We start from the raw sequence: 128,284 nt of genomic DNA, 5'->3' as shown, positions 1-128,284 counted from the left end.
ATAAAGTATCATCATATCTTAAATACAAATTAGGTTACCATTATTCATCTTGTCATATCATGGTACAAAAGCATAGAAATGACATGCATCGCAAAATGAGATGCAAAAAAGCAATGTCATAGCTTCGTGAAATAGATACATTATGTTCAGGTCAGATGGTAAGTCAACAACCTTACACATTGACGATTAGCATTGCTCTTACATGTACTGTTCACTTATGATGTGGACATGTGAATAGTATACAATACCTGAAATTGACATGATCATGTTATGTTGCATAATGGACAAAAGATTATGAAATGTTCTTGCTTAATTTAGCTCTGCTATATACCATCAAGGCTTATCCCCCCACCCCCATCTTTGCCATTATACCATTTATTTCAATATTATGACTAAAAGAAGCGCATTAAAAAATATAGATTGATATTATTTCTCATTACTTTGTGTACCTATATCCCAGTGTTGTAATTACAAATAGGGAAAATATATTTATTCAAGTGCGGATAGTAACAACAATTGACCTATGTCACAACAAATATTTTTTTTTACAAACCTCGATCATTGTAATGGAAAATTACCCCAAATTGCAAACAAATTTGTTTTTAGACCCTTATAAGGTTGTAAGCAAGACTGTGTCTTGAAGAACTCAAACCAAAAAAACTAACACTATAACTCATCACTGTACCTAGCCGAAAAGCAAGTACGCACAATATCTTCAATGAATGGCAAGGTCAGCTACACAATATAAATGTAATATACATAACACTACGCTCAGGTAGTCAACATGAGCATTATATACCATGTGAAAATATACCTGATCACATGATCAGCATGGAATAATTTATCCTGGCATTTACGAACGAAAATAGTATATTTTGCAGTAACTATTGACAATATCATACATAAATTGTCTAAGTTGTAATACAACGATTTTCCTTTGCAATAAAATTAATACAGAAGTCTCCACGCAAATTAGCTGGACCTGAATTACCAAAATACGTAGTTGATCAGGAATTTGTTATTATCCAACATCCAGACGTAGATGGTACTATTAAACGCTTGGAAAATATGTGATCCGCATTTAGTAGCAATCACACGCTGAAACGATGCAAGGTTAGGTTAGGAAAGTTGAATTATCTTGACGTATCATCTACCAATGAAAGCGGCGTGAAGTGTTTTTCAATTTAATTTACCAACATATATCAGTTAGTGGAAAAAATCAATATTTTAATTGCGAGACCCCACACTAATATTATGTACACACAGGCTAACGTTATTTGGCTGTTAGGACCAAAGTTATGATTAGACTTATGAGGAGAAATATAAGCTACCTTCTATTTTATATCAATTTTGCTCTTGCTAAGATCACCAAATTGAAAACACATCCCCAGCATTATTGTTTGAATTGTTGAATATTGAAGATTCAATGGAGAACCCACTCAAAAAGTTGCCTACGTTCACGTACATTAATATATCTACACCAATGTACAAAAGAAAAGTATGGTCTGATAATGAGGTGAATTGATAATTTGTTACACTGTATTGAAGACGAGCATCATGCACTTAAAACTAGGAAAAAAAACATTTTCATCGTTTAATACGGAATATGTAACCACGATGTATGTTAAACTATAAAAAAAACTTGTACTAGTCTGAGTGTAATCTTTTAATAAACGTTCAGATTTAAAAAAATAAATTTTTCCTAAATGAAAGAATCACAAGTATATAATGTAACAACCCAAATTTACCTCATATTATTATTTTAAAAAGCGCAATATACCGTAAAGTAGCAAACGCCTAAAAAAGGACTTCTAGCTAAAACTTCCGAAATGCAGCATTTGGGTAGTAATTTTGATTAAACAGAATATGAGATGTTCTCTAAACCTTTGCAATACTTCATAAAAGTTCAATAATTTACAACGTAGAATGTAGCTATTATTGCATATATTTTTATAACAAATTGTATACACTACCAAGGTATTTCTTTAAAAATGGCGTGGCGATATTTTTATTTGTACTAGATGGTCTATCGGAACAAATCTTTAGCTATGTTTTCAAAAAAGGAAAATAAGACTTGTTTCCAAATATCAGATCAAATTAACAATGAAACACAAATCTACACTTGCTTGCATTCGTTAAATTAGTATAAGCTGAAAATGATTTCCGTGTAAGACATACATATTAATTTAAATGACCAGAAAGTATTAAACAAATGTTTGGTATATGTATCAGTAAAATAAATTCAAATATCTTCCCGTCGTGGTTATATGACGAATAAATGCAACGCAATAATAATAACTTTAGGCAGCAAATTTTAAAAATTAACTGTGCATATTTTGTGTTCCTCATTTTAATGCAGTCTAATAATAATTATAAAGCTTGTATTTAGACCTATTTCAGACCATACATTATTACATACGGTGCTTAAATACTATGCAAGAGCTTCACGTGGACTGGTCCTGAGTTAGAATCTTGATCTACATATGCATTGAAATATAATTAATTGGCAAACGAATGACTATATCTATCAGATCTCTTCATTATCATAGTTATCAGAACAGTGTTCACCTGAGAGACATGTATATGGTGTGCATACATGAATTATGCACGCTGCTCGCGAGCGAGAGACGTACCTTATTGGTATAGATCGGTCATACCTTAACATGTGCCGTTACCTTTGGATCACTGACCAATACTGGGAAATGTTAAATGCATCCCGCGACCCACATGCACGTTGGAAGCTATGTGGTGCAAAATAGGCATGGATACATCAAATACACCTTCCAATCACGAGCACTACATTTTTCATAAGGTTCTAGGCGAATAGGTAGGCTTCGTTAAATTTGCACCAGCAATAGGCCAATTAAATTATGTAATACCTAATATGTAATTTCACTGAAATGTTCAACAGAGAGGTCATTTTTGTTGCCTACATGCATATCTGATATCAATCTTTCATTATATAGACATAATCAAAACCATTTATTTCAGCATATACTGAAAAAAAGCAAGATTCGAGGAATATCGTACCGTGACAACTAATACGACACGCAACTAATATCTGTTTGAATTAGAGCACGTACTACTGGTGTGACAACTCTAATTTGATATATTAATTTACATATATATATATATATATATATATATATATATATATATATAGAGAGAGAGAGAGAGAGAGAGAGAGAGAGAGAGAGAGAGTGAGAGCGATGTTTGCCAACACTGATTACAAAATTGCTTCAGGAGGCACTGCAGCTAGGCTCAGAATAGTTTTTTCATCAATAATAAGTGATACTGAAAAGGATTCATTGGAGGAAATTCTTTCTAAATGATTTAGTAGACGATCACGGTAATATGAAGAAAAAAAAGAAAAGAAAGAGATGTAATGATTTCTTTAAATACTTCTTTTATCAAAAATTCCAAAATCATGGAATGATGCTCTCAACAACCATTTAGTACTTAATAATTTTGATAAGCAGGAGGATAAAACAATGAGCTTACAAAAACAAAATTCACTCTAGTTTGTTTATATATATATTTTTTGATAAAGGCAACAAAGCAACACGTTTGATTAGAAGGTGACCTTGGGATTGTTCTCCGACCCAGTGGTCAACCTATTATGGAGATAATAAGAAAAGATTCATTACTAGTGACTACACAGAATTTTCATAATAACTGCAGATTCATAGCAATTTGTTTTCCTTGTACTTTTGTAAAAGTGTGTCATCCATATACTCATCAAAATGATCTCAAGTTTTGGCAAGAATTTGTCTACCCATTCTTGATTCAATTTGAATCTCTGACAATGAAAACTTCTAGACTCTGGATGAAGCAAGGCCAAATCACAATACTTTGCAAATGCCTTACATGCATACAGTTGCAACTGAATTTGTTGATACCAAGCGTAATTATGCTTTAATGCAAAAAAATGTTGATCAACTGAAGTTCCATGTTGGCTATTTTTCATTGATTTGTAACGGGTTTCCTGGTTCTTTAGCACCGTCGCCAATTTTACTGCTACTCGGCACTCCACAATACCAATAAGAGAGTTATTTTCTTCAACTCCACCACCAGGCGATGTTGCAATGAACCCAGGATCCTTTTCTATAATTAAACCCAACTTTTTAATAGAAATGTTTGAACCCTCTTTAACTTTCTCAGCAACATACCGATTGATAACTGTCAGCTCCATATCTAATCCATATTTCATTGCCGCTGAGGAAAACGAAGAACGTCATAGAAATCGAATACCAGTTTCGCCATTAATCGGCATTTTCCAAATGCAGCAAGTGGAGCTAATTATATGATTAAATTTACATGTAAATTATCCACAGACTTTCAACAACAAAAAAATGAGATAAACTCATACGAAACGCAATATAGTATAGTGACGTTTCAAATGTATAGAAATAGTTTGAAAAACTTGCTCATGGATTATCAGGATTAAATTTGTTTATCCGACACCGTTTTCTTACTTACATGTACATGTCTCGATGTAAACAGCTCAAAGCTACTCTTTCGTATGGCTTTGAAATCAGCCCTGGTTTCCAGAAAAATAAGACGGGATGGTTCCAATATTACATTACCTCAATATCTTCGGCAGTTGAATAGGCATGTTTCAACTCGATAAACAATGTTGAAGTAGTTACATAAGTTAATGATGATGCTGAAGCGTCCGTCATATTTTGCCTACCACCTATCGAGTGGCTATTGTGGCCAGCATCCGCCAAGTGATCAAAATTCCGAGCAAAATACGACGTTCTCCGAAGTCTGCATAAAATGGGCTATTGGCGGATATCTCGAGAGACAATGAGAGTTGCGCCCTTGGAGTGTCGTCTGTCTCTGGGGTTTTCACAACGTCTGCCGTGGCTGTGCAGGCCTATCTACTAGTGACAGTCCCTATTGCAGTTGGTGCAGACGTACTGGGAAGTCTGAGTTGCTGTGGTTGCTGCCACGCTCTTCGCTCTTTCACGTTTCTCTGCTGTCAGCTAACCTCTCCTCACATAAGCGACCGTTATGTCCTTATGGACCGTCTTTCTCCAAGTGCCTCGGTCCTCGGCCTGCACTTCCCAACCGTGGGGTGGAATGTCGCATGCCTTCATGTTCTTGTTGCACTCATCATTAAAACGGAGTGATCGGTGGCCGACTCCTCTGGTGCAAATGACCTGGTGTGCCATCAGTGGACGAGTCCAAGGCGTGGGAAAGGAGCAGGGAGAACAAGATCCCGAAAAGGTCGGCGCCAAAAAGCAGCCCTGATTCTCGCCACTGAGAAATGAGTCTGATGAGGATCCATCATTTGGGACTGTTCCATTCATATCGGCATGGAAAGAGATTATCTTTTTGCGGTGGATGGGTCGGTGGGGGGAAGCCGAATTTACTTGGAAGTTCAAAATTCCCTTCCTGTTAACCAGGTCGAAGGCCTTAGTGAGGTCGATGAACATCATGTAGAGTGGCTGATCTTGCTCTCTGCTCTTCTTTTAGTGCTATTGGAGGGAGAAGATCATGTCAGGTGTCGACCTCCTTACACTGAAACTGCACTGAGATTATGGGTATAGATGGTCAGCTATCAACTTCAGCCTGTTGAGTATGATGCGGACGATACGTTTTCAATGTTGCCCAGGAGCGAGATCCCTCTAACTGTTACAGTCACTGCTGTCTCACTTGTCGATGCCTGTTGCTTTGTCGTTTGGTAGGAACTTTCTGTATGCTGATAATTACCGTAACGGTGACTGAAGTTTGTCGGCAGTAGAGCTCTGAGTATTGCTCAACACATATGGCCAACAGTTGCTCACTGTCTGTGATCTCCTCTCCTGTAAGAGATTTGGGGGGGGGGGAGGGCGCGACACCATTCGCTGTAGGGCCTAGAGTCGTCTTGATGACACTGTATATACTTTGGATGCTTCCACACTCGGCGCTGCGCTGGATTCCTTCATACAGTTGCTGCCAGTACTCGTTTGCGCACGACCTAGCGAAGCGTTGGGTGATTCTTCGGGTACGTCTGAGACATGCATGCGTCCGTTCATTGGATCATTGTTTTGTAAGCTATGAAGGCATTTTTTTGTCATTAATTATTGGCTCCATCCTTGAAATGTGTGCGTTGTACCATTCCTTATTGGACCGTTCTTTCTTGCCAAACGTGGACATGGCTGTGCTGTAGATAGAACCCTTCATGAGTTCCACTTGGCTGTGGTATCGTGCTCTTCATGGTCCTGAAGAGCCAGGTCCAGGGCGGACATATATTCCTCCACCTTGGAGGCGATCGACATCTGCACAGTCCTGATGCGAGTGCGGCCTTTTGGTTTTGAGCGGTGAAGTGTGTGTAGCTGTAAACACACCCTGCTGATCACAAGGGCGTGGTTGGAGTCGCAGTCTGCACTGCGGTAGCTTCTGATGGAGAAGACTCTGATCAGGACAGAGCGCCCTGGGATGACCAAATCGAGTTGGTGTCAGCGATGAAACCTGGGGTGTTTCCAAGACACTTTGATTTATGGCTTACATTTGAAGAAGGTTTTTGCAAAGTACAAGTCATTGTAGGTGCACAACTGCAGCAGTCTGTGACCGTTTTCGTTGGGCTTTCGAGCTGGGCAGATAGGCCTTGACTCGTGGTCCACACATACTCTGGAATTAAAATTACCGAGGTGTATTAGTGGCTCAACTTTATGGCATCCTTTCCTTTGATATGTTCGTCCAGCTGCCCATATAACCGTTCCTTTGTGTCTTCTGAAGACGTGAGGCTGGTGGTGTAGACACTGATAATGTTTACAAGACCTGCCGTAGTGGCAAGGCGGATGGACCAGAGACGCTCAGTGCCCCCCTGAGAAAGGCTCAGCTGAGGCCGGAGGCTGTGTTTGATGGCGGAGCTCACTTCGTGCTGGTGGGGCTCTCCAGGTTCTCGACCCTTCCAAAAGAAGGTGTCGTTTTCCTCTCTGATGGCGCCGATGGAGCTGAGTCTGGTTTCCTGGAGGGCATTAATCTGATGAGTTCTCTTTTGATGAAGGCCGTCCTCCTAGTATTGTCCATCTCCCTGAGGTCGTCCGAGATACTTGTGAAAATGGTTCGTGCGTTACAGCATGCGAATCCAAGAGCTGAACATTTCTTTGTTGGTTTCTTGTTTCTTTTGTCTGATGCTGTATGTACGTCTGCCTGTCAATCTGAGCAACACACTGAGCTCCACGCAACCACTGGGACAGGCAGACGTTGGCTGGCTTGGCTGGCCAACACCATACTGACCTCGGGTTGCTCGGCTTGAGGCTGGAGGTAGACGGCCACTGGGACGAGATGATCCCTCACACCGTCAAAGCTGACCCGTTGCACCCTTTCCCTACGCCAATCGGTTGGGACTTATAAACCGCGGACTGAAAACTTCCGTATTGTTTCCTGACTCAAGAGAGAAGCTAGAGTGGCCTATCCAGGGTGCAAGCCTGGGCGTGGATAATGGATATCGTCGGATGACCAGACCAGACGTCAGGATCCCCCTCTCGACCTTTATGGATGGGTCAAAAGGAAAGCTGATCATGAGATTTGACACCAGTTCGGATACAGGATCTACCGGAAGGAAGTTGTAGTTGACACCCAGCCGCAAGGCAGCGGAGTCATCATCCAATGGCTGAGACTTGATGGGTTTGGCATCAGAGTTTCCAACTCGTATATTATCTGTCTGACAGAGCTTAGGAGCTCCATCTGCCCTGGTTTGGAGCCAGAGTTTTTATTTTCTTAGACTGGCTGCAAGGCTAACGAACACAGTCTGTCGCGCGGGTGTCCAGGTGGATCTGCAGCATCACATGTATGTGGCATTTATGTGCGAGATGTGAAAATCCTCACACACAGTAAATCTGGTCAGGTCAAATAAATATCGAATGTGTGTGAATAGTTGCACTGAAGCTAGTGTATCCCCACATTACATTAGATAGTGGAAGTGCCTGATGTATTCACCGCTTACATGTATGGGCACGCACAGAACCCAAAATTGACTTTGCTGATAGCACTGTGTCGGCGGTAACGACTTGCGCTTCCTGTCGCATATGTTCTACAAGGATGATTTGTCTCCTTTGGTTGGACCGCGGCGAAATGGCAACGTGTTAGTTGCCCTTAAGTATTAATCCGGTCCAATATTGTATATACAGATGAACTATACCGCATCAATAGCCAACCTTCCTGCACCTAAACTTACACAAAAAGTTTGTTTTAAGGGGGTGGGAGTGGGATTGTCAATTCATTTTGTAGGTAACGGTGACAGTCTTCTTTCGAATTGTCTCAACAGGTTTTAACTGATTCATGCATGTGGTTTTATTATTATGCCCAAGCAAATATGCAAGTGAACTTTGCAGCACTGGCAAACTTTTGAACGTCAGCTTCACCGGTCCAATTACAACAGCACTGTAGTTGAGTGGGGATTAGTTCATTATATTAGTCCGCTTTACCTTCAATGCGTGGTTTTGTCTACTAAGTACAATCTTAACCTTGATACGTGTTTTGATTTGTCTACCATGTTTAATAGTAGCCTTAATACCTGTTTTGATAATCCATCTGGCAAGTACTCCTCTAGGTGCAGGATTAATAGTTTTCAAGTCATGGATGAGATCTATTTTGGCACAGTGATACGCACAGATATCATTTCATGCATCATACGTAAGATCAGGTAAGTAACATGAAATATTTACTTTTATTATATGTGGTTCTTTGGGCATTATTATTTTTTTAGAATACATTCATGTATCCTCCACTGTTCCAGCCCCGCAGCAGTTATATTCTGCGATATCTTTTTTACCAGAACATTTACTCCGCTGTGTTCCGAGTAGCATAGCGGCCGGCCGAACTGAAAAAAAAGCCTAACTCTTGTTGAATCTAATTGTGAGATTAAATCGCATTTGTACCGTTAGCGGAATAACATCCATTGTATGATGCATTAAGAGATTATAAGGAAGCTCTCTAGTAATCAAAGACGTTCTCATCATTCTTCATTAATTTCCTTCCAATAATTGATGCAGCCATTGATATTTCTGATCCTAGCGTAAATGATCTTGATGTGTACAACGATGTAATGCTTCGCTACCAATGCAAAACCGCGAGAACGCAAGATTACTCGCACGTTCTGAAAGCTGCAGGATACTACTGATACTTTTTGCCTATGTCATACATTTTCTCACAAACTTTCATTGGCCCCGGTGTGCCGGTGACCACTATTGTTTGAAAAAGGCAGCCAAAAGATTATTATGCCTGGTATTCCAAGATATACATTCTTTGTCATCGAATGCCAGAAAAAAGAACATATCAAGGAAATAATGTTCCGAACTTAGACGAAACTCCGAACACAGTCAGGTAACAGAGATTATAACTTTCTTGATTTTCAGTCAATAAGCAAATTTTGTGGTTTACATTAGAAATCATATGCACCTTCATTGTATGATAATCCTCGCTGTTAACATGTTATCCACGTCGTAGGATAATCCATGAACTGCAGACGTTTGAAGCTTTACAGCATTAGTTTTCATTGTTGGTATAAAGCAAATTGATAAGCCAACTATTGGTATCTAAACTTGTGATCCGCCCATTGCGCAGTAATACGAATATATATATATATATATATATATATATATATATATATATATATATATATATATATATATATATATATACACACACATTCTTTCTACATCAGGCCTACTGATCAATGATGAATTTCTGCTTATTCATTAATCATAAATGGCATATGAAAACAAAGATAAAAAGTATTAATGTTCCTGTTTTCTAAATGAAATTAACATGGTACACAATTTCATCGGACTCCTTTCTTTTTTCCATTCCCCTCTACGCTCTCGCGTAAGGCACAACATAAGCAAACATATGGAGTGAGAGAGAAAAACATATTGCGCTGGACGAACATATTAAAACTGAACTTATACCAAGTAACATACAGTAATGTGGATCGCCATGACGGTATGTTTACGCTTTCCTTGGAAACTATCTACAGTGTTCATATGCCAATGATACATAGTTGCAATATCGAGTCGACACTAGGCCTATATGTTAAATTTATCAGTTACGATTCACACATACTGTTGCGTATTTAATGCTTTGTTGTTGTTGTTTTTGTTTCTTAAAACTATTATAATGTTCTAAAATTCGATTAATAATTATTAAATATAAAAATGCCCGAATGGTTTCCGCTCTCCCCTTCTCTCACTCAATTATAGTAGTTAGATACGGGAAAAATAAATCCATGAAAACACGATCGTCGGGGATTTTCGCTTGTGTCATGCGACGATGTCTATGGACTTATGAATGATGGTAAAGTTTAGTCAAACCGTCCAGAGAGACAGACAGACAGAGAGACAAACAGAGACAGACAGAGAGAGGCAGACAATTTTTAATAGTCTTATGAAATATTAAATAAAGCAGAAAAATAACTTAGATGAAGTGTCAATATATTAAAATAATTTAATTACCTCTTGTAGTTTCGACATTTCCCTTAGTTTCTATTCCACGCTAATTTCCATACGCCAGGACGTGAATATATGACAAGAAATATCGTAGTTCTACATTTTGTAGCAGACACACTCGCAGGGGTTTGATGAGTTCATTCACTCAGTCAATACACAGTTGCCAGGAGCATATCGTACCTCCATTCAAAGTGCAAATATTTGCATGTGTATGTGATATAAATAAAGTACATGCATAATATGTACGCCGTATCAATGATATACCACTCGTTGTATATAGTTTTCATTAAAAGGAAACGAGGCTTACATCTCGTGGTATATCATTGATACAACGTACATACTATTCATATATATATATATAATTTGTCTCTTATAACTGACCTTCACCCATAATTGAGAGTAGGAGCTGAAACTAGCTAACTAATATCTTATTATTTTATTATAATGCAAACAAAACAACATATTACATAGCTTATATTTGTCTATGATTATATATTATATTTTATGATCATTAATTCTTCGAGGTAATAATATTTACAGATGTTGACTTCGTTGTATATTTTTAAGTCATTAAAATGTTCTAGAAGCAAGTTGTTAACGAATTTGATGGGAGAATGACCCTCATCCTGGGACAGTTATTGTGTTTTAGCTTTTTATATCAATATTCAGAATTACTCCTTCTATATCTTAACATCGGTCTATTGCAAAGTAGTTTAGTTGTGTCCAACTGAGGGGATTTAATATATGGATGATTCTTTGGAATTACAAAGTGCTCATTTATATAGGACTAAACCAATGTTTTGGAATTATCGTGAATTAATTCACGGACATTTTAGATTATATCATGAAGATACATGAAGACGGATGGCACATTAGCACATTGGATCCTACTGACAGATCAATATATTTTCGCAATATTACTGGATCCTTCCGTAATTGTACTTGGATTAATACCTAAACTGTCCCATTAATAGTCTCTTCTTAATAATTGTACTTGAAGTAGTAAATGCATTGTCAATTGGGCAGTCCTTGCCTAGTAAGTTTACGTGGATTAATGTCTGAACTGACCCTAAACTAGTCTTCGCCAGGTAAGTCTACTTTGGGTAGTGTTTGAACCTGCAAGTCGAATTAACATAATTTCTGAACTTTGATTCAAAGTCTTTACCAAACAGGTGTACACGCAGTAATGCCTGAAGTGTCACTGAATTAGTCTTAACCTGGTGAGTATACACGGAGTAATGTCTGAAATATCACCTAAGTAGTGTTCACTGAGTAAATACTGAACTGTTACTCGTGTAGATTTCATCCCGAAACACTTCTTATGAAAACTGTAGAGCTGTAGTGGAATAATTTATAATGTCACTTAAAAAAATATCTGAACTGTGATTCAAGCAGTGTTGAAGCAGAAGCATATTTTTGCGAAAATTTTAAATATGTCTCTGAAATGGCAGGTATCTAATTAAAAAAAAAAAATGCAATCCGGACAATGAACTGTCCCCTTTTGGGTCGGTGGTTCTTTCCAGGGTTTTCCCTAGTTCGTCCTCGAGCAAATATACTGGCTGCCTTGTGTAGCCTATCGTGTTCCTAAAAATGGTGTTAAGCGTACACAAAAATCTACTGTTCTGCGACTACGTTTTACTTATCAACATCATTCGGGTTAATGCCCCTTGTGTTTGTAATGTAATCGTGATCTAGGAACGAAACTCATTATTAAAATATACCCAAATAAAGTCCAGAATAGTTGTATGTCTGTAAACCAGGTTTATCCCAAACTCTGACAAAGCAATTCGATGTCCGAATCAGGACGAAGAAAAAAAAACACATTTATTACCAGAAACATAAATGCTTTTAATTGCATGCAAACTTTAAGCAGACTATGTCAGTAAGCATACAAATAATTTCACAATTATATCTGTCTATCCCTGTTATTTCGATTTACTGATGTTGACAAGTTCTTTTTATTCTCACTAGAATGGTCCAAATACCAACTAATGTGTAAACTATAGAAATGGTGCTGTAATGACCAGAACATTAAGACATTGTATTCATTATCATTGTAAACTGCGTAAACTTGGATGGTTCTAACTTAAAAATTAGCTATGCTATCATACTAACATGAGTCAAGAATAAATGCACAGATGCACAGCTGGTAAATAATTAGAATATCGTCTAATATTACGTAGTTAGTAGGCAAAATAGACCAAATATTTAATTTTGAGGGCTGAGGTTTTCTTTCGAGTTGAAACATTTTATTTTCTCTTTCTTCAAGATGATTTTTAATATGTTTCTTTGGGTGGTAAAACTCTAAGTATACTTTCTTGAATATATATAAGAGCCGAATAATAAATGGTCCTTTACTAATAATTAATATATCACACATCTATTATTGCAGCCATGATGCACATTCCCAATGTGCACATTTATATATGTATAGGCCTTACTAGAGACTGGAAAGGGCCAATTGCCCAGGGGCTCAGCGATTTTCATTGGCCCACCATCAACTGTTTTAAAAATTATCTAATTAATAGCTGCAATAATTTAAACGTTGTTCCTTGCAAGAGTCTAAGTTATAGTAAAATGCTACAGGTTTCATATGGTAAACAATAAGGAGGTTTTTATATACAAAAGATTGAACTAAATTTGGGGCCCTTGACCTATGTGCCCAGGGACCCGAAATTTCTGCGGGCGGATATGTCTATTGGTGTCTTTTTGTTTGTCCTAAATATCTTAAGAGAAGTTCTACTGCTTAATGGACTGGTTCTGATTTATGTTGATTATCTACGCATGCATTGAAATATAATTACTTGGCAAAAAAAGGACGTGACTGCTTGTCCCTTCATTATCATTGTTATAGGAATTCGATACACCGGAAAATATTTATGATGGTATGCATGCAGGAATTATGCACGTTGCATGTGAATGAGAGCTATCGTATTGTTATAGACCAGGCAGACCCTAACATGCACAGATAACTATGGATCACTGACAATTAGTGTCGCTGGAAACATCTAAATCGTCTTGTTGTCCGCATTCACACGGGAAGCTAAGTGACAGATGTTAGAACTGGATACATAATATACACACTCACTTACAATCTCATCAACACTGTTCAATCATGTTTCAAATACAGTATGCTAATTAATTAGAATGATTACGTTTGCACTGGTCAATTAAGTCATAGTATGTGTATGTTCTGCGGTACCTAATATATACTTTCACTAAAAGAATAAAAGAACAGCTCCTTCTTGTTTGCATATACACATATCTGCTGCCAATATATTTTTACATAGAGATAGTATACGCCCTTTATAGTAGTCTCTACTGAAAAGACATGATCAATAACATAATCTTAACTATTTATATAATTCACATATTATGCGTTTGGGAGTTAGAAGACTTAGCACAGAAGTGACGATACTCATTCGGTATCATAAACTCTATTAAGCAAATGTGAAAGTACTGAAACCATTATCCGCAAAAGCGAGCTGATTGCTGTCCATTAAATTTATATTCCGAATATGAAGGCATTTGAAACGAGTTATAGAAACACCTTACCAGTTGTATGACATCTTGCCTATATAAACTGTTGCAAAAGAACAGCCCAACACCGCTGTCACAATTCAAGCATCAAGCTGTTCTTGCACTGAGCAGATTACCTGAAATCGATCACACAAGAGCGTACAGTCCATCAACTGCGACGAGAAATGCATATGTAGAGTTAACATTCACTAGATGTCAAACATATTCTCACCACAAATCGTGGCACAATGTCAGCTTCCTGTGAACCTCTGACATATCATGTCCACAAAAAATTACAACCCACTGGTCGTCCTAAACACTGCTAAAGAGAAAACTGACGATTGCATAAGAAATGGTTGCTAATACACATCGTCGAGTACAAATCAGGTAAATAGGCCCTGCAATGTCACATCTTAGATCTTGACGAAACAAATACTCCAGGAGGAGTAAACTTTCAGAATGTAATATGTTACTTTGCAGGCGAAACCAAAAGAAATCCTGTAATGACTTGTGACTGTCGAATTGAAACACGATGACTACATGCATCCGAAATGCAAATTTAACAATTACACATTATTTTGGTCACTTCGGAGTCTTGATACTGCACAAAAGTGCTCCTCCTAGATTACTTAATAATTATCATGGATCGCCATCTGACAAGGCAAACACCATGAGAATAAAAAAAAAACGTAATACTGCACTTGATGATTTCAAAGAAATTTGCATAAAGAATACGTCATTGATCTTTTCAAAGGATCCACAAAATCAAACAAGATAATTATAACATTTACTTCCATCCAAGTATTTCGTCAGACACCAAGATCAGTTATCATAATTGACTGTGCGCCTTAATCGATTCAACCCCTCCGACGAGACATGGTTAACCCTAACCAGAAATCTAACCTCCACAGGAACACGGTTCTTGTTTTCTGATACTGCCGAGTTCCCAGAGAGTCTCATTCCCTGATTCATGTGATCTCTGCATTGCACTCAACAACATGAAGTCAGCTGAGCACCGACGCCCTACTGTGACGTGATCAAACGAAAATAGCCGCATATGAAGAAAGCTCGTAAATCCAACGATGGCAGATTAAGTCCTTCTATTTTCTGCTAGTCAGTGACACAATGCAAAGTCTACTAATGCTTTCGGTTTGATCTATAGAAGTTGTTATATTGTGTTCCAGCTTATGTAGCAATTTGGTCATATAATTATGTTTACAAATATGTATACTTGTAGACGAAGCAGACGCAAAGGAGTGCACGCAAAAACAACTTATTAATATTTCACATTCAGTTGATTCAGCTAAAATATCCTTCTCCAAATAATTCCTTCATAAATTGTCCGTGAAAATTAATATAAGATGATATATGAGATATTCAGTTTTACCAACGATTAAGACGAAAATATCAACTCTCTTCTACCGGGAGGAGGGGTAACGGTAACGATTGGTTTGCAAATATTGCACATTTTACACACACTGCTATATGAAAGGCATCATCCACATTTCAACACTTCTTGACCTTTGGGTTTATTAATTTGCTCTTTATAAATGTATGTTTCCAGCAAGGAGCATACTGAATGCAATATGATCTCGTTCTTGATTCATGCACATATATCAAAGCTAAATGGTAAACAACGATTACACTAATAAAAATATAATTCAGATGTGTAACATATATTACCCTCAATATCAGATCAATTAAATGACAATGGAAAAACAAGCGTAAGGACATAAAAGAAGGAATCTAGTATATATTTATTTGAATTTTATAAGCTACACTACAGGTGCAATGCATAAAGAAAAGCAGCAATGCACATGATAATTTAGTCAAAGGCACTTTCTACATGTATTCATTTCCCTGCAAAGAAACATCAATGTCAGAGTAGTACAAAGATAAAACGTGACAGTGTATGCTATAACTGGATTCAAGCTGTTCATATTGTAGCACTGTTATATATATATATATATATATATATATATATATATATATATATATATATATATATATATATATATATATATATATATATATATATATATATATATATAACAACAACAGGTAACCAAAATAATAATTTATAATTGATTACAAGCATAAAACAAAATTGGTTGATATATTTTCATGCATATTTAAGTGAGCATCTCACTTGACGCGTTTCAATGACGCGTCATAAAATTAAGACTTCCCCTATAGAAATACTCCAGTTTCTCCGTATTTCTTCAAACAGATCTGTACGAGAGCGATTATGGTGTTTAATCTTTGATGCATGGCGGTTATGTCCCTTGGCAACAACAGCGGGTAAAGTGGATCGTCTTTGGTTGCATCGTAAAAAACCTCTGTTAAGTTCGCTGAGTACTTCAGTAGACCCTTGTACAAGTGTTTTCTAATGCTGAAAGCGATAATTAATAACAATTATGATCTACAGTTATTATCGTAGAAGTGGTAGTATTAGCAATGATAGTAGTAGTAGGAGTTGTAGTTGTAGTAGTAGTAGCAGCAGTAGTAATAATACTAGTATAGAGTTTAATAGCGCATGTAGATAACAATGACAAGTGACGATTACGAAACTGACAATACTAGAGATGATGACCCCCATCAACGACTATTAAGACATTCACGACTATGATAGTGATGATGACGATACAAGTGTGGTGAACATTGTGGCAAAACTGATGCAGAATAGTTTATTCATAAAAATAAGTGTTCAAGCTCTGATTTATGCATGTTTTGGTTTTCCTCATTTTTCTTGGATATAATATGATAGTCCACAGGTGCATATTTGTATCCTTTGTAAAATGTTATGAACTTCCAACGATTTACATATTCAGTTCTTGATCCACAATTAGATAACAGTGGTCAACAATTTTTTAAAAGTCGTCTGATTCAGAGATAAAATGTGATATTTATTATGAATTTTGATATGCTGAACTGACAATTAAACATATAGCTTATTGGCTACTGCTTCCAAGATATTTAAGTTTTTAAATTTTACGTCTATGTATATTGTGTAGATAGCAGAGTTGTAATAACAAATTGTAAGCCTATGTCCTTTAATGTGTTTATATATATATATTTCTCATCGCTCACTGCTCCGCAGTTTGGTAGAAAAATATCTAAATTAGAGCGCAAATAAAATGTATCTTTAGTGACGTGTTGCAATCTAGGCAGCTTTTGTATGCCTTGAGGAGGTTTTCCTGTAGTTGTCTGCCTTGTTGTTTCCAATAACATGTGTTGGCACTAACTGTAAGACCTTCCTTGGCGTCTTTCCTTTCCACGCAGTGCACGGTCAAATGCATCATCTCGAAGAAGTTCAATAATCGGAAGACCAACAAAGACAACTTCCTTTATCGTAGCTTCACTTAACGGTGGAAATATTTCACGGCGGTAATTGAAAGCTGCTTGCATTTTGTCCTTCTCTTTGAAAAAAGTTCTTAATCAGACCAAGCTTGATGTGCAAGGGTAGTCACAAACTCTTCCTTGATTCAACAAGTGGTAGATGCTGAACATTTTCCTCCCAGGCTCCAGTTAGTCTTGGAATGGCCATTCTCTCTTGATGTAGTGGGAATCTCTTGCACGACCACCCCATTCTCAGAGAAAACATCAGTACGTTGTGTATCCAGTCTGCAGACCAAGCAAAAGAGCTAGGACTTTCAAATCGTCTCAGAGCTGCCACTGATTATGGTCATAGTTTATGCACCTCAGAAGTGGTTTTAATGTTTTCATAGGTTTCCTTCATATGGACTGCATGACCAACCGGAATTGAGGGCAAGACATTGCCATTATGCAGCAAAACTGATTTAAGACTTGTCTTTTTATGAATCAGTGAACAGTCTCAATTAATCTGGATCATGAACGATGTTGAGGGCTGCCATTGATGTTGTTGCAGTATACACGATCACCTTCTATGAAGAAGCATGGGAAAATATCCTTTTGACGGTCACGGAACATGGAAATTCTAATATCACCTGCCAAAAGATTCCACTGCTGTGGAGCCCAACAGTCAGCCTTACTCTCGGATATTTCCACATCTCTGACAAGGTCATTCAGTTCAACCTGTGTCATGAGGTGTGGTTCAGACTAGGAGGATGTGAGAAAATATATGTCATGTGATATTGATGGTTCAGGACTAGAAGTTTCATCCTCTCCCTCTTCCTCATCTGACTTAAGTGAGAATGATTCTGGTGCATCCGAAACCGGCAGTCCTTCTACGTAGCTGATTGAATGTTTGGATAATGCACAGTCCTCTTTATCTTCTTTGACATACCTTTCCTAGCTGGAAGCATCATGCATAAGTAACAATTGCTGATATGATCTGTTGGCTCTCTCCAAGTCATCGTCACTGCAAAAAGTGTATATTTCCTTTTCCTGTTCATCCACTGGCAAATATGTGTTGCACAAAGGTTGCAGCATATGTGTGGGGCCCACCTCTTGCCCTAATCTCGAATTTTGCATCCATAGTAAAGGTGGTAGGCTTTCTTAGCCATAGTGATTATACTACACTTTTGTGATGCAATAGTCACTTCACCACACACATAGTAAAAGTTATCTTCATTTCTGTACGATGCATCTCTGCTCGCTTTGACTAAGCAGAACTGTGCCTCTTTGTAAAATCAAACACTGACAAATAAGAGAGCACGACACTGTATGATTTCTTAAAGCTGACATATGGTAATTTGTTTAGCAGAATGGCGTAAGCTCAGTTATGATTACATCACTCATGACTTCTAGGAACAACATCATGCGAGTAATATCATGTATGACGCAATATCAGCTTCAGATTGCATCATTAATTGTTTGGCCTAAAATTCAAGAACTTTCTAAACCCAGTCACGAACTTATTCATAGATAAAGTCAAAGATGTACTTTTGTCATTTCTGGGTTTAATTGAGATCCCTTCCCTTTATAACTCACTTACACTCAGCTATTCTCAAATCAAAGGTCGTATATACCAAGGCAGTATCATATATTTAACACTATAGCCAATCAACAATTTTAAGCATCATTTCTATTATCAGTGACCCAGAATTAGTAAAGTTTGACTACAGTTATTTCGAAAGCATTTCGGCTGTAGACCAGTGTAAAGAAATTTTGTTTATGTCTTTGCTTACTTCCAAAGGTCAATGCCTTTCCGAAATGTGCCAACACAGTCATATTATACGGCATACCAACATATGTAGCTTCTTTTGGTGCAGATGTTATTAGGGGAAAGTACCAATGCTGAGGAACACACCACCATCGCCGACTCTGTTTGATCCAGTGGTAGAACGCATTCGGTTGCTAACCACTAATCACCCCCACCCCTTCATAAAAACGGATAATGGATATGGAGAAGATGAAGAAAAATAATTTTCTACTGCCCTGATACATCGTCCACGAACGGAACCTCTCTTTTGAATTTTATATTTGGGAAAGAAACATCACTTAACTCTCTTCGACACACTACGTTAGGTAATAGCTTGTAATATTCAGTTGCAAACAGCAAAGAGGAGGTAAAATCCTAACTTTTATAACAGCCTTAAAAAAGATAAAAGCTTGAAACTAGGCATAAAGGCAATTCTTTGCTTAACCAGACTAATATCGGACTCGTATTGTATCCATTTATTACGTTTTGTTACAATTATCGACAGTGGTGCCATAAATAAAATTAATAATATAACTTTCAAATAGTACGAGAAACTTTATACAACTTTGAAATAAATTTTTAAGCTACACCGTTGTTACTTTTTATTCCGAATTTCACACAATAAATCTGCTATGTATTTGTGTATTTCTTGTTTAGCTGTAACAATGAAACATGTCAAATGTTTTAAATCTTTTTGAGCTTAAGAATTTACTTGCTTGTTCTAAATATTTAATAAATTTATAGCTCTATTAAATTGTAATTAATATATCTCACAATTTGTTTCCTTTTTTATTGAAAATAATTTTATACATAACTAGAGGAATCGTGGTTCTGAATAGTCTCACAGTGATAATTGATAACGGCTTGCTTATAATAGTAAAATACCAACAGGCAAGGAAATCTCGTACGGATTGTATAATATTTCTTGACGCAAAGTCAATAATTTTGCTCTTTGAAAATACTTATTGATGCATAGTCAAAGACTTTGTCTTTTGAAAATATTGCTGGGTGCATAGTCGATGACTTTCTTGAGGTGAGCAATATCCTGTTTGGAATTACTACTAGACACATAACCTAGGGCTTTCTTGAGATGAGGATAAATATACTTCTAAACATATAATCTAGGACATTTGTTTCAGTGAGAATGTTCCATCTTATTGTATAATTTAAGAGGAATAACTGACACTCAATGGCAAGAAAGCTCTAAGGGGACATTATTCTGGTTCATCTTTGTGTTAAGCTGAAACAAGTTTATAGCCTTAACAGTACTGGTAGATAACAATTTTCCAACAGACATTTCTGCAAATACGGTTGAATTTTGCTGGATCTTTTACACTTGTATACGTACCTGCAGCACTGATAAATTGGTGCTAGAAGAATTGGATCCTCTCTGTCGCAGAATCTGCAAGACGGAAACTATCTAATGTTTTTATCCCACAGACATTGCTTTTGAAAACAAAATGAACATTCATATATACTGTTATGTTTATCTATATTTTGTAACTCATGGTACATGATTGTGTCTGTATTTGTGTAATATAGATTCATAGATTTAAGTTATAATGTGTGTGTGTGTGTGTGTGTGTGTGTGTGTGTGTGTGTGCGTGATTTGGATTTTTAACGTAGCTTTAACAATTTTTTCAGTCATATCGCTACGATATCCGCAGCGTGGCAGTTTATAGTGTTATCTAGAAATGGGGCATCATGCCACAGACATGTAGCATGATGTCCAACCCATTCATATTATTCTGACACCAGGCCGAACAGTCCTAACACTAACCTCTTAATGCTGAGCGCCAAGCGAGGCAGCTGATAGTACCATTTGTATAAGTCTTTGGTACGACTCGGCCTAGGATGGAACCCACGAACACCTGTATAATTGTAATGATAAATATAGTCAAGATATTAGATAGATAAACTGTGTACATCGCTATACAATTCATTTTAATATATTAAGATTGTAGACTGCGTAAGATCTTTAATGTTATTGAGGTAGGCGTTTACGATCATTACAAATTTCGATGTTTTTATCCCACAGACATTGTCCTTGTAAAAAATACATACATACATACATACATACATACATACATACATACATACATACTTATGTATGTACATACATGTGAGCATTAATATAAACCAATCGATTAATTTCACCTCTAAGCCTTCAATTCTGAAGTTTAAATTTTTTATTGTCAAACTGACTGACATCATTTCTTTTGAAAACAATATGCACCGAAAGATTGATCCTAAAATAGTACATAAATGTTCCCATTTATGTTGTGATAGGGAACTAATGCGAACACCAGATGTATCATATGGACTAATCAACAGGTGTTATCATGCATGTTGTAAAAGATAACTGATAGAGGAAAACGTTTGGAGCTATAGTCCTATTGTGATGCTAATGGTGCAAACATTTTTGTATTTTCTTTTCATAAAGTTAGAATTATATCTTAGAATTGTATCAAAGATTTGACTTCGCAGTTTAAGGATTTTACCCTAATTTGTGTTCATCTGAGCTTCACGTGCCTTGCGTGCATGTGTACGTGTGTGTTTTTTTATGTTGGTGTGTGTGTGTTTGTGTATGCTTTTGTGTGCGTGAGAGAGAGAGAGAGAGAGAGAGAGAGAGAGAGAGAGTATGGATGGGTGGGTTTAGGATTCCTGAACATATGTGGCATTTTACAGCCTGGATTGTGATGTAACATCCTTTACACACTCTGCAAACGATATTTTTTCTGTTCATATGAATACAGATGAGTTAACCTACTTTTGTACTATTGAAAAGGTCTTGATTAAACTGGGCTGCTGTCAGCCATATCTTGAACCTGATCCTCCAAGGCATAAGTATAATAATCATATTGTATTTAGTAAGCGGTTCCCGGTGTCAGATTGTATGCAAGAAGATATTTCAACCGTTAAGTTTAAAAGATAATGTAATCTGTTAATACGTGTGACTATTCTACGTTAAAATATTAAATGCGCCCATTGAGTATTTGAAATATTTTCATTTAAGAGCCCTTTACCTCATCTTCTGCGATATATATACATATATAAATATCTATCTTTGATTAAATTGAATATCGTCCGTATAACTCATCAACTATTTCGTTTGTGTGTGTGAATATGTGATTTGGCTTTTTAACGTAGCTTTAACAATGTTTCAGTCAAATCACTACGATGTCTGCAGTGTGTCAATTTATAGCGATGTCTAGCACTGGGGCATCATGCTGCAGACATGTGGCATCATGTCGCACCAAGTCACATTATCCTGATACCAGGCCGACCAGTCCTAACACTAACCCTTTAATGCCGAGCGCCTAGCGCGCCAGCCTTTAGTACCATTTTTTGAAAATGTGTTTGACATAAGTCGGCCTGGGTTCGAACCCGCGACGCTCTAACCACTAGGCCCTCGGAGCGGCCAAAGTTTGCAATATAAATTTTAGACATATGCAAAAACTAGTAACAGTATTATTTTCTACGAATATAATGATATTCTAAGTGATAAATATAAACTCTGCACATAAAATCCAACACTTAAACACTTAAATAAAAGTGGTCTTTGACTCAAACTTACGACAAGCCGTAATCAATCAAAATATTCAAGTAAACCGTTTTATTCCTATTAGCGATGTAGGTATGTTTTCCGCCATCGTAATTCAGCATTAGGAAATCTATGGCAGCCATGTCCAGAATGTGTCCAAATGAAAACGTACTTGATTTGTACGGCTCCCTCCCTCTAAATCGATCACAATATGTTCTGTTACCAGGTAAAATGGGCGAAAAGCTGAATAATAAAGTGATATTTTACACTGATATTTTGTATTATTCCCTGCATATACTTTGCAGTGGTTCGGGAAGCCATCTCAGTGATTACAACACAGTCCATCGTACGTGCACTACAAAAATTATTATTTACTCAAATGCATAGAAATTAAATCCTAATTTTCAACCGAATACTGAATTTAATATTGACTCCTTTAAAAAGATATTGAGCAACAGATACAAAAAGTCTAAATATATTTATCGCATCCATTTTCTACTGCACAAATATATAAGAAAACGCAAACATACACACACACACACACACACACAAGCACACACACACAGATAGATAGATAGATAGATAGATAGATAGACAAAAATACAGATATATGCCCTCGTGCACATGAGTGTTACTACCAGATTCAACACATTCACTTATTTCATGTTGTATAAAGTAATTATTTTCTTTACGCAATTGACAATATTTACAATCTGTGTTTATTTTAAATTATTATTTTCAATTGTTATAAATTTATTTAAAAAATACAGAATAGGAATCAGATAATACTTTAAAAATATCTTGCTTTACCACCTTTGAAACTACTCTGCTTATATATATATATATATATATATATATATATATATATATATATATATATATATATATATATATATATATATATATATATATATATATATATATATATAGTTACTACATGTTTCTTTCTGATATACCCAACAACTACATACATTAGATCATACCTCTGTCATTGCAGACATGCTTTATGACATCTCTGACTTTAATTAAAACTGTATTTGTGATCTAAAAACAGTATGAATCATTTAAAGAGATGTTTGTGTAGTTGCCATGCGACATCAAACTATACTAATTTTCGGAACGTAATAGTATTTCATTTTCTTTTGAATGGGTCATGTTTGGTGTTTCGTTGTCAAATCAACATTTATAGATATATGACTACACTTGCAACAATAGGAAATTGATCACGTTATCTATTTTGTCTTGGTATGTCGTACCAAGAAGAAAGTCTCCTTTTAAAACTTGAAAATGTGCAGATGACGACACTTACTTGTTATTATTGTCCAACCAATAAAACTAGAAATAATGACACAGTTTTGGAACAGCTCGACACAAAATGAGATACAATCTCTAAGGAATCATTGCATATGGAGCACATGCATGTAGGGACATTTCCAGTTTCGATCAAAAATGTATTTGTTGGTATAATTCTATGCATTTGTTAGTTTGCAACCATCTCAATCAAGGAAACTTAGTTAATGTAAATGGCAAGACAAATTATTCATTTCAATCACTCTCATAATAAACTCATATTCTAGATTCCATTTCAATACTGATGTTGGACACGATGGTATGAAATTCATAATGCCAAACGCTTAGTTTCTGATGTATTATTTTGCAGTCCTTATTTCTTAATGAGCCAAATTATGGCTTTAGGTAAAAAGGGACCAAATATATTTCAATTAATGTTTATAAGGAGTTTGTTGGAAAGAAACTGAGAATGGCGTCAAAATCTAGGATACTGGTATTCATTTCAAATTCATTACATAAATCATCTATATTAATCCATGCTCCGTTTTCATTAACTAAATCATTTACATACAAAATTCACCCTTTCACCCTGTGTATGTACATAACACTAGACTGTCCAACTATACTATTAGGATTCATCCTGGATTGGAGTTGTAATAAAATATTTTACATTAAAATTTGTATTTGTATTTATCGATCAGACAATTTTATAATGTGATTTGTCCGATCGATACACATAAACTATGTCTAAAAATTTCGTCGGATTACGATTTTATGAAGACTTCTCAAAATCCGTCGATGACATTGTTTTATGACGCAGGGTACTAAAGTCCTTAAAATATGTACATATCACAGGGCCAATAATTGACAAAGTATAAGATATGTGTCTAATCTTATCAACTTAACCGAGTACAGAGCATACGAATCTAAAACTACGTGTAGAAAAGTAAGTATTAATATTTACCTACTTTTCTAGATAGCCTCCCATGGCATGAAATTCATGATGCCAACTGCCTTTTTTATTTGCTCGTTGCAGAACAGTTCCAGCCTTAATCCAGTAGATAACAGCTCCGTATATAACACCCTTTTCGAAGCAATACCTAGATTTTCGTTTTAGATAACAACGCCATTTGATGCATACATCTCCATCTGTAAGATAAATAAAGGTAACTAAGAAAAAAATGATTACATAAATTTTCCGTACAGATTTGTAATAATAATGGTATATAGTATCGGATTACAAGAGATAATTTTTGCACTACCCGAGTTTCATGTATTTGATGCATACATCACTATCTGCAAGGTAAATAAACTTAACAAAGAAATATGAAGGGGAAAAAGGTTTCCATAATGTTTTGAATCATAAAGTGATATAATTTCCGATTATAAGCGATAAAGTTTTAGTCCACAATTTCCATGTATCTGATTTACTGTTTTCACAATGCTAAAGATACAATTATTTGATATTAATATTGGTCGTCAATCCTTTATAGCGATTTCGCTTAATAAACTTCACCTCAACTTCTTGTCCACTACCGGTCAGGTTCCGTCTCCGTGCTTACCTTCTTGTACAGTCACCGATTTCCTAAGCCCTTCGGTGGCAACAGATGATATTTCCTGATCCCATGAGACACGCCTTCCCGTAGCATATGGCATGTTCCCCAGTCGGAATAATCTGTCATATATATATATATATATATATATATATATATATATATATATATATATATATATATATATATATATATATATATATATATATATATATATATATATATCATTGTAAATAACTTACATTATGAAATAGCAGCCCTTGGTCTACACGGAGAAATACAATGAGAATAGCTCAGTTTGCTGAGCAATTTAAATGTGACATATAGCCCATAACATAAATCCATTGTGTTAAGGATATGCAAATCTAAAGTTAGGTATAAAAAAGTTCTTTCGCGGTTATATCTGATATTTTCCATTTGTATCGTATAAACAAGACTTTTACGGATGACCAGTTTAATTCTATTTAAAATTCCTTTCATACCTGTTCAGAGCAAAACCAGCTACCTCATACTCGGGATGTTCACATCCGGATACACATTTTGCACTTTCTTTCACTGTCTTATTTCTGAGGAAAATACAAGATATTGTAACCACTGTGGTCATAAATTGGAATGAATTGACTATTCAATAAATAATTTTAAAATTCGTAGTCAATTTGATATGCGTTTTACTGCAACGTATTACTTTGGTCTAGGAATAAAACTATAAATCTGTGACACGTCGTTATTCACAATCTACGATACAATACATATCAATACGCTTTTATAACTGAAGTAAGCATATTCATAGCCGTCGAGGGAAAAATTAATTTTGAAATGCTACGTTTTATATTGTATCGGTATGCGTATTATAAACGCAAATATAAGGATAGATCAATGCATTGGGGAAAACGTCACGGGCAAAGAATTTACTTCCTACTACATCGATTTAGTAATCCTTTACAGTACCTCTGTACTCCAAAATGATGGTGACGTAGTTTAATGCCCAACTAACCGCAAATTGCATGTTACATGGCAACCATTTGGTACACTTAAAATTATACATTTTTAGAAACGATACAAATATACGGAATAACTGACAATTGGTTATTTAATTGAGTAACAAATGTTAGTAGCATATTGTGTCAATTTAGAGTCAAACGGGACTCAGGCAAATCAGGTTAACACGTTTATAGAGAAAACGAGGACTTAGCATTAGACTGCCGTCTTGAAATGAATCAAAAGAATAAAAATATTGTCTAAAAAAGTTTTGTAGGTTTTTTCAAGATTCATCATCCTGGCTAGAAACGTAACCCTGTCACTTGTTAGGTCTAATTTGGTGGGAAATGTACGTCTATGACTTTTTAGGTCTAATTCGGTGGGAAATGTAAGTATATGATTTGTTAGGTCTAATTGGGTGGGAGATTAACTATGACTTGTTAGGTTTAATTCGGCGGGAAATGTAACTATGACTTGTTCAGTTTAATTTGGTGGGAAATGTAACTATATTACTTGTTCAGTCAAATTCTGTGGGAAATGTAAGTATATGATTTGTTAGGTCTAATTGGGTGGGAGATTAACTATGACTTGTTAGGTCTAATTTGGTGGGAAATGTAAGTATATGACTTGTTAGGTCTGATTGGGTGGGAGATGTAACTATGACTTGTTAGGTTTAATTTGGTGGGAAATGTAACTCTATGACTTGTTCAGTCTAATTAGGTGGGAAATGTAATAGGTTGAAGTTTGCCATCTCTTTAACAGAAATGAATATTAAGTGGTGAGTTTATCAAGTCTGGGTTTCTATGACGCTTATTGGAAAGGTATTGAATTTAGTTGCAAGAATTGATAGGTTACGGACAGCAAGTGTACCAAATAAATCACATTGAATGCACCCTTTCTCGCCGAGTAGAAAACATATCGATCTAACTGCCCCCCACCCCCCACCCCTTGTCCATTTGGTGTAAGGCTCCACTTTTTAATTTTTCATTATTCGATTTAGCAACGTATGACAACACTTTATTCAAACGGAACCTTGAGTGGCTGCCCTATCTGTCTATTTCAAATGAAATGGCGGTGTATACCCTTAGTGATAGGCTAGCTTCATTTTTAATTTCGCAATATATTGGTCATAAGTTAGTAGATACCCCTTTGAGGAAAATCGATGTCATTTAGTGAAATGTCATTTTAAATCACATTGAGAGAAAGAAAAAAGAGAGAATTTTAACATGGAGCGGGGGTGGGATGCATGTGTGTATGTGAGAGAGAAATGTAAGATGGAGCGGGTGGGTACATGTGTGTGCATGAGAGAGAATGTTAACAACGAGCGGGTTGGTGCATGTGTGTGCGTGAGAGAGAATTTTAACATGGAGCAGGTGGGTGCATGTGTGTGCGTGAGAGAGAATTTTAACATGGAGCAGGTGGGTGCATGCGTGTGCGTGAGAGAGAAGGTAATCTAGTGTATCTAAAACCTCTTTGCAGGTCTGAATCGTAACATTTAATGAGACTGTCAGTGTTTGCATGTCTGAGAGCACTTTGCTCAAATATCAAATTTGAGATTATTAAATTTATGTTTGTGAATATTTTATTCATAATTAAAAAAGATCAATTCGAGGGAAAAGACAATTACTTGTTTACACATTTACCTGAGAAAACAAAATGTACAATGAAATTTCAAAGCATTCATAAATATTGCGATGATTGTCTTTATTTTCATTGTTGAGATAATAGTCATAATTGTACCACAACGAATTTACAGTTAAATGAAATCCAAAACATGCAGTGACTAAAACACTCACGACAAATATGCTTATCGTCTTGCAGAATCAGAACTTTTTAAAATTACAAATGATTAAAATAGGTGGATGTCAGAGTTATTTATTTTTTATTTTACTAAGTGTAGATGTGATGTCCTAACTAAAATCCTCTATTTTATTGTCACTGATTAAGAGTTGGCGTTAAATAACCCAGCGTCAACCACATTTGCATTGATACATTTCTTACAAAATGAGCGATATACCAGTAGTTATTTGCTATTTAAAGTCAAACCCATCATAAAGGTCACATTTACTCAGCCATCACCTGTTAATTTCCCTCTGACAAATTTCTTATATACATTTCTTGTATAGAACGGTTAACTGCCTTCCGCGATCAGATGGCTAATGTTTCCTAACCAAACAATGGTTTGTCACAGCTTTAAGCGTCACTAGAGCGCATCGATATTGAACGTTCAACATATGCAAACAGAATTTTCGCTTTGATATGGGGATATCATGGGAATCGATGTGTAAACATTTATCTTCTCGCTTTTACTCGTGACTCCAGTCACGCTGATTGTTTAACTGAAAGGTATCAATATGTCAAATTCAGCAGCGTGTCAGGTTTTATCATTAGAGTTGAGGGTCCGAGCAATTTGTTAGCTAGATTTTGAGAAAGGTAGTTTTGTTATCGAACCAGAAATGGACGTCACCTTTTGTGTCAGTGTGACAGGTATAGTTAGATATCTTCATCCATTGTCTATGAATTAAAGCTGTCTCTGAATACAACAGTTCGCTTTTTAAATGAGATACGAGTTACATCCTTTTCTTCAGGCTCATTGATAATTCAAGATTTAAAACGAGTAAAGGCATGGTCTCGGTTCATGGGTCACAAAGAAAAATACTCGTAGTGAGATTCTGGACACGATATCGTTCCAGACATCGTTATAATGACTACCACTAGGCAGTTTGTTAAACTTGTAACACTATCAGTGGCAATTAAGAAAGTGGAGCGTCCACAAGCTTAGCTTAGCTGTTATGGTGTTGGTTCTTCCCAAATTTGCCCACGAGTACATTGCACTCGATCACACCCGCTGGATTTCTGTATTTTCCATTCCACAATAAAATACCCCTGTGACCAGTACGGCGTATGTTAGGGATCAGCAAGGGGACCTTAACAATAAAACTGTACATACAAAATTTAACTGACTTTAAATATAATGACGATTGTACGTGGATTTGAAATAGTGTGTGTGTGTGTGTGTGTGTGTGTTGAAACCTCGACAAAACCCGTTTACATGACATGTTACGTTAATGCCCTTGGGATTGTTTACTGGGGCACTGAGAGTGCTCTACGCCATTTCTTTGCAATCTGTACCAGTCGCTAAACAAATTGCACTACCATTCGTTGATATCAACTGAAACGTTGCTGGGGACCACTTTGAAAATCTAGGTTTGCATACGATTCAATTGATTCGAGACTAACTTGGGCGATTAGTGACTCGAGCAACACCACAGGCGGTTCCGGCTGACTTCGTGGACTCGCATGCGTGAGCGTGTGATGTTATGAAATATGCATGGGTCTTAGAAGGCTTTGACCTAGATCAATCACAGAAATCCAGATTAGCTGTTATCGTTCGACTAATACATTCTATTAGACTTGGTACAGGTCCAGAACTAATAAACCTAAACAGAGGGCAGACAGACTCCAAACTGTTACATTTCTCGCCAATATAGACCTAATATTTACAATGTTATACTTCCAGCCAGAGAGATTAATCCGCGGAAAATTATAGATAATGTTTTCGACAACAAATTTTTTTCTTGTATATTTCACAATGGCGACCTAACGTTAGTTTCACGTTTAGCACTATACACTTCTTTCACTGTTTGGAGTCCATTTTGTCTCTCTCGTGACACACGTTACTACATATGTTCAACATTGTGAGCTTTTGATATGTTTGAATTCAAACATTAACAATCCGTATCTGATCTACATAATTCCATCTGCTCCAAACTAAAGTCAATTCCTCACTCCATGAGCGTGTCTGTTCGACGATAAGTAACAATACATGATCACATATATCTTCCGAAGCAGCCAAATGTTTGAAAAGTTCAAGCAGGATTTTTGCGAGCCACGAGTAGAGAATGCAATTTTGTCCTACACTGAATTGATCTGTTTCTTTTTATTTCTGTATGTGACGCAATACAGGATGAAATGTTATGTTAAACGGGGTTTGCTCAGCCTACAAGTAAAGAGATTAGTTTAATAACAGTCGCACGCATGATATAATAACATTTAAATGAACTGATATTGTACATAATACGAGTGCCGAGAACATGATTCGTAACTGTCCACGGGGTAAAATGAAGATATAGTGCTACGTGACCCATTAAAGTTAAAACGTAAGATTTTTTCTACATAAACCTAATACATCCTTAATTGTCTATAAAAACATACAAATGCATACAAACTCACGTAAGAGCGGGCTTGAAAAGAACCTGCTGTCCACCCTCCAATATAAGCATCCACTTATATGCCGATGACGTCCTGGATGAGTAGATGTCCGCTTTGACGATCTTGGCGTATCGTAAAGCATCTATAACGTCTTTAACATCTGTAGTTGGTTTATATACTGATTCTTCATTTATCGTTTGGTTGCATTTCTCCCATATTTCATGATGAGTTTTGTTTAAAGTTTGTTGCATCCGGTATTCATATCGACCTTCCGATAGAATGAGAAATCTTCCATCCACATCTACCACAAATATTGTTTCCCAATTCCAAGAGCAGTTCAATGTCCAAACGAAAATTAGAATAGCTAAAAGTAGCCCAAATCTGAAAAGATAATGGATTTTAAAAAATAAACATACAGACATACGGATGAGTCTCACTAATTCTGCACAAAACTACTGTAAAAAAGCGAAAGAAGTAACTTCCATATTACATAGAATGAAATAAAAATCAATATAGTCGGCATGTCAATAACTACTTCCCTATTTTAAAATATCAGAAACAAAGACAATGTCAAAATTACTAATGTGTAGAAATTAGACCAGGAAGCGAAAATTGCATGATATTCAAAAGAAAATAAAGAATTGAAACTCATATCGTGCCACGAATCAGAGGTGTGAAATTAAATTGGCATGTAACAACAGTAATGGATAAATTCAGTCTCTTCTTCACTTAAGTATTTTAACGCTTTTGTTATTGTTTATTATTTTGTCATAATTGTAATTAGAAACACCTTTAGATATAACAGCAATCCTCGAAATTATTTATCCTGTGTAGTCTTTTCCCAAACCGTACATGTATCAAAAAGTGAGAGAAAAAAATCTCAAAAAACGACGATGAAGATAAAGGAACACATGATATATCCACCCCAAACAAGTGATGACTTTAATAAATTGTTCATTAATGACGATCTGATAATATCAAAGATGGGTGACCAGAACGTGTCTATTTTACAATCCAACCATCAAATCAGAGCGCATAAACTACAAGTGTGTGTCCTTAGGCAACTCATTTTACACCACTTCCCTCTGCAAGATATAACCCTTAAAGTGTTTTGAAACAATTGCTTATCTTTTTCTGTGTTAATTATCTTAACTAGTTTTGTATCTTAAACATAAAAATAGCCAAACTAAATATGTGCATTTACCTATGTTATGTCTAATAGTAACCAGTAGCAATATGTGGAGTTACGAATCTAATTAATAGTAGTTAAAAGAAGAATAATGTGGAGCTTCGAATGTAATGAAATGTAGTAACTAGTAGAAATATATGGAAGTCCGTTTGTAGAACACATTAGTAACCAGTAGAAATAGATGGAAATCCGTTTGTAGAACACATTAGTAACCAGTAGAAATAGATGGGAGTCCCTTTGTAGAACACATTAGTAACCAGTAGGAATACGTGGAAGTCCGTATGTAGAACACATTAGTAACCAGTAGAAATAAGTGGAAGTCCTTATGTAATACACAGTAGTAACCAGTATTAATTTGTGGAGTTAAGTATTTAATGCTCTGTAGAATTTAGTAACAAGAAGGAGTATGTGGAGTTATAAACATAATACACAGTAGCAACAAGAATGAGTATGTGGAGTCATATACATAAGACACAGTAGCAACAAGAAGGAGTATGTGGAGTTATACACACATAATACACAGTAGTAACATGAAGGAGTATGTGGAGTTATATACATAATACACAGTAGCAACAAGAAAGAGTAGGTGGAGTTATATACATAATACACAGTAGTAACAAGAAGGAGTATGTGGCATTATATTGATGTTGTTGTTGGGTTTAACGCCATTTTTCAGCACACGATATGCTATGCATGGCGGCCAGTATTAATGGTGGAGGAAGAACCCTGGAAAACCCCGGAAGAACCACCGACCCATGAGAAGCTACTGGCAAGCTTTCTCACATACACACATTGACCGAATCTTAGACTCGAATCCAAACAGACAGAGGTGAGATGGCAGTGATCCGTAATGGAGAGCGCTTTAGACCACTCGGCCACTCGAGGCCCCCGTGGCGTTATATACATAATACACAGTAGCAGCAAGAAGGAGTATATGGAGTTACATACATAATGTAATGAATAGTAGCAGACAGTATGAATATGTGGAGGTACCTATGCAATACATAACAGTAACCAGATGGAATATGTGGATAAATTCCCAACGTGTTATTAGGTACATATATAATTTGTGGAGATCATATTACAGAGATAAGGAAACAGAGTCAACATCTTTGAGATCTGTTATAACATTTGGCTTCACTAGCCTATTCGTCCTGAGATTGCTCAGGATTTATCCTCCAGCAAACCAATGGTTGCAATGTATAGATGAGCCAAAAAACGTCGTTAAACGCAAAACAACAACAACATGATGTCCTTTTAAATAATATTCAAATATATGACAAATCAACCTCGTCTAACTATAGTCCTGTTATTGAAGTATTTGGAAAAAAAGAATATTATAAAGCATGCATAACTATTTTCAGGACATTAAAATTTTATTCTGGTTTTATACCTGGTCACTGAAACGCATTTTAACTCTAAGATACATACTATCATACGAGGTATGCAGTTGGGGGGGGGGGGGCGAAGCTAGCGCTCCACCAGTATTCCCACGAAGACCATCCTTCAACAGCGGAACATTTCTAAAGTGCGTTTTATCTTTTGTTATCATGTTGAAATTATGCCCTAGAAACTCTTCAAGTACATGATCTTCCAGGGGCTTTTAGCCCTGGACCCCACTGCTGGTTCCGTCCCAAAGGCCTCAACAAAACCCATCGCCAACTTGATTTTATGCAAACCCGGCCACAAGAAAAAAAATGCAACAAAATATTTCTGCAGTACAATAGACAGACAGATGAAGAAAAAATCATGCACTGTTTTATATGATACTTTAAAGCCCTCGATAAGATGTGCCAGTGAGGATTACTACTCAAAAAAGGAAGTAATGGGATTGAGGGGGGAATTAATTGGCACGGATCGAGGATTACATTACTAACAGGGTTATCGTCATTGCCAATTCTCAAACTTAGGACATCCAGATGTGAATTAGTCTGATTGTTGTTGTTGTTGTTGTTGTAGGGTTTAACGCCATTTTTCAGCACACGATAGGCTATGCATGGCGGCCAGTATTAATGGTGGAGGAAGAACCCGAGAAAACCCCCGAAAATAACCACCGACCCACGAGAAGCTACTGGCAAGCTTTCTCACATACCCACATTGGATGAAACCGAGACTCGAACCCACGCAGACAGAGGTGAGATGGCAGTGATCCGTAATGGACCACTCGGCCACTCGGGGCCCTCGAATTAGTCTGACAACCATTCTTAGATTTTATTTTTATAAATGTCATAGCCTAAAGTCTAAAATCTTGAATCTGATTATTTAGCAGATTTTCTTTTTCGTTATAACGCATATCTGCTGCCACTCAACGCACATTTAATGACGATTATCACAAACATTGCTATTGTATTAATTTTTGATTAACGTATTTTGATCCCTCAAAAGCAGTCTAGTTTGCCATCCGAGAAATTAAGTATTTTCCAGATTTTGACTTTTCCGGTCACATTTGCATACGTCTATCATATATTATCCTTATCTTGCAGTTAACTTAGCATCAAACGCCTCTCTGACGAATAGTATCGATTTTATACTTCAATCTGCTTTCATGTGTAATGGGCACTTGAAGTTTAAGTACACATATAATCTAAATATTCATGTCTATATATAATCAAAGGAAGATTTATCTGGTTTATATTCACCCACCTCAAGAAGACAGATTTGAAGTTTGTTCATCATTTACTATAGATGAGTCTGCAAAAACGTGGCGAACAATTGCCTGAAGCAACCAGATTATTTTCTCGTCTACAATATATATATATATATATATATATATATATATATATATATATATATATATATATTCAAAAAAGAAACACCATATTTTGAAGTCATCTTACCTACCATTGGTGACAAAAGACATAGTAAACCATTTTGTTTTAGATGATATCAGAAGAAATTGAATTCATCTTCTCAATCGCACCAGATAAGACGTCACATTATCTGTATTGCCTTATTTTACTTTTAATCAATTTTACCACCGTAACTAAATCACCCTCTCTCATACGCACATACTCGTTTAGTTTAATATTGCTATGTATCAAGGGAGACTTGCAACTTGTACGATTTCTCGCAGCCGTTATGCTCTTTAAGCAACAATTTATGAGAATAAGTTATGATATAATAAAATATTTACTGATCAATTTATGTCTGAAGATGGCTGATTTGTTCCTGACACCTTATCTGACTAACTGTGCAGAGCATAACGGGCAAGCATTTTGTCCGCGTGAATGATTAAAAAGATACAGGCAATTAAATTTTCGACATATGTGCGAATCTTTGCAAGGACATTCAAACTTTTAAACCTGTACATTTAAGGAAACATTTGAGGTAATCATTATCGTTTTAGATACAAATTCAATTTTATTCACGCAAAATATCCATTTGCTGGGCGAATAATGGATGCAAACGGGGAAGGGTTAATATAGCCACTAATGCATATTACTATGAAAAAGGTCCAATCACAGCCCATCCCTTGAATGAAGAAGAGTAAACAATGTCTGGCTGCTTTAGAACCAGTAAGCACATTCGTCCATTCGTATGATCTCAACGAGTGTAGAACTCATGCAAGCATAATTTTATTTTTGAGACATTCATTAAGATCTATAAAATCTACACAAGCAAAACCAATTTCCTCTCTGTGTTCCTAGTTAGGTAAACAAACAACAACACACTGCCACTATATTTAAAAGTTATTACTTATACGAAAATTAACTTTAGTTTGAAATATGAAACAATGTGTGTTTTAAAAAAATATGACATTGCAACATTATAAACAGTGACAAGAATTAGAATTTTAATATAAAACAAAATCGAAATAAAAAAATTATATCATAATTATACATCTACTTTTTTCCTTTTGCTTATTGTTTTTCATTAATTACCCTTCTTAATATGTCATGGTCATATGAAATAGCTTTTTCAAATCAACCTTTGAAAATATCACAGATGGTTTAGAAAACATATAACGTTATGATAAGAATTCAGAATGTTGGTTTTCTGCTTCTATCTTAATTATAATATTTTACATTTGCAGTCCGCTTCTTCAACTTCTTATCTCTTCGTTAACGGTACAATGTGATGAAAAGTTTAAATTTTATGCAGCATGTTTTGGCAACCGCTTAGGTTACAACCTTTCAATAAAGGAGGCTGCTTTGTTGGTTTATTAAAGTTCGTGCTTCACAAGGTATTGTGAAATAAACTTAATTCGATTGTGACGCTATCCTGTCAATAAGCCTTAAAAATGATTTTCACGTCAATATGCATACATTGTCAAGTGTATATTAATATCAAAAATATTAAAAAGTATTGTGCTTAATTTCAGTTTCTAGGTAGCAACATGTATAGTATAAATTATTATTTACAAAACACTAACGCAATCCATTACAATGACTCACGAAAATAAATTTCGTATTCGTTAATTGTACACGTGTTATATTCTTCTCACGTGCAAAAATTGAAACAGATTTATTGCAGTAATTGCTATCTATTAATTCTTGAGCAACGTCACTCGACTTAAAAGAGTTTATCTTATTAAATTATTGCTGACTAAAGTACTACGAAATACACGAAAATAAGAAAGGAAAAACTTGTATACAAAGACAAAATAAATAAAATATTTTACCTAAGACAGGAAAAGAGCTTGTATGGATGAACTTGCATCTTGAGGAATTCAGACAAATGTAAGTTGTCCGATAATAACCGAAATGTTGCGCATGCCTATAAAATAGGTTCTTTGAAATCAATCTCTGTCACCTGTCACATATGCCCTTGCTCCATCAGTGATATAGCGGGATGATTCAGAATCTAACTTCAATTAGAATTGTACTATAGGTTCTTTCATGGAACGGATGATATTAGGTAAGGCGGGAATTTAACAGTACGCCGTCTTGTCTGCAGATTTAACACATTTTGCTCGATATTCTGTTATAAGGTATTGTAACATTAGTACATACATTTAACATAAGCGGATCAATATAGGGTCAAAAACATGTATGGTATCTAACTCTACATGTAATGTTACACGTACGTCGGTTTAACATTGCTGGATTCTCTGGGTAAAGATAGAAAATGGAATGTTACAGTTTAAAGTGAATATGGTCAAGATTGGAAAGGAAATGCTAAAGACATGTTCATGAATTTAAATATTATAGGACTCTGTAGGGTCAGTATAATAAATATAATGTTACAACTAGCCCTGTTCCAGAAGACGATGCACAAGAATAGAAGTGCTCATCAATTTACGTCAGCATAAATTTGATACACTAATCAACCGTACCAGTCGTTTTATCATTACGTTAAAACTGTGTCTTTGTTTTGAACAAACATAACACTGAATGAGATGTAATCTACATGTTTGGGAGGAGAGCTAAATGTGACACATTGTCAAATTAAATCAGAATTTAGCGTACGGCTAAGCTTACTGTAAGGTTGTGACATTTTCTTTTTCAGTTTCAAAACAACAAAAATACAAAACAATGAAGTTATGCACTGTACATGTTGAAACCATACATCTTTCTGTATTTAAAGTCTGAGTGTCCAATCAATATCGAAGAGTAAAATAAAGACAATTCAACACATACCATATCTTACACTTTCTGCGATAATCTCTTAATAAGAACCACAATAAAAGTTCAAAATACTTCCCGAAAGCAAATTGTCCTTCTATTTAATTGTGTTATCTTTTACATTTCTTCACTGGCATGGATTCTGCTGTTGCAACTGCTTGTCACGTTTTGAATTTCTTTGTTGGAATGGGTTATTCTCCAGACTTCTATTTGTATTTCACGAATGTACTATTTTATATTTATATTCGCTTTAAGTGACCAACACCCATTCATCTACACAGCAACTAGAAAAGATTACTCACAGATAGACAAACTTACTTATACACTGTCACACATGGAGTGACATTAAAAAAATATGAATGTTTGTACACATCTACCGACATATTCTTCTATAAACATTCTACAAGACAAAACACATATGTAAGGACATTCATTGGCATACTTTTACAATCCAAAATAAAATGGGTGTTATTGCAATATTACACGCCAATGTTTCAACTCAGTTGTATGCTACTAGTAAGTAAAAGGTATGTTCTCTCCTATATTATGTCCTACTGAAACAGTAAAGGAAATTCTTTACAACAAAATGAGCGTTACTAAAATAGCAAATCTCAGTTCTTTGCTAAATTGTGTGCTAACGCAATAGTGTAAGCCATGAGTGTTACTAACTTTGTGTGCTACTATAGTTTGAAAACCAGTTTCTTCACCAAAATGTGTTATGCGACATGCATAGTCACTGTTATCACTAATGTTGTATGCTGGAGCAAGAGTACAAGTGATTATGTCACTAAAATAGATGTTAATGCAATAGTAAATGTTAGTGTCTTCACTACACTATGTGTTACTAGGGCAATACAATTCACTTTCCTCACTAAAATATGTAGTATTGGAAAAGCAAAAGTCAATTCGTTGATACAGTATGTGCTATTGCAATAGTAGAAGTCAGCTTATTTGTACTAACTTGTGTGCTAGTATAGCAGTAAAATTCCTCGATAAAACCTGTGCTACTGCGAAAGCAAAATATTAGTTTGTTTATTAAATCATTTGTTATGAGGACGTTATTATTATCATTAAACTGTGTTATTTGGACTGTAGAAGTCACTTTCCTCATTAAATTGTGTTATTTGGACTGCAGAAGTCACTTTCCTCATTAAACTGTGTTATTTAGACTGTAGAAGTCACTTTCCTCATTAAATTGTGTTATTTAGACTGTAGAAGTCACTTTCCTCATTAAATTGTGTTATTTAGACTGTAGAAGACACTTTCCTCACTAAACTGTGTGCCACTGGAAAATGAGAAATCAGTTTTGTTACTAAATGGTGTGATGCTAAAAAGCAAGGGTTCTCTCTAAAGCATGTCAATGGCAAGGGTGAAGGCGAGTTTTTCTTCTTAGATGTGTCCTACTACCGCAGGATAAGTCTCTTTTATTGTTGCATATTTTAGTAAAAGAAACAGAGTTTTCGGTTCCAGTAGCACCCGAAGTTGTGTAGTAGCACACATGTTAGTGACATAACTTGCTTTTGACTGTTTCAGTAGCACACATTGCAGTGAAGAAACTGCTGGCTTTGTTTCAGTAGCACTCTCTTTAGTGATGAAACGGACTTTAACTGTTGTAGTAACACAGTGTAGTGAAAACCTGACTTCGAACTTGTGATAGCACATATTTTAGTGACAAAACGTACATTCACGGTTTCAATAGCGCATACTGTTACTAAAGAAACTAAATTTTGCTGTTCCTGTAGCATACGTTTTAGTAGAGAACTGATTTTAATATCGCGGTAGCGCATATTGAAGTGGAATAGTGACTCTTACTATAGCAGTAGCAAATAACTTAGTGGAGAAAGTGACTTCAACTCTTCCAGGAGCACGCATTTTGTAACTGTAATCCATTGTATAATAGGATGTTAGATGGTATATAATTTTGTCTTAGTCTCTCTAAATGTCGTTTAGAGAATGCGTATGGCTACACTATATATATTATATTGAACATATTCTGTCCCATTATTGTACTCCTTCCGTACCTCTTTGTCATGGTAACTTGAGCATCAATGTTTCTTTGTCACCATACAGTTTTAGAGGGAAGGCGGTAAATGTCGCGTTAATTTTAACATAAGCTCAAACCTTGTCGCCATAAAGTCCTATCCAAAGGCATTTCTACTGATAAGGTGACATGCCATGTTTAGTTTAACATTACGCATTCTCTTTTCACCTTATAGACACACAGATTTAATCCCATGGACTAACGATGTAATGTTAAATTCAGATTGTCTCAACGGAGTCCATTAATGCTGCTTAATATGGCCAATCGTGTGTTAAACACGCTTGTAAAACGAACAAACTCAAAGACAAAACCTGGCATTGTCGATAAATGGAAATATATGCTACATGTTACACTGTTCACAAACCGGAGGGATCAGAACGGTGAAATACTTTTCTTGGAAATGAGCGAAACAGTTCAGTTATCGATAGATAATAAGTAAATAACAGTGTAATGATATACCACGTATCGTCTATACTTTGAAAGCATGTGGGTTAGACTTAAAATTATATTCATTACTGACTCTGTAAAGTAGATAATTAATTTGCCTAACCTTTACATGTGTAGCTTCTACGAAACATCTTGGATAGAGTTTTCTCCTATCACGTAGCAAACTAGAGTGCCCTTGGTCGTCAAACAAAATAATATTCAACTAATTATATAGTGATTTCCGTTGATGCAAAGATTATGCTGGGCTATATTGATCCCACCTAGTCTCATGTTGTTAATACGTGTGTAGTCACAAGCAAATATCTGGAATGTGTGTCTAATCCTATCAAAATAATGTATTATGTAACAGATGGGGATTACTTATTCAAACAATGTTGTGCAATTAACAGATGTTTGTTTGTTTTTTTTTGCTCACCCATTTAGACAGCTAACTTCTGCTTTACAACATTGCATAATCATAGATTATAAACATAAATTTAGCTAACCTTTTCAAATTGAAATAAATATACTGCATCTTTAATTTAAACGAATGCCTCTGGCTCACACTCCGTACTTTAATTGAATTCGTATGTTTAATGGCAATAACTGTCAGTGTGGCAGAGATTTTTTTTACTAACGTGGACACCACGTTAGCACTGTTTATATACGAATTCATACTTTCTGTTTGACTTAAATAACAATTTACCCATCACAAATATGATTCAAGAGATAGTTATTTTGTATGATTCATATATTAGTACATTAGCAATTAATAACGACCGAATTTAAATTTAATTTACGCGCCTGAATAATAAAAGTCTCTAATTCATATATATATATATATATATATATATATATATATATATAGACAGTGTTATGTACATTTAATTTACATTGCTTGTTAGTTTTGTTTTTAGTTTTTTATTTCATTGAATGCCAGTGTAATGTAACATTGTATATTGGAGTTGACTATGTCCAAAACTGAGTTCATTTCTACTTGATCCTATTTGACTTTTTTATTCGGTGTAAACAAGTAATACGTAGCTAAATTATGTATATGGGTTTAAAATCAGAATTATTATTAATAGAAGTAAATATGTTTGTTTGGATCTTGGTCTAGGTTTTGGAATTTCCTTAATGTATTTTATAATATCCACGTTATGGTTTTTCTTTTGTAGGTTATTTTCCATTAGGTAATAGTTTTTGCTAAAAAGGTACAATTGTGACCTCAGATCAAGTAGAGAACTATAAAATCTTGTGACTGAGTTCAGTTGCGCTTTAAAACCTTACACTTTTAAGTTTTATTATATGTTGTGTACAGTATTTCTTTTTTGGGTTGGAAATTTTATTTCTTCAAATTATTTAATTTCTCCGGATATACAGAATAGCTGTGATAAAATTCTTGGATAGAAACATGCACTGGCATTTACAGTGATTTCAAGCCTGTAATAATATTTCTGTGATTCAACTAAAGATTGTTGACACGTCAGTACCTTTTAAGCTACCACAAACACATCATCGTCTTCAGTTTTTGGATTTATTCTGGACTTCTACTGAATTTTATTCAGGATTTTAAATTATTAGGACTTGTGTCAATAACTCTTTGATTATTTTGGGATTTAATTCGCAATTCCGTAAGTTCTTTATTCTCATTTTCACTTTGTATTCTAGGGAAATAAATTATATGTTGAATTCTACAAAGTGTTTTACCTTTCACCATTTTCTGTTTCTTATTTTAAGAGCATAGGCTCGAAACAAAAGATGGATAGATAGATAGAAGGCTTATTGGTGGTCCTTAGGCACATGCGAATTAGGCAACACACATGTTAATTGAGGTTGTGTACTCTTTAGTTGCAGGTCAGTTACTTTCTCACTTTCAGTAAGAGTTAGAGGATCTGTGATTTTCACTTGGTGCAGTCCGTGTCTTTGTGGACCATGTCTTATCAACATGTGATACCTTTGCTTTCGCAATTAGTGACAATTAAGTCAGCGGGAATAATCTGCACCAGGAAAGCCTTACGTAGCGGTAAATTATTTTTCATAGATTGCCTGTGGAACTTGATTAGGATGGGATGGCGTTACAGGGCCCCAGACATTGATCTTCTCAAAGGTGCAAGTATTTCAAGTATTGACAATCTGTTCATGAAACCACAGCTGAGATCGTCAGGCCGCGTCACCAGGATGTCGGACGAGCAACTATCAATGAAGATATATGACGAACTAAAGAAAGAAAAGTGAGAGTTGGTTTCTGTGCACATGGTGCTGTTTCAGTCGATATTATTATATTTTTGGTCAAGGAATAGTGGATTTCTAAGCTGCGTATGGTTCAGGTGCATGGAAGTTCGGCGATAGGTAATATTACTAGCAGCAGGGAGGGCGAATCCTACAAGGGTCTAGAGACCACCAAATGATAAAATAAGCCTTAAAAAAAGCTAATCCTACAACAGCAACGAGACAAAAAAACGCGACCCCCCCCCCCTCAACTTGTTGTCGCCCGCCCGGGGCTGCTCTCTTCGAGTTTCTCACGTTAACCATACAGTGTATCAAGTCCGATACGGTATCGTGTCCGCGGGTCGTGTAAATTTATTGTCACAAATCCATGCTGGTTTCTTTGAGCGCGACTAAAGAAATTCCTAAATTTGACAATATCCATATCACCGCTGCACCAGGTTTGATGAATATTTCTTAGTGTATGTGTATCAACTCCATTAAACACCGCAAGAAGATTACAGTTATCCCTGATTACCTTTGGTATTTGTGTGTAACGTTGAGTAACATAAATGACATCGGTGTTTTTATGACGACCCCGGGAGAATATTCTTGCAGGATTTTTTTGCTTGTCCAGCATCACATCATCATACACTACTAGGTTATTTTTTTCCCCGTCGAGGTCCTCAACGCTGGGAGCTTCTTCGATATCAGTGATAAATTCAACTACATCCTCGTCACTCAGCGCTTTTGCACTCTCATTAAAATCTTTTATAACATTATAGCATCGCTGATCGTCTACAGATGGTGCTACCAAATACAGCTTATCCCACTTCATCCACTTCATAATCAGGTTCAGCAACAACTGCGTTTTACCCGATCCTGACGGTCCAATGATAATCATTCTGATAGAATTTGGCAACACCGAATTATGCTTGATTGGCTCCCTTCGCCGCGTCGCAGAAAAGTCTGTAATTTCCATTTGTATACAAAGAATAATAATTATGGATCTATATTGTGTGAAGTGTCGGGCACGAACCCCTACGAATGATCTAACAACGGTTACAACAAAAAATAACAGACTAGCAACTTCAGGTACGTGTACGCGATGTGGCACAAAAAAATTTAGATTTCAAAAAAAAAGCCTGACAAACGCGGAGGTGACATTGCAGCCGCCCTCGGACGACTTCCAGGTACCCCTTGGGGAAAGTATCCCGGAGAAAAACATCTCCCAGGATACAATTACTGTGGTCCGGGAACACGACTAGATATCAGGCTTGACAGCAACGATCAGCCCAAACCCGGCGAGTATCCGATAAACGCTATCGACGCAGCGTGTCACATACATGATATTGCTTATCGAAGTAAAGATCTACAAGACAGGCATATCGCGGATGTGAAATTAATTCATGCACTAAGCGCCATAAAAAATAAATCATTTAGGGAGTCACTCGCTAATTGGTTAGTAAGATCAGCGATGAAATCTAAATTAGCATTAGGCGCTGGATAATTAATAACGATGCAGACAAGTCCAAGGACTTCCAACGCTAGTGTTTCCATGCAAGCGATTTATTATTCCCCGGCCGGATACTGGAGGGGTAATGCAGCAATTAATAAACTCGCCAACGCGGCATCAGTAACACGCGAGGTTGCCAAAAAATGGCTGTCAAAACAAGCAATATGGCAAATCTACTTACCACCACCTCGACAAATCAACTTTGCACATTTTGATGTTAGTACCCCCAATGAAGTTCATCAGGCTGACATACTATTCCTGCCTCATGATACTGTCCGCAGAAAAATATACAAATACGCGCTAACAGTAGTTGATGTTGCTAGTAGATACAAAGAAGCAGAACCGTTAGCGACTAAAACAGCGTCCGAAGTCGCCTCTGCGTTTTCGCAAATTTATCAGCGAGGACCTCTAAACTGGCCACGATTATTACAAGTTGATCCTGGCAAGGAATTTCAGGGCGCGGTGTCATCACTGACAAAGCAGCATAACGTTACCATACGACGAGGACATACTGAAATTCATCGGGATCAGGCAATTGTTGAGCGATTTAATAGAACACTCGCTGAGAGATTATTCGGATACCAGTACGCGAGGGAATTCATTTACGATACACGATCTCGTGAATGGGTTGCAAGACTGCCAAACGTGATCCACGCACTGAATAATGAAATTACCAGAACAACAAACATGAGACCTGTAAATGCAATCACAAAAAAATATATACCCCCGATCACTAAAGTGATTCACGGACATGTTTCAACGCAGCCAACGACGCTAGCGGGTAATGTCACCGTTAGGTATTTATACGAACCAGGCGAACTAGAAGGAGGAAAAAAAAGAGCAACCGATCCCACATGGAGTGTTACCACACACAAGATATCCAGCATAACCAGATCAACTGGAAGAAACGCAATCTACAGATTAGATTCGACTGCTCCTCAGCGTGGATTCACACGCGAGCAACTTCAGGTGATCCCCGCGGATACACAATTACCACCTCGATCACTTAAATAACTGCAGCAACACCTCTGCGTCGATTACACTCAAGACAGGTCAGCATTACATTTTCACGCGTATGACCGAGATTGCTGTCTATTCTATCCACGGTAAATTGTCTTGGGTCGTTTTTCGGATACTGCCACAGCAATAAACAATTACAACTCGCACAGTGATTATTCTGACGCTCACGTAACGACAACACAGCGTTGATATCCAGGTTAAACTCTCTATTATTTTTCTTGTCACTTTGTCGGTAACTGTCTAATTTTTTTCTTATTTGATCTTTTTGCGTTAACTCAACAACGGCTGACTTCGTTGACGTATCTAATACAATTCTTCGTAACTGAGCCATCTTTCTTACTCTGGACACGGCTAAATAAACTAAATTTGACCATTCGATGCGGTCATCAACGATCCAAACAGTTGTATCAGAAATAGTTAATCCTTGTGCTGAATGAATCGTCATAGCATATCCTAGTGTCCACGGTGATTTATTTATTGCTAATGCATCTTCGACCGCATCGACGTTAACTGTTACTATATCATTCAATACTAAATTTTGTTTCTCTGGTTTTCCGGGAATATCAACATCAGTATTCTGCAATCGTGTATCATCTGGTCTATAACATAACGGCACTTCCAACGTTGGAAATTTCTGCCGCTGTAACTGAAATAGTCGCCGCTGAAGTGTATCTCTGACTGATTTTCTACTTGCAACAATTAAATCATCTGGTTTCCACGCCGTTAAAAAGTTATCAAATGAAGTCTCTGGAATTATTTCACGCATTATTTCACATTGGACTTTATTGGTTTGTAGCCTAATTAGTTTTTTAAACTCCTTTAATGTGTCATCAAGCGCTCTGATGTCATCACGCATTTCCTCGTAATAATCAACAAACCCTCTCAACCATTCGTGGGGAGATTCGCCGACAAATGGTGGTGGTTGACCATGATCGCCGCACATCACAACTGCGGTATTTTTCGTTAACAACCACGTCAGGAACCGTTGTAATGTATCCAGCGGCACAGTGTCTATTTCATCCCAGATGATTTTCTCCGGGATATACTTCGTTCCCATTCGCGTAGGAGTCCATGTACCGCCGCTGTATTTGAAAAAGCCGTGATAAGTGCAGGCCTTTACTCCGCGTTGTATCATTTCTCTGGCAAGTCTGTGTGTTGGTGTTAGCACGACCAAATCAGAACCGCGAAATAGTTCGATTGCACGAGTTGTCTTACCACAGCCTCCAGGTCCGTTCAAATAAACTGTTCTGTGTCTAGCAATTGGATCGTGCACAGAAGGTCCCGATGAAGGTGTCCATGACATCCCTGTTGATTTCCGATATTCATCTTTAATTTCGACATCAGCTGATGCGCAGTACGAGTGTAATTCTTCTTTTTTTACTCGCCATGTTCCCCATTGACCATTAGATGTTGGCAAATCTAACACAGTCAAATCGTCTTCGTGAATATAAAACGAATCTGTCGCAACTCTTGCCACGAAGGGAACTCTATTCACCATCGACAGTAAATTTATAGAAACATAAGCCAGCATAGAGGATCTCAAATGAGTATACTGAGCTGAATCACCGTCTATATAACTAACAACTGTTCCTAATCGTTTTCCGTCCGGGATTATTATGTCCTCGCGGGAGCAGAATGTATCTTTCGCAGTAGTATCAGCGATAATGAAATTTAATTCTTCCTCATCCATAATTAATCGACTGTGATGTCGTTTATGATCATATGCTCCGCCTTGAGTAAATTTACCTATCAATCTTCGGCCGAGATCTTTACAGTTGCGCTCTTCCTCGGACGTGTCCGCAGTTGGTAACCAAACTGAGGTTTGTTTTGAGTAACAAATAATCCCCGTACTGACAGTAATAGATTTTAATATTCCTTTATCAACCATAAATCGCAACAGCGAAAACGGTACCCATTTCTTTTCGTGGAAATGTCTGCCAAACCAAGCATAATTAATAGGATGTAACCGTGTTGCAAATTCGAACGATTCCACGTGAGCAAATCCAGTCAGGTCAAAATCAGGTAAAGGTCCGTTAATAGCTACTCTTGTCATTAAATTTGTGGGATGTCCAAACCGCGCAAAGTATTCAGCGCATTCACCACGGCCAAGAAAACTTCCTGGATAGCACGCAATCATATCCACCGATACCATATTATCACTAACAAATACACTATTCCATAAACCGCCGTGTCCGTATTCGATGCAACTCTGCTGAACATTCTCGAGAAAACTCTTCATGGTTGGTTTCCAATTATTTTTTTGTCGTGCTATATGTGCGGCAACACTTGGAACAGTAAAACAATTAGTTAGTAATTGATCAACTTGCTCAGTTGAATATTTTTCTGTGAGCGCTTTCATTTCATTTTGTAACTCCGCAGTTCTATATATTTCTCCGTTCGGGGTCACGAACTGGTCATAATCACCAACTTCAGAACTTCTAAACAACCATACCGATACCGGATCGGTTTTACTCATTTGATAAATACAATCAAACATACCCGCGGAATAATACCTTATAACACGATCGCGTGGAAATATTTTAACTGATTCCGTCCAGGCGTGGCTGTTGTGATCAATAATTGTTATTGAAGCTCCACTACGGTTGTATTTCGATTTATACAATTCCTCGCCTGTTAGCGATAATACCGTTATAGGAAATCTTAATAATTTTTCTAGCGCGGCAACATCCTTAATTGACGCCCCTACATCTTTGACTCGATTAGCCCATGTTGTTATTTTATTTTTTCTGATCTCAGTTAGACCATTTCCACGTGCTGCGTTTTTAAAATGTTCCATTACTCGCTCAGCTACACAATTTAACACCACTGATGTTTTCATTGGCGTGAGTTTATCTACACTTGGTTTCTTTATCGGATATATTCCGTAAACGACTGCAGTTACTGGATACGATCTGGCGTAATACGGTATATCAACCCCCGTCAACATTCCTGGTCTAGAATTATTGCTCAACAAAATAGTTTTCCTTTTAATGTCAAGGATAGGATCATTTTTATCACGGATAATCCACGTGTCATCGTCGTTTTCGTTGACCACTTTGACAATAAATTTTATCTGTATGAAATATCTTCTATCGTCGAGATACCCAATTATGTTACGCGCGATTGTATCGTTCATGGTAGCATCAATGATAACGCTCGCGTGAGCGATGCTAGCATCGCCAAAAACTCTTCGAGTTTCGGGGATAATTTTATATGTCGACCACACATGTGCGGCACCATCACGACGAAACTCTTCCTTGGCATTCTTGATAACACCAAGCAGTTCCTTTAACTCTCTTCGTCGTACATCACCGGTTAACCGGTCAAGATCGAATCGACCTCGGGGAAATTGGAGATTTCCAGGTTTTATTCTGGATAGTCTTTCAAAACTCATTATTATAATTAAGACAAGTATTTAAATAGACAAATATATTATATGCACCAATGCAAGTGGATTAAACTAAATTCATCAGCGCCGTGTAGCAAACCATGCAGACACGAATACTGTGGACAACATGCTCAACAGGTCCGCGGTGGGAGTCTAGGACCGATACCGTGTATCAGATGCGGCATTGGAGTACGAGGAAAAACTCAATTATGTTCAGCGTGTGGGGGGAAACGCTATCGAGAACTAAAACGGTATTACGATAAAAAAAATCCAGCCTCGAACACGTTCTCGGAGCGTGATTACATAAATAAGTTTTCAGACAAATTATGAATTAGACAAATGATTTGCTTATAGTATAATGAATCAAGAATTCGTCCCCGAACAAGAATTTGTTCCCGAACAAGAATTTGTTGCACATCCAACTATTCCAAATTATGAGGCAAACCGAGATGGCATAGTACGACACTGCACGCGAAGACGACCAGTTGGTACAGTTGATAATGCTGGTTATTTAAGATTTACTGTTACCAAAGGGAGGTATTTATGTCATCGTTTTATTTACGAATGTTTCTTTGGAGTGATCCCTAAAGGTCTTGTTGTTGATCACATTAACGGTAACATACTTGATAACTCTATAAACAATCTTCGCGTGGTCACTCAGAGCAAGAACTGCCTACTGGGTAACACAGGGTGTTGTAAAACAGTTGCAAGAAGAGCTATCAAATCCATAAACGCAACCGGTGAAGAAATTGTATTCCAGTCAATAAACGCCGCCGGTAGGTATTTCGATATTTTTCCACCTGCTGTACAGTATGTCGCAGATGGGATCCGCAAAACAGCATTTTCAAAGAAGCTCAAACAGAAGATTTCATTCTGCTATATAACTCTTATCGCTGACACAAACGACGATAACTCCTCCACGAGTGTGTAACGCTTTGCAGAGTTGTCGTCGTCAGAGGATTTGCTCCCTTGAGAAAGCCACCTTGATAAAATATTTTATCGAGTTCATAACATGTAATCATTTATTTACCGTAGAATATATATTTTTTTACAAACAATATCCTCGTTTTACTGAATATATCCGACTGTTTTGCTCTTCTGTGCTTGTTATATGACCGCGCTCGAGAAAACATACAATTAAAATATTTTAAACAAGTCCCGCCCACTACTAGAGCGAATTTGGAACTCGCAAGTAACAGTTGGGTTATATACGAAATCGCTCCCTAAGACCTTTGGGTCGATCGAAAGTCAGCACGCGCAAGCAAAACCATAAATTAAATCCGCCAATGGCGGGTGTCTTTTGTGCACCATCCAATGGTCGATTCAATGGATGGTTTTGCTCTGCTGCTGACCGTAGAAAATGACCCACCTGCATGTTTGTGTCGTCATAGGATAAGTTAGGATAAGTTAGGATAAGATTACATGTTCATTGTGCCTTTGCCTGCTATGACACTCGAATCAGAGGTAAAGGTTGTTTGTGTTGTCAAATAAATGTTTGCCGGGCTTGCTAGAAAACTCGATCCTAGAAGCCAGGATGTCTCGTTTTGTTTTTTGGCGATGCTAGTATTTTTCATGCATTTAAAAATATGAAAATATATAATAATATGAATCACGAAAATATAAATACCATACTTGTTGAAATTAAAGAATTACAACAGCGAGGTTTTAATATTTTACTAGACACTGAAACAATTATGTCAGATTTTGAATCCTTGAATGAGCTATCACGGCAGGGAAAGAACAATCTCTCTGCGAGATATAGGTTCATTAAGGGTTTGCAAGATCGCATTTACAGATCACTTGCCACGATAACTGAAAATCAGGTATCTGAATTTATTCCACTGTGCCGTGCAGTTGAGAAGATTCGTCTTGTATTGTCAAGCGAGTATGAGACTCGAAAATTAATTAGCACCAGGGTGAGGCAGTTAAAAGGTTATATAAAGGACACGGAAATGCCTGAAAATACTAGTATTTGTGACTACGAGGCCGACAAGGAAGTATAAATACAGCCGCGTGTGACTCACAGCACAAAGTGAAAGTAGAACCTGAGCTAGCGTGGAAACTCAAAGCGGAAGCGAAAATGCAGAGCATTTCACAAGCACATTTCCACGGTAAAAAAAAAGTGTATTATTTTTTTTGCCCGAGCGTGGAAACTCTTCGAGTTTTACATGAGAAATGCTTTGCATTTCCAGAGAAGTCCTTAGACTTCCAGGATTTGCTTAAGCGTTTCAACATCAATACAACAATGAGAATAGTTCATAATCTGTTCTCGTTGACACCAAGCTGTGATCATATGATTTTGCTGTAGCTGTGTTAATTGTGACGACGTTAACAAGAAGTCTTCGTCGCCGTACACGTCAACGATTATTTTAACGGGGAAATACTGTTCTGGGAATGTCTGTATTTGAAATGCGGTTTTTATTGCCGTGTGAAGAATTTGCTTATCATGAATATGAACTCGTGCGTGAATGTATTCACACATTATACACAACCGTTTTTTTTAAATGCGCGCCTGCGTGCTAAGCACTCGCATGAGAAGTCCTTTGGACTTCCAGAGAAACTCTTCCAGAAATGCTTTGCATTTCCAACGATGCCGGTTTGATGGGGTATTTGCACGCGATGACGAAAGTGGACCACTGCAGAAAAAAAACTATTATTATGGATCCGTTGACTTGTCCTTGTCCTCGAAGAGTTTTAGGACTTCACCAGTAAGTTCACGGAGACAGTCTCGCCACGCAGGTCCAACAACCCCCCCCGTTGGTCGGTGAGTTTAAAATTTATCGTTGACAACCACGGATTATTACACCGCAGATAGACCACATTGATTGGTTCTTGCACAATCAGAAAACCAGGGGGGTCTCTTGGTGTGAACGTATACAGAATAAACCCCTGTTGGGCCGTCGTTGTGTCAGCGCTAGCGCTGTAGCTACCGTCGATGACGTCACATACAAGATTGACCGCAATAACATCTGTGATATTTACGATCCCCGGAGATACGTGTCTGCCATCGGATGCTGTACTGTTGTCGTGTCTTAAAATAACAGGTTGTGGTTTTATTTTCGCATACGCGGCAAGAATATCTTCGAAAGATTCCGCGATGAGATCCTGGACTGATTTTCTCAGTGTGTGCGCGTTATATCCAGGAAGTTTAAAATCTGAAATATCCTTCACGGGAATACCAAATAGGGTTGCAAAATTCGATCTTTTTCGGTTTCCATAATCGCCCTTGAGATCCAGTAGATGTTGAATTACTTTTTGATTTATAAATTCCATCGTGGATGCGAGTTTGTTTAGTTTTTCTATGGTGGTGATAATGTTCGTGCGAGAATGCAAAGCATTCCGAGAACTGCTTGCAGAAACGCTAGCGTTTCCAGTTCCAGGTTTTGTTATATCAGAGATATAATCTTGAAAATATACTCGCAACAGGTCTAGCTGTTGTTTATGTGCTTGTTTGATCGGATTAAAAAAATGAGCTTCTATGTCTTCTGGCTGGTAATTCCGGAATCTCCCGTCTTCGAAACCTACCCCTATTATATCCAAGGGGAGTCTATCTGATGTTGAAAACCGGGCTTGGTCTGATCGTAATTGATCTGGAAATAATAAATGCTCACCGTACACGAGGTCGTGTAGTTCTTCCTTCGTGGTCTCGAAATCCGATTTTTCAGGTTTTAGTGGATCCGGTCCAACCTCGGGTCGTTCTCGTGGCCATCCTAATACGGTCCTGATTGAGCTGCTATAAATATCCACGGCGTATCCCGGTGTTGAGATTTCAATGACCGTAGACAGCGTTGGTTCGTGCGCGGATATAGATATTTTGGATTCCTTGCCGGTGGTTCGTTTTATTTGGCGTTGTATTTCCGCGTTGATTTCTTCGATCTGATAACTTCCAGTGGGTAGCGTAATTGTATCCCAGTCGAATTCGTCAGAGTCGGCTTTGGTTTTCCACGAAAACACAAACGAATTATTCGGCTGCTGACCGGAAAATGATTCCGACCTGATATTGGGCCAGCTGTGATACGCACTGAGCTTTGCCAACGCGATTTCGCTCACACGAATTGGAGTTGGAAAATTAATGCTGAATTCTGGTGTCGTCGAGGACACTGAGATCATCGTTGTTTTTACCGGCGTTGTGTTTGTGACTATTTGCTGAAGCAGTTCCTGTGGCGTTGCCATCAGTGACATTATTTATTTGTTTAGTTTTCAAATAGTCATTGTACACATCTGACATTAGTTTGAATTCAGAATCTGATATCAACGCAGCGTCGCTGGATTGCGCGTCTAACGATGATGATATCAGCGATGATAATTTCTGATATGCGGTCGTGGCTGTATTTAATTTTGTCGTGTAATCGTGTAATTTTGTGACCGCGCACGAGGATATTTTTTTTGCTATGATGCCGAAAACTCCTGCTGTTGCTGTAGCAGCGGAAACAGAGATCGTGGCAGCGACTACTGCAGTCACTGGAGTGACCGCTGATAGTATTACTCCCGCGGATGCAACAACGGCGGATACTGAATAAACCATAACGTCTAACACTGTTATGCGTCTGCGGTATTTTTTTACTTTTTGACTGGTTACTTCGATGACAGTTTTTAACTCAGATTGCCACTCACGGACTTGATTATACCGATATTGTTGAGCATCTGGAAATGTTTCGGATTTCAACGTTGACATATTATTTAAAATCGCCGGCGATTTTCAATTACGCGGTAACCAATTGAGGCGTTGCAGCGACGAATTCCAAACACCACCAGTAAGATGTTGCTGTTAAAGTATCGTCGGCGGCTTCAAGCATAAATGTTTCCTCGGTTCCGCTGTTTAGTATTACAGTGCAAACCCCGGAATACTTATCGGTGGAATGTCTCCAAGGATATGTTGTGAAGATTTCAAATTTAGCGGATGAAAACACAGACAACCTGTAAACACCGGTGGCTGTTGCTGTATATTTGATAGTGTTGTTATTTTGTCGTGACCATGTTGCGAATCCCGATGATACCGTGAATACGATGTTGGTGATATGCCCGGGAGTAACTCCAGTGGGGACTTTAATCAAACTGGTTTTGTTAACGATCTCAGGAATACCCGATACTATATTCTGCTGTGTTTGTTTGATCGTGTTAATGTTATTTTCTATTATCTGAATTTGATCTGAAAAACTTTTTTCCGTTCTGACTACACCTAACCGGGTATTAATCTTATTGATATCGTTGGCGTTATTAGTAAGATTTGGTATGATTTCAGAAAGTTTCGTGTCGACGACTGGAGGATCCCCAAAGAACTTATCCACGGCCTCATCAGTTTTTGAGAAGTTTCTTCGAAGTCTTGTAAACGCGCCCACGTGAACATCATACTCTGCACGCAGCGTATTTAGTTTACCGTTGACGATGTCCACGTATTGTTTGTTTGACGCATCCTGGTCGGATTCGGGATTTGCTAACGCGGTTATTTTGTTGCCGCTCATGCTGAGTTCACCGGTCATTACGTCGCCGGATTTTGTTACTTTGTCGCTGACTAGGTCAACAACGAGTTTGTACTGCGCGTCGACGTATTGTTTGTTTGCTGCATCGTCGTTCGAGGCTGGATCTCTGAGTACGGTTATTTTGTTTCCATTCATGCTGAGTTCTCCTGTCATCGTGTCACCGGTTTTTTTCACACATTTATCAACGCCGCTATCAATACTGTCTTTGATGCTTGCGATTGATATATTCGAGTCCTTGATCCGGCCGCCATCACTAAATGCGGCGAAGTTATCCTTGGTAGCTCCAAGAACTCTGCGAATTATATCATTCCACCTAATGTTGCTCGTTCTTAGTTTTCCCTGCTTGTCCTGAAAAATAGCAACTTCATCTGGGTCAACTCCAGCTATATTCAAAAGATTATCGACTTCATCTCGGGTCGCATATTTTGAGAGATCAGCATCTGTGCCAGGTTTGACTTTTCTTGTGAAAGGTCTTCCGTAAATATCCACCATTATTCTTATTGCTGTTTTTCAAATGCGAGCATGAAAATGCTAAGCATTTCTCGATGCGGTATATTCATACACTACTCGATGCGGAGACGTTGCTGGATTTCTTGAGATTGCATCAAGAACATTTAAAACCTCGTTTCCACAAATGGGCGGATCAATTAATGTTTGTGTTGGTAGCGTCGACTGCCACACTGGAATTGAAAATCCTTTGGATTTCTTAGAAAATCTGCTGTTGAGAGTGCGAGGCACTCCGCGGACATACTTGAGAAACTCAGTTGGCGGTGCTAAACCGTACGAATCGAAATAGATAATTCCACGTGGATCGATCGCGTAAGCAACCCAGTGAGTTCCCGGACCATCTTTGTTGTCGAGATTGATAATGCCAGTTTCCGGATTCCGCGGCCGCGTCGGTAATTGATCTCGCATAAATACTCCTCTGAAATGTTTTATACGCAATTTTTTAACAGCATCGAGTAAATCAAAATTGCTCAACGGCGTTAGAATTTTTTTGGATACCATGATGGTGGAGTTCCTGGTAGTCTTAGCCCTGATCCGCGAGTGGATCTCCCCTTTTTTTTCTTGTATCCTTTTCCCGTTGCCTTCTTTAGTGCCATTCCAGCTGCGGTTCCAACTGCACCTAACGCTGCAGCTTTTGCCGCTGCGCCAAGTAATCCTGGAATTGCAGCAGCTAGTATTGGGATGAGGGGAAATATTCCACCGGTTTTAGTCATGTCCTTGATAGCTGCAGCAGAGAAATCAAGGCGGATACCGGTTTTTGCTGTTAACGCCTTATTAAAATGTTTAATTTGAGTATTAGTCAACGACAGCTTGTTTGGACCACTACCAAGTTGATCTCGTTTTAGTGTTATTGATGTCCCGCACGTGCTTGCGTGTTTTGATTGCAATTTCTTCGTTTGACCGGAAGTCAAGGTGACATTAACATGACTGTATGACATTATATTTCAGAAACTAATCTAATTGTTACATATTTTCTACTGGAGCGTCAATAACTCTCATTCGTCCGCCAACACCTTCAAGCAGCATTGCTTTATCGGAGAGTATAACCGCGACAGCTCTAAAACCACCAGGAATTGCAGGTGGACCAACAACTGCAGCGGGAAACTCGCCAACATTTGCGCGGAAGTGTATATCAACGACAGATTGTTTGGTCAGATCAAGATGCTCCAGCGAAAAGTAGTAAATGGGATACAACGATATAAAATCCAGTTGTGATATTTGCAGACCAGTATCGACATTTTGATCGCGACCCATAAATGACATCAGACGATGATATGCCCGCGCGACCTGATTTCGTTCATAATTTATCAGTATGTCCTCGGATGGTTCTTGGTGTCCGTTTATTCGCAGCGAAACCCCAGAGACAGCAAGTTTGTCAAATATCATATGCGATCGTGTTTGTGAATTTACCCGTGCATTAGCCTGGAGTGCAACAAAAATATGTCGCGGGGCTGATATTCCCTGTTGTGATGATATATGCCACGTAAACTCCCCAACACCAGCACCTTGAATAGAATCTGTTGTTGTTGTTAACCATGATATCAGTGATTTACCGCCTGTGTCCATAAAAGAGAGTAACCGTTGCTCTTCAGCGAGTGATGGAGACATTACTGGCATCCATAACGCAAGCTTGGATAATACTACTTTACCATCAGCAGCACCGTCTTCTCGCCAGATGGCGTCATTGTCATTACTTTTTCGGTTAAGTACAACTGTATGATTGGCTCCAAAAATAACCTTTCGGACATTTCTGCAAAATCCAAAGATGTGAGAGAGTGGAATTGCGCATGAAAATCTCCTATTAGCATCCTTTAACATCGCCTTGCGCGTTGCAAAACCTAAATTGTACTCTGGACTAGGTCTTAATATTGGAAATGCAGCACCTGGCCTGGCCGCAAATCCAGCAGGCTGTGGGTCTACAGCAGTGTCTTGTGCTGTTTGTACTGGAATAGTAGGTCTTTGTTCGGGATGATCAGAATTATCCTTAGCGAACATCATAGTCGGACCAGCTGATCTAGTGTAGTCATCGGAGTATCGTGCCAATCCCAGGATTGTTGTAGCAACATCAGCGTTATCCTGAATCGTTTCAATTTCCCTTCCATCAATGCTGTATGAAGCACTTTTAAACAGTGCCATGATACCATTGTTGACAAAACCAACTCGAACATTATCTCCGTATGGTGTATTAGGGACAACATCTGTTACAAGCATACCCGTAACTTCAAGAAATGCTTCCGCGGGTAGGAAATATCTACTTGTGTCCCGAACTCGCAATTCAATTCGCCCCCGTTGATCAGGTACAGTTGCCTCGTAAGAATAATACTGAAAATCATGTACAGAATCGTCTTTGAGTATTGGTGCATCCATGTCAAATGCGGGATCGGATATGCGTTTGAACATTTTTATATAAAATCATCGCCGTCTAAAACGAAGTCCACTTCCTGATATCAAACTTGTATTTATTTGTTCGGGTGTTTGGGTTATTAATTCCGCGAGTTTTTGATTGGCAGCCTGATTTATTACTTTACTGACGTCCGCGGGCATAAGTTCAGTACTGGCCAGTTTCACCGGTGGCGGTTTTTTTGATCTACGAGTTAACCGTAACAGTCTATCCTTGATTGACGCGAATGCTTTCCCGGCGAGATCACCAACAGATCCAAGGGCTTTATCCTTGATAACATCAATAGCTTTCATCGACAATTGTTTTGCAATCGGTAATGCCTTAGGGGCTATTCTTGAAAACAAACCAGTAATTGTATCACCGAGACCATCTCCGTAGGTTGCTCTGTAGACTGGTAATCGCGAGTTTACTACGCGGACTTGTAGCACGCGGCCGTGTCCAGGTTGAGAATTGTGCACGATCATTTTATTTAATTATTGTTTCTCTAACTAAATTTGCTAGTCGCTGTGGTAACCATCCGCGAGTTCATCAATGAGTCCCCGGTAAACGCCAATATCCATAATACCACGCTGAAATAGTCTCTGACAGATATCTGCGGCCTCATTTATAATTTCTGGAGAGTTGTTTCCGGCGCGTCTTCCTCCTATGAGAACTTCCAACCGTGATACGTCATTGACGATATTATCAGGGCAGATGTGGTTGTTATATCCGCGACCAGTGTAACCTTTTCCTATTTTCCTTATTTCCTTTTGTACCCTTTTAATATCAGAAATTACATCATTTTTCTGAGCTATTTTATCTGATAAAACCATTTTAGCAGAAGTACCCTTCAATGTTTTTTGTTCTTCTATTTCATCGTTTAATTCTCTTAATATATCATTTAAATTGGCTAGTTCCCCCTCTAATTTTTTTCTTTTTTCTGATATATTTGGGGGGATGGACGAAACAGGAGTGGTAAAATCATCATCAGGAGCGCTAGCCCCCATTTGTTCAGGTGATGAAATTTCAGGCACTGGATCAGGCAGTGTTATTGCGGGGTCTATTTTTAGAGCTGGTGGTTTCTTCTCCTGTAGTTTCGACTGTTTTTTCATTTCCTTTTCCTGTATTTTTTTCTTCCTTTCTTCCTCCCTTTCCTGCCTTTTCATTTCCATTTTCTGTATTTTTGCCTGCCTTTCCCTTTCCTTTGCCCTCATTTGTTGGTCTCGAATTTCCTTATTAACCCCAATTACGCCAGTTTTTATGAAATTATAGGTATCATCAATTTTAGATATTCGAGAAATACCTCGGTTTATTTTGTAAACATAATCCCTCCAATCATTCAGGGTCATACCTGAAGCAGCTTCTGGTTTTAGAAAATCTTGCCGGTTAGGATAATTTAAGACAATCCAAGCAGAAAACTCCCTAAGCTCATCCACGTTAGTAAGCGGAATATTTTTTATCTCAGTAATACCATCTTCGGTAAATTTATTAATAAATGTTTCCTTAGCAACTGTCACTACTCCGGCGGCACCTGGATCAACTACAGCACCTTCATCTGCCTGTTGCTGTTTAAGTTCTTCTATTGCTTGAAGTAACCCTCGTTTTGTTTTGGTAGGGTCAGCAGGATCAGGTTTTCCTACAATTGCAGTTTTAACTTCACCAGTAGCTGCTGTAATAGGCTTAAATAATTCCTCCGCAGATGTTGCAAACTCAACTTGCGCTTCTTGTCTTGCTTTTAATTTTTCTCTGACGGAATCACGGACAGGAATAAATTTTTTAATCGCGGCTAGTCGTTGTCGTGCCAATCTAGTTGTGAGTGCTTCTCCAATATTTGCCATTATTTATTTGTCCACGATTTAATTTCCCCGCATGGATTTGTGACAATAAATTTACACGACCCGCGGACACGATACCGTATCGGACTTGATACACTGTATGGTTAACGTGAGAAACTCGAAGAGAGCAGCCCCGGGCGGGCGACAACAAGTTGAGGGGGGGGGTCGCGTTTTTTTGTCTCGTTGCTGTTGTAGGATTAGCTTTTTTTAAGGCTTATTTTATCATTTGGTGGTCTCTAGACCCTTGTAGGATTCGCCCCCCCTGCTGCTTTACTCGCGGCATCGGTTGGAGTTTAGAACGAATTATAATTATTAGCTTGTTGATCATATTGACGTCAAGTTATATATATATATATATATATATATATATATATATATATATATATATATATATATATATATATATATATATATATATATATATATATATATATATTAGTAATCGTTTATTTATACATAAAATATTGGTTATAGGGAGACATTTCTCCTGATATGTATGTAAATTATTACTATAATTTAAATATTTACATACGTGCCTTCCTTTTATAATTCGATTTTGAACATTTTCTACTGGCCAACTTCTGTTCGAACTGACTCGCTTGCTCTGTTTACAAGTGCCTGTTTGTCTTTGCATTTGTAGTGGATCAACAGTTCACACAATCAGAAGCTGAATTAAGCGCAAGACTGCCATTCTTTGAGGCAAGTGGGTTTCGGGTTGATTTGATCAGCTGATGATCAAACGAACAATGCTGACCAATCATCTTACATATAAAGCCAAGCTGAAAGACAACTTATAAGGATCTACTGAAACAAGACGCAACGCATCCAATACTTTAAAAGAGGCCTACACTTTTCGATCTAGGATTCATTTTGGGTAACTCAAACAATTTCGAATGCAAGGTCCTTACATTTACCCTTGTATGCATTTGATTTTTAAAGGAGGTGACTAATTATTCAACGTTCATAGTGTAAGTGTTCGAACAGCTAACACTAATGCACCATTTAAATCGGCAAAACGGTAGCAAATATGACTGGAGACAGTGTGACGGATAAAAAATGAGATTATCATATACAAACAAACAAACAAAATAGATAACGGACATAATTATGATATCAGCTAATTTTATCCCGTTCTCCTGTTTAGCAATAATTAAGTTCACAGCTAATTTAAGATTAAAAAATCCGTCAGTCATTTGAAATGCATTTTATGATCGATCAAAACTATCTTCACCTTAGTTTCATACTCTCTTACCTGAAATATTATAGGCCCCAGCACAGAAACATATTGTATTGTAAAATACAGTTTTACATCTGGGTAGAGTGAGTTGATGCCCGATTCGGCTGAGGTTATACCTGGTTAGGTTATTATTCTTATTACAGTCAGGAAATTTACTACTTATAATGTGTTATGTGCGATAATAGCCTCGAGTAATAGTCGAAAATATTCTTAGTATGTTCTGAGGAGTTTAAGTTTTGCAACCTCATGATATTGGACTGCAAAAGCAATGACTATTAGATTAAGTTTGTTAGAGTGACGGAAACTATATATATATATATATATATATATATATATATATATATATATATATATATATATATATATATATATATATATATATATATATATATAGTGTTTTGTACTGCGATTGGTTCAGTTCTGATAAATATGGTTGAGCATGGTGTAAAAACACGCCTTTACCATTTGCACCTTTCAGAGAGTTTATGATTTGATAGGCCCAGTCTTCGAGTTTGAATAAAAATAAAATAAGAAGTAAAAAATCAATTCACTCATCCTATCACTGTTTCTTTGCAACTGTAAGGTACACAGGAATAAATATGAAACTTTGAAATAGTGTTTTGAAACTACTTTAAATTCATTCCTATGCCTCGGGTATTAATGCATCACTTTATATAATGTCATGACGTCTTTTCGTAACGATATGAGGAATTTTTCCTTGTATCCTGTATAAAAAATATGATAAGGGCATATTAACTCATTTAACATTGCAGATTGTATGATAATACCTGTTGATTTTGCGTATAAACGAATTTGATATTGTTAGCATCAAATGAGCACAACGTTACAATTGGAGCATTATAGCATATTAAACAAATTATGTTTTTACACTGGAAAACGTTTATCTTTCCGTAAGTGGTCGATTATTACCAACAGATGCTATTGAAAATATTGCGATACCAATGTGAAGACTGTAAACAGATGAGATGACATACTATCAGTTCTTGGCAAAGTATTCACTTACATTATTCAAAGAAAAATAAAGGAATCTAAACCCCCTGTTTATTGACAGATGACGAAATTGCAGTCGTTTTGCTTTATCTTGCTTTGTACAAAATTTGCACATCATTCAACTAATAAGACCAATCCTAAATCATATCTACCTACTCTAAAGGTACGTCCAGTACTTTTGTGATTTGGACACTCTCCTTTGAGAAAAAGTAAAAGACCATAGTTAGACATGCTACATGCTTGAACACGTGTCTGAGTAAGATAACTAATTTGACGAAGCAAACCTCTACAAAAGAGAAATACGTTTTACTTGCAACAATATACCATATCTCGTTTTGACTCTAATGCTGTACTATTCAAGAGCAATATTCCCAATTTATGACTTTAAACATTGCAGTGGAATCGGTAAATTGCGCCATTTTGGTCTTTTCCTGGCTAACATGCTCCATAACGAACCTGTAAATATGATATTACAAAATGTACTGGCATGAAACGAACCACTTAAATTTTACACCAAACCGAGTACCGTTTGGAACCCCAAAACAGCAATCAAATTATTATGTGATCAAACCAGATCTTTTCCCTAAAGCGAACACACGTTCATCCCTACGTATTCACCATTTCAAAAGGAAACGTGTAGCTTCCGACAACAGCAGATTCAGCAAACAAAGGTCTATCGTGTAGCAAGGAGGTGAGGGCCATGTTGAGAACGAAACGATTGACGAGTAATAACAAATTTCAGCATAGTAATCTATGCAAAGAGACAAGGACCTCCATCTTTGTTACCTGCGCGTATGTCATGAGGTAGTTACCGTCATGAATTGTATTTTAACTGGAGGTATGATAATCAACAAAGAGACCGTGGCGCAATATTTCACACCTTTGATTCAGAGAGAATCATCTCATTAAAGTATTTACAAACACACTGATATACATGGAAGTAAACTTTCATGAACCAAACAAAAACAGCTGCACTATCTCTGATTATATTATAGAAATATAATGCCTTTCGTCCTAGAGCAAACATGCAGAGAGATAAACAATGTTGGTCTTAAGTTTCCAGGCTCACAGGGGTAATGTTCTTTAGTTGCATCTCTGCTACAGCTAAAAGTTTTTATATTAGTTGCCAACCACCTGAATAGAAGAATTGCCATATTATAAGAACATATTGTTGTAGGTACTAGGTCATGACAAGAATGTTCAGTTAATTGTCCAACATGAACTACAAGTGACGGCATATATTTTCTTGATATTGCCGGCATTTTCAAGACTTTTTTGTAATAAGATAGCGTCAGAAATAGTCGAATCAATGAAGCTAACAACTACGAGCGTGATATCTATGGAGACAAGGTCGACAACGGCTTCAGACATGATGCTACGTTTGCCTAGTCTGGCTCGTCTTCCATTATTGATTCGGGTCCTGCATGTGCCTCCAGAGGAGCGGTCAGGACCAACGTGCTTCAGGAGACAGAAACGGCTAGATTGTTTTCTGTTCGTACCAAACATAACTTCTGTGCACCTAGATCTACTGAAGGCAACTTTGCAGGCCTCTGATTCACGACCCCATCGAGATTGCCGACAGGAGCGTTTTTAAGTTTCACATCTCTGAAGGTAGTGTCATTTACATTGAGTTATGGAAATCTAGAATAATGATGCTGCCAAATATTGCGTGCACAGACAGCTGTTTTATCAATTTAAACAGATGCTTTGTCGTTAGTATACTGCTAGAAGGATACTCACAGGTTGTATAGCATCGACCTATGTCACCTCTTGCTGAAAACAGGTGCGCTTGGTTAAAACATGGGAGTGCGTATCTCTACCTAATAAATCATGAATGTGTACTTTTTTATTTATGCGTCGATGTGCAGACACATTCGTTAAAAAATTATGGAATAGCCAACTGCAGTGAGTTTTATAACACAATTTTTACATATGTTTGCATGAAAATAATGTTAAATTGTGCTACATTATAAAAAAGTTAAAGTTGTAGTTCTTGAAAGATTGAATTGAACGTAACAAAAAAAGATGTGGTGGTACCTTAATGTATATAGCACAAATACATGTCTAGATGTTATACAAGAAATAATAGATACGCGTCACAATGCAAAATACACGAGTATTTTAGCCTCATATATATATATATATACATATATATATATATATATATATATATATATATATATATATATATATATATATATATATATATATATATACGGAAGCTATTAAAAAGAAAACAAACAATTTGTTATATTAATTTATGCGGCGATCCTGGTTTTGAAATTAAAAAATGCAAAATGAGTGACATGGTAAGAATTGCACGTGAAACGTCAACATTCACATAATATACTTTCAACTTGGGCGAGGTGCCGTTAACGATGACAAAGATAAGGTATACAAACAAACCGGGTTATGTATGAAATGAAAGATTTAAATAAAGGCTAATTGAAGGAGCAACATTTCATGAACAAAAATTATAAAAGCAAACACAAACTGCACTCAGACGTGAAGAAACATATATTTAAAACCGATCATAACAAGAAACAATAGTCTATTAAACAGAAAAGCTACCGTTCAGGAAATAATATGAGTAACTGTCAGATATATGTAAAATATTTATCGGATCTTTTTGTATCAACTGATACTAACATTTAGTGATCCTAATTTATCTAAAGCACTATTTCTATATCAGTAATAGAGTTTTAAAATTGCCCTTTTGGACTGACTATATATGAGTAAATATATTCACTATTTAAATATTTCCTTTGCTAAATATGATCAAATATGAAAAGCCAGTCAATGACCACTCCATATTTACATATTTACAAATTATAAAAACGTAAACAAATATCTACAATAGAAAAATAAACCAAACATTAATGTAATAGGTTATATAATGCATATTACAATTTCCTTGTTAATTTCTTTTTAATACTTTTAAAACAAATTGATAATGATATTTAAAGGATATATGTTGATTACTCTCTTCGCAGAAATTTAAACGAAAAATCATAAAACAAATACATATAACCAAGTTTATTATAAAAAAACGTTTGGGGAATATATATATATATATATATATATATATATATATATATATATATATATATATATATATATATATATATAAAATTTATTACGTCTGAAAAGTTAAATATATTTTTTTACTCTCTGAAACGGGAATATATATTGTTAATTTTTAAATATTCAAAAAGCACGTTTTACTACTATTCACTTGTCTACAAACACAATTTAGACACAAACAATACTTGTGAGATAAACTCCTCTCCCTCTGTTTTAATAGTAGTGCTGTTCGTTGTGAACATATTGTATCGGCATCGCAATGAATCAACTGTGTTTTGGGTAACATGTTTTCCAGTTAGTACTGCACTTTACATACAAAAAACTATATAATATCATACGTGAGGCTGCAGAGATGGGGCGGCGCGGGGGGGGGGGGGGAAGAAAGAACCACAATATTGAACTGCATTGAACTCTTTAGAGTTTAGATCATAAGATAATTGAGACGAACTTTGAAGCATGTCAATACGTACAGCCAGAAGTATTTGATAAAGTTTTAGGCAACATTAACTGATAAAGGTCTCGAAATAGGCAAAATTAGGTGATAAAGTTCTTGAAAAAAAAAACCTCTTGAAATAGATAAAAGCAGCTTATACAGTTTGAGAACTAGATTGTTTTACATAACGGTTATACTCTAGAATATGATTATGCGCAGTGTCAGGTGAATATCCAGATTGAGTTACATGGTTAATAAATACATTATTATTTAGAGCACCACAGTTATTTATAATTTTTTAATGAAATACAGAACGTTTTGGCAAACAATATGTGTAGTATTGATTTTGTTCATTTTTCGTAAATTATTCGTCGCTTAAATTCACTAAAGGATAGAGAATGCCTTACATTTTGAGGAATGGTGTTCCACAGAGAAAATGTCGACATGGTATATAACATTCCTGATAGTTCTTATCATACATTATATAAAATATGCCAATTGTAAATACATTTTATTTATTCGGTACTAATTTTCATATTTTGACGGGAAGGTACATATTTATCGATAGGAATAATGGCTTTCGTGTTTATACCGAATAAAGCAATATTTGCTCAGTCTTTAAATTCGTGGTTTTGTAGCCACGAAATCGACAAAAATTGGTACTCAGAGAAAACGGTCGAGATCACATTGATTTTATATGCATTATATAAAACATCTAATTCAAATCATTCTTCATTTGCCACGATAACTTTATCATTAATAAAACCAGAATGCTTGAAATTTTAAAAAGCCAGATAAATATTATTATGTAATCATTTAAAGAAGAGAGCTCGATTAACATAAAATGTGACTAACTAATGCCTACAATGTATTGCATGTCTTTATAAGAAGAAAATTAAATCAGTTTACACATGTTTTCTGCAACTCTGTGTTTATAGTTTATATATACTTCTTCTACTTGGCAATCATGTCTAAACATCACCTGAAAGAAACTACAATGCTTTATATAATGGAGTCTCTTTTTAATTTGATTCAGACAACACAATTCTCATTGACAAGTTTCAAATGATATATTGTAAAATAATAATAAAATAACATCATGTCTCAAGAAGTGTATTCGTCGCTTAAATTCACTAAAGGAATTTTCGGCGTTTGTGTTGGATTTTTTAAAGATGAAATATTAGTAATTCAATTACGTAGCCTGATATATAGCCTGATAGAATCCTTTTATAAATCTTTTATAAATCTGGCAAAAACACAGCAACTTTCCTATTTGCAAAGTAACCATTGCTTTCCCAGTCAATTCTTCTATGGTAGTATGTAAGCATTTACGTTACCGTTTTACTCAAGACAACAATCTACCAAATATTTACAGGTACTGCATGCACCGAAATAATTTTACATGCTTAAAAACGGTAGTAAATATCTTGTTTATGGTCAGTGACAGTGGACCATTCTCTTGTTTAGCTTATTGACTGTGCAACAAAGCTACGTGAACACTTGAAAACTAAACTCAATGTAGAGGATTAACTATGATTACCACGAGGTAAAATCGAGGGACTTTTAAAAATAATTGTGATTTGTAAAGCAAATTTTGACCCTATGATTTATGGATTATATTTAAATTTGTTTTACATTTTATCGTGATCTATTATTTGATGTATATTTTAAAGACCTTTGCTCGTTTGCAACGTATGTTTTCAACTGCGTGTTTACCTTTAATTTGGACCATTTTAACATCGTCAGCTAATTATGTTAGAACTGTTTATCCTGAGATTTAATTTTAATTGGCAATATACAGTAATTATTTTGCTGGTGGTATGAAGCATCAACATACTCGAATGTGCGCACTTACATATTGATTCTTTCATTGATAGGAATGTCTCCAGCTCGTCTCTTGAGTGTATTCTGTTTCTTAAATTTAGTTGGAATCCAGGTGCCCGCTGACATCAGAACAATTCTGTGTTGAGTATATCAATTCCTACACAATGGAAAAGGTTTTGTTTAAAAGCATATATGTATGTAATTTTCCAATCTGCAAAGAGTGATTGTAACACAGCTTTTAATGCTTTATTAAATGTTAAAGGATTACACTGCTTTATGTGTAGTGCAAATCAATGATTTGGTCTCTGATATCCTAAATATTAACCTTACTTCCACCTCTCGTAGCTAAATTGCAAGAACTGAAAACCCTAGTCTATTCATCCGCACAAAGTTTAACAACGGATATAACGAAATGGCATCGTTTATAAATGAACACGTCAAAGCACTGGTTTTCAACAAATAATCGCAAACGATATCGCTTGTCAATTGGTATGATCAATGTATAGATTTATCGACATATATCGTTGGTACATTGATTTATTAATATGCATGATCAATGCATGGAAATATCAACCATCATGATAAAAGTGTGGACCAGCAAGAATTCTACTTGACAGGCAGAAATGAATAACAAAATTGTTAAAATTGCTAACTCAAGTTCTTGTGCGCATTAATGAAATTAGTTTAATCATGGATGTAGCTAACGTTTTATATCATATGTATTACTTGATCCGTATGAGATGAAAATGTTGCTGACATATAACGAGCAGTCAGTTCCTGGGTTAAGACATTTCTCTATGTTAATTCTGATGTTAAACAGTGCAAAAAACAGTATGATACCCCGAAGTATACAATCATTCTCAGGGTAGCTTTTAGAAAGGGTGAGACCGCCCTTAATTCGACAACTTAATCTTTCAAATAGTTGAGTATAAAAAATAGATAAGCGGTTTTTAGTATTTTACTGGATAGATCATTCATCATGCATACTTCTACGTCGAGTCATAAGATTTCTCCAGTACATTAAAGACAGTTGCCATTTGCTCTGTATTGAGGAAAGATTTTATAATAAATTCTTTAGCGTGAATAGATAGGCAAATGTGCTTCTCTGGCCTCTGGATCTAAAATGAGGAACCAACTGTAATTTTTTCGATATGTTTCAACTTTGCTTTTGTTAGTAATTAGTATTTAATCTGTACTACAAAACAAGGATTGCGCTGATATACTGTTAAACTTGTTACATATAGACAAGTAGACATGCATTCATAGACAATCTTTCATTCATATGTTATCAGCCAAATGTAGATGACATATATTAAACATGCTGTATTACTGAACACATTGCTCTCATTGTGCTGAGATTATAGAGTTTTGGATGATGTACGTAATGTAGCTATGACACGGATTTGAAAGGTCACGTAATCATCACAACTGGCTGAATTATCATTGATAAGAATACCCCCTCATGTTCTTGATGTCAGAGCATATTCACGATTAGACCCTTATGTTAGTCACCTTTGTCCACAACAGCGCGTTGTCATCAACAAAATGAATGCAGTAATGTTCACCCGACTGTTAATCGCACTTTTTACATTTGTAGTTGCGATAAGTTCCCGAGATCTGAGTTATGAATCTTACAATGATGTTATCTTCACACTGCTTGAAAGGATGGAGAAAATGGAGATAAAGATGAAAGAAATGGAGAACAAAGAACGTTCAATGCAGCAAGTAATTGGTGTCCTGAAGAAAGAAACCAAACAACTTAGAGTCCTTCTTACTTCATCTCGATCAGATAAAACCAACTGCGACGATTCTCGAATTCCAAAGCATGGCAATGATGCAGAATCTGATTCAGAAGTTGTTAGTAATGGTAACAGAACATCGGAAGTCCGTACCAAACGAGCCATAACTGGTGAGTAAGCATACAAAGCAGCAGTGGTAAATTTTAATTGGTTATAGCCAGACACCAAATTGTTACGTGCAATATTCAAAAATCAAAAATGTAATTGTATTAAATTATACTTCGATTTAACGGCCATGAAAAGACTGATAATCCAACTAACGAGCTCACTAACTAACAAACTATGTACCTTGTTTCCTTTCACTACACTGTCTTCACCCGATTCCAGATTGCTGTTTGGACATGATTTATTGGCATTCATGTCACTGGTCATTGATTGTGCTGATTTTGTACCCCGTCACTGCGTTAAGAATAACTGTTTAGTTGTTATTTATTTATCATCGAATGATGATATGTTATACTGTCGCTTTAATGAAATATGCATTGTGTCTATTGCTGCCTCTCGCAATGTTCCCCTTTTTTTAAATTTTGGTTCTCAGCATTCATTCCTACAGACAAAAGTGTGTTGCTTCCAAGGGTTTATTTCTTATAGTGAATTATAAGCAGTCTACACAGCGGGTCTCTAACAGCGCATGCGTTTATAAGTTGGACAAAGATGTACACATGGTGTAGATCGTATAGTCCATTTCAATACAACATTTCCCTTGTTTTAACAAAATAAAATAAAGTTGTTTTATTTTGAAGGTAACATATAAAAACAAGGCGACGAAATCTAAAAAATTCTGTAGAAATTAAGTTTCAATGACATAGATTTGACATGAAACAGTATATCACATAATGACCTTGCATACGTAAGTAATGTCTAAACTATATTTAATGTTTCAATAATGTTGTTCATACGCATCTTGGATAGCCATTAACTTTTGTTCTATAACAATCATCCTGCCTGTCATATACTTGTCAGTTGTTAACAGTCTCCACCGTTCCACATAAACGATATTCCTGGGCATGTAAATATTTACACTCACGTTTCAGTTCAGTTCTCTAATACCATCAATGTTACTGAGTCCATTCATCATTTACATAGAGCTTGTTAGGTTTCTCCTCTCTTCCAGACCGTGTTATATATGGAGTCTCTGACCTCAAAGTCATATCTCCTAATTATGGGATAGTGTTATTGAAATTGGGTTCTCTAGGGAAAACTAATTGAAATGGAGTATTTTTATGTTGCTGCTCGAGGTCAGCCAATACGCAAGCAGCAAGTGGGATCACATCTGACAGATTCTCCATTCGATTTCAGCGGTAAACACCACCATCCCTAGTTTGCACAGAATATGACCTGCAGTTTTGAACTCTTATAACTTTGGTGGATTTCCAAATTGAACTCGCACAGATTATTTACGGAAAGGGGTTTAAGTAATTTTACTGTTTTGTCAAAATGCTATTTTTGTTTCGATTTCGACGGCTGCATTTTCTTTTGAACAATAGTTGGGTCAAAGGTCTGTATTTGACAAGTTTATTTGTAATGCGTATTATAGATTTTGTTCTTATACCTATTAACATTTGAGCTGGTGTATAGCCGCAGTCCAAGTGCGTATTTCTATATTATAACAAGGCTAAATAAGGGTCCTGCTTACTGTTCCTGGCTTTGTTGAGGAATTTCCTGGCAATCGAGACTTCCTTTTCTGCCAAACCATTAGAAATTGGGTGTAATGGAATTGACGTCGTGAGTTGGACACGCCATTCTTTCGCAAAGTTTGTGAATTCATAGGATGAAAATTGCGGTACATTGTCGCTGAAACAAACATCACAAATATTGTTTCATGACATGTGTACCTTCAGATTCCTGATAACTGTGATACTTTGTGTGTCAGGCAGTAAGTCTATCTAAAACAAATCGACTATAATAATATACAGTCATGGGATAATTTTTCCCATCCAATGCAAACAGGTCCGTACCAATTTTTTTACACGGCCTTTCTGGGATGTCATGTGGGATTAAAGGTTCCTTATCATTGGAGTCGCGGTGAGTGAGACCTACCGAGTATTTTAACACATGTTCTGTGATTTCTTTGGACATGCCTTGCCAAAAGTTGCCTAATGTCTTGTTTACTTCAGATGACCAGTGTGTACTGCTCGTATCATCTCCTGCCGGAGACCTTTGGGTGCAACTAACTTTTAACCTCTGAAAATTAAGTCATTTTCTACAGAGAGCCCATCCCTGTGATTACAGAACTCAAGCACATATGGAGTGCAATCAGCGCGTGAACTAGGCTATCTCTGAGTTATAATCTTTATCAAAGTTTGCATTTGCGGTCAATTTTGATAACGCTCTTCAGACATTCTAACTGTCGAACAGTGACAAACAATTGTTGTTTGATCATACAATTGTTGTTTGATCATATGTACGTGACGATTGAGTCTTTCGATAAATCCTGGGTATGTATCCTGAAGTGATTGTCTTGATAAATAATCACTAATGGGTAAATCTTTCCTTCGTACATGATGCACCTCAATATCGTACTGTTGAATCTGCAGTATGCGTTGAAGGCCAGGAAGGGCTGCTGAAAGGGGCTTCCTCATAATCGACTCAATCGGCTTGTGATCTAAGCGCACCCTATCTAGTCTAGCAAAAACTAATTGACGAAAACGTTTACAGCCAAATAGTTAGCCAGAATTTCTTTTATATCAGAGCATACCTTATTTCGGTTTGTGTTAGGCCTTTGGATGTAAATGTTATAGGGTAATCGTCTTGCATAAGGCACGCCCCGATTCCATACTTGAAAGAGTCTACTTCGAGTGTTAATGGCTTGGTCGAGTCAGAGTAAACCAACACATGGTGTCGCGTGATTATATCCTTGACCTCTTGAAATGCCGTCTTCTGAGGTTCGTTCCACGTCCTTCTTCAAGAGGACACGTAAAGGGCTTGCTACATTTGCGCGAATTTAGAAAGATACTTAACCATTCCTAAAAGGTTTTCTAATTTGGACCTGTTTTCGGAAGCATCAAGTTTAAGAATATCCTCAACCTTGTTTTGATTAGGTTTTAACTGTACGTTGCACCTGTGCCTTGAAAAGGTCATAGAATGTTTGGAATTTCTTCGCGTCTTCATTTGAAATACCAGTCCATGAACTACCAACAAAAGGTATGACACCTTTTCAGCTTCTGTTTTTTTTTAAGCTGACCATTAAAAATCAGCATGATATGTAATTTAAGCTTTTCCCATTGTTCCGACACGTTAGTAGCCTTCCAGTTCATGACAGGTGGCGGAATACCGCTTAAATCCATGGGTGAATTTTTCAAATCTTAACTAATGCACACACTTCTATTTTATGCTCAACTCCATGTTAATACACGAATCGAACTTAATGCACCAACCCCACTTCTGACACCACGTTCAGTTTCTTGTCATGAACTATCTCAAGTGAGATGTATGTATGTATGTATGTATGTATGCATGCATGCATGCATGTATGTATGTATGTATGCTGAAGCGGTGCTGGTGGGTAGATTTGATTGGCGGATTGTACATTCTTACAATGTGTCCGCTTTATTCAGTTCTCGTTGCCTAGGAGATGTTCGCCCTCGGTGTTATTGCCCGGATCGAGTAAATATTAATATAAAGTTTCAAGCTTATAGGTGGAATAAATAGAGATCTGAGCAGATATATATAATAGACGGACACGAGCCCCAGTAGATGAAAAAAAACAACAATTGAATCAATTCCATAAACAACTGTGATAATACATTACCTTAGGAAGATACACTTCTTTTCTTAAATAAATCGTTCACCGAATTTCAAGCACAAATATATTTATATAAATAGCCAATCAGTTTTAAATAATAGACTTGGTTCATATAATTGAGTGAACAGTCGAAGTCATTGCTTGTACAACTTCATAACCTGCTTATTCCAGTCCACCCCAACTTCACTGTGGTTGTTCGTCTAGGTCCTTTCGCTCATTCCCTTCTCCAACCTCCTACTGTCTCTCCTCTTTTCGGCCCCCAAACTTTGTGTGGGTATGTGGATACATAAGTACGTAGATACTTGGATTAGTAGATACGAGGATACGTCAGCAGATACGTCAGTGGAGCTGTTTCCCCTTTCAACATATACGGAGAAGCAACCTAAATCTTCTGTCAGATATTATACTGGGAATAGATCATTACTCCCCTCTCGTTATGTCAAATATCGTTCTATCAGAATTCAAACAGATACCAAAAGCTATCTGGTCAAGCAAAAGATGGCACATCATAAACAAGCCTAGTTTCAAAAGATTAATGTACTTCCGAATGGCTATTCATCACTGATTCCTATTAACTTTACACGAGACATAACAGTTCCGTTCTCGTCTCAATTACACAAATGAATGGATGAAAGTCATTACATGCATTGACTACGTTATTTTTAGCGAATACACACATCCAAGTCTTTATCGTACGTGAAATCATCTAAGATCGGTGAATTCACACCGATTCTCGTAACTCATATCAATTAAAGTAATACATGAAATTCTTAGATTCCTATAACAATCAAGACGACAAATTTAAACAATTCGTCAAATTTATATAAAGATCATTGTACGAATTCAGATAGATGAACTCAAACACAGTTACACTCATATCAAGAGAGTTCATCTACGGATTTAAACAAATAAATTCATGCAAATATAAGCATATAAATTCAAGCAAATCATTATATTGGTATCAACGAATTACATGAGATTGAGGCAAATTCCTTGTGCTTTCAAGCTTTGATCTCTTCTACCGCCGAATTGTGTCCGTCGACATTCACGACATCATGTCCCTTTGACAATGTTTTACGAGAGAATTTCATCTAAATTCAATCTCGAAGTCCCTTATATTTTACTGTTGAAGGAAAAATGCAGACTGATTAGATTTTTCGATGAGAGCAATTTAAACCCAAGAAATTTCGTGTGGGAACCACGCCCTTTATTTAGCGTAACCAATCAGGATCAAATATGTCTACAACCTTTTATAAATTTTCCCCAAAATTGCGGTCAGCCTGACTTCTAGATTTCCAAACAACTGTTTCTAGAAAAGCTCAGTTCTGACAGTTCTGATATAAAATCGAAGCTAACCTTCCCTTTCCTAGTCTGTCTAAAGGTTAAATAAACGAAGGCTTAATTAAGAATCACTTCCTCTCACGACACTGACATTAGAAATCATTGAAGTATAGCGATTTAACAAGCACCTGTCCCCATAAATCTAATTAATTGTTCTCTGGCTCAAAGTAATGCATATATATATATATATATATATATATATATATATATATATATATATATATATATATATATATATATATATATGGACAGACATAAGCGAGTTGCTTCCAAGAATTTATTTCTTAGAGTGACTCATATAAGCTATCCACAAAGCGGGTCCCTAACAGCGCATGCCCATATAAGTTGGAGAAAGATGTACACATGACCTATTGTTTAGTCCATTTCAATAATACAACAACTACTGCACCTAGAGAAAACAACATAATATATTGTAGATAAATCCACAAGAGAAACTAAATAGCAAATGTGTAAAATTAAATATACGTTCTCGATGTACCTAAGAAACAATTATAATTAAAATTAAATCTAAATTTCAAGTCTGTATGCTTATATATTTAATGCACATGTTTGTCATATCATGTGGAGGTAATTTTGCTATTCCATGACTTTTCATCATTTCTGTCCACGTTTATGGTTATCTAAAAAAACAAATTTAGTCAGAATTCTCTGATTACATAAACTGCGACCAATATTTACATATTTAATGTTTGCAAAGTTAACACTAATGAAAAATTTAAATTAAGAAAAAGCGAGCCCCCTGCCTCTCTCTCTCTCTTGATCTATATAAGTACACACACACACACACACACACACACACACACACACACACACATATATATATATATATATATATATATATATATATATATATATATATATATATATATATATATATATATATATATAATCACTCCTGTTGTTGTTAAAAAGAAAGAGAAGGTGGTGACACCCACAAATTTTATAACTTAAGCAAAACTATTTTTACATCTTTCTTTACAGATTCAGTGGCATTTTCGACATTTCTTACGAGGTACGCGCTTGGGCTTGGAGAGTCCCAGAGAATAATATTCGATGGAGTACTGACGAACGAAGGCAATGTCTACAACAAACATAACGGAATATTCACTTGTCCACGTGAAGGTCTGTACCTGATCTCATTTTTTGTCTCGACACTGCACAACAAAGGTGTGTGGGTGGAACTTATGGTCGACGGTATCAATGTTAGTGATGCCGTAGCCTTTAGTTCATTAACTCACGACGTCCAAGGCGGTAATGTTGCTATTCTGCGGCTGAAGATGGGACAGGTGGTATGGTTGTCAACACACTACAAGGGCAATTCCGAATTGATCAGCGATGCATTATTTAGGCACGTGACGTTTTCAGGTGTGCGTTTGGGTAACTGACAATCTATAACATTTATCCATAACTTGCCATATTACTTTCATTTGTTTCTTTTTATAGTTGACCTGTTACAAATTCAATATGTAATAAAAGAAATACATATATAGATGGTATACCATCCCCGGGATTTGCTGATATGAATCACAGATTTGGAAGTTTATCAGCCTCTTCCGTTTATATTCTTGGTAGTTTCTCCACATTATTCAAGTCTTTTTAAAGCTCATCTCATCATTAACGACCTTGAGGCCATTTGTTTGTACACATAAATGAAACATTTAGATCAGTCACAATTATTTCTTTGTAAGTTGGAATTTTTTATTTTTTCTTTATCTCTAGCTTAGCTTTATCTGTGGATACACTTTATATGTAACTAGAAAGTCAATACAAATTATTTCGCTAGACTTCAGTTTGATTTTCTTTCATTCTTAAAGGAAACCAAAGAAATAAAACAGGTCAGACACATACTTGTATTTTTTTCTATTTTTTTCTTAAGAAAAAGAAGAGGAGGTGCCACAAATGCAATAACGATATTATACTTTTAAAAATCAGAAATTAACAAAATATGTTGGAAAATGTCCCAGAGACATTTCATTGTATACGATAGCTAATTCATTGATCAGCATTTCAAGTCGATCACACAAAAAGACCAGGGGGAAAATTGTTGAGTACCCATTCAAATATAATGAAATTTTCAGGTCCAGATTTTAAGGAAACCAGCATAGGCAATACGGATTGATGAAACCCGGCTGAAACAAGAAAGACAGTCTCCAGTCTTACTGACAATATCACAGAATATGCCCTTTGCAAAGAAGAAAGAAAAAAAGTTTCAGCTGTGATTTTATTCTTGCTCTCCGTAAATTATAGTGCAATATCTTTATTGCTTGGTAAAAGGAATAGCGATGGTTTCTATATCTGTAAAAGTTCATGGACACTACAAAAAAAAAAAAAATAGTATCTGGTAAATTGAAACTATATTGACACTAATTGTCCAATGTTTCCATTTAGGTTTGCTCAAATTGTTTGATTTTACTACAAATTCCTGTTAGAATTCAGTTTAATTGTTTTACGCATCATTATACAAATGGTCTACATTAATTCATAACACTAAAAGACTACCGTAGTCGTTTCTGTTGTTCTGTGAGCTATCGGAAAAACATATTAAACTAGTCTATTGTCTTTTCCCGGTGACCAGACGAAACTATTTGAATGTTGTACAGTAACACGAAAATGCTACAAATTACATGCTGACAATGCAGAGGAGATTTTGACAAGGATAAAACTAAACAAAAACACCAACAACAGCTTCTTAAAGTACTGAAATCACATCAAAACTTGTAGATTCAGCCACATCGCAAACTATATGAAACCTAATAGTTCTGTATTGGTTTCTGAGCCGAGTCAACGAATCTGAAACTTGAAAATTTAAAACAATCATGAAGCTCATGGAAGGTATGGCTTTAATATTTTAAAACGTGAGGAAAGTAGTCGGTAACTTCAAAGGAAACATATTAAAGGTGGACTTAGACTATCCAGAAGAGCTCGCCGTGTTTTTTTATACTAGTTCCGAGTCCGTAATTATCCCAAAGAAGTGACTATCCACTTACCAACATGGCCTCGCAAATAAAATCATAGGGCGCCCCACCAGGACTTACGGTACTAATTCAGTTCCCATAGTAATCATATGCAAACACCATGATATTAAAAATTCAATAACTTAAAATGTTTGAGTATTCATAATCAAATCTATATTTATCAGTATAGATGAAACCTGGATGTCAGCTTCTGTATTGAGGAAATGATATCAGCCGATATATCAGTCACTACCGAAACTAATCTTGTCACGCTCATCACCAGGCTTCAAGTGGCGCTAGAGTTTAACCAGAAGAACATAGACATGCTGATTAATGCCATACATAGGTTCGACAAGGAGCATTTTAAGATACCAAGACCTTGGAAAATCTTATGATTTAAAACTTTGTAGGTCTGGTCAATCTACGACGTACGAGTAATATATTTGAGGATAACCCGGTGCCAGTATATGTTACCATAACCAAGCTCCACGCTCGTTCTAGTAAATATATTTGATGGATGACTTTCGCCATAACCACATATAAGCACGTTACGGGCTAAACCCCATCTGATCTACACTGATACCATAAAATATTAAAGGCCAACATCCATGAAACGAGTGACTTCCCAGAATGTCAACCCTAATATATTGAACACGGTAGTAGGGAATTTTAAGGACGAATATTACGGAATCTCAGTTTTTAGCAATTTGTATGAAATATGACAGTTAAAGTCAGTTTCCTCACAACAATGAGCTACTGCGCAATCATAAATTAATATCGTTAGTAATGAAGCACCCAATTTGGAGAAAAGAACTTTTGTTGCTGGAGAAGAAATTGCCTTTTTTTGTTGCAGTAGAAAACCTTTCAGTGAGGAGATTGACTTTACTGTAACACAATGCTATGAAATCCCTACTTCTGTTGCAACTGACTTTCACTATTCCAGTAGCACACATATATAAGAAACCAATTTTTACTGTTTAGTTTTGCAGTAACCCAAATTGTAGTGAAAAAGTGACTTTAACTGTAGCATTAGCACACAATGCAGAGAAGTGACTTTAACTGACGCAGTAGCACACAGTGCAGAGAAGAAAGTGACTTTAATTGCAGCAGTATCACACAGTGCAGAGAAGAAAGTGACGTTAACTGTAGCAGTAGCACACAATGCAGAGAAGTGACTTTAACTGTAGAAGTATCACACAGTGCAGAGAAGAAAGTAACTTTAATTGTAGCAGTATCACACAATGCAGAGAAGAAAGTGACTTTAATTGTAGCAGTAGCATACATGGCGTTTTGGATTTGTAAAATAAATCCAGAACCTAGTCTTAGATGTGTATATTGTTTTTCTCTCTGTTATCTCCATCCATGGTATATCTATAGCTTTGTTAGTCCATGTGCGTAAGAACTCGTGCTCTTTTCTGATTCCATGTGTGATAGCATATTTGAATGGATGCGCGTATAATATTTATATTCTACCCATTTTTCTCTATTTGCAATTCACTATGGGGAGACAAGAGATGGTGAGGATGGTAGTGTTTATTGAATAAGGATGACAAGAGCTGGTGAGGGTGGTAGTGTTTATTGAATAAGGATGGTAATGAAGCTGTAATGAAATACAGACATAAGGGATCTCTGCAATTTCGAAGGACAGAAGCTACTATTTTCGTAACAAGTACAAATAGTCCATGTACGATGCATAACTTCGAAGTACTAGTTTTGACGTTTTGAAACTCGATCTCAAGATTGTATTCTCTCTCCTTTCTCTCTCTCTCTCTCTCTCTCTCTCTCTCTCTCTCTCTCTCTCTCTCTCCAGTACAATAAAACTTACCTCCAACGCTTATTAAAATGAAGAAGAAGCCATTTAGTGAGAGAACTAAATCTAGATCGGCAAACTTTAAAAAGCATTACAAACCCTAAACAGCTTCCTACGGGTATTAATGTCAATGTCAAATAATATGTAACATTATGTACATAAAATGTGACAGTGTGCATATTAAAATTTATATTTATTTCTCCTTCTGAATGTCTATTAAAATAGCTATATTTGTGCACGTGTATAAGCACTCATACTCTTTTCTCTTCTTTCGTTCCACATTTGATAGTTCATACGTATCTTTCCGTATATAGTTTGTATAATTCCATCCCTCTGTTTCTCCTAACACTTTCTTGTTAGTGATATATGGATTTTACGGGATGTATGGATGGTAGTTTTGTTTAAAAGGTGATGGTAAGGCAGTTACAGTGAATAGGGATGTTAGTTATTTTTTAAGGGATTTAAATTTTATTTTATACCACTTCTTGTACATCCCACCATGTGTAGTCGGTAGCTGAGTGGCTGTGGGTCATTTCAAATGGCATATTGAACATTAAATATGGGGTACTGGTTGCTGTAAATGTCCTCGTGTTAAACAATTTGATTTTTAATCATAGTACCACGTTGTAGTAATATTTTAAAAGACTCATTTCCTATTTACTATTCTTTGCGAAAACCTGATTTTTATATATTATATTTTTTGCACACAGTGTAAAAACTGGGGGTAATACGTGAGTGTGCGTTATACTTGGACGAATGTTCTATTAATTAACTATGTGTTGATCACTCCAAACGGCATGTTGGATAATATATCTAGTTAAACACTACATTATAGATTGACCCTATACTGTCCCATTTTAGTACTTGTTCCGTGCTTATTTTCTCATTTTAATTTTAACATTACATTTTTCCTTGTCGCCACACAATCTCATCCAAAATCGTTTCTAGCGACAAGGGTAAATGTAAAGCTAATTTAAACATTACTTTTTCCCTTTGCCACCATAGAGTTCTTCATATGTTAATTCCCATTTGTATTAATGTCATCCCATTAGATAATTTCTCCAGCTTTAGCACTGAACATATTAAATACCCTGTTCCCAAAACGTTTTCAACACGGAGGCTTCATGTTAAATTCCTTATATGCCTCTACTCAGTGTAATTACCCATACAGTTGTAGTTAAAAATGTCCATAGGTTTAACGTTAAATAATGTTAATTCCTGGTATACGTCATATCAACCCAAACGTGTTAAACGTCTGAGGCAATATCAATGCGTATGTATAACTGATTACAATTCCGATTAAGCCCACTACCGAACCACCCATGTTAAATTTCTTTTAGGTCCCATATTTAGTCAGAACGTGAAATTCCCCGTATGCAGTCAATGTATTTTCATAGGTCTGGCTTTAGCTAATATCAATTATTTCTTTATCTCCGTAACATCCCACTATACTACCGGTCGATGGTATTTATCGACTCACATGTTTCCACCTTGCCCATAATATATAAATATATATTTATTGAGAGTCGAAATTTATAAAATAATTTTGATTGGCTATCGCTGCGCATGTAAATTTATAGTGTTTTCGTGAATATTTTAATACGATGCTATTTTAGAATGCATATCTCATAGTTTTACCGAGTCACTTTCTATCTCGCCCGTTTCAGTCTGTATATCCTCATCCAATTATTCCCGAGATATACGAGGTGTTCCGATTGCCAGAATTAAACGTAAAGCGATATGGATAGATCAAGAATTGGACATGACTGTTACATTACGATTGGCGTCGGAAATAGTCAGAATATGTAAGAGAATAATGGTCATTTTAAAACAACTGCATGGTCAAAACTCAACAGGGGTAAAGCGTTATATTTGAAAACGTGTAGTTATTGGTTCGCCAATTAACATGAAAATGGCGGTAGTAATCATCCAATATGTGATCCACCCAATCTGTGCAACAGGCAGCTGTGTATTGACCGAGTGAATGAACTCATCCCCGAGTGTGTCCGCAACAAAATATAGTTATATGCCTTTTGTGGCAAGTCACAATCACCTTTGCACAGTGCTAAAAAGTTGTTTGTTTTCTTTTTTAGTTTCTATTTGATTAAATCAATATAATACACACACCTGATTTAAACATGAGAGATGGTTTTAATGATGAAAGTAAAGCACAAGGCCTAAAAACACTTGGTTAGCTACGCCATTCACATGCACGCGTAGCCATCCATGCACGTACCGACGAAGGGAAATTAATGTAGTACAGAAACTAAGCTAAAAGAGGTAATTTAAGCATTTTAATATATTTACAGTTGATCTAAGTGATTATTCCACTCAAGTAACAGCACCACAGATCATAAACTCTCTCTCTCTCTCTCTCTCTCTCTCTCTCTGTTATCGGTTTGACTTTTATCTTTTATAACTCTCTCTTTCTTTTACCACCATTTGTAAGTCCAGATATATCGTGGAATGACATAAACTAAACTCCCAAACGTTTGTCATTTCATATATTTTCGCCTGAATCTTGCTACGATGGGAGACAGAGAGAGGCCTTTGGATTTCATGTTTAATTAATACTAATCGATTTTTAGAACATTAGAGCATGTTTAAGGAAAAACAACAGAATAAAGCATTAAATACATCACAGTCTGTTTACCGCGTAACCAAGGAATGTAATGTATAATGTCGACCTGGTTTGCGCCTTTGTATCATTGATAAGCACTGTAGATAAATAGATAAATCCCAAGGAAAGTGCACACGTATCGTTACGACGAACCATATTCTAGTAGGTTACTTGCTGTAATTTCTATTTCAAGGTTTAAACCCAGCCCAAATTCCTTTTCTCTCTCATGCCGCATTTCTGCGTAGTTTGTCCATTATGCATGAGAAAGGAGATACATCAGACATCAGAAAAGATTGTGATGAAAATGTATACGATATTAAATTCGTTTAGAAAACGAGGATTACTAATACATTTTACCGTTCTTTTTAATACGTTACTAATAATTAATGTTTGAAAATTCATCATCGATCCAAAATCAACTGAAGACGTAAAGACGTACGCTAGAATGTTTATATATGCGTATTATTGCACAATAACAATAGTATTGGTATTAGATTGCTTTATACCAACACTCTAAATTCCATTTAGTAATAATATATATATATATATATATATATATATATATATATATATATATATATATATATATATATATATATATATTCCAGTCTTGTCGTTGTTTAACGTGCTATAAGTACATTTGGATATAAACTCTGGAGTATTCTGTTTTTTATGTAGCAAACAACAAACAAGAGTGCCTTTCGTTACCGGAGAAAAGTACATTCAGTTAGGAATAACGTGATTTCATTTGGTTCAAGATTGATGCTTGTCTGCACTCATCAGACTTGTCCCACTCAGTCACACGTGCATCTCACAATGTTCACACAATGGAGCTAAGCGATTCAAGTCTTTACTCGAGGTTGAATTATTCGTAGGAAAGGTTTCTATCATGCTCATTAAATATATTGCATTACTTTATATAAATGCAGGTTATACCATTATATCCATCCATCCGTCATTCAATCCATTCATCCAAACATCCATGTATGCATACATACATACATATATGCATGCATACATACATACATACATACATACATACAGACAGACAGACAGACAGACAGACAGACAGACATGCATGCATGCATGGATGCATGCATACATACATACATACATACATACATACATACATACATACATACATCCTTCTCTCCCTTGATAACACATGTGGATACGTGAAAACATTATGTGAAATTATATACGGAGAAAGAGTGTTATCATGCAGGCTAGAGAAATGTTAGTTTGTCACTGAGAATTTAATCCCGGTACGCAGATTAGGTTACCCATCACTTTGGCTGCACGCCCAGAGCTCCATATCGTCCCAGCAATGCGACCATCCTCAGAAAAGTATGGAACTAGTTTGCGGATATAGACATTCGTGCGTAGCAGACACAAACCCAGGAATTAACTATATTAAAAATATACAGTCACTAAGAATTCCTTTGCGAAATCATATTGCCTATACATTCTAACTGCATATTATTAACTTGCAGAAATTTAGATAGTACCACAAAACAAGTTTTTCGAACTTTTGTCACGACAGCCGTATGCCATTTCTTGCGTTTTTCTCTATATTTTGTACTTACATACATACATGCCATACACCATGGTATGAGATTGCCATTTGGGAATTTAAATAACAATTAATGAGAAAATCCCTTTACAAAGACAGGTTTGCATGTCACACATTTCATTGTTCTAGAAACTTTACATAAAGAGGTAGCTGAATCCTGGTAAATGGATGCCCATTGTCTGTAAAAATCCATGATAGTTACATTTCACTTTCACAGTGTGTTTGGAATCAGTGAGAAGCCACGATTCCACATATAGTTTAGTGTGTAGACTTTCTTCCCCGAAAATGTTCTGTTTAGTGAAAACTAAAATTAGAATCGCATATATTTCAATCTGAACATACCATGTTGCCTCTACATTTGCACATGGTTAAGTTAAATCACTTTAAAATGTATGCTAAAGACAAATTCAAAAAATTCGTGTCTCATAGGAATGATGGTGTATATGGTAACCAGTCCTATCTATGTTAATTATGAAGAATCGATATTATTTTCGTTGTTTGCTAGATTTTTGCTTATCCGTGATGACTATGACAATGTTGATAACGATAACGACGCCTACCGTCATTATTTGATAATCATCCTGGTAGCCGTTGTCGTCGACGTCCTCATCATCGTCACCTGTATATTCTACATCAGTCATCTTTTTCAAGTATTCTGAATTTATTTTTTCACATCAAAATACTTTTCTATGTAACATTTTTTAAACATGCTAAGATAATATATATATATATATATATATATATATATATATATATATATATATATATATATATATATATATATATATATTTATCTACCTAAAATGATTTTCGTTGTAACAATTTTCTAGTCCTTAAGGTGTAATACTTGGTCATCGGCTAAATTCTAAGACCCGTGCACATTAATTAGCAAGGCAATCTACCAGAAACTTACTCTTCATACATATCGTTAAGCAATGGGTAAATATATGATTTTTCCATTTGCAATTTTCGGAGAATTATTCCTGTTTGAAAGTCATAATCATGTCCTCGGTATGAAATAAAGTAAACAATCTAATAAAGAAAGGAAATAGCTTATCCCATGACTGCTTCTATGCAATTGTAAAGCGCACAGGAATACGTATTTAATTATGAATAATGTTACTGAATTGCGTTCATCCTTTGGTGGTACAAATATACCAAGATGTATCAATAAAATGGAAATAAATTTAAATTATATAACTATGTTTTGAATAAAGGTCATGACAAATTGAAAATGATCTTTAAATTTTGACTTTAATCATCATCATTATTACTATTACCAATGTTGTTGTTGTTATTTTTATTTTTATTATTATTATTATTATTATTATGATTATTACTAGTATTTTTATTATTATTATTATTATTTGCTATGTATCTCTATATTTTCTGTAATGTCTGGTATAGTAAATTATGTAATTTTCGTAATTTTTATTCATGGTCGCAAACTGTAAAGATATATTTTTTTTTAACAAATTGTGTGCGTAATTTGGCTCTATTGAAAACAAAAATCACGTAGGATCTATAAATAGTTGTTTGCGTACGTGTTGTCAATTAGTAATAATAATCGGAATAATGGGACTTAAAATGGCGCCAATCGCGTAGTTTCTTAGAGACTGATAAGATATGGAAGTTTTGATAAGAATTATGTGGCTTCCACATTGGTAGCATGAGGTCATGTGAATATGGTACGTCGTGACTTGCTGCGCCCTAAATCAGTAGTGTGTGTTGCCTTGTGGGTTCCACTGAGAATTCGCAATACAGTCGCAATGTTCGGTGTATTAAGGAGAAATTTAAGCATTCAGTTTCATTCCAATATCTAGAGTCTTTTACACTCTTTATATTCCTGATGTAATTCTGCAGACGTATTTTATGTTGTACTTAGATATGTTTCTAGTGGAAAATCCTTTGTTTGGACTGTTCGTTGGTGATATGAAGTACTCATTATTTTTTTTAACAATAATATTATACTGATAATATCTTAAATTATTCAAGAGAATTCTGGATAACGCCATTTTAACAACGACACGGTTCTTGGAGGACAAGTACATTTCTGGTATTTAAATTATATGGAACTTTTCAAACGTTTAGGACTTTCAAAGACTTTTAAAAGAATACATTGAACTCACTTCATTATACTGTAAATTCCTCTCACTTTTTTCATTTATCACTTTAAAAATTAAATTGTGGTTTTGTTTTTTTTAAAAGTTTTACAAAACTTGTTGATTTCGCTTCTTTTCTGTTACTTAAGGTTGTGACCATAGAGTCGTGACATTATTATTATCATTATCATTATTATTATTTTAGAAAGTGTTTGTTAACGAAGCAGTCGGACGAAGCACATGTCAAACTCCTTGACGCAACTGTGAGTAAATATAGGGGTCTTTCCTAGTTTTAAAGCAAAACGTCTTAAAAATGTAGAGCATTTTGATATTTAATCTTTGAACTCCACTTTGTTAAAAGCCTTATTGATTCTATTTATGGGCTCAAATTTCAAAGCCAATTAATGAAACTAGTAGAATAATTTATATATGTTGTGAGTCTTGGCACAACGTATTCCATATGGTGATACATTTCATTTGAAATATTCAATGCAGTGTTCATTTTCTCAAGGGACAAATATCATGAGGAATATAATAGAGGGCAGTTGACAGCGGGTAACTCGAAAGAAGTCATTCTCTTGGTCTAATATATGTACTTCTTTTTTATTTATGCCGAAGAAACCATACGTAGTACCATATAATGATTTAAATATTGTTGTGACTCATATGCTTTGGTCATTACGGCATTGCTTTACGTGATTTAATGACTTCTTTGGGTAATGTCATATTGTGTTGTAATATGTTACATATTTATATATAAAAAACACGACACGAGCATATTAGCACATGTAGAACAGTAGTGATGTGAAAATACTTGTCAAGTTCCGTATGAAGTCACTTAATTTTCTTTGTGTCAAATAAAATCCAGGTTTATAGTTGAAGTATTTTATGATTTTTAAACGGAACCGTATCACTGCGAATCGTTTATTTGATGAAAAAGATAGGGTTTCATGAGCGATTGATTGTTACGACAGATGCTACTGTATTGTTGCGTTACCGCTGTCTAGATTCAAAACAAAATAATTTACATACGTGATTCAAAGGAAGTAGAGGAATGTAAAGCGGCATTGCCTTTGATCAGTTGCAATAAAAATTGAAGTAGAAACTTAAAGTTACTGTTTAATGCACAGAAACTAAATTTTCATTCTCACAAATGCAGAGAGATATCAGATTCAACAATGGTTTTCTTGTATTTCGAGTAAATACTTGACGTTACACCTGCAGTCATTACAAAGATACTCATTTGTATAGCTTATCACGCAATAACGTGGCATTACAAGATACTCATTTGTATAGCTTATCACGCAATAACGTGGCATTTACTTGCGACGTTGACGCTGGGAAATGGCATAAATGCCGGTAAATGTAATTTTAATAAATTGAAAATGTTGACATTTGCTGGCATAACTGCGCTTAATAGAAAATATTAATAATAAAACATAGCTAATGTCTGTCCGTTCATGCGTTGTAAAGTTTAACTGGTTTTTCTTTCACATTCCAATGACCCTGTTCAATTTATTTGATGTTGGAACGGCACCCGTTTTGCTTGATACATCCATTTGAATGGTATTTCACACCTTGCTTGCCTCTAGTAAGACCAGTTTTATTGAGCAATCAGTATCTTACAAGTGCATCTAACCCACTCTAGAAGTGTGTGCAATACCGTCGTGAACATAGAGGTAATTTGGACGCTCTAATTAAATAAAATGAAAAGACCACAGACAAGAGAGAGAAACTACATGTATGCGCAAAGTAGTTAATACGATAACGCGAACCTACACAAAAGAGAAACAATTTTTTGTGAAGAATATGACATATTCGTTTAGCCTCAACTACTCAAGAGTAGTGACCACAGATTGTGACTTTTGCGGTTGCAGTGTAAACAGTACGTGTTAGAAGTATGACCTAATAGTGGCAAAATTGCCTCCAGTCTCGCCGGCATATGTAAAATTAAGACATTTACTGACGAGAAAAGTGTACAAGATAAGAGCCACTACATGTCAAAAATGCTGGTAGTTGTCATTTTATTTTATTACATTTGCGGACTATTGCGATAAAACCGAAAGCCTGCAAACAGCATAAAACATTTGAAGCATTATGATGTTTTTAAAAGCAGGCTTGCATAATTGCTTATTTGCTGCAAGTTGATTTTGCTAATGACAGTAATGTGCAGCTTAGCCGAAAAGTAACCTGTCACCACACTAACTAAAAACAATGAGTGGCGAATACAAATGCTAGCATTGGTCATAGGTACAATTTGTTCAAAGACAATTAAGAATTAAATAAACGTACTACTACCAATCATGTGTATATTATGATTTAGCCCTTTGTTAATGACATTTTATGCTGAAAGCTTCTTTGTTGTACAAAAGATAGACCGTATTTCTCTCTTTGTAGATAAGGGCTTGTAACAAGGACATCTCAGAGCCTTCAAGCTGAATAATAGTAAATTATGATAGCTTAACATAAGCGTTGTTTATTGAATAAAAACTTGTTGACAATTGTTTGTCCCCTTGATGAAAACTCATACCTGCAATCGCTGCTCTAACGACACAATACACCACGAACATATGGTCTATAAAGACGGTTTAATTTGTTTAGGAATAAGTTGTCCACATTACACCCACAGAGGTTATTCTAGTTCTTGAACAGCTTATCGTTGAGCAGAACGGTAGCTGCTGGATTTAACAGCATGCTGATATCATTTTTAGAGTTGTAGACCATGAAGCAGCATTCCAAGAATCAAAACTAGGTGGGTATCCTTTCTAGCACACTTTCATTTCTTGACGTCGACGTATGTCAACTTTACTTACAATCGAAAATGCTTTCAGGTGGCGCTCTATAGTTTCGTTTTTTGCAACGGGTTAGAATTTTAAAGAAAACGAACTTCCACGGATTTCCTCACTGGTTATACTGGCTATTTAAAAAAGACCTTGTATATCTTAGATATAATTCCAAGAACTTTAGTTCCCTTTATTTTTGTGTATGATTGATGGGTTTAATATGGGTTATGAGTATTTATCTTGGCCTTACTACAGATGTGCTCCTTTCAAAAAAGTGCTAGCTCCACTTGGCCATTTTTACTTCCTGAACATCAAAGGTAAAAGAGCCGATAACTTTTTTTTGACATTTTATATACTTGGTAACTCATTCATTGCGCTTTCAGAAGCTAGTATTGTCTAGTGTGGCAAAATTCCTTTTCCCTATTTTAATAGCTGCTATGGAAAGTGTAGTTTAGACTAATTCAGGCTGATTTTTTTCGCACAAGGGAGCAGTCATTTTAGTTAGAAGTGTGCTTAGATCATGTACAATTTCCAAAAGTACAATATCCAAAGAAATATCATCCACATTACATTAATGTAGCATAGAGGTGTGCCAACATTCTCTCCATTGTGTATGTTTTAAATACAAACAACTTCACCTTACATAGTCACTCTCTCAAAAGTACATAATAGCTAGTGAGCGACCCCCTCAATAACGTAAACGTCGTCTTATTTTGTTTTGGTCACTCATAAAAGTGAAAGTAAATTTTCCTTGTAACACTTTCCCGCTCATGCATTCCAATTTATACACAGGAAGATCACGACCTCGTACTTATCCATTTGTCCAGTTAGGAAAGCAACCTTTGCGAATTCACTTTTGGTTTCTCTGATGCGAACCTAATCCCTAACAACCACTTCAGTTTTAAGGAGATAGGTGGCTCTTCCAATAATCAATCAAACAACATCACTTTGGTATCTAGGATAACTTCCTCGGGTACGCATCCAGTACTTTCATTGTACGACTGATTGTAAGATTTCGTGGAAGCACAATATAACTGAGTGTGCTGCCGTGCAATATATCGCAACAAACGTTCTTTTGACGTTTTTTGAAATGTTTCATTTTCATGATTTTAATTAGAGAAGGAATGAATGTGTTATCAATTGAATACATCGCTACAAATCTTGTTTGGATAAATCCAGTAAACTTTGTAACAGGTCTGTTCTGTCTGGTACTTTATTTTGTAGGATAAATGTAAATACAAATTTCTTGTTGCATTGAACGTTCTAGATTTTCTAAAGATTCCTAATGTTTTTAACTGATTCTGAAATTATTTTTATAGCTTCGCCGTTTGTCTGTAATATAACGGAAGAATGTGTTAATTGTTTTCGTGAGCTTTTATTTTCAAGAACACTTTATAAATCTTTTTTGCCTTGGTCATAATAAATAAGTAAAAATGCATGTCCAGGATTTTGAAGAAATTGAATTGTCAGAATTGAAAAAAAAATCATATATATTTGTCTACATTTACATAAATTATTTAAATACTGTTAGTTCTTCTTGATGCCATCTACGGTGAGTAATTCGGAAGCAACGTGCGCAAGCCGACAGTAAAATAGGTTGAATTTTAACCGCGTAAACGGGGATTCAGTTGTAGGACTGATAGCACACGAGGTTTTGAGTCGAATGTGTCTTGTTGTATACATATCATGATCTGAAAAAAATACCAATAAAACGGGGCGATGCTCAGATACGCTTATTTTAAGGCTTTGTATCATTAAGTAAGGTCTTAAGTAAGGTCTTGGCATTCCATTTAAGCCGACATTACAAATCGGGGACGTCAAGGTGTGTCCCTGGTCTGTTGGTGTATATTTTACAAACGCAGATGCACACACACTTTTTCGACAAGACATACACAAAATAATTATATATAATTTTGCATTTTCACACACCTTTACCCCATATGAATAACCAAGACTGGACACCAATAGCCGGGTATGTTCCTTTGAAGATCCTTTAAGATTGTATACGTTATACCACGGTATTGGACCATCGTCTCAATCAAAACATCGTGCACTGACCTGGAATAAACAATTGTATGCAAGCAATCATACAATATTAATGCATTTATGTTTTAAGGAAGTATAGTGGTTGCACATGTTTCATGGTTGTATATGATTACCAAGGAATTCAAATTCAAGTTTATAATAACATTTATTATACTCTTTGCAAATATTACTAGTATTACTTGCATTTACGTACTCTTCTTCAATAGGATTCACTGGAACAATATTTATGTCACTGATATCGAATGAAGTGTCAGTGTCGGGGATGTGGACAATCGTATTTCCCCATATGGATCCACTTCAATTTCCGTTGACTCAGCCACAGGAATATCATTCGGCAACTCGCCAATACTAGGGATCTGTGAAATAAATAAAACAATATAAACCATTCCATTTTCTATTTTTCTTCGCAGCAGATAATGCTTTTCTAAAATATTTTCGTCATATGTATAACGGCAACTTGTGACTCATGGAAATATAAATATTAAGGCAGTCGATAACCGAGTGGTTTAATTCATCGCCTTACGAATACATCCAGTTCACCGCCGCAGGTTCGATTCCAGTGTCAGACATGTGGAAACTTTGCATGTGAGTAAACGAGAAAACTTGCACTCGCTTAAGGTAGGTTCATGGCTGTTGCTGAATGTATACAACAAAAATACTCCATGAACACGATTGTACTGCTATTTACCTTATTACAAGTGTTCTTAAAATTCCTCGTGTAGCCTTATGAAGTTTAAACGCTTACACTTAACTCCAAAAAAGGCGGGTCTACTGGCTCGTTTTGGTCTTCATCTGATACATCTATGGTCACTGGAACCTGTTGTAAACGATTAAGGTATATTTACTAAATGCAAAATCTGCCTCGATAAATGCTCATCATAAACAAAATAGTGTTACGACTTGTCAGCAGCATTTCTGGATAAACGCAATGAATTTTATGATACATTAATCAACTATATTTTAATTGTTTACATATTCAACAAAATTGGGATCATCGGCTCGTCTTTATCTTCACCTACCACCGCCATGGTAATACGTGGTAAAAATGATTTCTTATATTTTATTTGCTTTATATCATAACTGATTCAATTCTCTGCATAGCCTGCATGTACAACTGATTTCCTCTCTGTTATTTACCGCCTACATGTACGCCAGCATGGGTATTCCTAGAATAAATAATTCATAATATAATCGTCTTAGATAAATATTTTCGATTCATACTCTGTAGGATGTACTATTAAAATATGCAGATGACAAAACATTCATACGAGATTTAATTGAACACATGAAGTTAAATATCGCCATCATTAGCAGAGAATTGTATTAATTGTCTTAAATAAAGAGAATGAATTTTCTTAACTAAAGAACTGTTTCTTATTGTTTTGTGACCTGTGTTGTAAAAGTCAGCAATAGGCAAAAGTCTCATTGATAATTGTATTATCACTGGCCTGCACCGCCATTTTGATATGTTCCATTGTAGTTTTTGTGATTTCGAGAAAAGGTCGAGTACGTAAGAATAATAAATGTGTTTGCTCGTGCTCCCCTATTTCCAGTTGAAGTTAGGCAACATAGAAGTGAATATGAAGATTTTCACACATGTAAATTATATATATATTTTTAAAGTTAGTGCATAATTGTATGTTTTAGGCATTATAATTGTTTCACATACTGTGCCTGACTGTAACCAATTATAAGGGTAAAACGCATATATGTTGTCAAATATATTTGATATTGGTGACAATATTGGTGGCAATATTGTATATTACCTATATAGCTTAAGCACAGTCTTATTAATATGAAACTTTATGAATATATTTAAAAGTGTACTTACCAGTGTTGCATGTGCGATGTTGCTAAAACCCACACACGTCAAAAGCAATCGCATGCCGTCGTGGCCTAACTTCCCGAGTACAATGAATACAGTGAACATACGCCATTAGACTAATATGGTAAAGAGATTATGGTGAAACAAGATGAAACAATAAATTCCAAAAACTTAATTGGGTGTCGTTGAGATAAATTTTACACAGCGGGTCATTTTAGCTAAAATTAAAATACATAGATTGTAATGAAGTTAGCATAAAAATAAATCACTTAGCACCTGAATCAGTGATCACCAGTAAAGACTTTGCCGTTTATATAGGTATTACATGTTGTAATTATATTATTATTTGCTGCTGCACATGCGCATGTACCTTATGGGAGTATATGTTTTCTGGTCACATAGGAGGTTTACAGATAATCCCCTGGGGTAGTTCAGTAAGGAGTGTCTCAGTAATCGTTACAAAATCTGTTAAAATCGTATGACACATCAAGCGCTGCTGAGACTGGAGGCATTGGAAAGAGTTGTGATTGTAGTGACTTCATTTGCGTCTTAATTGTGATTATCAAAGTTTCTAACATATTAAATAAATCTGAGACAGAAAAGAGGTAAAGAAGTGTGAAAAGTGCAAGGTGATCGTCTTTCGTAATATCCATACTACAATCTGCGTAATCGGTAAACGTCTGCTGTTTGCTATCCGTGCTTTTTTTTCTCTTCTAGGTGTTAATTATCACTAACCAGTGCTTCAGGTTTGGCAGCTCGGTGTTTTATCAATATAAGTAAACATGTCATTGACTTAGAAGTGAATAGATAAGGGTTTCATAGAAAAGCTGTTTTCTTTTTCATTTTGTTCTTCTTCTTTTTCTTTTTCTTCTTCTTCTTCTTCTTCTTCTTATTCTTTTTCTTCTTCTTTTTCTTCTTCTTCTTCTTCTTCTTCGTGTTAAAAATAATCAATCTTGTAAACGGTCCTTTTTAACCCGGGCGTTTACCGTCCAGACCCTTTCTGACCCGTTACTGGCCTTTCTGGACCGGGCCTTTTTAATCCGGGCCTTTTTGGTACCGGTCCTTTCTGACCCGTTACCAACCAAAGAAGCCAGAATCACTTATGCTTTATTTCATGCCAACGGAACGCCTATTAGTGCTTAATTACAAAGAGAGTGTACCCCAGCATAGTACCTGGTGTGATTTTGTCATCTAAAATACATAATGTCAGCTCATAAATGCAGCCTTCACGTAATCTTCGCTAACGCTTGTATTTTCTCCATAGCATACAGTACTCTCGTTCCTGTAGGACAGTCCATCCACATGAATAATTTGTGAAAGAGTATTGTTTTCCCCATCAATAATACTCCCAGTTGTGTTCGTATGATTGAGTTGCACATGAAGCTACTCCCAGTTGCACATGAAGCTACTCCCAGTTGTGTTCGTATGATTGAGTTTCACATGAAGCTGCAGAATGTGAACAAATACAAGTGGGCTGGGTGCTACTTTTAATATGACTTCCTATAAAATCTCAACATCTTCTACGTCAAAGACGAGGGCTGCTGATATAATCAGACGCCACGTATAGGTTTGGGCAATTGTCGTGATGCTGACCCATCCGGTTGTCTCGTTGTAGTCTGCATTCAATACAGGAACTGCAGCATCAGTTACTTTATGGAGCGTCTGTACGTTACAGTACCCATCCCGAATGGTAACGATATACAACAGGACGGCATGCACTCTACCGGCGTGTGGTATTTTGGAAATAACACAAAAAGTATTGTTACTAATCGTAGCCGAAATGTTGGATCTTTTTGATTGCAATGAAATTTCTTGCAGCAAGTACGTGTGAATTTGAGTCTGTACATACCAACCTTGTAGAGAATTGGTCAATGCAACAAACAATGTGAGCATTTTAGTGAAAACGATGGTGTTATCTCATGTGCTTCATTTTAATAGCGGTACAACGTGTTTTTCCATGTAGTAATGTCGAAAGATAGCAGACTGACGTATTACTGCTTATCATTGTCATTTATATATGTTATGCCACACACACACACACACACACACAAACACACACACACACACACTCACACGCACAGGTTAAATGCGCTGTCTAAGCCAACAATTATGCCCCGGTTCTTGCTGCAATAAAAGAGAAGAATACTTGCTGGAATTAAGGAAATTCAGATTTTGGCAGAATGAAGTGAATTTTGTCGTTTGGTCGTTACCACCGATTTGACTTAATGCCAAGCAAAACGAAGCTAAAAGTTGGCACCCAAGTGGGGTTCAGCAACATTCTTCGTCAGAGCGCCTAGCAAGCGATTAAAAGAAGATCCACTCATCCATGTATCTTGTATGAACCTCATATTATTCAGACAGAATCGGAATAACTATTTTGTGCACGACTAAAACATCTTTTCGCCGAATAACTTAGGCCAAACTATATATAGGCCTCCATGGTCTTCAAGTTAGTAACATAAAAGCAAAACAAACAAATTTAGTACAATTCAACAAATAAATTTATTCCATTAGAATATAAAGTTAAATAATTTAAAAGAACCCTACAGTGTTGTGATTAAATTAAAAGTAATCTTTAAAGCTCTATCTTAAGTCTAAACGTATTGGTGTTTCAAATAAACTCCAATATTGAAATTGCTGATGACAAAATAATGTTAAATGTACAGATGTACCAATCGTCTTGATGTACCACATTGATATAATCCACAATGTCTCTGAATGAGTCCTCAGTAATCCCAACTTAATGTTTTTGTCCAAAATATCAATGAGCATTTTGCAATTCCAATCCATAACTTTTAAATAAAAGATTTTCCTCAGATTATATCTGAACACTTGTTGTGAAGTGGGATACCATGGCCACAATGGGACATTAATGTTAAACTAGGTGGGTTGTACCCTGGCGACAAGGGGAATTTAACATGGGGAAATTTAACATGGATGGGACTATAAAGCGACAAAAGAGAATGGGACTGTCTAGCGACAAGGGTATAGGACGGTCTAGCGACAAATGAAATTTAACATGGGAATATTGAGGTTTGTATAGCGACAAGGGAAAGTGGGGTCTGTATAGCGTCTGACGTCACAGTGGGTGAGATTGGTAACAATGTTGCAACCATGGGAGGTGACGTCACAGTACTGAGCAAAGGAGTGGGACTTAGATTGATATAACACAGTCTATAGACAAACACTTATACAACATTTAAAAAAAATTGAGGCAAGAAATCAATTATTTTCGAGGCATATTAGTGGCCCTGAAAAGGGCCTTTGGGTTCCTCTGCTTCTTTTCTTCTATTTTCTGCACTTCTTACACCAGCTCCTGACCTTTCCCAATATTCCTTTCTTCTTCTTCTTCTTCTTCTTCATCTTCTTCTTCTTCTTCTCTTCATTCTCTGGCATCCATTCAAAATGGCCCATAACTCTAAAGTTTTCCTGGACTTTCATCCAGTTGATGTTGAGTCTCTCAAACTCTTATTTTTTTATTTTTTATTTTGTCTCTTTCCTTTCTCTCTTTAGTCCATTTTTCTTTAATTTTCTTTACTTTTTCAGTCAACACATGTCTCATGAGTTCTGCCCTTTTTAGCTGATCCATACCCACATTTTACAAAAGACCATTCTGTCCATTGCAGTATATCTTCTAAGAAACATTTGACTTTCATGACCATTTCTAGGGCTTCTCTCAAGTTACCCACTTTTACATACGGAAGTTGAATGAAGCCTCTTAACTTTTTGACTTTTTATCTATCATGCCCTGGACAAGATCCCTGGCTAGTTTGAAACTGGTCGCTTGACTTGTGACAAAATCCTTCGTAACATGATGCTTCCATTCCTTCTCTAGCCTTTCCACTACATGGGCTACAGCCATCATCCAATGCCAAGAGTTCTTTAGCTTGTTAAGCAGCTCTATGCTCATCTTCTTTGGTTATTCCGTAGAATGGCGCGAACGACGAACGCTTTGCCTTTGTATTTGTCAAGCACGGACGTGAATGAAAACATTCATTACATCCAGATGAATCAAAATTCTCCACACAACCATCACGGGGAAAGTAGTCGGCTACCGAGTGGATTCCTGTGAGATGATTGTCGTCCGTGTTGATAACATGCGTTTGATAGTCTTGAGGTTTGCGATGAAGTAATTCACCTTTAGTACACACAACTTGATTCCAAGAAGCAGTGTACGAACTGTGGTTCAAAAGGTAATACAGTTCCCAGGTATCCATTTTTGTGTTGTTTTCATTTTCTTGTTTTTTTTCTTCACAGGTGATGATCAGTGATGAATTCTATCCTGACTTTCCCTTTGAATTTGTCTGACAAGTAACCATTTCTTCGTTTTGTCTCTTCACTCTGAGCCAAGAGAGCTTCCATGTGATAGATCTCTAGAGTCGTTAATGGAGGACAAGAATGTTCACGCAAGTCTTTACACCACTGATGCAACACGGCGTTTTCCGAGATGAGACTCCACGCTTCTTCCAGATATACGTGTTGAATTTGACTGAGATGATCGTTTTGACATCCTTAGCAATCTTCCTTGATCAATTCCGTAATTGTTTCTGTCAAGTGTATGGCAAAACAGGAGACAAATGTTGTTCTTGTTCTGGTCATCTGGACTTTATCATTATGTCCTTTTCGTCTTTGTCTTGGAGATCTGCTTCCACGGGCTCCTCCCATTCCATGTCCAAAGAGTATCCACTATGTAAAGAGGGATAACAGTCTTCCATGGCTTCTAATAGTCTAGAATGACTTCTTTCATATTGTTGATTTCTGTGGTATTATCGAATTCTGCATTCAGGATGACGTTCAGCGTCTCAGGTAGAGGTGCAGCAAACTCACGTTACACTCAAATATGGCCTGAGTTTAAAGGGTGGAAATGTCCCTCGTAGCTCCCTATGTCTGCATTGAAATCAAAAGTCCACAAAGTGCAACCTCCATCATATTCTTCGTACGTAATGCCGAGACTGGTGTTGGTTTCTAACCCTCCGGTGGCTTAGTACAGGGACAAGTACGATCTCAAATAATTCTTCTGGGCAAAGTTAGGTTCTAAAGGTCTGGTACACAAGGTCTTGCCATCGCGACTGAATTCAATCTTGGACACGTTGAAAGTCGAAAGGATTTTTATTGTGGATTCCGTTGAAGGATAAATTATCGACGAAACCAAGGAGCATACGTTTGGGTAACTGTCCTTGGAACAGATGATCTTCTATCATGGATCGCGGATCCTTGGGAATGGTGAAGGTTTTAACTTCCACACGTCGTATCGGATACTTGGTAGTCGTTCTGCTCAAAGTGTGACTGATGTCGTTTCCCATTTTAGGTAACACTTCCACACGTCGTACGTAGAGTCTGTGTTCTTAGATGATGGTTTTGTAATCGGCAATTTTCTTGCAACCACATGTCCAAATGTAAACGATCCATCAGTTCTAAAATCTGTCCATCTTTGATTGTGTTTCGTCGCTGTTCAAATCCATCATTGTCATCCGCTATTATGTCGATGAGTGTTCTTAGTGTCTGTTCCTTACGGCAAGAGATTTTCCAGGTACGCTTGGTAAGGGTAAGTGTCCATGCTGCTACTGACTACTTTGTTATTCAAGTACAAGTCCACTTCGCTAAACAAGGAATGCATGAAATTGTTGATGGGATCTACTTTCTCATCGACCTCTATATTACCTCCGTTTTATCTGTAATTTTGACTTTGAGGTACAAGTAACTGCTATTCAGATCGATGTAATCTTTGGGCTCTCCTTTAATTTCAAACTCGATGGGAGCTGAATCCGTCAAAGAGGAGACAACATGAAATTCATAGTGGGTGGCGTAGCAAACAGATCCAGTCCCGACTTGGAACAGGCACAATACTCTCGGTGCATCATGTTTCTTTTGTCTCTTTGATTTAATAATCAAAAACATCTAAGTCTCGGACGGTTTTTCTTTTCTTAGTCTTTCTAGCTTTAGGGGTATGGTGTCTTCTAAAGGGATGTTTTCTTTGTCGTCCCTTTCTGCTTTGTTCTTGCTGTTTCGTCAGGGGAGCATGAGTGCCTGGTTCGGCAATGTTCAAGGCATTTATATGCGTTTCACGTAGGCCTAAAATGTCTTTGCCCGTCTGATGCAAGACATTTTTGCCTGCTCTCAAGAAAGCTTTCTTAGGGTTTTGTTTGTCAATGATGACATTTTGGAGAAAATCTTTGCAGTGCGTCAATGCGGCATCTTTCAAGGCGTGCAATCGTCACTTCACCATCAGTTTCAACACCAGAAGCCACCGAACGAAAGGCTGATTTCAACGTATCCCTAAACAATGCCGTCGCTGTCGAGCGACGCCTCGATACACTGGATACATCACTTACGATTTGTTAGAGAATCGTTTTCAAAAATGGAGTTTCACCGTGACTTTCCCTTTGGTGAATGGAATATTTTGTCCCAGATCTCCTTTTATAGCAATGTTGACAGTGTCGAAATACTAGCAGTAACGATACCGATGTGTGTCCCACCACGTTATACTCCACCACATCGAATTAAACAAAGATCAAATTCAGTCCTTCGTTCAGTTCTACCGGGAATCGAAACAAACTTGTAAAATTCCGTATTGCTGTTGATCGTCGGCTTAAAATTCGGAGACATGTTTGTGTCTCCACCTGAAATGTCAAACAAGTCACGAATAAAACTGGTGGATAACGTTTGGGTATCCTGAAATTTCATCAGTAGGCGAAGAGCCACTTTTAGGTACTCAAGGATGACACTTTATTTACTTTGTTCAGGGCTTTGCAAAAGGCTAACTCGAACCTGAAAGTAATGGTATCCACCAAATATTGACCACTAAAATAATAGCCTGCCGAAATTTTAACAGTGTATATGATGAATGATGGATTGCTTGGTGGTCTTGTGTCACACGAAAGCCCGATTTCATTCATAACTTGTTGCGATTGTTCCTTTATGATGTCTACCTCTAAACTGTTTTGCTTTACTTTGATGTTTTTGATTTGTGTAGAGTGAATAATTTCCAACGAAGCAACTTCCAAATGGGCTTCGTGATCAAATTGGATGGCCTGAGGAAATTGTGCCGAATAACAACACAAAGCGTTATTGGTAAACACCTCCAAGGAACTGTCAATGGTTAAGGTTAAGTAAAATTAGTAATTGTTGTTCATAATTCCAGAGTTATGTGTCTGTCCATGGGGTTGTTGTTGTTGTTGCAGTGATGACTGACACTGGACGCACGATTCTCGTTGTTGCCGTTCGATGATTATTTCAGGGACGGATTGGGAAGAAATCAACCAATGCAACTACTCAATAAAATGGTCCACAATTGTTTGCTTCCTTGTTGCAAACTCAAATTGGCAATGGCTGCACCGATGACACAATAAACCACAAAGATATGGCAGAAAAAATCGACTTGAGTTTTAGGCACAAGTTCTCCACACCACACCCTCAAGGGTTGCTTTTGTAGATGTTGCAGAGAAGAACTGGGTGAAGGAGTGGTCACTGTAGTGTCAGCGGTCACTTCTTTTTATAGTCGATGACTTGCGAAGCGTCGATCCAAGAATCAAAACTGGGAGGATATCCTTTCCAACGTACTTTGACTTCTTTGACACGTCGTTTCCCTACTTTACAGGTTCTTGGTTCGAGAATATTTTCTATGTCGTACACGTCGTCTTCTTTTTTGGTGACACGTTGTAACTCAGGCACGTAAAACGTTCCTTTTAACACTTCATCGTTCATGTCTTCCAATTTATAGACGGCAGGATGACGGCCATGCACTCGTCCAGTGACGTACCAAACAGGCGATCAGAAACGAACACTTCGTTGTCGGTATTCACTTCTGGGGGTGGGTGTGCGTTAAATGCTTCGGTAATAAGAATCGGTTGTACTCTTGAACCAGATGTCGATGTACTTGAAAGTGTCGTGAAGCGTAAAATATTTTCACATGCGTTCTTTCCAAGTGCATTGAAAATGTTCCACGATGCTGACTTTGGTTTCGGAATTGTCAGTGGTGAAAAAATGAATGTCACGTTTTTTTAATTCTTTTTGGAAAGCTTGGTTCAAAAATTCGGTGCCTTTGTCAGTTTGCCATCGAAGAGGGTAACGACCGCTTTGTTTCAACATGAGGTGAAGGGCTCTTACTAACTCACTGCTCGAATTAGAAGTCAATGGCATGACCCATGCAAATTTGGAAAAGACATCGATGACGCAAAACAAATATTTGTAGCCTCGATTGTAGCTGTCCAAATGAGAGACATCGGCTAAATCGGCTTGCCATTGATGATCGATGCCTTACACATGGGTGCGACGTCTGGAAAACCTTCGTCGAATGGGTTTGTGTAAAGTGTTGGTAGCTTGTTCTTGTAACACTCGTTGCACTTGAGATAAACGGAGACTTTTCAGTCGAGTTTTGGCAGCAGGATACAATATCTGAACTCCGTAACCTGCAGGTTACTTGTTAATAAGTCACCACTTTTCGCTGATGCTACTTTGGATGGGGCGAAAGGGTGGTGTTTGGAAACGGATTTACATGTCCGATGGGCCACGGGAGTAGAAGTCGAAGGTAATGGAATTGTTTTTCGTCTTCTTTTCGTTTTTCACTTCTGGTTTCCCTTCTTTCTTTTTCACTTGTGTCGAAGGAGGAGTGGACACTATCTTTTTAACCCAAGCTTTCATTTCTTCTCGTTGGGGTGTGGGGAAGGGGTAAACAAGGACGCTGAAATCTTACATGGAATGGGAGCTGCTGACGGTGCTTGAAAGGCTTCTCGTACCTCTTCTTCTTCTAGCTTTTGTGGGTTGCCTTTCTCATGACAACTGGGTGGTGGTGGTGGTGTGGGCTTTGAAATCTTTCAGAGTGGGAAAAGCTGTTTCGTCAAAAGCTTTCTGGTGAAAGAGTTGTAGTCGTTGCAAAAGTTGACCGTACATTTGCGATGTTTCTGTTTCGGACAAATCGTGGCGATCAATCAATGACTGAATTTCGTGTTGTAATAGGAATTGTGATAAAAAACGACACAAACGCCGAAAATTCTGTGCAACTAGTTTCGCATTTAATGTATGCTTCTTCAGGCTCGAAATGTTTTGAAAGTAACGGATGACGCCTTTTATTTTGAAACAACAATTACGTCATTACGTAACGTCATAAATGATATGCATCATCATAACAATTATATATGACAGGATCTAAAAGATACACAAGTCTCTAATGAAACTTGAATTAGTAAAATAATAAAAAAAAACTAGAGACAAACAGTCATACATATAATTATATTGTTATAAAGGATATACAATATATCAATTTGAATTAGACAAGTTTATATAGTGCATTAGCATTAAGTCCATTAAGATACAGAGTATCTAACTTATAAATCCAATAAGTTTCTTTTATGAGTCTATTCATGTCACCATACACAATATCTATTGGCATGAAAGAAAAATCAAGTAGAGAGTGATTATTGGTGTTAAAGTGTGCTGAAACATTAGAGGTGTTGTAACTGGGATATCTCGGTCAAAATTGGATTGGGAGGTAAATGCGGGGTCCGTTGTTCTTGCCAACAATGGTATTCCATCCATCGTTTGTAAGGCACTAAAGCTACTTTTCGTCCTTCCATTCGATTTCAAGGGTCACGTCTGAGATCTTTGGACTCCAGAGCTCCCTTTTATCTTGCTTCCACGAGTTCTCCCAGCATGTTTCCCAATACTCCTTTCAGCAAAGGTCCTAACAGTATAAGCAAAATTCCTCCGCGTTGTAACAACATCTTCTTCTTTTGACGAATGGGGATTTTTTTGGAACCATTTGGCGAAAAACGTGACGATGTTTCCCTAAGCATTGCTTCTTGTGTTTTGACAAAGGTATAGTGCCGTTTAAGACGTTCACGCAATATTCGTACAAGGTATCGATGCCATCTTTGGAGGCGCTTTGAATGAGTTTTTTTTTTTTCTCGCATGGGTGGAGAAGCTTTAGACAGGACGGACAACATGTCCACATGTTTGACTAAAGAAGGAGGCAGACCTTTCCTTTCTTTCCTTTTGGTTTATAAGAGGGATGTTTTCTGCAGGGTGACATCTTAGATTGCTGGTTCCGGGACATTCACCAAAACTACACTAATGTTGATGACTTAGCACACGCCCTTTTATCGTTTTCTTTGACTATCGCTTCGTCATAAAGGTGACAATTGTTTTCCTTCAAAATCGGCAAAGATTCATCCCCTTTGGTTACTCCTCTTTTTCTTTGGACTAAGGTGTCTTTTCTTAGGGTAACGCCTATGCTTGGCTAAGCACTTTGTCGGATGAACAAGACCGTCCTTGTCTCTTTCCTTTTTGGACAGGCGAATGACGATAGTGACGGTGTGTACTTCTTTGTGGTGACATCTATGAGCGTCCAGGAGCACATAAAACACTGATACTCATGCTTTGTCTCCGGTCTTTTCTTATACTGGAACGCGTCGCCACTGATTGTCTTTGCGTCGTATCAACTTGATGACAGGCATCACGCGTCGTGGAGGGGTTCGCAAAAGGACTAAATTGGGGGCTTGAGTGGCCGAGTGGTCTGAAGTGCTCACCGTTCCGGATCACTACCATCTCACCTCTGTCTGCGTGGGTTCGAGTCCAAGGCTCGGCTAGCGTGGGTACATGGGAAAGCCTGCCAGTAGCTTCTCTTTGGTCGGTGGTTCTTCCGTGGGTTTTCCAGGGTTCTTCATTCACCAGTTATACTGGTCGCCATGTATAGCCTATCCTCTGCTGAAAAATAGCGTTAAATCCGAGAACAACAACAACAACAAAGGACTAAATCGGGACAGTTCTTGCTTGGAAAAATATAGTAAACTCTGTAACATGTCCGATTTTTCTTAGACTTCGATTTTGGAAGCAGGTACTTTATGAGCAGCTGCCACTTCAGCTAAAGAGGAAGATGGTGTCACCGCTAGAGGTGAATTTCTTGGATACGCGGGTTTCCATGGTGTCATCAAATGAAGACGAACGGGTGTCAAATGGGGTTGGGTAGGCATCACAGTGGAAGAACCTGAGGCTACCGGAGACGCGGTCACCGACGTTGCAGGTCGTGGTTTGCAAATGTAAGGTTGAGTCCTGGCTGGAGTGCCTCTCCTCTTGCGTGTAAAAGATGTTTGTTTTTTTTTTGGGGGGGGGGGGGGGTGCCTCACCTCTTTCATTGTCGGATTGTGGTCAAAGCCACGGATTGGATGCGTAGGTCTGCAACGCATCGGGCTTCTGGTGCCGGATTTTGGCCCTGTGAGATTGTATTTTTCTACGCATCGGATTTTAGAGTGATGCTGACTGCGTAAGTTTTCACGCATTGGATTTTATAGCGAATCTAGATGCGTCAATTATTAATCATTGGTTATATCATGCCTATTAAATTGGATTGGAAGGTTTTTTTATAGATATTTATCAAATTTTTAATACGTACATGCAAGTTTTGTAATGAAATGAGGTTATTTTGATGGATATTTATCACGCATTGGTTATTTCATGCATATTAACACGGATTGTACGTTCTTTTTTATAGATATTTATCAAATTTTTAATACGTACATGCAAGTTTTGCAATGAAATGAGATCATTTTGAAGGATATTTATCAAACTTAAAAAAGAAATAATGCATATGTGTAAAATTTCAATGTATTGAGATCATTATGAATGTAATTTTTACAGTGGAAATTATATATGCTTTTCTGCCCTCTCCCATGTCTGTCGGCGTCATTTTCGCGAAGAGGTGTAACAACCACATTTTGTAAGAACAAAGTGTGGTTGGCTAACAGGACACCACTTTTTCGGTCACGTATCCTTGCAGTTCAATTCAATTGGTCAATGTCTCCTGGCACATTATCCAGTGGTCGTCTCTATATCTGTCACGCCTTGTAATTATGTGTTTAATGTATTTTATTGTTTCCTCTGACACCTTGCATTGAGTCTTCTAAGGTTCTTGATTGTATTAAGGCGTTTCAGATTCTTCTTGGTATCCACATCTTGTATTCAAATGTCTCGAGTTCTTGATTCTTTAAAGAGGCGTTTTAAATCTTTTCTCGCGCGGGGATCATGGTTAGAGAAACTGGTTAAAAAGTTTTTTTTCAGTAGGTGTTGGACTGTTTTTTGTTTTTTAACCGGGTGTTGGACTTCTTTCTAAGTTAAAATGGCAAAGTCCAACTTTTACCTAGATTTGTTTCCCTTGCATTTTGACTATGTATGAATGGTATCTATGTATTACTTAACATATGTATGTATGTATGTATGTATGTATGTATGTATGTATGTATGTATGTACGTATGTATGTATGAATGAATGTATGTATGCATGTATGTATGTATGCATGCATGCATGTATGTATATATGTATGCATGTATGTATGTTTGTATGTATGTATGCATGCATGCATGCATGTATGTATGTATGTATGTATGTATGTATGTATGTGTGTATGTATGTATGTATGTATTTATGTACGTACGTAGGTACGTACGTATGTATGTATGTATGTATGTATGTATGTATGTGTGTGTGTGTGTATGTATGTATGTATGTATGTATGTATGTATGTATGTTTGTATCTATTTTACAACGATATTGACTGTATGATTATATTCATATTTTTATCTGTCTGGGAGGCTAAGTTAAAATGGCGAAGTCCAACTTTTTCAATGATTTGTTTCCCTTGCATTGTGAATTAGTTTGACTTTATCTTTTTTCGCTCTCTGTCATGAACTAGAAACTGGTGCGTCAGATTTTCCTAAGTTTGTTTTCACTTAATATCAGCAATATATTACCATGATTGACAAAGTCCATCTAACTCCTAGATTAGCCTCCCTTGTTATGTCTCCGAAATATAGCGGCACAAATGTCTGTGATAAATGACTATGTCCAAGTATATGTATGAATGGTATGTGTGTGTGTGTTTTTGATTTTTAACGCAGCTTTAAAAATTATTCAGCCATATCGCTACGATGTCTGCAGTGTGACGGTTTATATTGATGTCTAGCACTGGGGCATCATGCCGCAGACATGTAGAATGATGTCCCACCCAGTCACATTATCCTGGCACCAGGCCGACCAGTCCTAACACTAACCTCTTAATGCTGAGCCACATGCGAGGTAGCTGTTAGTACCATTTTTGTAAGTCTTTGGTATGAAACGACCTCCCGCATCCGAGGCGGACGCTCTAACCACTAGGCCACCGGAGCGGTCTGAATGGTATCTACGTATTGCTTACCTAACTTAAAATGGCCAAGTCCACCTTTTTCCAAGATTTCTTTTCCTTGCATTGTGAATTAGTTTTAATCAGTCATTTTGCAATCTGTGTCAGAAACTTGTGCGACAGATTGGCTTAGATTTATTTAAACTTAATGTCAACAATATCTTACCATAATTGAAAAAGTCCAACTGTATGTATGTATGTATGTATGTATGTATGTATGTATGTATGTATGAATGGTATGTATGTATGTATGTATGTGTATGTATGTATGTATGTATGTATGTATGTCAACTACTATTAACGTATGCGATGCTAAGTTAAAATTAAGTTAAAATGGCTAAGTCCAAATATTTCAAAAATTTGTTTCCCTTGCATTGTGAATTAGTCTGACTTAGTCTTTTTTTACTCTGTGTCAGAAACTGGTACGTCAGATTTTCCAAGATTAGCCTCTCTTGTTATGTCTTCGAAAAATAACGGTACAAATTTCTGTGATAAATGACTATGTCCAGCTCTTTCGAAGATTTGTTTCCCTTGAATTGTGATTTAGTGTGACTTTTTTCACTGTGTCAGAAAATGGTATTGCTTACCTATATGTATGTACGTATATCTGTATGTATGTATGGTTCCGTTATGTTGACCTCACGCTGCAATGATCATAACTTTGCTATCGGTGAACCAATCTTCGTCAGCGAGGCATGTATGCATATCACATTCTCCGATACAGTAGTCACCGATAACAGCCTCCAAATACCTGCAAGCATTCTAAAGATATATGTATTCCAGCAAAGGTGTAATGGCTCTCACTAGAATCTGTCTAATTTAGATCTCTATCATGCAATCTTCACATCGGAACCAACCCTGTACATGTCTGTCTCCGGTGCATACCTCAAAATATACAGCAACTTAATAAGTTCACTCGTTTTAAGATAAAGTCATTCCAGCAGACCTAGGATAACACTATGAGAAATGACAAACATACATTTTTCTACAATACCACCATAACCATTTTTATCATCTAGTTGCCTCTGTCTCGTTTTTCAAGAGACCTATCCCACACAATAAACCACACGCCGATAGTTTTGTCCGTTCGTATGCTATGGCCAGAAAATGTCACTAATGATAAATCTAAAGGGAAACCACATAAATCTTTTTCTCTACCCAATCGCTACGATTGTATTTAGCTGCAGGGTGCCAAGAAATCGGGCTCGACGAAACACTAATTTCTGTGAAAACCCCGTTTCAATCGCCCATCGAATTTCCATGGAGTTTCACTACTAGAGGCTTCTCTTCAAGGCCGATCTAAAGACATATGGCATGCAACTATAAACGAAAGTGACGGCGAGAAAACTCGTTTAAATCCTTTGTCATGCACTTCCGACATGGATATTAACAAGTTACTTTTCTTCGTCGCACAGACAAACGGACAGGACGAATTCAATGTAGTTGACACCTTCAAACGTATCTTGTCAAGATCGATATGTGGGTATTTAGTATATCGAAATGGATAAAATAGCTTTGGAGAAAACTCGATTTAAGCAAACTTCACACTTGTATGACTCAACGTGGCTAGAAATAATTTTCTGGACCTCACAGACGAACGGACATAGCGAATAGAACAGACATGGCACCGGCAGACGCGTCTCATCGAGCCCAATCTTTTGACATATGACACTAGACATAATCTCCAGTCTTCATGGAGAAGGAAATATTATTCGTTGTTTTCATTTTAACGTTGAAGGTTAGGTTTTTTTTAAAGAGAAAAAAGTTTTTTTTTAAATATTACGGACGAACGGACAGGAGGAATGGAGTTATATTTTTTCGCAGACGCTTCTCATCAAGCTCGATTTCCGGTATGTTGCACATGCTGATCGCTCCAGCAGTTTGGACAGGAAAAAACATCGCTTCTTGTTGGCGCTCCCATCCCATTTGCCTGCCAAATGACTCTTACGGACGAACAGATAGATCAGAATTTCATGACATTTTTACTGCCAGATGTGTATCATCGAGGTAAATGTGTCTATCTGTTTTACTTTAATATGTCGCTTGCATTTTTCTAGTTGAAAAAAGAACATGGCTCTTACAGCTGATAGCTAATAACTAGTCTTTTTCCGACGATCTTATTTATATGAATTGTTTAAGATAGTGTAATAATTTTTCCCAGCAATATACAAGTGAAAACGCACTACTCAATGGTATCTTACACAATAATATTGGATGATCAATTACTACGGAATGTTCATGTAAAATATCAACATATAATGGCATTTCATTATGATATTGGAGGTTTGTTTATGTATACTATTAGTAACCCTTTGTATACTACTCCGATGTCTCCCACACTGAATAGAGGCGATGTTCAGGTACAATTTAACCTATATTTTATAATATTAGAAGCAATAGTATTGTAAGAAATCACGGGCATACTAAGTGTAGTATACTGACGGTGGTTTTTACAGGTTGGATAAAACTCTTTCTAATGATGAATAGTATTATTCCAACGAGCATATTTGTATCAATTCTTTAAGTTATTGTAATATTGTTTTAATAGTATTATATATGTTAACCTACCCTACTCAATGGTATACCACACAATAAGATAGGATGATAAGTTACAATAAATTGTGATATAAAATATCGACACATAACGGCATTGTGATACAGGTAATTTGTTCATCCTTATTATAAATACCTCCATGTATGCTAGTTCGCTGTCGTCGGTAGTTCATATAGACCTTTTTAGCTACATTTTAACCTATATAATATAATATTATAAGCACAAGTTTTCTAACAAATCACGGCTATACTAAGCCTATTATACTAACCGTGAGTTTGACATGTAGGATTTTGACCTGCTAGCATGACATAATCCTACCTACTAAGAACTTCACTGAATATAACTAGTCTTATTCCAACTACATTACTTGTATTAATTGTTTACGTTATTTTAATGGTATTTTCCAGTACTGTATAAGTGCAGTTGCCTTACTCAGTGGTATAGCCTGTGCATGCGAAAATTTCGTTCGTTGAGACAGTTAAATGTGATATAGTTCTATTCACGTTAATACCATTGAGCAGTTGTTATAAGATATGATGTATTTAAGATATGGCTTATTTAAGATATGGTGTATTTATGATATAGAAGTTCTTAATGCAAAAGTTATCAATCGAATGGAAAATTACTGACCAAGAAGTTATTCTGGTGCTAAATTGAGATTACTTTGTGATTCGTTTATATATAAGTACTTGTTACATTGATTAAATTCTGCAAGAAGAACAGACATTAGAGCAAATTTAAGATTGACATTGATCTTTATTTTTTTTTGAGGCAGGTTAAAGTATATGTCAGTGTGATCGTGACGCACAATTAGTCAAATTAAGTTAAATATAGACTCTTGATATAAAATATAATACTAAATAAAGTTTATCCAGTCTATTGAATCCATATTATTTAATGTTTTGCATCTTGAATGTCATCAAGAAACTTCCGGATGAAAAGTACTGATCACTATGGACTTTTACAATGGTCGCCAAGTACTAAACCGAGTCAAGAAAAGAGGATGTCTTGTCTATCACAAAAAATAACAGGGCAGTACAATTTTTCGTTTCAACATATGCAGCTTTTGTTGCATCACAGCATCTGCCATTCAGTCCAGTTTGTACTGATTCACACATTTAGGTTGACTTTGTCTAGAAATTTCCACATACTTTAGCATTGATTTTGCCAAATATGTTTATCTGGTTATGTAACTAATGACCTTCAAAGGAATATGGATATACGAGGATCCAAATTAAAGCGAATAATTGCCATTTAAAGGTATTTGTAATACAATTTGAAAACTGGAAATATCTGATGCACACATTTTGTTTTGCATATTTTTGATGCAAAGGATTTGCATTATGCTATCAGGATTTATTCAATAACCAATGCATTGCTTATACTTCGAGCAGAGGCAATGTTTTGACAGAGTAGCTTCCCTTAACCTTGCAAGCTCTCATGCGACTTCCATCCAGATCAGCAAGATGTCCAGACAAACTAACCTCGATGATTGTTGGACTAGAAAATGATCTCCAGCTGAAAACTGTGCAGTAATTATCACTAGCCAAGAAAGTGATAGAAGCAGAACACATCATGGTAACTGTGGGTTTAACTTTGATGAAAAATGAAGAAAAGAGTTGCTTTTGCTGGAATAATGGACATCCATTGGGATTGCTGGTGTGACTTCTGATAGTAGGATTGCAAAGCCTGCAAACGTGAACAATCCTTTCGTGTTATAGGACGCCGTACAATAAAACAAATGAAAGTTCACATGTTATGACAGGCAATAAATTAAATGACATTTGGTTAAAAAGATTTATTTGGGGTTTTCTATTGGCTTACGTATGTATAACTATACATGTAATGTGTCGGTCTAATAGTATTGCTACAAAAAGATGAAGGAGACTTAAACGTATGCCTTTAAAAGGAAAATGAACTGATACAGTTACTCCATGATTGGACAGTACAATTATTTGTTAATTGTGTGTGTTTTGTTTTGTTTTTGTATTGAGAGAGAGAGAGAGAGTATGTAGTACAAATTGCAATTTCCTATCTCAAGCTGAAAAAGTAAGGCTCAGTTGAAAATTTATCAGTAAATTGTTAACACCCACATTTTGTATTTTGTCCCCAGTTTTGACACCAAGGTTTTTTTCTGACCCTCACTTTTACACCCCTGTTTGATACACTATAGTGTGTAGCCAGTATCTGTTATGCATGAACCTGTAATTAAAACCATATTAACTACAATCTACAGTTGTTATAATGCCATCATTCATTCATGTAGGAAATTATCATTATACTGAGACTGATGTATAAAGGGTTTGGAAAGCATTGGTAATTAAGAGTCTGGATAGACAAGTAAAAAAAAGTTACATATTAATTATATTATTAAAGATAAGTATGAAGAAAAAAAAAACAACTAAATATTCATAAAGTAAAATTGAATACATTAAATCTTGAACTTTATGCAGTGTAATAACTTGTACTCGTATCAATTAATTGGTTTTATTTTAATTAAGATTTACGGAAACCTGTTACAAACGTGCACTTTGCTCCACCATAAATGAAAATTCCACAGTTCACGCTTAAGTGATTTTGTTAGCATCTTGTATTTCAATTTCTTTATGGGTTTCGTTATATGTTCCAATCATGCAACTTTATAATTGGATGCATCTCTATTACTGTTACACCCATAAAACCAAAGAAGGTCACTATGAGGTACATTTTAAGCTTTGCTAAAATGGGTTAAGGCATTGTATTTATGATCACATATATTCATGCAGAAGCCCATGTTACTCAGCCATAAATGAAAAAGTCAGTTTTGGGTGATTCATGTGAAGCAGTTTTCTTTTTTTGTCAGAAATCTAAATCTCACAGAATCTAGAGTTTTGCAGGATATCTGTGATGTTCGCAAGATTTCAGCATCGAGGCAGAAGCTATATTTATGAAGAATACATTAAATCCCAAATTCAGTCTCAGAATCTCAGAGTTGTATAATTTTGGTAACAAAACTAAATCCTCAGTAATCATGCAGAATTGGTCAACTTAGAGTATGATAATTTTGAAAACTTACGGTGCATGTTATAGGCAAACATGCTCGAATAAAATATATCCACATTTAAAACTATTGTCCTATATGAATAGAGAACAACGGAAAGATATATGCTAAGCATATGATATTTACGAAACACACTCAGTACAGATAACGCAGCCTGGGAAAACTGGAAAGCAGCAAAATCTGGTAACTTACTGACGGCTCTGAGAATATACTAAAAGTGCACGGGTGGAGGTGGGGTTTAGAATCTTGGAACTTCTGGTCAACAATTAACTCTGTTTATTAATAAATCTTTTCCTGGGCAAGGTAAGATCAGTGATGGTTAAAATAGAAGAAAGTTTGAAAAATACCAGGGAAACATATGAAATCTTTCATACTTTTAATGTTATGTCAAATTAGATATTGGCAAGGATGTTCCTTTTGACATACTTCAACATAACATTCTGCAGATGGTACCCCTGCCAACGCAAACCCTATCATTGTCCACTGACAATTACAATCAGTTGTAATTAGTTGATCATCAATCATACAGCTTACATACTATCCATACATTTTACTTTATCTATATCACATACAAATAAACATACTTTCCAATGCAGTCCAGACTGACTACAAGCAATTATGTATTGACGGAATAAATGAACTATGCACACCGAGTCCAAAGTGTCCCCTACACAATTTAGTTATGAACTTTTGCAAATAATCACAATATCCATTGCAAATTAATAAGCTGCTTCTCTTAGTTTTGAAACAAACTCAATTTACGTTCATTTTGATTGTATGAACATAAGACACACTTATGATTTAAACAAGAAAGAAGGTTTATATCAAGAAAACAGAGTTCTACAAACACAGTATGGCGAACTGCTTTGAACACCTGCGTGCTGGCTTTCACACACACACACACACACACACACACACACACACACACACACATACATATACATATATATATGTGTTTATGTATGTATGTATGTATGCATGTATGTATGTGTGTGTGTGTATGTGTGTGTGAGTGTGTGTGTGTGTGAAAGCCAGCACGCAGGTGTTCAAAGCAGTTAGCCATATATATTGTCGACCCACTTGAGTGTAAGAAACGGATATTGGGTCATTGTTCAGAGGGTAATTTCATGTTTATTAACAGTCCCAATGGCCTCTAAAACAAATAATGAGCTCTATTTCCAATATACACAATTGTTCTATGCTGTTGCTTGCAGCGCTGTGGAGTTATATCTGGCTAGTATAAAAAAGTCTATTGTGTTGATGGCGACAAAATAATTATATATCTTTGCCTAATCCTGCTAATAACAAATTTGTGTTGTTAGATTAACGTGTACACCGTATACAAAATGCAAACTATTTTAAAGTTATAAACTTCTCAAGAGTCGTTACGGGTAAAGAACAATTATGGCAGAGCAAATATGACTTCGTCTCGATTCCGATTCACAAAGTGCATTTCATTTCTTTTCGAGTATGGTAAATTATTATATCTGTTATTTCTCATTGATGGAAGAAGAGTGACTCTTTTATAAAGAGGTGCAAACATGTATTGTTCAGGGTATCTACTGACAATGTTGCATTTGTCGTATTTGTAAAAATGCAGGTCACCAATCCAAGACAAAATCTGTTGAAGACTGCTTGCTGAGCAGGGGGTCAAATAATATTTGCTCAATATTTGTGTAATCTTCATCTTTAGAAAGTATGTTGCCATTATAAATGTACCTGACACATGCACTTCATACTCTTTACTCCATATTTTTCCAGTTATGCTTTACATGTATTAATTGGATAGTGTAAACATATCCGGTACATGTGTTAGTAATACAAAGTAAGAGATGGACAATGGTATTTATAATTGGGTAAAACATATAATGTGTACACCGTTTGCTTCATCCTAAACAGTGTTTCGGTAGTAGAAAGCATAGTTCACAAAATAGTTACACATCGTAAATTACCAATAGGTTTTCAGCACCTTTAGTCAGTGTATTATTGTTTATAGCGGCAGTCAGTACTTGCTGACATATGAAAGGAAAATGAATTATACAAAAGATAAACTTTAAATGACTAGCAATTTATATAAAATACAGCATATGAGATTTTATGGAATGAAAATGATTTTCTAAATTTACATCAAGTTTACTTAAAGACCATTTTATATATTAAGTGCAAAATTGTGATAAGAAAAATGATCAATTTTAAGGTTATCTATTATATAATTATTATGTTGTATCCATTATTTTCCCCATTGACTCAATAAGCAGTTAACCGTATATAATCAAACATATACATGGTGTATAATCAAAAGGAAGTTGCATTAAGCAAGGTCGCATGATATGTGCGAACATCAAACATGCAGTTAGTACGCTACATAGTCGGCAACATCCAGTAAAGCGATACTATTAACAAAGTTTCACTAAGCTTCAACAATAGTAACCTTGTCCGATGGGGCCATGCCACTGACTCTTTATGTTGCTGTGGAGCTCTACAGACCATGTCACACACTGTGAACAACTGTCCACTGACAAAGTTCACTGGTGGACTGCAGGCTCTGTACCTTGCTGATGATGACGCTGTTAAATGACGGAGCTCGCACTGCACATGATATATAAATAAACTAGTGCAAATAGACTTGACCCCGAGTGGCCGAGTGGTCTAAAGTGCTCACCGATACGGATCACTGCCATCTCACCTCTGTCTGCATGGGTTCGAATCTCGGACTCGGCCAATGTGGGTATGTAAGAAAGCTTGCCAGTAGCTTCTCGTGGGTCGGTGGTTCTTTCCGGGAATTTCCCGGGTTCTTCCTCCACCATTGATACTGGCCGCAATGTATAGCCTATCTTGTGCTGAAAAATGGCGTTAAACCTAATAACAACAACAACAGCAAATAGACTTGACACTTTTGAATATAAACACATCTGATATATAAATATTAGTTCTGCATTATGCTGCAGCTAAATTATAAAAAAGTTGACGAACTAAATTGAGGTTTGTTATTTTCTTAAATATTCGTAACTAAATCTTTTATATTTTTATTTACCTGTTGTGGAAGCGGTCACATCTTTCAACAATAAACACTTTCCAATGGACAAATGTAAATACCTCCAAGAGTTTAACACAGATATATGTGAAGTCATTTAAGTGTACTTGAGGTATTAACTAAGAACGTAAAATTAAATAAAGACATAGAGACAGATACATACAGTACAACAGGCAGATATTCACCAAGTATTTGTTTTATGAAATCCTTGCAAGTTAATGTGCTCTTGAGATAATCATCATTCTTCATCAGTCCGATTAGCTGACGATCGACCCTACTATTTGTCGGTGCGGGTGTAAAGTATCGTTGTAATAGTATGTGGAATTTTGTCTCTGTTTGAAATACTAACTTGCTAACCGTGTATCAGGAATTTAGCAGCAGAAATACATTTCCAAGTTTGAAGTTGTGTGTGCATGTTGTGTCTAATTGTATGTAAAACTGAATCACATGATCGAAATACGTTGCGGTTTACGAAGTTGAGGAGTTTTGGTTTACTGGAAAAAAGGTGATATTTTAGATAGAAGAAGTCGTGAACGCACCATTTATTGATCTAGCTATATAGAGGCTTTGATTTCGAGGGTTTTCACTATTAAGTATAATTCGTTACAAGAATGATTTGAATCCTTCGAACTACCCCAGTAACGGCACCTATAATTTAATTCGTGTACCAGAGCCCACACTCGCACGGGCATGTATTCATCACCTCAAAATGAAGTCAACGTCCAATATTCGTCATTTATTTGGTATACACTGGCCATTTCCTTTCTGGTAATGTTTTCTCTTTATGATGGAATAGCAGATTGATAAGAATTGTGGCTTTGGCAGTTGCATTGAGGAACTGTGTATTATATGAAGTCAGTACATATCCCAGTCAAGACATTAAGCCTCTTTGATAACACTAGTACATTCAGACTAAATACTAAACTAAAAATTCATAATTGTGAAAAAAATCAAACCAACTATCGCAAATATCATACAAATATTAACATTATCCTATCCTTGGTATACTGAGGGATGGTAATTTTTTTAAAAATAAGTAAGCTACCAGACGTGGACCTAATGACATGGAACAAAGTACTTTGTCTTATAAGGTATCACGGTACCAATTGTTTTTCCATATACCTCAATGCTAATGTTTTGTGAAATAAATATACTTTCTGTCCTCCTTGGGCATGCATGTCACACACTGTCATATAGAACAATGCTAGATTGTCAATTTGACAATGACATAACCAGGTACTCCATTGCATTTAAGAGAGATAACTCTACTGGAACTAGACAGGGGTAAGAGTTATCTAGTCACAACAAGCACATTTTCAGCCAATTGTACCATATTTTTAAAAAAATCATAAAAAATACAAAATATGATCTAGATAGAAATTAACACAAACTCACATGTTGCCAAGAGGCTCAACATTTATTTTAAGCCAAACAGAAAGTACAACTCTTACATAATGCACCAATCACAGCTAGTGTTTTTCTTTAATTCTGAATACAATGTTCCATACACCTTAAGCTCCGCCCACCTGGACTTGCGCAATTGGTACCGTTATACCATAAGGAACAGAAATAACCATGAACCTCTAACAGAGATAACCAAGTACACTCATTACTACCGACTTTTCTTTAAATAAGATTTGTTTTGTTTTTCGTTCTTTCGATATATAATTACCATGTTATTAGAGACAAGTTTGATATTGAAAATTACAAGTAAATTTTATTGTATAATAGTTGAGGTGCGACTGATATTGAACATTACACGAAGGATTCATTTCGCATTATTAGAGAGACGCTTGTTAGTGCAGGTTACATAGAAATTTCATTTTGCATTAATAGAGTCACGCTTGACATTGCAAATGAAATGTAATGTAAATTTCATTTTACAGTATAAATAGATGCTTGAGTTTGAAAATTAAATGCAAATTTCTTTTTACATTATTAAATACGTGTGCAAAATGAATTAACTAATATCCTGTAATCGGTCGAATGGTCGCGAACACATACAGAAGATACTGTAACCGAAAACCTCAAAACATGTTCACAACAAGAAAGAGGTGATGTTGAAATCGTTTCATGTTAAATTAGGTATTGTCTTGATTAAGAGATCGCATCATTGTCTTTAGGCGCTATCTCTTTTTACCTCCCTCCCCCACACATCCACACCGAAGTGCTTATTTTATGCTGTCTTAGTGCCACGGTAGAAAAACGGCCAGTTTTCATCAAAATGACCTTAACTACATATTAGCTCGTTTTTTGGCAATCTAAGTACTTGTGTATTAATAATATTGAGTTCAAAGCCGAATACTAGGTATCAGAGTGGCAGGTATAAAAACCGGTACAGGTATTTGAACAATACGCACATATGTTAGAACGGTGATCTCACTATATCGCTGGTTTTGATTCCTAGCTTTCGGTGAGTAACTTTGCTTAATAATGCCATAACATTTTCTATGATAGCAACGACTGCAAACCTATGTTACCGTGATAAGAACAATCAAAAATAATTTAATTTTTTCCATACAATGTGGTTTTGGATTAACAAGACTCGTGCATCATTTATAATTGCCTCGTTTTTACGAGTCGTCTATAATTGACATCTCGCTGACGATGATTATGATATTAACAATAATTATAAAAAAAATAATTTATAAATATATCTTTTACATACTGTGCTGAAAGTAACTGATGATGTGAATTTATTAATGATCACCATATTTGCAATTATTATTATTATTATTATTGGTTTTGTTCTTCAATTTTAAAATAATATGCATCCATATTTATCTTTCAGAATCTTTACATCAAATACAACAAGATAAATCTTCTTTACTACTCAAGGACCTGTCCATTCTTTTGAATTTCAGGATTCATTGCTACGTAAGTATGAAATGCTGCTAGTAGACCAAACTTGTCTCGAAGATCTCCTAGTGTTTGCAGCTGTGTATCAGTGTCACAAATGAACTATTATATGGATTCTAAAATATTGTCAAAATATTATAAGACATATGTCGAGATCATAGTTTAATATCTTTTAAATTATTATTTTTACCAAATAGGTGCAAATAAAATGCATTATGTAGCTTCAGTCGTCGGCTGCGTAAGCTTCTAATGCATCTCTCTGCAATATGTTATATGTATCATGTGCACATATGCTGTTTAAAAACCTTTAATTTATAAAAACAAAATTCTATTAAAATTGGTTTTATCCGCATTAAATTTAATTAATGTAATAGACTGTTATTATTTTTTATCGTGTTAATGCTTCCTTTTTTATATATTGAGTAAATATGACTAATTTTATTAAGGCTTGAATTTCATAATAATTTGATTTTTATATTCAAAGCTGAAATTAGGACAGAATGTTACAAATAAATATGATATTCAAAAGCTTGTTGTTTTCTTAAGTGCAATAGATTTGACTAATTTCGTTCTCGTCACCCTGAAGTTATTTCCTCTTACTTCCTTGGCAACAATAAGAAACCAATCAAAATCATTTCAGGTAAATAAAAATACAATCATGATGACATCTGATATTTGGCTTACCATTAAACGTTGGGTTGTTCATTAATATGTTTTTCGACCAACTATTCAACTAATATTTTGATTTCATAATCCTCCGATTATTTAAAACATGAGCCTAGTTTCTTCCACTTTATGTCCTAACGTAATAAGGAAACAAATACAAACATGTATATGTTCATACCGCCATGAACTTATATCAAGATGGACTATAGTGTCAGTTGTCTAGTTGTTTGCAAAATAATTTTAATTACATAGGTTTTTATCCTATCTCTATTTCTTTTCATATCATATGCCCATGCTCTTTCCCTTCATCCTTTTCCTCACACTGAGTCCGGATCAGTAGAGATGTCAAAACAAATACCAAATTATGTGCTAGAAAACATTTAATTTTAGTAAAAGTCTACAATGGAATTTATCTCGCACCTTGAAAACCAGATGTTGATATAAGGAAAATAAATATTGATCCATACAGTTTCCTTAGCCTATTATGTGCTTTATTACTGATTCGATGTTGAAATGGCAACAGCTCCTGGAATAAATACTTTTGAAAGAATAATTAATATAATCTATTTACAAAATCCCTTCTCCTTAGCATGATATTGAAAGGTATATGGAGGAATTTACTTTGCACAAACTTATTTTTGAAACGCGTTTCCCTCTGTAAATAGTTATGCACTGTGTAATTTACTTTGCACTGCTATGTTGAATTTCCTCTGTCAGATATCTCGCTGTAAATATCCGCACAGTACAGTATTAGCGAAAAGGAACTTATTCATCTCCTCCTCAAATTTTATGATGCAGTGTCTACAACACGATGATTTGAAGGTAAAGAGTTTAAAATACATGACAAACTGATATATTGTATAAATCATTAGAAACATGAAAATTAGGCATAAAGCCGATGTCCAGTTTTCTTCAAAAGTATAACCTGTCCTTAGCCCTGAATAACGTTATTTTTTATTAAATGCTTGAAGCTTCTGAAACAAGGAATCCAAAAGCAAGAAAAATGTTGAATTCCTGAAATTGACATGGGGAAAACGTGAAAAATACAATAAAGTGTCTGTCATTTTATATATCCATAACCCTATTATAACTTTACTTCGTTATATGATTACAGAGACAATAACAATCAACATATCAGATAAAATCTATCGCTTTTTTCCTCAGTAATATTAGCCAGATAACACATTTTATATAATGTATCTGATATTTTCTTGTTATCAAGGCAAAGTAGACGTTTTGTAAACAAGGCGAAAAGGAAAGGACAAAGTAATACAAAAAAGAAAGAAAATAAAAACAGAAAAAGATCATCAAAGGTCTCAACAATACCCAAGTGTTGCTTTAATACCCTTTTGCTTATATCGTATGATGTTTTAATGCCATCTTCTTATCATTTCGTTTTGAACTGTTGAATTTATTTTGATTTAAAACGTGCATTTTAGTGCTCTTTGTTGTGCAATTGCGGTAACGTTTGTTTGCATATATTTATCTTCAGCGAGCAAAACAACATACACTTGATTAGTTTTAAAGTAATTGTTATAGTGTTTCTCAATGATAATTTTTCTAGACAGTATCATAAGTAGTGCAGATATCTCAACAATATGTTAATTATATGAAACAGACAGCAGTTCACTGAGAGCTATGAACAACGGCTCTATGTAAGTAATATTGTCAAAAATATTATTACACAGTTGTGCTCTGTATTGAAAATATAATTGGAATAATAGGAGTTATGAATAATATTTTTATATTACCATTATACAGGCAATGAATAAACACCAACATGAAACTAATGAATCATTTCCACATGTTTCTATTTTTCTTCATTTTCTCCTTCGAATACATCCCGCAATCCCCAATCACATTACGTTATGAACACTAGGATACAATTACGAGAATCAAGCTCCTCTAAAACAAGCAAATCGTATTTCTGTCAATATCAAACGAAGGGCAAGAACTCTTGCCCATTACCTCCCCTCGCTAGTTTTGCGCTTCGACGTTGGACAGACCACGCGTGCACATGTACAGAACGATTTTCGCAATGATAAGTTGATTCAATATTCTATTTTACATGTTATCATTGCCATAATGTCAGTTCGTGTTCAATAAGGGATGTTTGTTACGGTAATTTCTTTTTGAAAATTCAAGCTCTTAGGCGTATCTTTATTCCAAACTAGGACATACATTAACGAAACATTAAAGAGATATATGAACTACAACTTGTTTGGCAAACGATATATTGTCTGGGTGTAGCAGATTTTAAACGTATACTGGACTACAAGGCCATTTAACGTTACGTTTATGTTTAGTGAATCAATACTTATGCTGTTTTATATTAGGGGTTTATTATCACCTATCCGCTTTAAAACCTACAAATTCATTTGGTAATAGGGTGTGAAAATAGATCGCGTTTTGTGTCTTTTTTTATCAACCGATCATTCATTTGTTATCTTCTTGCCTCAAATGAACATATATTTCTCCTCACAGTAACGGTCGCAGGATTTAGATTTTATATAATATGTTTTTTTTCAGGCATGTGTCAGGTGCTAGAATAGTAAAATAGCACAAAGAAGAGAAACCTCAACATTTTTTAAAACAGATATAGGAGTATGTATTCATTGTACATACGCATGTGATTGTATATATGAATGAAAACATACATGAAGGTATGTATATTGATGGATATGATAATCTGCATTTGCTGTAGGAGTGGCTGCGTCTTAATGATATTCTTTGTTCTGTATGTCAGTTTTTAACAGCACCCATTCCTTTCTCTGAACTGGATATAGAGTAAGGTCGCACCACACTACGGAAGTTCCTTATATAGTTTCCTCATTTTTTTTTCTCATGTTTATGATGAAATACAGTGCGTGAATTATAAATTTGGATACACTAACACTGTAGTCATTTGCATTTATTCAACATGGAGATGATTTTAAATGCAACATCCATTGTTTTTGTAATTTTACATACGAAAACTCAATATTAATAATTTCTTTCCAGGTAAATGTATACAGTTCAAATAATAAATGATTAATAATAATCTAGTGTATACCTATAACACATTAGCAGTTATGTTAAGTAGCTTTCATTAAATCATACAGTAAGCTAGTTACACTGTAAATGATATTTACTAGGTTTCGGATAACATTATTATCATGGATATATATTACATAAATACACCTTTTGTATAAACTATTTCCTTTATTCATTGGTTGAGTCGGATTTTGTTTGTAATTATGATCTGTTAACTTTGCAAATTACTGTGGTCAGGAGTAATTAGATCACTCTAAATTGTGTAAGTAACTCTATGATGAATTTTCATAGCTTGCCGCTGTAACTGTGGAGGTAAAACCAAAACGTTCCAACCAATACTTAGTTACTTTCCTGATTATATAACACTGGGCCTGAATTTCTGACTCCTTACATTTTCATGAATTAGATTGACATTTGTATACACATATATGGTACTAACGTCAATGAATACATGAATGCACACTGGGTCTTCAAATTATATTATATGTTTCTTCGTTATAGGTTTCCAAAGAATATTGATGTTTCTCCTAGAATAGCTCCCTTGCTGTTGTATGGAATTAACAAGGTATAATATGAGTACATGTCGATAATGAATAATTTTATTGACTTCGTTTTTTTGACTCTGTCTTGTTTGAATTTGTAGTTTTCTCTTTTCTCGGTAAATCTTTACATCGCCATGAATTTTCTTGTAGTTATTGATGATGTTTGCAAACATGATGTCTTACGTCATACTTTGTTTTGTTTTGATGAGATTTGAATTTGAAAGTGGAAAACAAATTTTTTCACAATAAATATGTTTAATTGTTTGTCTATATATATATATATATATATATATATATATATATATATATATATATATATATATATATGATTATTGCTACATTTGTAAAAGATTTCTACCCTTTACGAAAAGTCTCAATGTAATGGACTGGTTAGCTGTCTTAAACCTATACTGCATATGAATTATTAAAATAGGAAATAGGAAATTGTTTGTGCGTGTGTACAAGTAAGAATTACAATTAAGCAGTTGTGTTCGTTTCTGCTGTTCACGGACTGTCATGCTTCTACAGGCTTCTGATTTAGCTTCTGCAACGTCAAGTGAACATATGGTAGTCTTGCAACTAAGGGCAACATTCTGGACCATCTTCTATTTGGCAGATAGCATCCTTGCATGAAAACCTTTAAAATGATACAAATGATACTTATCCACTATAACATGCGACCACCGCAGAATCTGTAAACTGTTTTTGTTATAGAAAAGCATTTGACTGAGTTGACCCAATACGAGTAAATTTAAATAAACATAGTCGATCCATAATGAAATAAAACCACACAGATGCTGACAAAAAAAAGAAGCTCATTTAAATGGCACTTTCTAACAGACAATTGCTCATAGCACAAAGACAAATCAAATTTAGCTAAATTTTGCTGATAAAATCTGGCTTCATGACGAAAGCCTTTAAATACCTTAAGCTTGCATGAGTGATGGCAATCCGCCATCAGACATAGCTGCCATGATTACAAATGAAAGACACAAATTACTTTTGTACAATTATGAGTACATTTAACATCATATGTGGTCGATCATTCTAAAGAGAAATAGTTGCGTATAGTTAACTTATTTTTTTTTTTTTTTTATTCTGCACGACTCAATTTGGAACAGTTTACACTAATGCATCTTTTTATATTGGGCTGATCCGCCATCAAATATCAAACAGGGCTGATCCGCCGTTAGTAACATGAACTTCAAAAGCCAAACCGCTCAACATAATTCTCTTGCAGTAATGTCCCAGGAATTCACCCTCAACCCTTCGATTATCTCGGCTTATTTTAGATCAAACGTTTCTCAGGTTATATTGGATATTGCAGTCAGGATATGCCAGGACAGTATTAGAACACATAATTCTTAGTAATTTCCAGAATACAAATGCATCAGGAATTCCCAGACTGCATTGGACTATCCATCCTGAGAATTTTGAGGTTCTTTAATAAAAATGTTTGAAAACTGCAACAACTATTTTTAGGGCGTTTTCTTGGAATAATTCCGTCAGATGTCTGAAGCAAGATGAAACGAAATCTTGTGATAACTATGCATCATATTGAATATTTTAGGAAATTCTGATACCAGTATTGATTTTCTTGTTATTTATCAAATAAAACAAAACAACACCGGCATGAGGGATTTTTAATGTGATAACTATCAACTGTCCAACATGGCAAATGTTAGAATGTTAGAAGACACATCTATGCAACTTCTAAAAATCAACGAATGAAGAGAATTGGAACAAATTAGTATGTAATCATTATACCCAGAAGGCATTAATTTCAAATTTATATAATGATGCTCATCAGCAAAATTTTATGCTGACTTGGACTGTTCGTTGCCTATACTGTGCAGCTAGAATTATTTAAATTTATATTTATAGAATTATAAATAAACAGCTGTTTTGACATAATAATCACACTGTTTTACTTCAAATGTTTTCTCTGTGAAATAATTATACTTTACTTTGAACGATATCAAAGTGTTTAGTGTTTAATGTTTTCCTTGTAAGCTGGTTGTCAAAAAAATTCTTTCTCTATAAATTATAATGGAAGCAAAGGTGTTTGGGCTTTTAGCATCAATTGCGACAGCTGGTAAGCAGTACTTAAAATTGAACACTGGGAAACTGTTAGTATTGTATTACGACGGTGGCTAACGGGTAAAATGTTATCTCCCTTATATGTCCAGTTAGCCATTTTCGCTGAATTTGTCGGGTACAACTTATTTAAATGCTTGAATATAGCTCTGCTACTCTGTTTCCGGACATGTCTTTATCCATATGTCAGCAATTAGTAAAACAATGACAGTTTTAAACGCATAAAAGCAAAGGTGCCGATTCAACAATGAGTTTTACTGAGCGGTTCATATGTGTTGAGAAATGGAACCAGTTAAACAAAATGCACTTTTGCTTAGCTCCAATACTTTGATAATTCTTTTCATCTGTTTCATTCATGTATTCTATTAGATAGGTATTGCGTTGACTTTTTCTGGATGCCGTATAGCGACTTCTTTTCTTAACTGCGAAATATTAGCTACCTATTGGTCGCGGACATAAATCCCTTCCACTTTGACTATGCGTGTATTTGATTCAGGTAAAGTTTTCATGTTTTCATGAAACGTTGCAAAGCAGACTCCTCGATGAACATGTCCATTTTAATTTAAGACGTATAAGAAGCTGAAATTTTACATAAAAGCAAGCACTCAGTGGTAGTCGATGTGGCAGAGTCTTCAATTTCTACAAGACAGAAGTAATTAAAGTCGATTAGAACACCAAACGCGCACACCATATAACATGTAGAGAAAACCAATAATGCATATGTTTTTGTGCTGGGTTTAATATTATTTAGAATCTTACTTTATCTGTTGAGATAAACAATTAACAAATATTGTGCATTTTATCAAGTAATATCAATATAGTTTGCTTATAGAAGTAACTGAAACGGTTGTGAAGGTATTTATGTAACTAAAGTTTCAAAATTCTAAAGCTGAAATGTGTGTATATTTTAATGATTTAATCTTCATAATTATAGATTTTTAAAAAAAACTACGATCGTTTTTTATATATGATGTTAATAATTGATAACATTTCAGGAAGACGACTTCAAACAAATATTGATTCCCTGTAATTATCTCCAGGCCTTCGCATGGACAAATTGTTAATATCTATGTAATAACTCCGATGACATGCTTTAGGGAGAATGCCTTCAATCGATCAGGAATTCAAACAGTCAAGCCTATAAACAAGGAGTGTCAAATTGCCAGCGAGCGTAATGTGCAAGTTCACATTATATTGTATTTAGACCAATTGCAGAATAGTGGTTTGTTGCATATTATATAACACAATACTGTGAGAATGCTTGCATATATAACATCTTTAAAAGATTCTATATCTGATATCTGAAATGAAAGAGAATTAAGATATGAAAGTATGTTTTAGTCTGTATCTACTAACGATGAAAACAAACGTATGGAATTCACACGAATTTTATGTTTTGTTGTTTTGTTTTATTTTCAATTACAAAACAATATCAAGTATTTTGAGACAGACAAACTCGACATAAATACCATGTGAAATTATATAGATTGTTACTTTCACGTTCAAAAACATTTTTATTAGGGACTCACAATGTAAGCTCCTCCTATAAATTCCTCTACTGAAAATAAATGTAAAGAAGTTCCCACTCTAACCCACCCTCCACTAAAATAATTATTAACTTTACAACTTAATGATATACTGTCACAATGATCATCATTATAGTAATCCTGTTTCTTGGGGTCTTAGTACGCATTGCGCTTCTCATATTTCGAGCTTTTCATGAAGATGTGGATTCAAATGAGCATCATAAAGAAATAGAGAGACACGACAACCAGAGCAACATAAGCCAAAAACATATCACCAAAGAACAAATATCAATGGATGGAAAATTGTCAGATCAGGTTACAGCGGAAAATGAAGACGTCAAAGGATCAGGAAATGAAAGTGTATTTGACTCCACTAGTTCAGATGATGACAATAGCACACAAGATACTACTAAAAACAACAATCCGAGGGACGAGGAGTTAGGTCTTATAAATGCGAAATCTTTGATCGCTGAGACTACAGATACAAAAAAGGAAAAACGAAAAGGTTGTAAAGAAGGGGAAACTGAACACGGAGCGATAAAGGTGCTGTTAAGTGTCCTCAAAATATTGAATTTGACAAAAAAGTACCCCGGACGTTTATCTCGAGAAGACATGTACCAAATAACAAAATGTTCTTTGTTCGATGAGCTGCCAAAATGTCAGGGAGAATTAGCAAACTACTTTATCCATAAAATTACAAAATATGATTAAAACGCAAGGCAATTTTAAACATAAGCAATCATCGACCCTTCAAACGTGTACCCAAAGTAATTAGAGACAAAAGATGAATAAAAGATACGACGAACAAAAAGAATTAGATGTCAGTCCAATGGATATCATAATTTCTACATTTTTATGCTATGATGATATTTGCAGACAAGACCTTGTTACACACATGTGGAGCTGTCGATTAGCTATTCCCTTCGTCATTCAAGAAAAGGCACCTCCTCTACTGCCATCGTGCTATTTATGGCCATTGCAGAATCTCACGATGAAGTGGCAAACAAACAATAATGGAAATATTAGTGTCAGAGAGGCCCGTCTTGTCAAAGAGTCATTCCCAAGCGTCGCCTTCATTCGTGTAGGCACAATTGGATTATCTAAGTCTGCTCTGATAAACAGCGTGATCAGTGCAACAGAGAATACACATTCTATTTTCTTTAATAGAGACTCACCTGGTTCCACAAAACATCGATATCTTGTTGATGGGCTGATAGATATCGGTTGGTACTTTCCCACACCGAAATCAGAAGGAAAAGTAACAGATCATTTCGAAGATGCAGTGATGTTTCTCAACTTGCACGGTGCTGCAGTTACATTTCAAAGTCATATTCCAGTATTATCTAAACTTGCAAATGTAATTACAGTGTTGTCTAAGGTGGAATATCTTGGCAGTTGTAGGCATATCATACAGTCATGTCTCGACATGGGAAACACTGTGCTTGTTGTACTTGCTGACCAGCAGATTGGAAGTGATGATGAAGTTACTTTTGATAATTTTACGGCAAGTCTCAAAGCCTCAGCGAATGAGCTGGAGTATATTGAGGTAGTCGATAAACAAAGAGCTGCATTTGTACAAGAGACAAGATCTCTACTTATGAAATTAGTACAAGGTAAAACGGTGTGCCTTGAGAACGTCTGTTCCTCTGACACATATTTCATAGTTGATATAACTACTGATAAATTTATGAGAGCAAAGAAAAAGGCACAGGATTTATCCGCACTACTAAGGAAAACAGAGCACGAGAAAAGAAAAAGCTCATTTTTCCCCCTTCAAGGTAAACCTTGGATTAACTGGGCTGCTGCTGACAAAGAAAAATTAAGAATCACCTACAGAGAAAAGAATGAAGATGTACAAATCTATATGGCAAAAAGGGAACAAATTATGAAAACGTGTCGTGAGGAACAAGTAGAAATTCTGCAAAGAGGAGGAAAACACGAGTTGGTTAATATGTTTCTTAACTCAGTAAGCACATCAAACCGTAAAAGCAGAACATTATTTCTTAGGTGGCTAAAGTTTGAAATTGATGACTTATCCAGAGAAGATCTAAGGGAAGTATACCAAGAATACCATATAATTATGCAAAACCTTACAAAGGCAGAGGAATATGAAAAAGAAACATTAAAAAGAAAGCTAGAAGACCTAGACAAGGAAGTAGCTGCACGCTCCATATGCTTGGAACATATCATGAGAGAGATTGGACAAATTTACGAATCTTTGCATGAAGTTGGATTTCAACATTGGCTTCTGAAATATGACTTACCAAACCTTGCGGCGAAGATTCTACTAGAAGGATATCCAGTAGAGCTCCTTGATGGATACGTAAATGCCGTTCTAATTAAATGGGTTAAGGGCATACTTAGGCAGCTTGACAATATCCTTGCGGAGAAACACAAACAAACCGCAAGAATCAAAGTAATAACAGCTCTAGGAATACAGAACTCTGGGAAGTCTACACTGTTAAACGCTTTATTCGGATGTCAGTACAGGAAGATGTACACGGGGTGTTTATTGCCAGTTAATTAAAATTGAAGAGACATACAGTAAACAACTAGAAACAGATTACATTTTAGCGATAGACACAGAAGGGTTACGAGCGCCAGAACTCTCAGCAAGTGGTCAGATGGTTAAACATGACAATGAGTTATCAACTTTTGTTATCGGTTTTGGAGACTTGACTATTCTTAATCTAATGGGAGAAAATACCACTTACCTGGATGAGATTCTTCCAGTATATGTTCATGCATTTTTGAGAATGGAAGAAACAACAAAGTTCAGACCAAAGTGCATAATAGTTCATCAAAATGTCAATAAAGAAGACAAACAAAAACTTCTTCAACAAGGACGACTATTGGAAGATACTTTAGATAAGATGACAAAAATGGCATGCAAAGTTGAAAGAACGAGCCAAAAATCTTTCAAAGATATTATTGAATTCGATGTCAGTAAGGATGTATATTATCTACCAGCTCTACTCGAAGGAAGTCAGCCTATGGCACCAATCAGCAGACGGTAGAGTGAAGAATTAAACTTTCTAAAACAGAATTTGGTAAAGAAAGAGTTAGATAAATCTAACAATACAATGGCTAATTTCGTACAGCATTTCAAAAAAACCTTTGGCTAGCAATTAAGAGGGATGATTTTGTATATCAGTTCCGCAATACCATTGAGACGTAAGCAAGAAACAAACTAGATGAATATTGGTGCGAGGAAAATTGGAAGTTCAGGCAACCGATTCATAATATCCTGTCTACAGGCCACATCCAGATTAAAAACACTGATGATGTAAATGAGCTAGAAGACCTCACCAAACGCCTTGAGAGTAAGCTAAGGAAAGTAATTACAGATGAGCATTTAAGGCAGAAGGATGCATTCTCTGCTTTTATAAGCGAGGCTGATGCAGTATTGAAAGAAACGATGATGATATGGTCAGTCGGTATGAATAAACGTTTGGATGACCTGAGTTCAGAATTTCTAAAAGAAATATCAGATAAAATTAAAGAATATAAGCAAGATAGAATAATGAAAATTCTCCCTGAAAGATTACAAGTTGAAATATCAAGATACTTTGAAAAAAAACACTGAGACATTAGTTCAATCGGTAAAGGATGCAGCAATGCAAAAACTTACAGAGGCAGAAATATTGCTCCTTTTTGAGGATTATTGGAAACTATGGAAATCTAACATTTTAAAAGCATGTCAAAAAAGTTCTTCATCGATAGACATAGAGAATGATGCATTTGATGCTCTCTCCAGGGCGTTTACGTCAGGAGCAGATGCATTAAAAAAGCATAAGCAGATGAAGCCTCTATCATGTTATGATATCCAGGATTTTAATCCAAATGTCTTGCTTACAGCCTGCAGTCTTGCACAGCATTAATTGGCCTTTCACCAAAGAGGATAAAAAAACAGTTAGCAAAGAATCTCTTCAAAAGAGTAGACGTCAAACTGAAAATCAGAGAACAATGTCTTCGACCATATTCGAAGGCATATGTAGAAGAGATTGTACAGAATGTCAAAGATCTTTTTCTGAAAAACAGAAAATTCATCTTGCTGCAACGAAAACATGAAGTATACTTAGCAGTAATGGTCCGTGGACATGCAATTAAACAGTTGCAAGATTTAATGAAATGTACGAGATTGAAAACAGTCTTGACACTTTGCTGGAGAAAGAGAAGGTACATTGTCTTAGGATATTTAAGGCTCTTTACAATGAAACTGAGACAGTAAAACTTTTAGAGACAGAATGTCTAGAGATTCTGAGGAATGGGATGTTGCACAAGATGACACATACTCTCCCTGATCAAATAGAAATAGATCTGAGGTGTAAGCCATTTACATTCATATTGAAATCCATGGCGCTATATGATCACATGATATATATGGCTAGAGATCAATCGTATGTAAAGTTTAAACTTTTCATCAAACATCCATATCAAAGTATTACTCAATACATTTATACACGTATAAATCAATATGAGCATCAATAGGAGAACCTTACTGAAAAGAACTTTTAATCACTCTGAAGGCAGTAGAAGATGATGTAGAGAAAGCTCTATCAAACAGTTTTTTGATTGGCGGATCAGATTTAGAAACTTGGCTTTCAGCTTTTCGGGCAGAAAAGAACAATCTTATTGTTCTTGAAACCATTGACCGACTTCATGCATTAGCAGAAGACAGACCATTAGATCTAAACAATTTTTTCGAAAGAGTGTCGAACTCTTTCAAATGCATCGTACAAAATATAAAATCGGAAATGGGCTCTTACGTTGAAGTTAACGTTGAAAATATCAAGAAGGAAGTTGAAACAGAATTTTAAAGAATATTTTAACATGTACAGCGGGTTGTCCATTCTGTGGAGCAATGTGTATGATAGCCCATGCAGGTCATGATGGAGAACACTACACGTCGCTTCACCGGCCACAGGGATGCAATCGTTGGCATCGACGAGACAGCAAGGTACTGGTTACGAACACCTGTCCTGAAAACATCTCACTGCCAGACAAACATTTTATACATTACGAAAATGGCCTTGAAAAATCGTGTCTTTATAAGGATTACAAAACTATTTATCCAGAGTGGAAAATAACTGCAGATTTAATGGGAGATGAATCAAGCTTTTGGAACCTTTTCTTTGCAAAATATGCACACAAAAAACTGCTGGCGATGATTTACAAGTTCCAGATATACCCTTGTCATGGATGGAATTGACTTGGTAAGCAGAAATAAATAAGTTAGAAGACAAGCTGAACAAATAGAGCAAAGTTGAAAATTAGAAAGCCGTACTGGTTATGCAAGGAAAATGGCCTAGCTTTTTCTTTTCTGAAATAGTTGTTAAGAG

The 128,284-nt window shown here is 36.1% G+C and overlaps 2 protein-coding genes and 1 long non-coding RNA gene across 4 annotated transcripts; 2 read left to right on the top strand and 1 right to left on the bottom strand.

Moving 5' to 3' along the window:
• Positions 1-16,004: 16,004 nt before the first annotated feature.
• LOC149800023 (glycosaminoglycan xylosylkinase-like) lies at positions 16,005-65,960 on the bottom strand. The gene is made up of 8 exons (XM_089957173.1): positions 65,835-65,960; positions 30,682-31,041; positions 25,953-26,036; positions 25,480-25,592; positions 24,886-25,066; positions 22,661-22,870; positions 20,432-20,485; positions 16,005-16,350 (listed from the first exon to the last, which is right to left on the bottom strand). The coding sequence occupies exons 1-8, from the start codon at positions 65,927-65,929 to the stop codon at positions 16,149-16,151; spliced, it is 1,299 nt and encodes a 432-aa protein (XP_089813299.1). The 5' UTR covers positions 65,930-65,960; the 3' UTR covers positions 16,005-16,148.
• A 1,297-nt stretch (positions 65,961-67,257) lies between these two features.
• On the top strand, positions 67,258-74,554 carry LOC149800022 (uncharacterized). Its single transcript, XM_089959543.1, has 2 exons — positions 67,258-67,712; positions 73,691-74,554. The coding sequence occupies exons 1-2, from the start codon at positions 67,349-67,351 to the stop codon at positions 74,092-74,094; spliced, it is 768 nt and encodes a 255-aa protein (XP_089815669.1). The 5' UTR covers positions 67,258-67,348; the 3' UTR covers positions 74,095-74,554.
• Positions 74,555-83,971: 9,417 nt separating this feature from the next.
• On the top strand, positions 83,972-122,593 carry LOC149800021 (uncharacterized). Of its 2 annotated transcripts, XR_016420935.1 has the most exons (4): positions 83,972-84,031; positions 115,011-115,096; positions 119,279-119,342; positions 122,412-122,593. It is a non-coding gene; the product is annotated as an uncharacterized LOC149800021 (long non-coding RNA). The 2 variants fall into 2 exon arrangements; XR_016420936.1 differs by lacking the exons at positions 83,972-84,031; positions 115,011-115,096 and adding an exon at positions 118,282-118,407.
• The last annotated feature ends 5,691 nt before the right edge of the window (positions 122,594-128,284 follow it).

The sequence above is a fragment of the Sinohyriopsis cumingii genome, chromosome 5, assembly GCF_028554795.1.
Source record: "Sinohyriopsis cumingii isolate HCF-2022 chromosome 5, ASM2855479v2, whole genome shotgun sequence".
Taxonomy (NCBI): domain Eukaryota; kingdom Metazoa; phylum Mollusca; class Bivalvia; order Unionida; family Unionidae; genus Sinohyriopsis; species Sinohyriopsis cumingii.
This window is presented reverse-complemented; position numbering and strand designations above follow the sequence as displayed.

Bases quoted from the DNA above. Each gene is read 5' to 3' on its own strand.
- LOC149800022 (XM_089959543.1), top strand. From the start codon at position 67,349: ATGAATGCAGTAATGTTCACCCGACTGTTAATCGCACTTTTTACATTT. The intron at 67,713-73,690 runs GTGAGTAAGCAT...CTTTCTTTACAG, and splicing joins TACCAAACGAGCCATAACTG to ATTCAGTGGCATTTTCGACA.
- LOC149800023 (XM_089957173.1), bottom strand. From the start codon at position 65,929: ATGTCAGCGGGCACCTGGATTCCAACTAAATTTAAGAAACAGAATACA. The intron at 26,037-30,681 runs GTGAGTTTGTAT...TATTTTCCTCAG, and splicing joins CTTTTCAAGCCCGCTCTTAC to AAATAAGACAGTGAAAGAAA. The intron at 22,871-24,885 runs GTAGGTAAATAT...TTTATTATTCAG, and splicing joins ATGGGAGGCTATCTAGAAAA to CTTTTCGCCCATTTTACCTG.